Here is a 144,179-nt window from a genome sequence, read left to right as displayed (position 1 = left end):
TTGGCAAAAATGGTCTTTTCTGTACTTGCTTGAATTACACAAAGCACATTTCTTGGTGAAAAGTGCCACCGGTGACAGGCTGAGCAATGTTGCCTGAGTCCAAAGAATATGCTGTGCATATGAAATAGTTTCTGTTAACTGTTTCACTACTTCCATCTTGAGAGAAGAGTGCGAGCAGGATCTAACCTCTGGCCTTTTGCCTCCTGTCATCAGCCACCTTGGTACAACTAAAAATACATAATACAAAAACAGTCAGGAGACGTGCAGTACATTTACCCTGGCATCTTGAGCTCCAGAAACCATTTCTTTTTTTTTTTTTCTTTCTTTCCTCGCTCAAAAGCATCTTTTCATAAAGCGAGTTGCAATCCACCACTCCTAAACAGTGGAAATATTCATGAGGAAATCCGCTGGAGAAGATGAGCCACAGCACAACCAGAGGCTTTATTCTCCAGCAGGTTCTCAGGGCAAATCTGTTCCTGTGTTTCTATCTGACGCTTGTCTCAAGCTCATAACAAAGACAGGAAGTATGATTAGCCATGGAGAACAGGAGTACAGCGCTCCCTCCAGGATAAGTCTTGCGGAGGGACTGATCAAAGCTATGCCCAGAGACAGAGGGAGACTGAACCAGCACTTTTCAGTGGCCTTAAGATACAAGCGAGGTAGAGTGGGAGGACTCTATACATATTTCCTTTTTCTTTTTCTTATTTTTACGTTGGAAAAAGTTGCTTATGTTTTGTGGTGGCACAGAACAATAGGTTCAACTAGTGTTGAACTCGTAGTGTTGACGCTGCATTGCCAAGCAGGCACTAACTACGCTGGTAAACATGTTATTACACAGAAATACGCGTGTGGCTTGTTTGTACATTATTTTTCTGTGAATAACACGCATCCCAATGAGGTTACCTCAACTTACTCTGACACAGAACGGAACGTGTGTGCCGCGTGTCCTTTTTCAAGTGGTGTTTGTTAGTCAAGAGGAAAAACAGATGCAGGTGTATTCAGCCGGCCTCGGGGTCTGAGAATCTGTGGCTGGTAATGAAGGCGGCCGGAGTGTGATGAGAGCCCTTCATTATATCTGTGTGCAGAGAGAGGACCTCTGTGAGAATGGTTAAATCAAAAGGAAGAGGCTTTGATATCTTGGCCTCAAACACTTATAGGTGTCACATGACAACCGCCTGCTGCTTTGGAATTCTTTGTTTTTTCTCAGTAGGAAGGTCCTGGAATACGACACATTAATATTTGATTATACTTTGTACAAAAAATACCTATATATGCATTATTTAATGCATAACCACTTTCTTTTTGTAGAATTGTGTAGAATTAGTTTATTATCTTGTAATGTGAGATTTTGTTTTTATTTTTTTTCTTAATGTACATACAGCGGCTTCAGTTCCCCCAGCAAATCGTTCGGGTTAACTGACGCGTTGTTAATTATTATATTGTAGACAGCCGTCAATATGCGTATTCATAAAAGCATACATTTGAATTTCAGCCTTGGCCTGTAAGCCTCTTAACTATAGGAGACTAAATATATACTTACGTTTTATTTCAAAGAGAGAAAAAAAGAAAAAGAATCCTGCCTGCCAAAAAAAAAAAAAGGCTCGCTATGAAGAACTTTACTCAAGGATAGGAAGCGCATCATTAAAAAGGGGCAAGAAATATTAAATAGGGGGAATGTGAAAGCATGAAGATCTTCTCGCCTTTGGCTACTCTGACTCGTTTCAAAAACATCATGCGATCTTTCCCTCCCTCAGACCTCCACTCCCTTATTATTTGACTTTATTTGCTGGCTTCACACTGATTTTAGTTGTGGAGTTTGCCACTAAATAATCAATCACATGGAGCTTCATAAAGGCACAGGATGCCTACAAGGAGGCTCTTTTCTGCATGCGGCATGAGCACAAGCCTGAGTGATTGGGCCCGGATGCTGTAGTCCCTTTATGTCAGCTTGACACCTCAGATTTCATCAAAGTCCTCAAGTCTCTGTGTCCTCAAACGCATCCCCAGACAGTGGCCTGGTCGGCCTAATTATAATACACAGAAATATGAAGGCTGAGGGGAGTCGCCTTTTGTAAAAGTGTAGGTATGAGGTAATTACCTGTTTTTTTTTTTTTTTTGCCACCCTCCATCTGGCTTTTGTCTCTCATCTGTTGGCGCGGACGTGCACTGTGCTGTCAACTCTCACCAAACGATGAGTAAGGGACATTAACACATTACTCCCACTCCCTCATGGATAATGGAATATGGTTTTCATTTGAATGATAAACAAAATGACTTGGAGACACTGGGAAGATCACTCGCACCTGCCCCTCCCTGCTCCCATGCCAAGCTGTGTATTATGCAAAACAAGGCGCGAGGATCTGTGTATCTCCCAGGCATTTTGGACAATTATGAGTCAGTAAAAGTAACTACACCTACTGCTAATGTTATTCAGTGATGCGTTCACTGTCCTTTTATCGGAGCACAGCGACTTTCATCTGAAAAGTTCTTCACCAAACCCTGTGTTCTCCACATTAGCATAGACTTGTAAGCGAGGCCCTTAATCAGAAACAACAAAGCACGGTGTCCTCGGCGTGTCCACGGTGATAAATAATTCTGGGCCCCTTCAAAACTATAAAATCAAATAAGAATAGAATAAATACTGACGTACCAGTAAGTATACAAAGTAAATATGTGCTCATTTATATGGGGGAAGCATATTCAGCAGCACATAGCTGCAGCGCTGTTTATTTTCATTTACGGAGACTTTCAATTCAAAACAAACTGAAGTTATTTTAGTTTATTTTGTTGCCAATAAACAGCTCGGGGGGATGTTATTCTGCAGTGACGCTCCGACTAAAAAAAGGTATTTCAAGTCTCCTAAATCTACGGCGGTGCGGCTCACATAACGCTGCCATGCTTGAAGAGTGACTCCTCAGAACTGAGTCTAAAAAGAGAGCATTGAATATATATTGGTTAACATCCTTTAAACGGCAGCTACAATTAATGTGTGAAGCGGCGCTTGAATCCCACTTTGTGCCACACACCTGCCAATCACGGTGTTTGTAGAGCCAGATCACAGTGTTGTTTTTCCTACTGTATTCAGCGTTGTGTGTATTTCACTGGTGTAAGAAAGATTGTATTTACTGGTCGTTTGAAGATGAGGCGATGCAGCACACGCTGTGCAAAGACTCGCAAATTGCAAAGAGGAGTTGGAGGGAAAAGGGAAATGCAGCAGGGTTTCAGAAGCCGCGTGTGTGTGTCGTCGGTGTTGCAAACTATTCCCACCCTGCACTTGCACAGATTTAGTGACTGTGTGCCCGCTGCAGTTTTTATCACATAGTATTTGTCTGACAGGAAACTGACACAGACTACTGTGTCTGTGCCAAATAAAATTGATCGAGATTTGACAAATTTAGAAGTGAGAAAAAATAAGAATTCTTACTCATGACATGGGCAAAGGGGGAATTGATTTTTCTTCACAATCTTCCATTTGGGACTCATGTACCTCTACCAATAGTGTTATGGTTAATTGATTTTTAGTGTCATTTTTTTGTCTGCAAAGCTGAAGAAGCCTTTGGCGTGCACGCCTTGTGTGACAGGGAGTCTCCGTGGTTACATCTGTGTTTCCAGAGAGATGCCAATGCAGACATCTCACCACCTTTCTCTATTATACAGAGCCCATAAGGCACAGGTAAAGTGTGGCTTCAGCACAGCTTCACTTGGGAAACTTCCCAAGTCCCACTTATTTATTATCTCAGGTCAGCAGGTGAGCTCCATTTACACCGTGAGAATTAAGACAAAGGAAATACACTGAAGATATATGTAAAGAGGAATTATATATATCTATATATACATATATGTATGTATATATAAACCTCCCTGCAATGACTCCGTATAATCTGATCTAACATTATTCCAGTTATTTCCAGGCAGCGTCGGGGAGGTGAGGATTAAAAAGATAAAACATAGGCTTTTCTTCGCGGACCACTTTGCTAATTAGACAGATTAAAATGTGCTCTGTGAAGGGAATTCATTTGCAAGTGAATGGCAGTTAGCAGGCAAACATGTATAGCAGATGACACAAATCCCTGAGGGTATTCCATGGTTAGTTTGGTACAATTTAGAAATTACACAACTCGTTTACTAAATAACAGGCTCATTTCCCCCCCGAACTGCATTCTTCAGTGGCTCACTGTCACTTGACTTTCAGATGTGTTGAAAATAGGTTAGTCTATTCCAGTGAATGAAGCCTCCTGGTAGTACCACTCACTGCAGTAATAGATGGCCATTTATAATTCATGAGGTGGCTAGTCCCCCAAGTTAATTTTGCCTAAGGCACTGTTTACTTCTGCTTTGTACTTTGTTTAAAGTCAGTTGTTGACAACTCTTGTACATGTCAAACTATCACCGCTAATAATTGCTTAAGGAGAAAGAACTTTCGCAAATGTTGGTTCCACCAGCGGTACATTCGCCTCGCCCTGTGCAGAACTTCTTCAGATGAATTTTTGATTGATCTCCTCCTCACACTTGACAAAAAGTCCTCTGTAATTCAAAGCAATAGCTGCGAGAACATTTTTTAAAAAAGAATAATGTAGCGTGCTCTCCATAACATCCTAGATTTCATGTGAAATAGGAAACGTCTCTCTCACTCTCTCCACTTCCACCACCCCCTTGTCTCTTTCTTCTTCTTCTGACATTTCGTCTTTTGACTCTCTCTCTCTTTTTTTTTTGCATATTGACCAAAGACATACTGCACCGGTGGATGATGACTGACACACACTCTGCCGATTGACAGAATCTGTTGTAAGAGCGTCAAGGCCTTGGGCACTACCTTGCTGGGTCATCCCTGTGCCTCTCTCTGAGCAGATGTAGCGACATTCTCTCAATACAAGCAGTCACTTGATTAGTGCCAATTATCCAGACTGTCACTTTCCCTGGTAAAGGCGGCCCAGGATGTGTCCCGTCCCCCACACTTCCCGTCTAGAGCGGACGTGCACTAAAAGTCTGCACTTATAGCTGTAGGCTGTGGGAATGATTTTCAAATGCAGAGATGGGGGGGGGGGGGGGGGGAATAAAAGACATGCAGGAAGCAAGTTCTGAGTTTGACAGTGTGATAGCATTGACTTCTGAGACAGTTACAAGGGTAGTGTGATTTCTCCCACAAAGACGGCTCCCCAGGGCTGCACCATCTTTCTTCAGTCGCTCACTCGCGAACTTAATATTCAGCTGTACACTGTCTACAGGACCCAACTTGGTTACATTCACTAAGGTATACAAAATTCACTTGTAAAGACTGTTGGTTTTAGTCTAAACCAGATGTACTATCTTAAATATAAATGTGCAGAAATGTGGCACAAGTATTAACAAAAACACTCATTTGCCAAAACAAAAATGAGGCAACAAATGGAATCCTGAAGAAAGAAGGAATCAAATCTATAGTCCAAATGTGTTAATAGCTTTTTTTTTTTCTTTTTTTTTAACCCTTTAACACTGAAGCCTCAAAATGTCCGCCTGGACTATTTTGCTTATTTAAACCTAAAAGGGCATTTGTCCATTTTTCCAGAATAACTCTCAATATATGGCAGTTATTTACAATGTACTGCATGTTAAAATACAGTTTTAACCATTTAAAATAAAGAACACCAGATTTTGCATGTTAAATTTGCAATTTGAACAGTAAAATAAACATATTTAAAATAACATCTATTGAGTTTTTGTCTCAATGTCCAAAAACTGGAGACTATGTACCAACTCTTTCCTCTCGGGTGACTCTGATTCACCAGCTGCCTGCAACAGCTCGACTGACATTAATGACATTATTGCCTTTGACGTGCAACCTCTCAGCTTCTCAGAAACCGTTGGAATTTTTCCGGTAGCACAAACCGTCGCGTAATTACGGTAATGCAACATGCGCTAGTGCTAACGTGTCATCTGCGATACGCTCGGTGTTAGAGGGTTCAAGCAAGTAATAAATTCAATTGAATCTTTTCACGGGGACCTCCTTTTAATGTTATATAGTTGTATCGTACGTTCTTAAAAGTCTTTATTTAAACGCCAAACAGATCATATAGCCTCACTCCTTCATCAGTCACCACTTCTTGGCTGCATCGGTATCTTTTTCCTGCTTCCCGTCCAGAAACACAATTGGAGCCGCTCTTTAAACAGCGCTACTGTGTATTTACTGATCCATCTCTCTGTGCTTTTATGTTGTTACTGCGTCTCTTGTAACTTCTCAGTGTTCGGCAGCACAGAAGTGAGATGGTGCAAAGCTCCTCTAAACAGCAGAGGTTATCCTCAGTATGGATGTCTGCAGGGGAGTAAACACCATTGAAGTGTGAGTGAATATTTTGTATGAGAGGATATTAATTATTCATGCGTGCCTCATTGTGTATGATGATGTGTCAGGATGTTTGCCAATAAACAACAATATTCCTTGTAGGATTGATCCAATATGAAAAGTTGTTGTGCTAGTTCTTCTCCGTATGAACAAGTCTGAAGAATGCAGAGTGTGGGAGAACTTGCGCTGGTACTTATTTATGGAAATATCAATATTGTATCATAATGCCGGATATTCTCCTCTTAGTATAAACTATGCAAACAATAGGGTTCTTTAAATCCGGTCTGCGAGAAAAGCATTAATATGAGGATTAAGGAGAATGTAAAAACCAAATTGTGCAATCAAATCAATTTGTGGTAAACTGGGTCAACGTTGTGCTGGGATTTACTGGAACGGCAGAAGAGAACGCACAAAAGGAAACAACAAAGAATATTGTTCACCTTGTTTTGAAATGTTTATTCTGCTCAGGCACTAACTCAGAGTTGCACACCCTAGTGATCTAGCTCATCATTGGCTCTCATAGTGCAGTGTGTGTGTGTACGTGTGTGTGTGTATGGTCTGCGGGGGTATTTCTGCTCTCTTTCATGGTGGCGGTGCCCCAGCCACTGTCTCCCTATGACACCCCGGGGAATACATCACCACACGGGCAGGACAGAAGGCCGGCACAGGCGTTATAATTGCCATCTCCTTCTAGTACACATTGTGCATTGTGGAGCACAGTGATTAAATCAAAAAAAGGAAAAAAAAAAAAAAAAAACCTCCTCTGCATCTCAGCTCTTTACCTTGCAGGCAAAACAGCAGGCTCCTCTGGGATGGGGTCATCATGGCCCCCTCTCTGTTCTGTGATCTTTGCATATGGTGGGTGGGGGCGTCGCAGTCTGCTCACTATCATACACAAAACAAAAAAAACAAAAAAAAAACAAAGAAAAACACGAAGAGCTTAATGGGTTTTAAAGTCAAGATTTATCTAAAGCCTCCCATATCAACAACATCCACCTGCAATAATGGAAAGTTTAAATACATATTTGAATGGGTGAAAAGTAGGTGACAAAGAATTCACTCCGGTGAATAACACAACTTTTGAATTCTCAGTAACGTGTCCATTAGTTGCCTCCCCTTTTATTCTGTTTTGTTTTGAATTCATGATTAAAGACGGCGCAGAGTGAGCACATCCCCGGTCATTAGCGTCTTGATTTAAGCATGTCCGTGATCATTAAAACACAGATAATTCACCTGAAGCCATAAAGAAAATTAGACCAAGGTTTTACACAGAGTTATTGTCCTTGGACAACCTGCACATACACACAAAACAGACCATTATCACTTGGGTTAATGGCTTTGTTAATTTGAAGACATTAACAACTGCTCAGCTGTCCCCAATGAATGTGTCATACAAGGCAGGCCTTGTATTGTTAAATGGGTTGCTAAGTAGATTGATTCCTTCGCTGCAAAGCACAGCGGTGATGAAAGCAAGCAGGTTAATTAAACATTTACACACAAACACCCAACAATCTATTGTGCTTCTCTAATTTATGACATCTATGCACTTTCATCAGGATTTTTTTTGCGAGCATATGTTTGCTCGCTCCATCCTAATTGGCACCGCGCCAATTTCTTCCTCTTTTTTTTTTTTTTTTAATTGCTCTGCTGTTTTTGAGGGGTGACTGGGACTAACTGAGCTCCCCGCACTCGCCCATAATAGGGACGCAGCGTCGCCGCCGCTGCACAGGGAGACACATTTCGAGATGAAGATTCAAGCACCTGCACCCACACCTCCACCTCCACTCGCTTTCATCTCTGGCACCAAGCACAGGCTGAGGAAGCACTGATTCCTAATCAGCTCTCCTTTTCTCTTTCCACACTGCCTCTACCTCTCAGCACTGCTTTAGCTCACACACACACACACACACACACACAAGTGCGTGTGTACACATTTGTACATGAAAACGCACACACAGTCCACCACAGAGACTTCCTCACAAGGCTCCGGTGGTGCAAATGTAAAAGTGAGCAGCACACCTCCTCCAAAAGAATTTCCTTTTTTCTTTCTTATTTAGAAAACTCATGGGGTCATGAGGACGGGGGGAAAACTTCTCGCATTTTGTTGTTTTCGAAGAATCGCTACATTTGTGTGTGTGTGTGGGGAGAGGGATTTGGGCCAGAGGCATCGATGGGTTTCTATCTTTCATGTATCCTCTTGCTGACAAAAAAAAAAGAGAGGGAAGCAACGAGGGAACAATCAATCACCTTTCTTTTCAACTTTCTTCTTGGCCCACATGTGTGTCGGTTAATTTGTTAACACTGTTTTTTTTTTGGTTTTTTTTTTCCCGCGCCTGTCTTTGCCGGGTGTCTAAGTGATGGAGCATAACACTCGTGCACTGCAGCAACAGCGAGCTATGATGAATTCCAATCATCACTCCATATGCCAGGCCTCATTAGCTACAGATGTGTTTGCTTACAGCTTCGCCTAAATACCTCAAGTACAAGATGCGTGTTGTTTTTCCTCTCCCCTTTTAAGTTCTCTCTCATACACATGGATGCAAACACAAACACACACACACACACACACACACTGGAAAAGCCTTTAATACACTTGCCAACCATGGGCCCTGGGTAAGATTCCTTGAGGGCAATGTGTATCCACAACAGTGTCTCTCCCTCAGACATGTGGCATGGGTAAACAACACAGTTAAGCCTAAAACAATGTGTGTCCCTGATGACTGCAATTATTTATGAAATCAAACATAATTCAGCTCTTTGCCAAGTGGGACGTCTCTCCAGATCACTCAATAAATGTCGCTTCTTCACCGCTCATGACGATAACCTTACTGTGAAATACCTGTCACTGCAGGAAGAATCCTGTCGGCGTTATCTCGACCATCAGGCTGACGGTACAGTCAACGCGCTCGTCTCCCACTTGCACAGGACGTGTCTTTATTTCGCTGCTTTTGAACCGAACAGAACACGTGTATGAACTATGCCAATTGAAGGCCCTTCCTCCTCAGGCTGTCTGTGCGGATGATCAGTGGCGACGCACACTGCGGTGATGGCTAAATTATTCAACCTGAGGTGTTATTGCTCCGGAGTGGAGAGCAGAAATGCCAGTGTCAGGACAGTATGCATGCTCCGGAGGCATGAGCCTTCAGTAAAGCAGCTGCTCGCGGAGGAGAGCTCACTTTGTCATCCACTTTCGCAACTCTACCTGCGAGGAGCAATTAAGTAACAGCACAGGCTCATTTCATTTACACAGGGTGGGGAGTGGGGAGCGAGGTCATTCATCACAGGGTTGCCTCATCATCTCACACTCTATGGACTTTGAAGAGACTCAGGACTTTAATCACAGTCAAACGGAGTGAACTCTCCAGACCTTTAACAGAAAGTCAGTCACATGCACACAGGTGCTGATAAGATGCTGTCACCCAGAAATGTTCATCAGTGTTAAGGCCCCTCACCTAGTGTCTCTCTCTCTGTCTCTCTGTCTTTCATTCTCTGCAATTTGAGAGTGTGTTTCCACCGTCTGTCAACTTGTAAGTACAAGAGAACCTGCTTGTATTCAGTGTGAGAACGAGACACTTCCTTCAACGACACTGAGGTCAGTCTTAAAGTGTCACCTTACAAAAAAACAAAAACAAAAGCTTTTCTTTGATTTTCAGGTAAGTATATCATAGCTATCAGGATTAAAAGGTGTATTTGTTATGTGCACATGTAATACATGAAGAACAAAAAATAAAAAATAAAAGGTCAAATCTTTAGATTACAAAATGAAAATTTTGTAATCTTTACAAACCCCGTATGTAAAGAAAACCAGTACAAATATGTCACAAGTTTAAATATGTAATGGCAACACAAATGTACACAAATACATGATTGTGATAAGTGTAACTAATTTGGCCAGAGATTAATCAAAGGAAGGGCGCGGCACTAATCCACCATTACAAGCACGTCTGTGGGGCCGACCACAGTAAAGCAACACCCCACGTTTTCGCGGCTTATAGATCCAAACCCCCATAAATCACAAGCGGAAGATAAATATGGGAGGGCGACTAAATTAAATGGTACTTAGCCTTGTGAGGTGCACTGTAACAGATCTAAGGAGGAGGTTTAGACAAAACAAGGAGGTGTGCGTCCTCCCTTCTCCAGCCAGCGGTTGTAACCCTCAATGATCTCCCTTAACACAGAGGAAACCAAAGATCATTACAAGACCTACTGAAAAACGCATCTCATTAGCTGCCTGCATACCTCTGCCATCACTTCACGGTGCCCTCCTTGGGAATATAGAAAGAGGGCTTTGTCTGCTCTGTCCCAAAGCTCTTGTCAAAATCTTCTTAATTATGATTAATTACGCACCCGTAAAGATTCCCTCTACCTACAGAGTATACAAATAATACAACACTCTCACTAAACACTACATTATTCATTAATTATAGGGATTTTTGCTCCGAAATACAAATTCCTGCCGAGGAGTTATTGCTCGTCACGAGAACAATGGCTTCCGTGTTTTTATAACGACTTGAGAAACATGTCTCTTTCTTAGGAAAAGTGTTGTGCCCTAGCTCCAGGCTCCTCTGCATATTGGAGGTTTTCCCTCTGTGGGCTCAGTTGTTATGGATGCTGTTTATGGTGCTGTTATGACAAGTGTGAAGGGCAGGCATTGTGAAAGATGTATCGCTCACTTATCTGCTCAGTGTCTGAATATGTTAAAGGATTGTAAATGACCCTGTACCATGACGGAGTCTCACAACAAGCAAAACCTCCTTTTGTCTCTTTTATTCTCTATGATAACTTTTTGACACGGGGTGACAAACACTGCTTGGGAGTCTAAATGTCTGTAAATTCATTGAATTTGTGTTTGTGATCGTGTGTGTGTGTGGGGGGGGGGGGAGATCAAATTATTATTATTTTTTTGTGCCAAATTCCCCACTCACGATAGAAGTTTCTCATAAGTTTGTAGAAAAGTCGTCAAAGGAAAACAGCTAACTGTGAGTAAAATAACAGCAGTGAGTGACAAGAGGCAGACTAATGATAAGGTTTATAAGTTTTGATAGTTTTTACGGCCTTTTTTTTCCGCGGAGCTGAGGCAGATCACTGAGATGTGCTCCGGAGCTGCACAGAGAACAATGTGCCTTTGAGACACACTCGCTGCACTGAAGCAGCTCTCGTCCTTCTGCCTCTTGCTGCATATGCTTTATAGCCGACAATAAACCATTTTAGTGCAAAATAAATTGGGATCGTATTGAAATGCTGGCGCTATATATGTCATCGAAGACATACAGTTATTTTTTAGCAAAGCTGGGGCATAGTTTATCATCATGTGAGTGCCGCGATGGGACTGTTCCACATCATTGGCTCCTCTTGCTTAGTTAGATTGTGAAGGTCAGAGTTCTCAAGCCTTTTATGGCTGTTTAACTTTAGAGAATTATCACATGGGCAGGGCTTGGCTGATATACGCTGCACAGTCCCATCCCAACATAGGCTCGTATACGTCCAGATTCTTTTTAGGTAAGGAATCCAAAGCCATTATTTGAACCAAACTGTCAGACTAAGTGGATACAGACCTGACCTTGCACTGAAGCATTTGCATAGATGTCTTTATTTGCCAAAAAGAAAAAAGAAAAGAAGTGAAATCTATATTTTAGTGGCCATTAGGAGCCACACACATCATGACTGTGTTTTAAAGTTAGTCTGTGCCTTTTTTTTTGGGATGTTTTTAAAAACGGATTTCTCTCAGATAGCAATTAACCGTGGCGCCTTTACAGCTTTATTTTGTGTTTGAGTTAATCTCATCACTTAAGAACATGATGATAGTTGTGTCAAAACAGTATCTCTGTCAACATTTGCTCATACGAAACTAAAATGAACAGCGACTCTGGAAATTACATATTTGACAACTAACAGTTTCCGGTGCAGCTATTTGCTTCTAATTGCTTCGCTGCGTTGTAAAACTTTGCAAATATAATTAACCGCCTCGGTAAATGAAGACGGAATTAGCACACAGTACAATCAAGAGAATTACCATATGAAAGAATTTAAAAGTTCTCCAAGTGAAAGCTTGAGGGGAGACGACTTCTCCCCTGAAACGGCAAGGTGACATTTTATTTCCAACTGTTAATTGATGTTCTGCTGATTAAAGCAGATTTTATGCTCAGGACCAGCGGGGCTTTATTTCCGTGAGCTATCAGTTTGCAGGCATGGATTGCAGCAGAGTTACAACGAGGGGCCAAACGCCCAAGTGTTCTTTTGTGTTGAATCAGAAATCCAGTCTCTTCTGCAAAGCCTGCAGATGAAAAGATTAAACCGTACTTTTTTCTTTTTTTCTTTTTTTTAGATGTGAAGAAGAGGAAAAGTATAATTATGCACAACACAAGCCTTATTGTCATTGTATTGCATTAAAGTCTGACACCGACCGTAACTCTCGCTCTCACTCTGAGACACTTTTATTACTTTGCTAAAGACTCACATTCATATCGTTGTGTTCTAATGTACAAACTGGTAGCAGGGTGCATTTGTGGCTTATTATATAGTCTACGCACTATTGTATTGTAAAATTAATGATCTTAGTTCACTTCTAAACAACCTGCGATGTGATTAATCACTACCAAAAATTTGTTAGAGCAAAACAGACTAATAATTCAAATCTGCAGCCTAACTTATTTATGGAAGTGTGCAATTGATAAAATGCCAGGAAGGAGTAATCTTTTAAAGCACCTCATACAAAAACCTCTTTGTCAGAATAATCAACACAGTCTGCATAATTTACATTACTTACTTAGATGCATGTACAGCCTGAGCATAAAGTAAAGAAGTTTGTTTTCTTGTGTTTGTGCCTATTAGCCACAAATTAATTAATCCACTATCCAAAACCCAATTAGGCCACAAGCTATATTAATACATCAGCCATTTCCCAGAATGCACAGGAAGCGGAGCACAAGCACTATTATTTTCACAAACACAATCACATTTTGTTGCAACAGTCGCAGCCACAAAGCGCCCCAGTTTATGTTTTAATGTATTCAGAGGCAGTGTGAGCTGTTTGGGGAAAAGAAGTCAAACCTGAACAGAGAGATTTTAAATTCATGCATGGCTGATTTGTTTCCGACCACTGGGGGGGGATGTGCTCCTCACAGGTCTGTGCTGCTCTAAAGTAGCGATGAGGCGGTTCAGTGAATACTTATGAAGCGTCCTGAGCCAGACTAGGTCTCACCACCTCGGTCTTCGTATTGAAAATGCTTTGGCCTCAGTTTACAGCCCGTGTATAACGACACATCCCGAGCACCAATCATATAATTACCAGTGTCTCCAACTTGAGTGTTCATTCAGCTCGGCTTCCTTCGGTCTTTCAGGCTCCTCTATCCATCAGTGATGTGAAAAACGTCAGCTCCTCCATTTAATATTGTTTGTTTTGTTGTTTGTCAACACAACAGAGGAGATGTGCTTTTCTAAAGCGCAGTGTTAAAGAGGCACCCCAAAGACGAATACACACAGCGTTGCCATGGAGCCCATTGATGTGCAAATGTTTTCATTTAAATATTTTTAAGAGGATCAGCTCAGATTACGCCAAAGTTTGACAGAGATAATTCGGTGGCTTGTGTAGCAGCTTTGTTTGTGGAGACCATCATTCAGGGCACGTCAGACCACCTTCACAAGCCTTCAAGGCCTTTTTAATGAAGTTTACTTTGAGAAATAGGCCGGAGCGAGTATCTTTTTTTTGCTTGGCCGTATTAGGGAAATCATCTCATCCCCCAGTGAAGAGACGCTTCCTTAAAAGTTCTTATTTTCAGTTATACAGCACTGAGAAGCGTGGTGAGGTTTGATGACAGTAGAGTACATCCTCAGTACAGCGTCATTTGTGACTGAGAAAAGTTTTATTGAACACGCTCCCTCGTTTCCACTTAACAATGCTGAAAACATGCCAGCAAGCCGGTATAGTAGCATCCAGCGGATATATTTGCTCTTTTTCTTGCATTATAGATAAATGCACCATGGAGACCCCCCAGTATTTGGGACAAGGGAGAAGAGCTTAAATATTTATGCCTAAGCCTCTAGAGGCCCACTATTAGTAGTAAAATGTTTTACTTTCTGGGGCTGTCACTCTGCTCTGGCTCCCATTAACAACAGGGCTGACAGGGACCTCTGGGTCAAACACTTTGAGGCAACAAAAGACCCTGATGAAATCACTCAGTGAGACCCAAATTACTTCTGTGTCATTGCTGAACAATATTTTCTCCCCACAGCATTCCTCCTTCTGTTAACACCATGACCCCGTCCACTGCATATGGAAAGGAGTGTTTGTCTATAACACTGGGGGATGGAGATGAGGAGAAGTTCATGGACAATGTTCCTGGCTATGTTAGCGCGCCACAAGCAGCCAGGCTCCCCTCCCTCTGTTTTGTTGTGCTTTGTGGAAAAAGTTGATAAAAACAGGAACATGTTGGGGTGGAGCAGTGAAGCGGGAAATCCAAATATACAAGACCCCAAAGGAAACTGGCAAAAGAGGAGAGAGAGAAAATGCCTGGGGGGGGGGGGCGCTTACCATGATGTGCCAAAATTCAAACTACAGGAGCCGGTGTGAAGACTGTCCAGTCATTTTGCAATAAATGTTGATTTTTCTGGATGTGCTTTTCAGCAAAGTGATATTGTTTATTGGGATGCCCACTATTTTTCTTGTGGTCCACACAAAACGTAAAGAAAAATGATAGAAATACAGCAAAAAGGCCCATGAAATTAAAATGAATTAAGTAAAAACAGAATATTACGTATGCTATGTTTAGACATAAAAGTCAGTTCTGTGTGATGTGAGGGTTTATCTATAATGGCTAATTATGGAACATGTTGCTAAATGTGCACACTCTGTATTTGTGCAGTGCATTTGTATAATATTTGTTCAGAATTAGAGCCTTAATTCTATATTTGATCAGGCTGTTTGTTCTGAACTTAACTATTAACAAGATCTCATAAACTATTCTTTAGAAATCCGTCATGATATACCGACTTACACATTGTTATCATCCTTTAAGAAAAAGGACTGAGAGTTGAGGCTTGCCTTTCAGCCATAGAGGAGGCTCATATTAAGAGTGACACAATCGGATGAGCTGCAAACAGCATCAGAAAGGCCTGGAAAGGAAAGGGCAGGCAGGGAAGCTTCAAATCCCCTCTCAAACCTAAGTGGGTGGTCCTTTCACTGTGGGTAACTGTGCAGTCGCCAGGCATTCGCACGGATTTTTTGTGAAGGACTGGCTCTCCAGACACAACATTCACCATCTCAGGGCCCATACATCCACAGAATTAGATTCATGCTACACTGACTTTATTTAAGCTAAGAGTCCTGGCAGTGGCAGCATTAAATGACAGCCAGTTCTTGGGGCCTTTTCTCTGGATTAAAGGATGACTCAGGAGAGGAAGGCAGAATGGCTTAAGAAAGAATTCACTCAGGGAGAAAGAAGTCCATAGTTTATCTGAAAAAAAAAGAAAAAAAAAAAAAGTGTGACCTGCAGAGGCTGCCAATGTGTATTGAACACTGGAGATGTATGAAGATCGGCAGGGAAATATGCTGTGGCCCCACCTCTCTTCTCCTCTCCTCCTCTCCACACACACACACACACACACACAGGCACAGTGTGCTTTCATTTACTTCTTTATGAGTATATGTGATGTAAGAGAAGCCACTGAAGTTTATTTATACCTGAGTATAATGACAATCAAGATGATTTCTGACCCTTATTTTAAAAATAAAATGTTATTTGTGAAATCTTTTGGGGAAAAAGGAGACCCTGATTTACTGACATTATCATTATACTATTTATATTTACATACATGTATATATTTATAAATATTTTATACAAAACCTGCCCCTTTCCCCGACAACGACTGCAATGTTGGTTTTTATTAGAGAAAATAAAGTAATAGAAAAAATACATCTGTATAGTTTTCTAAATCAATGTGTTGAAATTATAATATAATATAATATAATATTATATTATATTATATTATATAATGTGAATATATATATATAAAAAATATATATATTGTGTTTCAAGTTATTTCAAGTATTAATCACTGAAATGTTATAAATGTGTCTTTATACACAATAACACAAATATTATGTTAGTGTTCCAGAGTCACATTTTCAGGGTGCCACCCTGACTCGGAACGACAAGCAGCCAGAGAACTGTTTAAGTGTTTAAGTTGCCCCCCCACCCACCCACCCCGAGTCATACATTTCAATGATTTCAAAGAGACCTCCAATTAAAAGCAACAAACATGTCTTTGGAATGCGAACTAACACAATTAAAAGTGCTTCATGAGTGTATTAGAGGAATAAGTTGTGAATTAGCACTTTGAATACACAATGCTGTTTTCATTCCCAAACCCTTTCACTCCGTGAAGAAGCCGAGGGACAGAGATCTTTTTGAAGTCACTCACTTCTCTTTCTCTGCTTTTTTTCTCTCCCTCTGAGCAAAAGAAGATTGAGTCAGCCTAATCTGCTCCTTGTACATTTGAATGTCTTCTGCAAAGAGCTCATCCTGGCTGCTTGATAAAGGCCCAGGTGCAGAGACAGTGGCCCAGCCTAACTTTGTCTCTGTGGGGGCTGTAAATCATGGGGGAGAAGGCCACCCTTTGAAGATACAAGCTTGCTTTTTCCGCTGATTTGTGGCCAGAGAGGCGAGCCCCTTTTCTGGCCACATGCAAACGCTGTCGTCAAACAGAGAGGCGCGAGAAGAGAGGTATGGACTCATAACTTGTTGATATGCTCGAGGACTCTCTGGAAGGAGCAGGGCCGCTGGAGGTGAAAGGTCAAGTGGAAGGAGAGCCGGGGAGTGACGGCGCAGGGATTTAGTCAAGATCGGAAGAATCGTGTGCAAACAAAAATGTTTACTTTGCTCTTACAAGAAACGTCAATATTGACTTTTTATGAAATTAAAATGAATTTAAAAAAGAAAAGAAAGAACAGGTGCTGGAAACTGCCCACAGTTACAAGATATGTCAAACGCATGGCTATAAATCCATTTTATGGAACCAGATGCCAAACAAAGCTGTGAATCAACTACAACCTTTTATACTTTATAATTAAATAGATACTGTATTTACCAAGTGAATCATAAACTCACCTTGACATCCGCCCGTTGCTTCAGGGCCTACACACACACACACACACACACACAGTCAATCACTTTGAATTGTACACGGTTCTTCATCCTATGTTTAACGCTAAAAGACAAGCCGTTATGACAGACGGCATGAAAATAAGAAATACACATGGTTGAACATCTTGATAACATCTTGTTTTAATAGTGTCATAGCACGAGGTATAAGGCAAATATATGCATGTTCTATATTAACACTTTTGCACACACACACACACTGCTTTTCATTTGTCCACTATAGTGCCATCTAATGATGCCAAAGAAAAGACATTAGCCGACCATCGCACGCTCCCTTTGACAGAGTCATTAAGGTGGCCAGTGCGGGACAACAGCGGAGCCTTGTGAAGCTCACTGTGACACACAGGCTTGCATTCCTCTGTTTGTTATTTAGATCCTTATTTACACTTGTTGTCAGAGACAGGCTGTAGGCACAGCAGTGGCTTCCTCCATGGGCTGGGTAACAATGAGCTCTAGGGAGCAGCCCAGTGAGGCATTTAGCCCTTGCAGCCCTGCCCCATCTCCAGACGAAAGGGGGCGAGAAAAGTTTACTGCATGTGCCTACAGAGACTTTCACTTTCCACACACCAGGTCTCTGTGTCCAAAAGCATGGCGATCATATCATTAAGGGGGAAAAGGCTAATGTTCCTTGGCGAAAAAATGTGTTTTCCCCTCGAAGTTACCCCTAAATCAGAGCTGTAGTGACACAAAAACAAAGCTGGACAACTGTCTGAATAAATAACGGCGATACTTCACTTCTGCAGCTCTAGTTTGCAGTTTACGGTGGAGGAAAGACGGGCGCAGCAAGCAAGTCATGTTCATTTGTGGTTCTTAAAGTGCTGCCCTGGCTCTTTCATCATATTTCATCATTCTGTGTTTTTGCTAATGAATTTAATGACCCAAAAAAAAAAGAGAGTAACACCACTTTTTTTTTGAACGCCTCATCACAAAAACTGCCAGACACTGGGACTTCTCTGCACACAAGATAGAAAACTCATCTCTGTAGTGTATGCACACGATATCAACTACTTTTGGAAACTAAGACCCTGTCAGGTCAAAAAAGATATTTGGGAGAATATATTTCTAAAACATTTCCAGAAAAAAAAAATCAATAAATAAAATAATTATAGCTAGAGGTGCCACATAACCTTGAGTTTCTTCTTAACGGCAGCACATTACATCATTCAGAAAGAACCCGGTTTCCCAAGTGTAAATGGTGACTCTTCTCATGATTACAATGTGCTGTGCAACTTATGATCGGCACGCACGAATATCACTATTGAAAAGTGGTGTTATCTGGGCCGTGTATGGGTGTGTGCGCCCATTGTAACCTTTGTGTTTTGCAACTTCCTGAGAGGACCAGCAGTTTGTTCAGAGGTATCAGCAGCTGTGTGCTACGTGCCTCTGATCCAGGCAGCTATTGACTTCCTGAGATTTGAATTAATTACTTGCTTCACAAGAGAAACTGGATTGCTGTGGAACCCCCTAAGAAGTCCACTCATTCTTAGGAAACTGCCCCATGGACTTGCAGATGGTTTCACTGAGATGTGCTTTCCCATAGAGAACAATTACACAGGGGATTGTGGTGCTGGTATAAACCTGGAGCACATAGTCTCCATTCTGAACATTTCAAAACAGCCATAGGGGAGGTTTGTGACTTAACATAAATTAGACCACCAGGGAATGGGGAGATCTGAAGTGGTGGAAGGGCAATATTGCAGATAAATGCACTGTGCTGAGAGCTTCTCCGCCACAGAAGAAACAGAAAATGACACTGTGACACCACGGAATCAGATAATAACCACATTAAAGCCTCCTAATGTTTGATACATTTAATCACTGCGGCCTTTTTTCTGCAAATGCATCCTGATGCTAAGCTGATTTTGTCAACACTCTTAGTGACTTAGTGCTTTCAAGTATGAGAAAGGACGGCGGCGGTGACAACAGTGATGAGAGCAATTACTGACATGAAGAAACAATTGCAGCGGATACTTCTGAGCCCCGTGTGTTTGTGTGAAAGGGATTAAGTTGCTGCCGCGCTTGTGTTCTTCTCTCAATTGGCTCAAGGCCTTGTATTTGGTCTTGTTAGTGCCAGTGGTCCCGTTGCCCAGTGAAGAGTACACTTCAGCTGTGATTAAGTATCCAAGAACGCAGGGGTTACCAGTAGCTGCTAATTAACCTCACATTGTGTTCACTAACAAAGAAACAAAGGAACAAAGTGGAATTACAATGCGAGAGATTATCACAATCACAATGAGGGTAGTGCCGGATCATGCACTTAATAAGGATTTTCACACTGGTACTGACAACATGAGATTACATCAAAGACAGATGAAGTTACATTAACAAAACAAAGCGGCCTTGTTATGCAATAACCAGCAGCCATCTGGGCCTTCTCTGGACTAGAGGGAAAGGACTCCAAGTGCACAGCGTTGCCGCAGTGATCTTGAGCATCTTCGGCAAGATTGTATTAGATTGTGAGAACTTTACGGCAGCTTTGTTGTGTTAGAGAGGAGGTAGCATCCTTCCTCAAACACATCAAGACAAAGAGGAAACAGGCTGTGTATTCTTCACCAGTTACTGTTGCCTCTGTTTCGGTCCCACCGGCTGAACGGCAATTACTGTTGACTTCCTATCCGGCATGGAGCCCAACCCACTGAGGGTGTCCTGACCCTGCAGTATCCAGAGGGGAGAGACATGAGCTGTCAAATCTCACACCTCTCCCTGGTCCCGTGGGGAGTGCTCCTCCAGCTGCTGCCCCACAGGGCTCACTGCACACTCTTACTAATCAGCTCCATCTCATCTCTGGAAGGAACTGGCCTCAAGTAGATGTCGGCCCTTTTCTCACCTCTGATACCTAGTTCACCTTTGAAGTCCCATGTAAGTGTTAGTTTATGGCTGGAGAGGGTAAGATAAGATCCTGTGGAACGGTGATAAATTAGCTTTTCGTCTTACATTTAAGAAGGGAAATAGCCGGCTGCTAAAGTCCACAGACTCGGTTACAGTTGTGACACCTAACAGCTAAAGTACGAGAGAACCAAAAACATTGCAGTGTCAAATCTGTTAAGTACCTTCATTAAAGCTACGTGTTTGTATGAGCACTTCCCACACTGAAGTTCTCCATGAGCAAACATTTGGTCCAAATCTAACTGTAGGGTTTGTGTGGATGGAAAAGAAAAAAAGAAAGCTTTAAATGCAACTGATTCATTAGACTAGAGAAGACGTGCCAAATTATGCAGTGGGGTATAAAATATATAAATATATATATATATATCTAATGTTTCCTTTCACGAGTACACCTCGTGAAAAAAAACTTGCTGACTTCAGCTATTTGCTAAACCCACTTTAACTCGAAACTGAAATTATACACACTTATTTGAGTCAGTTGTCAAATGAAATGGCTCGAGGTTGAAGTTGACAAGGCTGGAGCCTGAAGTTTGATGAATGGTTTTGTCTCGGTTCTCTGTTTCAACCTGCCCAACATGTGTACATACTCAAGAGCCAGAAACTAGAAATCTATCTATGTCCTGCAACATAAGTAACTGCTGGTCTGTTGGGCAAAGTGGAAGATCTGCTTAAACACAGTGTGTATTTGTGTGCTGCATGCAGCGTAGATCCTCTGCTTTTATTAGCAAGAGGAAACAATGAATGGATAAATGGAGTTCAAAAGAAAGGGGCATTCCAGACACAAACCGAAGATCCTGTGCTCTGCAGTCTCTCAATCTCTCTCTTTCTGTCACTCACAATCATTGTGGGCCAGTCTGTATGACCGAGGAAGGAAATAAGTGTGTGAGTTTGTGCAAGCAGATTTTACATTTGTGTGTGTGCGTGTGTAGTTTCGGGGATTGTCCCTCAAAAAACGTCTGCATGCATCTAGTCATAAATGAAATGTTGTGGCAAAACCTAAACCGTACATGTTTTACACAGTTTTGGTTCATACTCCCACGCAATGATGATCATTTATGGACAGTAAGAATTACCCTAGAAAATTCTGGGAAATTAGTGGTCGGGGCCCAGAACTAGAGGCTCACGTTAGCTTCTTGTTATAACCTCCCCCTACATTTTCCTGTTCTGTAATCTGCTGAACTTGTGTCTGTACATGTGACACCTACGGTCTGTGAGGGATCCCTCCTGCGTGGCTCTTCCTGAGGTTTCTCCCATTTATTCAGGGGTTTTGTGGAGGGTCTAAGGATAGAGGATGTCACTTGCTGTACAGACTGTAACGCCCTCTGAGGCCAATTGTATGTGTGATGGTGGGCTGTATGAAATACAACTGACTTGACTCAAACAGAAACAGACTTATAGATACGTCATTATACCTACTGTTTAATATCGGAAGCATCTGTTAAGCTGTTAAAGCGTTTAAAAGAGAGTGGCTTTTCTTGACATTTGATGTTTGCTTTGGCTTCATGAGATCTACATTCAAAGTGTCATTTTGATTGCAGGTATAATGTACATTTATTCACTTGTTTTAAAATGGCATATGGCGACTTTTACTAGTGTGCCAAGATGAACAATTATGTTACAAGCTGCACAAGTACAATACTGCAGAAGTTATTTCATTAAATGTTAGTCTGTAGGTTTTAAACTAACTAACCAAGCACTTGCAATCCTTAATGAATTGGTCTCTAATGGCGCATTTCCACCGACTCTACTCCCCTTCCCCCGTCAAGGTTCCAAGCGTGCTTAAAAGCAGGTACTATGCGATGATTGGTCAGACTGCAGGCCGCTGAGTCCCGTCACAGGAAGAGACCTCCCACACACAAATCAAGCCGAACAGCGCAGAACTGTAGATCACTTAAAACTACTTAATAATCCTAACAACGTGAGTTAATCTCCAACAACTACCAGGGAGGGGTATTTAGGGACATCGCCGGCGATTGCTGCCGCTGTAGTCTGTGGAGTAGGAGGCTGTACCCTGGTACTCTGGAGACGTGTGGACAGAAATCAAGCCGAACGGGGCCAAATTGTAGATCAGTTAAAACTACTTAACAATCCTAAAAACGTGTGTTAATCTCCAACAACTACAGAAGTGTGGTGTAAAGTCACTAGTCACTCGTGTCACCGCAGTTTCATTCAGCCGTGCAGCGATGACTCCGCCCACGTTAAGTAGGTACTTTTTTATAGTGGAGATGCAACCTAATCGTGTCGTGTCGTGTCGTGGCGAGGTGAGGCGAGTAGAGCCGGTGGAAATGCGCCAATAGTGTTGCAGGACAGTTTGCAAACTGGGAATATGCCAGTAATAGTCACATATTGAAGGGATATTTAATCTCCCAATCTATTGGACAAGTTAAATTAAGCCAGATTTGATTTATATGAATGGAAATCACAATTTCTAAATGTACCCAAAGGAGCTCCACAGTATCTAGATATGACACTCTGTGCCTGAAGATACAAGGTTTGGATTGGGATGAGTTTCTACAAAAACTGGAGGAAATTTACGAGAATCGACACTATTGATATGAACACACTGGTTTATATGAAAGTTGTAAAGTGCAAATAAATCAATATGAGAAAATCCACCATAATAATCAAATGTCCTTTAACTTTCAATTCTATCCAGGACTTCTTTATAAATAAAATCACTTCCATTAGAGGTAGATTAGGTATGTAGAAATTAGCTCAAGGAGTCCTGATTAACAACAATTTGTTCATGTTAACCATGACTGTGTGTTAGGACAAATACTTTTAACCTATGCTTTTAAGGCAAAATCTTCAAAAAGCATTATGAAAAGAAAAATCCTTCTATGCAGACAACACCTAGCTATTATTAAAGTTAAAGTTTAGAAATTGTTTAAAGACATAAGTACAAGTAAGTCAATTTAAATGGCCCTAATGTGGAGTTTAAAGAGAATGGTTTGAGGCTGAAATTCCTCAAACCAGCACGATGGACAGTGCCGTACAGACCCTCGGGGATTGGAGGTCAGAACAAGTAGCAACCCACTGTGACCTATTCCCACTATGACCTATTGGTTTGTGACTTACCGTTTTAAAGCCTTGAGATTCGCAGTTTGACCAGCACCATGTTGCTTTTTTGAAACTTGAAGGTAACTATGGATGAGAGGGTCAAGCTGGGGAAGGAGCGAAGGGTTGATCACTCTCGCATGACGATTGGCAGGTCACTGTGTGCGGCAGTTGTGACTTAAATCATACCCTGCTTTTATTCTAAATGGGACCATCATTTTATACATGGACATCATTGTTGTATTAAAGAAACCATTAAGTTATCTGATCTTTATAGATTTATTCAGAAATGAACTTCTTTTTGTAACACCCACACAATTCAAGAGAATACAGGTTGCAGGCATTGTTGCACTGGCTTTACTTTCTCTATCTAGAGACAATTTAGATGTCAGACTGAGTAGAAGATCTCAGACGGGATCTGTAAGACACAAAGAAGAGCTAATCACAGGATACTGGCAAGCTGGCAGAGGTGAACCAAATTCAATATAAATACCCCATTCCCACTACTCAAAAACCCATATTATCCCGGATTTAAATAGATTTTTCACCAGTGGCAATGTGTTTAATCAGCATTCACTCTGCAATGCACATGTTTTTTTTTTTTTATCAGTTTTGGCTCCATTCTGCATCAGTGGGGACATAAGGCCTGAGTGAACGCACTCATTTTGCCTTCGTCTGCTCTATTTTTGCCAGAAATGCGTGATTTACGGTGCATTATTATGATCTCCGTGTTATGACAGCGGTCCTTACTTTTTACAACTTGGGACAGCGCTAGTAACTATACATAGTAACTACTGTGACAATATTATTATTGTTGTTTTTGGATTAATGGTGTTAATCGCTTTAGCCGGCTTAAAAATCCCTGGTATAGCCAATAATGTTAGTGTGAAAAGTATAGTGAAGAGCTGGTGTTGCAAGACTAACAGGCAGAGAAACAAGACAAACATGAAAAACCAGGAAAAGAGTATAGGGACACAATGAGGGGAAGAGGGAGAGTTAATATGTTTGAATCTTGGCCTCCAGATCTAATGACTTTTGTTCCACCTATGCACTATTGTTAAAATTACAAACACGCTTTGGCAAAAGAATGCAGAAAACACAACTTAAATGCTCTGCTACTATAACAAACTGCTGCAGTACAAGCACTGACGGAAAAAAACAAAACATCACTCCAATAATCTTTGCTTTGGCTCCCAGTAAAATCCAGAATTCATAAGAAATTCTCCTCACAAACAAAGCCCTTAATGGCCACGTTCCAATATATATTAAGGAGCTTATATAGTAACCCATTTTCCCACTAGATCATTTTGCCTCAGGCTCTACAGGCTTACATGTGTTTCCAGGAGTCTCAGCTGGGTGTAGAATTGCTTATCGCTTTTAAAGCATTAAATGGCTTTGCTCCAAACTACGTCAATGACATATTAACTCCGTTCCTGGGCATTCACTCAGATTAGCGAATGGAGCTTTGCTGGTTTTTCATACAGCTCATGGCCAGCTAATGGATGACAGGCGAGTTGGGCATTTGCTGTGGAATGACACAAACTGTGCATATAGTCTTTAGGAAGATTTATCGAGATGAGAGCGTAAAGGCAATATCGGCAGTGTTTATAACCTAATCATTGAACTTTTGTGTCCGATATATGCTGTTTTATTTCACATAACTGAATTTAATGAACTCCATCTGAATCACTTTTTAACACCGAGTGTATCGCAGGTGACACGTTTGCACATTACCGTAATTACACGAAGGTTTGTGCTATCGGAAAAATACTAACGGTTTCTGAAAGCTGAGAAGTGCACGTTCAAAGTCAACATATACAAGTATATACATAAACAAACATGTTGCAGGAAGCCGGCGAATCAGCGTCTTTGTCACCAGAGAGGAGAGAGTTGGAAAAACGCCTGTTTTTTGGCCTGTTTTTGGACATTGCGACAAAAACGCAAACAAATGTTATTTTGTATATGTTTTATTTAATTTATATTAATTTAACACGCAAAATCTGGTGTTCGTGTACAACTACAGTGTTTTTTTCTCAATAAACCTTTTGGTTTTACTTCATTTAAAATTGTGAATACACTATTTCAATGTGCAGTAAATTGTGAATAACTTGTTTTATGGTTAAACAAAAAAGTTCAGGCAGACATTTTGAGCCTTATAGGTGTTAAAGGGTTAAAATATGTTTTGATTCTTTTCACTTGAACCTTTTGCTACTTCATTTATGAAAGTGCCATATAGGGCTACATTTGTGTTTTTTTATTTTATTTGCATAACTTGCATAACTTTCTCTTCTTGAGATCCTTAACGGTTTAGCTGCTGACAGTATAGGCTCTCTCTCTCATTTGCACCTCACACCCTGTCTGTGTCAATATGCATCCTTGTCTTGAATAACAATTATCATCCCATTTCCTAGAACCATTAGATCTACTTTACGACACCCACTTTCTTTTAAAGGGCTTGAAATTTCACCGTCTATGGCTCAACAATAGGAAGGCAATTCTTTTTTTCTTTCTTTCTTTTTTTTAAGCTCTTCTTTTGGCGAGTTGAGAACCTTTAAATTTATCACACGAGGAAACTTTCATCACAGCTTATAAAACCCAATCTATGGCCTGCTATAACTTCCTCGTATAGCCACCACTGTCTGCTGCAGCTCAGTGGAATTTTGCTGCTGCCCCCCACTGACATAATTTGTTTCACAGTCACCACACAGCAGCATGAATCAGATGTTGACACTCTAATTTCATGCACACATGGGTGTTTGGCTGAGGCAGCCTTGAATGCTGCTGCATTCTCCTGCCTCTCCCTGCAGCTGCTCACTATACCTGAACTTTGCCCTCTGACACATTCATGTAGTGTATTTAACCTGGCATTCACACATCATGACTGATGATTCAACCATAGCCTTATAATGAAGTTACACTGTCAGGACAAGTGTGGGATTTGTAGATTATAATCCCTACTTGCTTTTGGCTTCTTCCTCGTCAGGGCTCGCCACAATGGACGATCTGCACATTTGATGAGACTGCATTTAATTTATAATCAATCCAGTCAACTTTTTTTAACCAAATTAAATTTCTTTGAGGTGGAAATACAAACCATAAAATGATCGTCTGCACTAAAAAGTTACTGCAGCTCCTACCTTGTGATTTAAAGGTTTTTCCTTGGCTCAAACGGTCTTTATTTCATTCATGACGGTGATATTTGGCAGATTATACCTCACCCACTCCTTTTGTACCTGTTGGAAAACCACTACAACCCATACAATGCTATTTTGCATTTGCTAAAAAGTGACTGCAGCTCCTACCTTGTGACCTTGTTTTGTTTTTTTTTGCTGCTTCAAATTCACTTGTTTTTATTCCTGTGGGTAAGATTTGGCAGATTATACCTCACCCAGTCCCCATTTATCTGTTGAAGTATCCATAAAGGGCCAATACAGCTGGTAAAATGTACATTTCCACTTGCCAAAAGGTAATTGCAGCTTCTACCTTGTGACCTTAAGTGTTTTTCTGGCTGGTTTATTTATTAGTTGGGTATTTGGTATTTTATTTTAAAATGGGTTTCTTTGCCCGAGTGTGTATCACATCTATCATAATTTAACTTGACAAAGATTGACTGACACATTCCTAATAAAATAAAAGTATTTCCAGTCTCCATATCCATCCATCGGATGAGCTCCATGTTGCTATATTTACCACTAAAATAAATCTGTTTACCGTGGTCCACAGCTCCATCTAACAATATTTGTTTTGCTTTGTTGTCTTTATATATATAAAAAAAGGAAACTACATGTACTTGCAGGAAAGAATAAAATACAGCCACGAGCCATGTTTTAGAACGTCAGGGCCATGCCAAAGATTGGCACATTTGCAGAGGATAATTAATGCAAGTTTTGCTCATCACTGATTATTTTGGTTCCTCTAAAAGTCAGTGTTGACAGCCTGCTGCACACGGGAGACAGCACGAGCTGCCTCGCGTAGACGTCCTCATTCTGTCAAAAGCTCAAAGAGCCAGCGTAAACTATTTTCATCACCAGTGACCTGCAGGAGATCTGTGAACATACATTACACTGTGGAAAAAGCTGACAAAACAACGCATGGACAATTCCCGATATCTTTACCCCGTGACAAATCTGACACCTTTTCTTATGAGTGAGCATAAATCCACAAGATAAACACCAAAACAAATAAGTTGTTTGTGTGCAGTGGAAGCCAGATAACCGCCAGGGTTTTATGAAACACTTCCTCTTGACAAATGTCCAAACAATAAACATACAGTAAATAACAGCAACCTGTCCATATCAGTTCCCTACTTGAGGTTAAGTTGAGTTTATTGCCGAGGCCACTGCCTGCATGCATTAAGCAAATCATAAATTATACATGCTAATTACCCTGGGCCTCCGCTTTAATGAATTATTTTAATTAAACTACAACATTGGGGTTTTGCATGTGGTCAATATTTCATCCCGTGCCTGAGATGACCTTCCTCTCAGTCTCACTGGAACATAGTTGAGAGAACAAGGACAAGGCAGACACCAGTTCATAGACACTGCTGAATGTTGAAGGCTGTCATCTGTAGTTTTGAAGAAGAGCAGATTTTATTTATAATTGTTACACAGAAGAAAGGCTACAATGTAAGAGGGGGAAGAAAGAACTCTGTGAGGGGTCAGGTTTGCAGAAGAAAACATGTTGTGCAATCAGAACATTTATTGTTTTAGTGTGGAAAAATAAGTTTTCCAAAAACCTTTAAAAATCTATTTGTCAGCAATAACTTTTCATACATCTTCAGTTTTTTTCCCCCACCTGTAACATTATGTTTAATGACAGGGGCTTTGTCACTTTTCTGAATGATTCAATTAATTCCCTCATTCTTAATTTTTAAAAATATTTTTTTTATATTTGGAACCAAGTTTAATCCAAACCGAGTCCTGATTGTTGGAGATTTGCAGCAATTCAGCACCATGCTCTCTGTTTTAAAACAGAATTATCAGATGACAGGATGATACTTTTAAATGATGCAGTCTGATCATTTGCATGTTTCAGAGCAGCACATCCTGCATCAAAAATGTTTACAAATTTAGGTTTGACTTCCTATTCACAAATGTTTCATATAACATTTATCTGTAAATGACATAGACCATTTACTTTTAACTGTGCAATACAAAGCTGAACACAGTTAATTAAAAATAAAAAATAAATAAATGTACTAGTATAAATGGGACTCTTTAATGTATTATTGTGGTCAATTTGTTTTTTTAAAGTAAAAAAAAAAGTTTGTTAATGTGATTTTAATTTGTCAGTGGGGGTGGATAAAGTCGGATTCAAAATTAAAGCTTGTAATCTGGTGTTGCAATTTCAATCAAATTAATCATCCAGGCTCTGAATTAATGTTACACACACACACACACACAAATGCACTAAATTGGGAGGAAAATAAAACTAACACTGTTGTACAAACAGTCCATGGGGGAGGGGTGGATTTAAATTCCAAAAGGGTCTCCCAGCTCGTTTCCTAGTTCCCAGTCAGCAATGTGTTTGTGAAAAAAAGCCGTCTTTTTTGTCTCGCTGAAAAAAAAGGCTAAATCTACATTGGTGGCCCAGTCTAAGTTTGCCATTCTTTGCACTTTCAATTCAAGTGAATGAGGCTGAATGAAGTGGCCCGAGACCCTTTTATTTGATCTAGTCGATTGCATAAAGTGACGGAATTCTAATGTATTTGTTTAATGCCCTAAAATAGGCTGTTGCTTTCTATAGAGGAGCAGGTTTGTTTATTAGTATTATTATTTTAGACTCTGAAAACAAACAGAAGACAAGTAAAAGTAAGAATTATATCTGTTGCAATCATAAGTGAACGAAAAATGAATAAATAAATAAATGCAAATGAACATGACACCAATTTTAACGGCCTGTGTGACGTTTGAAATGTGCTCACCATATTTATTCGGACGCGGCTTTTGCAAATGTTTATTGTTGGGCTTAATTGTGTTGAGCCACAGTTTGATGAATGAGGCCGGTTGTCTGCGCTGTGACCATGGCATCGCAGCTCCGTGCATCCTAATCGACTGCACGATTCATTTCTCCCTCACTGACGCTGCTGCTGCTGCTGCTGCTGCTCTCACACTCTGTGTTTATCACACAACTTTAGCTGGGAAAAAAAAAAGATATTATAACAACAATAAAAATAATAGCGTTATTATTATAACTATATTTGTATAATAATTGTTATTGTGTGTGTATAACAACACATGTAATTGGTGGATTTTAGACATTCTCTTTGCATAAGAATAATAACAACAATTCATGACATTAATTTAGAGGAAATCTTCAGAAGCCGTTTGGATTGTTTAATTATTTTTTAATGAGAAAATATTTCGATGACCAGTTGTTGTTTTTTTTTCAATTCACTGTTTGCACACTTTTCGAAAGCACGCATGCTTGCAAAAGAAAATAAACAAACAACGACAACAACAACAACAACGAAAAACAGCAACACCATCAGTAACGACACAGATTTTCAGGATGAATTCGCATGCTTTACCTATAGAAAAAGTACAAATGTACAGAGCATCTGATACACATGGTCACCACAGTTTGTTTGTTTGTTTTTTAAATTAAATGCTTCACAGAACATTTTCTGGAAAATAGATATCTAAAACATAAAACTAAAAAGTGCATCTTACAACATTTTAGAAATCGGTTATTTGCAATATTCACATCTTGCATTTTGAGGACATCTCACAACACTTTGCTTTTCAATTTTGAAAAGATTTGCTTTTACTTTGTCTTTTTCTTCTTCTTTTTTTTTTTTTTTTTACAGAGCTCGTAAGAACAAATCTAAATCCTACTTCTATTTGGTTTTCCCGTATCCATCATTCCGGTATTAAAAAAGCAAACTAAAACACAGAAGCCATCGCCTCGCAGTTTCATTGACATTACAGTGGTCACACAGACACGGTGCAAAAGTTTCGCTGTTGGATAAAACTCAAGTTTTAAAGACCTGCCGCGGGAATGTCCCCCTGAATCCCTGCAGTGACTCCACTTCCAACACGCACATTTCACAATAAACCGAAAAATAGAACAATCAAATAATTTATATTATCAAGAGCAAATACTTCGCAGTGTGATTCTGTGCTGCGTGGACTCCATATGACACCAGTTAAAGCGCACATTCAACACATAACACACACACAAATCAATATGCAACTGCAACTCGCCTTGATAGTTTTCCCGACGACGGAAAATATAAACTTTGGGTTTTGGTAAAAGGGTGAAAGTTCGGTGGACGCGGTCAGTGCACGGCCACAGACTGCAGCGTGGACGGGCTCGTCAGAGTCTCGCTTGGGGTCGCGGGGCTGCTTTGGCTCGTCGCGGTCTGTGGGGACGTCGGGCTCAGGGACTGTGGAGAGTTTGAGAGGAACGCGGGGATGTGCGGAGGTAGCGCCGAGAAACCGGACATGGAGGTCGGCGTGGGTTTGATTGGCAAGGGGATCGCCGGTAAGGATTGTCCCCCGTGACACAGCGACTTGATGGGCACGCCGTACGCGCTGTAGTCGCTGCTCATGGAGATCGGCGCCGCCGTGTCAATCACGCTGGTGTTGTACATGTGTGGCCAGGCTGTGGTCAGCTGGTTGTGGAGCGGGTAGCCGGCAGACATGGACTGCATGGTGGAGAAGGCCAGGCTTCCCGGGACCTTGTACTCTCTAGCGATGATGTTCTCGATGGCAAACGGGTGTTTAAAAGTTGACGTCTGCGACACTCCGAGGTTGTACGTTGACATCTGGGGCAGGTGTGTGCCAGTGGCTGCCAGCGCGCTCAGTCTCAGTTTGGCTTGCTGCTGGAGATAGTGAGCAGCCTCCGACTGCTTACTGGGGGCCAAAGGGTCGGCTAGGAGCACTTTGAACCTTTTGCGGCGTCTCAAGAAACTTCCATTCTCGAACATGTCCCCGCAGCTTGGGTGCAGCGCCCAGAAACTTCCCTTACCTGGCTGGTCTGGGCGCCGCGGGATTTTGATGAAGCAGTCGTTGAAGGAGAGGTTGTGTCGCAGAGAGTTCTGCCACCGCTGCGTGTTTTCTCGGTAGTAAGGGAATCTATCCATGATGAACTTGTAAATTTCACTGAGTGGCAGCATTTTCTCCGGGCAGCTCTGGATCGCCATGGCGGTGAGGGAGATATAGGAGTAAGGTGGTTTCTGGTCGCTGTACGTGTTTCTCCCCGGACGAGGCATCCTCGATATTTGTGTCAAGTGAAGCAAATGCAAATGCAAAAAAAAGTATAGTCTCCCCTTCTTTCTTTTTTTAATTCCTTGACGAAAGCTTGCAGCTCTTCATGAAAACAGCCGCTGGAGAAAGTTTCGCTGCTGGAGCTGCGCTGTGCGTAAAGCAGCCAGGTTGCGCGCCTCTGCTGTGTGCACGCGGGCGGATGGTGCACATTTATGGAGTGACGGCTGCTGTAAGTCTTCTCTTGCAAAGTAAGTCAACTAAAGCTAAAGCAGAGTTGAATAGACTTCATTTGGCTTCCCTGATACGACGAGCTAAGTGGATGCCTCCATGGCCTTCCTCTAACCATCTGATAGTTTTATGTAGTGACATGAGCAGAAAAGACCCCTGTAGGGGCGCTCCATTAATGTGCCACCTCTTTGCTATCACATGACAATTGCCATGGGAGGAGGAGGAGGAGGAGGCGTGGGGGGGGGGGGGGGGGGGCTGGGAGGAAGGCATAATCTGGTTTCATTTACACCTATTTACATGGACACCTTGGGCCAATGGAAATCATTTCCATTTGAAGACAGAAAATGGGGTGAAAAGGCTCGACAACCGGAATTGAACTGCGATGGCACTCAGTGTGTGAAGGTATGCGCTAATACTTCTTCAGCGGACTTTACAGTAGAAGGATTATATATGTCTGTGTGGAATAAATATGATTCGGCTTATTGTAATATATCATATAAATTGTATTCTAGTATTATAATAAAAAATAATAATATCTGCTGCTGCTAATGTAGTTTATGGTGTTTGTTGTTGGGATGTGTGATCATTCGTACAATTTTATTTGACTATTTTTTTAAAAAATTTTTTTGGTATTTGAAAGAAAGATGTTTGTCATTTCGTTCACAAAACACACGAGTTTGTTGATAAGTTAACTCTTCTCTGCTTGTTCGATCCAGAGCTGAGCGAAGTAGATGATGTGTGGAAAAAGAAGAAGGAGAAGAAGGAGAAGAAGAAGAAATCAAAACAATGCAAACAATGCTTTTCAAACTGAAACTTCATGAGGCAACTGGGTCTATTGTGTTTATGTAAAGATCATTCAAAAGTACTTCAGAAATGCAAATAAACCCTTGAGGATGGTGTGCTGAAAACTGTATAAAATATCCATAAGTCAATTATTTGAATGTGCAAACCAAATGGGAAGCCTATTTTGAGCTATTGCTATTCAAGCTTTTGGCCAGGGCCACCTTTTCCGCTTGGAGGGTTCGCAATACCAGGGACCACACACACGCACACGCAGATTTGCTCATAATTTATGCTAATTTCCACCCATAAATCCACAATGCACCCCATCACCAGTCTGACGGATTACGAAAAGAATCGCATTGCGGGGGGACAGCGAGCTATTTTCACCCAGAGACAAGGAGCAGGATGAAGAGAGGAGCGTCCTCCCCGCTGCAGGATGGACTGTTTAACAATCTTTAACAACAACAAAAAAAAACACACACACTCTAATTTATCAAATTATGCATGTGTTATTATTATTATTATGCGATTTTTTTTTTGTTCGTTAATAATTAATATGTGTGTTGACTTTATATATTTAAAAGAAGATGCATCGTGTCTAGAACTTCCCAGTGCACTTTTCTTATAGTTGTCACGCTGAGTGGCTTTTTAACACCTGTCATTTCACATTAATTCAACGTCCGAAGGTTTTTGTCCAAAAAGGAAGTGGTGCAGTCCACTCCTAGAGTGAAACCACTGTGGATAATGACAGCCCACACTGTTCAATCCCAAACATCTTTTGACATCCAGTTCCAAAAAAGAAAGAAAGAAGAAATAAATAAATATATATATAGGGTCTCTCTCAGATGAATGTAGACCAAGCTGTTTTTCTTTTCTTTAATTTTTTGCATTGCATTGCAGATATCTAATTAGTGAGGTGTTCTAAATGGATATAAAAAAATATTTATTTATATAATATTTATATATATTTATTTATGTGCGTAAATCACGCCAGTTTGAAGTTAAGCTGCACCAGCACTGGCGTTAACCAGCCGAGCCACAGAGCACACACACACACACACACACACACACACACACACACACTGACAGTGTGCCTTTTGAGCTTCAGGGTTATGGGATATTGGTCGGCCTTTTGTCCCCCGTCGAATGCACACACTGAAAATACCACCATGACTCCGAATCTGAATAGTTTCTTCTTTCTCCTTTTTTTTCTGTCGCTGCTCCCCAAAAACTCCCGAGTTCAAGCAGCAGTAGATCAAGTCTGCACTATGTTTGGTCATTTGTAGGAACCCAGACAAAGGTTGGGATAAGCCAAATTGCATTGCACTTGTGAACCGTGCCTCAGTCTGAAGTATCCTTTATAGCAGGAGGGGGACCAAGAACAATTTTGTGTGAGCGCTAAAAAGGGGAGAGAGAGAGAGAGAGAGAGAGAGAGAGGGGCGAAAACAAAGGGCACTTTCTGAAACATCTTAAAGTAGAGTAGTGAGGCGTGACATTCCCAGGGTGACGGGACACAAAAGCTGAGGTCATGGGGATGAAAAAGAGAATCAAACAGCCACTTTCACACGTCTGCCCTGCGATGCTGCGCCCCATCCGCACAATAGGAAACAAATGTTGTTAAAAGAGGATCGATGCCATTCAGCCCTAAAGCAGCGAATGATAGCCAAACAATATTGTCACACTGAATCGACTTGAGATATGCTGCCACCCAGACCTGCGGGGAGAGAGAGAGAGAGAGAGAGAGAGATGATTACATAAACGTTTATTTAACATATTTCTGTCTGGATGAGAAGATCATTCAATAAAAACATTGGCCTCAGCTTTTATTAGAGTCTTGTTTTTGTTATGTTTTTTTAATGTAAACAAATAATTAATAATATGGCTGATGGTTTCAAATTCTTCAAACATTTATGGCAATAAAGTATATATGTATATAAGTGTGTGTGTGTATACAGTATTTATATAACTATCATTACTCTTTTATTCATTACTCTATATCTTTTTGCATTTTGTTAGGTGTATGCTGTCATTTTTATTCTCACATATCACATTTTCTTGCACACTTTATAACTCTATCTATCTTGAGGTGTATAATATGCAAATGTATGAACGTTTTTAATCCCATTAAATGATGGTCGTAAATTAGCGCAGTTTTCTCTTAGAGACGTCTCAGTGATCTTCACGCAGGATTACCGTTAAACGCAGAATGCAGACCTGTATGTATATACACTATATAATGTTCCTGCGTGGCCTCGGTGTTAAACACGCGCTCAGTGTGCTGAGAGCAGAGTGATTATTTTTATTTTTTTATTACAGATTTGTTGTCTGCAAAGCGCGACTCTCCACGCAGCCCCGAACCCTGCAGTGCACGAGGACAGTCTCAGTGCGCGCGGTGCCGTGCAGTGCGGCCCGCGCGCTCCTAATTAAGTCCGTGGTGATTTCAGCCTCCAGAGATGTTTTACGGTGCAATTAAGGACGCGCTGGCGATAAGGTATGAATATTCAGCGGAGTGACAATTAATTAGCAGACAGAGGGCTCTTACAAACTATCTCCTCAATGGCATATTTAGCCTATATGACGCCACATGCACGCACGCACGCACCTGAACACGCGCCTCCACATTTTTGTCGGAGAGAATTGAGCACAGAAAAGTGAAATCTGTATCGCTGCCTTTTCGCCATATACACACAGTTATCGCGTCTATCGCACCGTGGTGTATAGTGTGTAGTGAAAATGTTTTTTTTTTGTTGTTGTTGTTTTTTGTTTATTTTATCAAACAGCAGGAATTCGAGTGAGTCTCCCCTCGCAGCCCACTCCGCTACCTGGAAGAAGACTTCAGGGCATTTGCAGCATATGCTCGGATTATGCTTAATGGTCTAATTACATAAATTAGGCATTCATTATACGGCACATCATCTGTAACAGACATCTCAATTGAGCAGAGGCGGGAACATCTAATTTAATTTGTCTCTGCGACATAAAAGGGATATATATATATATATATATATATATATATATATATATATATATATACACACTGTATATTTCTTTATGCAGTATATATATGTATATATGTTCTGCAGTTGGAGGTTTTTATGATACAATCTAATGATGATAAGAGATGTCATATATGTATGTATATATATATATATATATACACAAACACACATCTATGCATAAAAATATTATTTTAATTGTTTTATTTATGTATTCTTTTATTGTGAAATTATAGTAATTTCACAATAATTTGCAAGAGTCACTTCTTCTAATGTGATTTTCTTTTTACTGCTATGTTATTTCTACAGAAAAATACTGCTTAATCACAATGATTATACACACCTATATGTACAGTACATATATACAGTATATATATATACATATACTGTATTCTCACAGATTACTATATCAACTATACAGTCATCTGTGAAAATACAGTATTCAGGACACAATTTACAATATTGTACAGTGATCTATCTACAATATTTGATTTGAACTAATTCTGAACAGTATGAAACATAAAGAATTCGATTCATCCTCGCACATATGAAACTGTGTCTGCAGGCACAGTGAGTGCATGTGATGTGTGTGTGTGTGTTTTTGAGGAAGACAGCAAGAGACAGAGGGAGAGGGAGAGAGAGAGAGAGAGAGAGACAGAGAGAGAGAGAGAGAGGAGGGCCGTCCCAGTTCATTGACTCCATATGGTGAGAAACAGCAGGACTGATGAGTGTACTACCTGAGGTCCGTGTTTGTGCTGTCGACTGTAACCAAAACAGAGGCCCCTTGACCCACTGCATAATTCATTACAGACAAAGACAGTGTCGCCCACACTCTCATCTCTTCATTTAGCTTTTGGTGACAGATGACTCCAAAATTCCCCCATTCAATTGCACATGATACTTAGCCGCAGCTGACAGATAGCAGAGAAAGAAGCCACGAATGAGAGGGAGAAGTTGCTGCAAGTGACAGGGGGGGGGGGGGGGAAATGACAAAACAGACTAACAACACGACAACACAGTCAATTTCAATATTTCATATATTCAATAAACATACAGGTGAAATGACTCTATTGACTAAAGTACTCATTTCATATAAGCAATAATCATGAGATACTGTACATTACTGTCAAAGTGAGAGAATAGAGGTGAGATCATAATATATTAACAACAAACTCAACAGAAGAGTGAACTTTTACTGTGAAGGAGAAAGATAAAAGAGTTATTATGCAAAAAAAAAAAGAATCATCATAGTTCAATCACATACAAGAGTCACCTTTCACAGAGGATAAAAATGAGGTGGAAGGCTTTGAGATGGATAACTCTATGAATCTGTGTCGCTTCACAATGAGGAGAAGATCACAGGATGGCGGAAAGAAATATGAAATGAGTTATCTAAGTTTTAGGCTTCTTCGTCTTTGAACAGTCAATAGCACGCCCATGATGATGATAATGATGATGGGTGACAGATTGTGTGCGAGAAGGATTAATATACTGGGTCGCTTCAAATGACATTACAACCTCTAGAGGTCAAAGTTGCAAGTTTAACCTATAACCTTTTGGCTTTTTTGTTTGGGTTTCCTTTTTTATTATCTTTGACTTTGGGGAGGGAACGAAACAGAAGTGTTTTACTCTCCTTTAATCTCTCCCCACAATAATTACACTACACAATTTCAAGGTATGCAGTAATGAAGGATAAAAAAAAAAAAAAAAAAAAAGCTTTGAACTCAGGGATCAATTCTGAGACGGTTGACATGTCCTTGGCTACAGCACCAACAAGTCTCTCCTTTGGGGGTTTGTGCAGAGCAAAATGTTTGTAACTGAGGCAAATCATCCCTTTTATTGTGTGCTTGTGTGGTTTGGAGGCACAGTCCCTCCATGTGGCGTTCATCCAGACCTTGGCAGTGATCAGAACACACTTAACCAACTGGGACCAAATGAGGGGCATTGTATTCCGTCTTTCATCTTATTCAGCGGGGAAAAGCTCGGTCTCCAAGGATGGCTGACAGAGCCAAAGACCTGGAGAAAACAATACACACACACACACACACACACACACACACACACAATAATAAAAAAAAAGATGCAGTGAAGTGTTTACAGCACACATAAACAAAAACATTTGGCTGATGCTGGGGACGCCCATAGGGAAGGTAACTTTTAAAATTTTATTTGAAAAGTTTGCAAACGTGATCCATCTATGGACACCTGAGTGAAAAGAAAGCACACGTGAGAGGAGCTACATTTGGTGTTGCTCTTTCTGAGTCGCACGCATATGGACTGTTGATAAAAATGGACGGAGCCTTTCCGGGTTTAAAAAGATCTTGTGATTTGGGATTTGATATGGTGCCGTGACAGTTTTTAACGCTGGAAAACGATTGAAGCTGTCAATCACACTGTCATCATCTATACCCCTCTAAATGTGAGCGTAATTTACAAAATGGACAACACGCTCTATTGAGGAAGAACCTGAAACCATTAGCCATTAACCTCAGGAAAATGTTAATTAACCGTGAAAATAATTTTCCCCTGGACTCCCAATCAAGCAGAGTCCTTTCTCTCCCTGGTGGTTAACTGCTACTCCCGTCCTACTTCCTGGGCTTCACCTTTCAATCTGGAAGACTAGATGAATTTGTATATACAGTCTTTTGTTTTACTGTCACTTGTATCGTATTACAGTTTTCTTTTTTTGCCACCAAGGCAGCACTCAGTCCTTTTGATCATAAAGGCAATGGCCACACAATGACCAACCACAGAGTGCCACTTCTATTGATAGATTCTAATTGGGTTGTGATATATATACTGCTGTAAGTCCCACATTTGCATTGCTAAGCATAAACAAGCCTCACAGTAAATCACGGCGAGCATGGTGAGCTTTGCTACTGCTCCTTTATAGGTGACCAGCTCCAATCTGCCTCCCGCTAAGGTAATATGCATGACACATTTCCAGGCACTAATTCATTTGTTTAGTAATAGGGGAGCTAACCTGTGCTGGAAACATGGGTGCGGTGAGAAAAACATAAAAAGGTCCCTCTAATCCGTGGCTAATCAAAGGGGCACAGAAAAGCACCCCGCAGAAGTATTTTGTCATCTTAATTAAGGTGAAACTTGTGTATGTTTGTGTGTCTGTAGCGTTATTAGAGACAGGGTGCGGTGCCAATTATTATACCACCAGCCTGCTGTGACACCAACCATGTAAGGATGCAGCCCCATGCTGGCAGCTAAGGACCTTGGAAACCATAGCTAATATCTCGAGGAAAAATATGTATTTTTGTGTCTCAAATCCTGTTGATGAAGGGCTCTTGAAGCAGCATTGCTGCTGCTCTATGAGAAGAGTCATTTCTGAAGGATAGTTGTAAAAGAACTGACGAACTGTGGTGTTGATTACGAGACCCTTAAGGGTACACACTTGAAAATAATGTTGTTGACACTGACCCGCTCAAAGGCAAGTACTTCAGATGTGACAAATCATTTGAATTATGGATGGTGAATACACAGCGAATGCACGCGCACAAAAGAAAGCAATTACATTTCTCTATCAAAACAAATTTAATTTGGAGTTGAATTACAATGCACCGGTGGAAGAGCACGAGAAAAAATCCCCGGCAAATGTCAAGTATTGCTGCATGTGAGGAACAATCTCCATCACCGCAGCTACTGTAGGCACAGACAGAGCATTAACAGCCTTATCAGCTGGGAAAATGCTCAGTTCCCCTGCCTAAACCAAAGCTATTACAATCCCAAATAATTAACTTTCGGCTGAACAGCCAGTCGCCGTGACAACTAGGATGGGGAAATATGCATCGACATTTTTGAGCAAAAGTATCTGTCTCACAATGTAGTGGGTAGAAAAATAAATCTACTGTTTTCCGGGGAGTTCAGACGACTGACCATTTTAAAGATAATGTGAGTGTTATCATATTTTGATTTTGATAGCAAGTCCTTAATGGCAGATTTAAAAAAAAAAAAAGAAAAAAGAGAGAGATTTATACTGTAAAATATGAATAATTATGGTGTCCTAAATGTAACACACACCTCTGCATACTTCATTTTAATGACAGGAAATAAAAACTTCACTGCACAGACTCATGTACATTTAGTCAGTGTATGAAATTTGTGAATTTAATTTAAGTTTACATTTTTTTGTCTTTCGGCTTCTTCCTCTCGAGGAGTCACCACAGCAGATGATCCACATATTTGATTTGGCAGAGCGTTTTACATCAGGATGCCCTTCCCCGACGCAACCCTCACATTTATCCGGGCTTGGGACCAGGCACTCGGAGCACACTGGGCATCCCATAACTGAGGAGTGGCACAACAGGTGGGACTGAAGTCACATAATGTTCCCCCAACATTTACAAGCCTCTCAAAACTCAAACAGAGTCATGTCAAAAGGCGGAAATAAGAAGAGGAGAATCTGTGTTTCAAAAGTAGTGTTTTTGTTCAACTGCAGTTCGTCAGCCCCAGTTGTGAACTATCCACAAATTAGCCCTGTTATTTAATCATTACTCTGTTTATGCTCTCATCCCACTGACAGACTTCAACAGGCGTTAAACCAACTCAGGTAATATGGCCTAATAAATCGGGACCAATAAAAAGCATTTAATCGTGAATGTCAACATGATTAATTGTGCACTAAAATCCATGTGAGACCTCCTAGTCAAGGGGCCAGAGAGGAGGCATTTTGCATTTCAGCATAACTGGCACCAGGACAAGGAGTGAATCTATCTGTGGGACGGTATGAATATAAGATTAATAATTAGCCATGTAATTTCTCCTCAGGAATTACTACGCTTCAAACTGGTTGGTGAATTTAATTATTAGCAGCCTTTTTGTTTCCATGTCCCTCTCATTACTGTCAGGATTGATGTAACGTAAACTTCATTAAAAATTAAAGCAAGAGTCTTAATTATGAGGCTACACTGACTGAAGTTAGAATTAGCCAACTCAGTGATGTGCAAATGAGAGCATTATTTAAGAAACATGCTGGAAGTAGTTATGCTAATTTCAAGAGTTCACAGTAGCAGACCTTTTCACTTGCAGTTGCATATTCATTAAACACACTATGCAAATTTAATGTAGCAGTCTTAGTAATGCCTTGTTAATTTATTCAGATTTATTGAGTACGACTTGTAAAAAGTACCAATTTAATTACCCTATCTCCTTGGAAGGTAAGGGATATGGCCAAGGTTTTAAACTGTGTAAATCAGGATTAGTGTGGTTTCATGGAGAAATGGGGAATGAACAGGCACCGCTGTTAATAGCCACGCTCCAAAGACATATTGATTTACTTAAGACGTGAGCCAAGCAAAATTCTCTAAAGCGTGCTCAGCCGGCCAAAAACCAGTGCCGATGAACAGCATATGCACTGTTGATGGTTGAGGCTGAGTTCAACATGCAAATCTTTACGTTATATACGAGCGTCAGCTCCACGTCTCCTTAAGGGGTGAGCTTGTTTTTGTCTTGTGCGGTCACATTTGGTGAATTATCACCTCATTTTTATTTATTTATTTTTTTTCAATGAAGAGCTTTCATGCAAACCTGCTGTATCACAAAATCCCAGATTTAGTGTCAGTCACATTGTGTTTGTTTACAACGTGTTTGTGCTTAACATCTGAACTGGTGATTAAAGCAACAACAGCAACGACGACAACAAAAATCTCACTCAAGTGAGCCCCATGGAATCATTCATTCACAAATCACTGCCAGCAAACGCTAACTCACAGCTGCGAATTAGGAGGTGACAACTCTTTTCACACACACACACACACACACACACACTGATGTGGAGTTTATTTTGAAGGATATGAACAAAATGATTTCACAAACCAAAGGCAACACACAAGCAACTTTTGTTTTGCACACTTGCATCACTTCACTCAGTGTTTGCATCCGTGTTAATTACATGAATCGTCTGTTATTTCACAACACGAGTTTAGGTTAGAGTTTAACATTATTTTGTCCACAATGTGGAACATGTGTCTTTGGTTCCCCAAGGCACTAGTCAGTAATGAATCTTATTACTCACATTGCACTGCTCACTGGCCCACCTAGCCAACTTAACTTGGTTACAAAAAATAAAATAATCATAAAGAAGATTTAAGAACTTGTTGTCATCTTTAATTTGTCTTTGGGTTAAAATTGAGCCACTGAAACGAGTTCAAATGATGCTATTCTTCTTTGATTTGATTGATTTTGATACTTTGATTTGGAAAAAAAACTAAACATAGATTACAAATACAAATATCAATTTAAAAAACAAGTTTATTTCTTGTAGCTTCACGTTTGACAAAAATAAGCATATTAAAAGATATTGTGTTTATTTTTATTTTGTGTAGCTAGCTTCTTGTACTATCTTAAGAACTTTCTGACTAATCCCAGAGTTATTTAACTCTGCGATGCCTTTTTAAAAACATAATCTCTGTTATCTGTACGATAAAGATGACTGTCTATATACTATAGGTTATCCCACGGTGCCGTATGGTTATTAGGGGTTGACATGCATTTGATATATAGTGTTAAGTGCATACAATTATTTCTTTGGGATTAATATTTAATATTTCCAGAGGCTGTCACCAGAGACACCAGTTCTGGAGGTTAGATTGCATATTTAATGTAAAGACGTTCACCTGCATTGTATGATGGTGTGATACTGTTGTAAGGAGGATTTGTGGACCTAAATGCAAACACATACATTCAGAGGGACAGACAAACAAAAAACAACAAAAAGACCAAGAGGGGGAAATCCAAAAAGCACATAACAATCAGGGTCACACAAAAAAGACCAGAGAATGAAACTGATGAATTGACTGAGACTGTGGGAACACACAGACCTTCTGTAAATAGCCTGCACGGATGAAGAGGGAAACCAAACACAGGTGTCTAACACACTGCGGTGGAGCAAGTATTCACACAGGTTTGGAAACACAGTTAGGCTTCAAGTTCAGACAACAACGTCTAAGGGTTGACGGTAGGGGCTTGGATGTATGAAAGTTGCATTTTCTCAAAATGTACAGGTCCTAGTCACCGCGCTAACAAAACCAGCCTCGCACAATACTTGGAAAATCAAAACACATCAAGAAAAATAGCATGGGATACATTTTATTTACAGAACCATGGTGCCAATTCATCTAATTTCACAAGAGAACACTGCCACCAAGATAAAGGACATGAGCATGATACAGTATGAGCATTAACTCTATTTTTTCTCTGTTTGTTTGACACATGCATCATCATTTGGACTGGGGATGAAAAGGGACTGTACCAAACGACCAAAGAAATAAGAGTTATCAAGTCCAGTTGATTTGATGACTTTTTGGACAACGATGACCTGGATAAATGTGATCCTGCACAGATACTAAGTTCTTTAGTGTTTGCAGTATGTTTCTTCAAACAGGTCAGGAAAAAGCTCCCGTTTGAAAAGTTAAAAAAAAGTGTTATTTTTATGTCATAGGGAAGAACAAAAAAATAGTATTATGTGTTGAAACTATTGTATAAGTCAAACATTAAAGGGACTGTAAAACATACCGAATGTCCAAAAACAGTAGTTGATGTGGTGAATTGTATTAATAACACAATCCAAAGAAAAATAACTCAAAAGTCACATGAAAAAAAGAAAAATAAGAGCATTTGTAGCACACTTGCAATCTGTAACTGTTGTGTCAGAGCATGTAAAATGCTGGTTCAATGAAAGGTGACTATTACAAACAGCACAGCAATAAACATTTGCATCTAAAAGCATGTTTACTGCATTGGACCCAATCCAAATACGAAGAATTATTGCGCAAAGAGAGGGGTGTTAATTAATGTGCACTCTTAATTCAATATGTAAACGCCTGAAGAAAAAATTAAACATGTCTGCACCCATCTGGGCTGTTTATCATAACAAACTTTACAGCAAATTTTACAGCCGCACGCTCTTGTCGAGCACCATTTGATCTTTTTACATAACAACAACCCAAAGCCATAACGTTGTCTTCCTCAGGTGACTTCAGGAATGAGACAAACATAAACGGACGGCTGTGCAACGTGCAACCAAATAATCTTGTTAGTTTCAAGTGCTACGGCCAGTCATCAGATGTTTCGTCCTCGGGGACAGAGTGGTGAGATTGAACTGGTGAAAAACATCCTCGGGGCGCGCCAGTTATAGACACTCCATCCACTGTGGTGGTACAAAAAAGAAAACAACCTGCAGACGAGCACTGAGGGCCACACAGCTCTGACCGTGGCAGAGCAGAGCTCACTGACTACACACACCACTCCAGGAGATAATTACAGTGGCGGGGCTTCTATTGCTCATGTCTGTTCATCACTCCCTGTTGTCCCACTGGAGTCCCTCGGGGCATGTGTGCGCGCCTGTGCTGTGTGTGTGTGTGTGTGTGCTCATGTGTGCACTAAGGGATATAGCAAACCCACCAGGCCAATCCTGAAATCACCTCTCACTGCTTTGCTTAACAAAAATTAAATGTGCATGTGTTAGACGCAGCCATCCATATACAGTATACACACATAAATGTATATATGCTGTGCACAATTAAACTGCTCATTTTCATCTCAGTTAAAAGTAAATAAAAAGGATGTGTAAGTTGAAGAGTATATACGCACACATGCTTAAACTCCTGATGTGTGCAGGTGTGCACATTTCAGTATTGCATTACTCACTGCTACTTATGTGTTATTGATTAAAGCTGAAAAAGGGAAATATTTGCAAATAGAATCATTGGAGTTTCGTGTCGTACACTGAGGAGCAGCATAAAATATGATCCAATAAAATACTGAGATGCAGTAAAGCTCAATAAACGCCGTCGCCTCCTCAACGGGACTTTAGTGTCACACTGTAAACTTGATTTCATGTTTCAGTCACCACGTTCAACATAGCTGAGCTGTAAGTGGGACACAAACTGTACATGCAGGTCCCGACGAGCAGAAAACACCATAATAATAATAATAATAATAATACCGGCATCAGCTCCCGTGTGTCTCCTGGGCTCCTGTGTGATTCTTGCAATGGCAGTAAACCCCCGTCCACTGCAGCTGCTTTTCCACATGATGGTGACACTCACGGCGCTGATGTCAAAATTAGAATGCTGATTGTATTCATACCGATGAGCCCCAACAAGAAGATGACTTAATATACATCCTTTATCATCTTGAGGGAAGTCATTTCCATTTTTCTCACTCAGAGTGACAGATGTGAACCATCCCATTGACCATAATTAATCTGTGTTTAAAACGAACAGGCCACACCGTAGTGGCGGCATAGCCCAGGGTCTGAGGGCCTGTGTCACAGTGCTATCTGTCTGGCCCCGTGCATCTCAATGTAATTATCCCATTGCCATGAATAATGGGACAAGGAGGATCCCAGTGATGCTTTGATAGAGATGAGATTAGTTTAATCAAGTTCATTGCTTGGGCTAGGCCACTGAATCTCATCATCCTTCCTCTCAAATCACCAGACCCTCACCCCACCCGCCAAAGCTGCCTTTACGCCTGCCACATTAGCCCAAAAAATTTATGACATCGTTAGTTTTAAGTGCTACCCCTGTTAGGACAATGCATACTTAAAGCAGAACCCTTCGTGACAAGAGGATTCATATTGGACGGGGGCAAAAGCCGGAGTACCGAATCTTTCGGAGATATTAATATAATATAGTCTGAACTGGCCCATATACAACACAGAACTGAGATCTGTGTACATAACACAATAATCAAAATGATATTGTATGATAGTTGTGCTGGGAGCCAGTCTATAACAGTAAAATTGCTCATAAAAAAAAATTCATATTTACTTAAATGTTAGACAAATGACACATCTCATCGTTCTTAACCTTGCTGATACAAGTAAATGATTAAACAGCACATTTAGATTCATTATAAATAAGAAACTGTTGGTTTTCAATAGTTTAGGCACCTCTCATTAGTAAGACAAACATGGAATCTATCATTATAATGTGTTGCACCCCTGAGGCAGATCTTCATGCAAAACAGAGAGAGCATTATAAGGCACTCTGTGTACTCGCACACAACACATCTTGTTTGTCAAAACTCACAAACCCAGCATGAAAGAAAAACAGTAGCAGGGAGACGTCCGGGAACACGTGCTCCCTGCAGCACACCATCACTCTGTGCAGCCCAGCCTGACGTCAAAGGACAGGGCTTCGACTGTCCACAGAGGACAACAACTTTGCAAACAAAGCCCCAAGTCCAACCTCATGGAAGTCCCGACTTTGACTTTCTCCCGGCTTCGTGTCAACATGCCGCTCTGCATCCACGTACCCCCCCCCCTTCCTCCCCTCTCCCCTCCGCAGCCGCCTCCACAAAAAAATACCACTATTACAGCACAATTTGGGAGTCATTCATCAAATAAGACATAGGATTAATTAAGCCTGAGGACTGAATTAGCCTCCCCCTTTACTCATCAAGGTGTACCCTTGGCCTGAGGTTGGGGATGAGGGGGGTGGGGGCTCTGTGTTGGCGGTGAGGGGAGTGGGGGTTGGGATTTAATATGGGTAGCATGTGTTTAGTACACTCAACGCTCATAGTGGGACAAAAAGGAGATGAAAACCCTGTTATCCCCAATTTACATATGATGTATGACAATAAAAAGAAACTCCAGAGGGGAATGTTACCGCAGTGCACTTCATTACATATTAGCTTTATGGCGATATATTTACCAGGCTGATCGGCCTTCTAGGAAACAATAAAAGTTGGCCTTATAAATGACTGAATGACAAAACTTTCACACTGAACCGAACTAAATATCCACATATTTCTCATGTATATTAACCAGTCATAGCAATGGGTACCACACCTGAGACGTGGCACTGACATTAACCTTTTCAATGTTGTTTTTAGATGAATATTTCACAAGGACAGCTGCAGTGGGAGTCCAGCAGACAGATGAGACTTTTGTCTTTGTATTTAAACGCCGCGCAGGTATAGTGTGTGTGTGTGTAATAATGGCCCATTATAAGTAAAGATTCCCTCCCCTGTGTGCAAAGATTTGTGGTTCATAGCATACACTCAGTTCATTAGTCCATAGCGTTGTGTCCCTCACTGGAGAGGGTCAGGCTTTTGATGAATGGACTGTGTACCGTGTAGCTTCAGGCTAAGATTCAGCACCTCAAGAGGCAGAGAGGACCCAACTCTGGTTAGAGTGAAGAAAGAGAAGAAAGAGAGGAGGAAATGAGGTAGGGAGGGAGACAGAGAGAGAGAGAGAGAGAAAGATGAATTTGGATTACCCAGGAGTTCTGTCTCCCCCGAGTCCTGCATCAGAGAGACATTAGGAATCTAATGTGCTATTATTCTCCATCACCCCTCTAAGCCTAAAACATCTGTCCTTGGGGTGTCTCCAGTAATAGACAAGGGCTTTCGGACCCTTTGCTAAGACAAGATAGCAGCATCGACAAGGGCCCTTGACGTCCTGCCGACTTAATCTGCAAGTACTTCCACAAAATTGACATTGTCTAGAGAGTAAAGCAATCAGCAGACACAGTGTTAGAGAGCATTTATATTACAGTTGTGTTTTCAAAGACAGTAAAAACCTGACCTTTAGGATGCCTGGCAAATAATTACATATTTGCCAGGCGTGTCACTTGTTTCAGCTTGCAAATGACTTCTCTTGCATTGTTAGCAGTAGCTGAAAACATGCAGAAAGGATTTATTGTGTATGTCAACAATATTTAGGGATACATGATGTTATCGGCAAAATGTATGTATGTAATATGCATTATATATGTAATGTAATATCGACAAACACACCAAGATCTGCTGATATGACTGATGACTGTAACAGCAGACTAATTTAGCTGCTACCTCCTTGACTTCTACAACTATTGTTTTTTTTTTTTACCATTTATTTATTTTGCTTAAAGAAGAAAACTTATATCTACATCTGCTGCGACATAAGTAGGCAACATATTATGTTAATTTCATGACTGAAGAGAATAAATGACCTCTGCATCATATGTATGGGTATATATCGGTATGTATATATATTGGTTATTGGTCCGATATACTCCCGATATAGATATACTGTCTATATATATATATATATATACTGTCTATATATATATATATATATATATATATGTACATATATATCATGTGCTCTAACTTACAGATACCTGTGCAATATTGAGAAATGAATTGTATTTTCTTTTTTTCTGTATCTTCACAGCATGTGAGACTAATTGTCTTCATGTGGCCATAAATGCAATATTTATGATATTCATTTTCAACATGAAAGATCTGTAAGTGGAGGCGCCGCATTTGATGTTGTATGTCTTATAATTGAATTAAATCCAGTCAAAGAGCAGAAATATTTTGTCTTAAAGGCTTTTGGACCCTCAAGATCGGATTATAAATGCAAAATGAAAAGAATACGTCTTGATTTATTAAATATTGATGAGGGGGGAGGGGGGAAATACTATGCATACTAATTCATTTAAGAGAAATAATGTTTCATCATTAAGGCACAGCAACTACTTGGCTATGTGAGATAAAAAAATAAAAAAATAAATAAAGTTTCAATGAATTCCCAGTAGCTTCTTCACATTTGACAGTGGAAAACACGCAACCTGTTTAAGTTTCTATGCTAAAGAGAAGGTGTGGGCTGAACAGATGGCCACATGCATGCCTTTCACGACTGGTTCTGTTGAGCAATTAAAAGTTTCTGGCTATTTTTCTCCCTTCCCCCCCCAAAGTACAGATTGCAAACATGACAAGAGGTCAAATATCTGCAAGGAAAGAACGTGTGGAACAACTGTTCTACCGAGCTGCTCTGGACTCAGCTGGTGTGCAAGCGGACGGGTATTCACCTGAACGAGGACTGGTAATCACCCCACACCAAAGTGAATAATTAGTGCAATAATTACCAGGCTTAAAATGAATCTGTTAGCTGCCCTCTCCTAACAGGTGTTGAAAGTGCCTTGAAGGGACAGAGATTAAAGATTATTTCGTTATCCTGGGTCTCCTTCAGGCACAACTGTCTTGTGTTTTATCCTGTCATCCACAGTGAGGGTCATGTGGGGGCTCATTTTCCTCTGGCTTGGCAGTTTTGGGAGCTGCGCATCTGACAGAGAGTGAATGTTGTTTAATCTGGGAGAGTGGGCCGTCCTTGAGCTTCCTGGACACTCCATGTCCACATAACCTCCAGCTACATGGTTGTACTAATGGTTATTATTAGCAGCCACGCTGGCGTTCCCACTGAAAAAAGCCAGAGACACTGAAATAACATTTTTTGATGATGTGAAAGAAACAACAGCTTTAGAACCCAAGTAATAATATCAAATGAGTTTCACGTTAAGTTTACAGTTAATAAGAAATCTGCCGCTATTCTCCTCAATGATTATCAAATTTGCTCATGTGATTTCATTGGCAGTCGAGTGGCTGTGTGTGCTCTCTGTTTTGACTTAGGCAACGAAGCAAGTGAGCCTAGGGGTGTTTGTTCTTGTAAGAATGACTTAAAGACTTATCAAGATGCCACAACTTGTGCCTCGGTTCCCAGGCTCGTTCGATGTTTGTTATTCAGACTTCCTGTGTGTGTAATTGCTACAGCAGGTGTATCAGATCTTAGACACAGTAAGTTAAATATTTTGCTTTAGTTACAATTTTGCTTTAATTACAATGAAACTAGAATAATCCCTAAAGTATTGCATATAAATGGTGCAGCATCAGTAAAGCATTGCCATCAGGAATCATTATGCTATGATGCTGTTATGCCACACAAAACAATTCACTTACAAATGTATTATGTTGTAAGACTTCTCAGTATTTTCCATTCAACGACTTGAATATATATGAATGTCTATGCAAAATCAAGACAAATGTGCGTTTCAGACAGACATTGGTTGACTCCAGTATCCGCATGACACTCTGCACTTTATCTTTTCCTGTGCCCTGTTGTTGTAAAATGTTGTATCATTAGTTTCTCTGACAATGATTTAGCATTCAGTCATCTACCCCATTGACCTGTGCTGTGTTTAAATGTAACCTTCTTTCAGCTCCAGCCATCGTTTGTCTCTTTTGAGCTGTCAAATACACACAAATTGGACGCAACCTGCCATGGCCGGTGACGGCGAGCGGGGCTGCAAAACTGAGGCTGGGCAATCAGCTGCATCTATTACATTTACATGGTCTGGGAAGGTTAGCAGGTTGTTCCTGAAAGATTACTACCTCTAATTTCTTTGGGGAGGATGGGACCTTGGTGCTGCTGCCAAGCCTGCTTTTCAGGTCAGGGCCCCCTGAATGTTAACTAAGACCCAGGAGCAGGTCAGCAGGCAGGCCAAGGGACCAGAGGAGAGCCCGCGTCCTGCTTGTACACTGGTGGCCAGCAAGTCGTGCAGAAAGTTGCCATCCATCTCTGGCACAATGCTAATGATCCATTCTGGTAGAGGTCTGTGGTTAGAAAAAGCTATTCAGGTATAGTTCTCCACCGTTGCCTCCCTGCTGCTGAGTGCAATGCCAACTCTGGAATCCCTGTCAGTGAGAAGACAGGCTCTCTTACCAAAAAAAGAGGAAAATCTCAAGTATTTCTTCAGTGAGAGAAAGAAGTGTTTGATGTTCTCACAACTGCTCATCAACCCGCTGGTTGTCTTCTTTAAGCTATGCTGCAGGGACATTTCATGTGGTGCCACAAAGAGCAAATTCTGCTTCCAGTTTTTTTTTTTTTTACTTTGACTTTGATCTAAATTATTAAACACTTTCAACTCCATGTCAAACTATGATCATTGCAACAAAAAGTGTTGTGGCTCCAGATCATGCTTTGTGTTACTATGGCGGAGGCAGCTATAGGCTGCATAAAATACACACGATCGGTAAAGCTTTATTTCAGTCATTAGCACATCACACCTACATTCAAATTGTTAATGGCAACATGGTGGGAATAAACATACAGCTCCATCCTATCATCCTGTGCAGATTATACAAACATAACATTTTAAAAAGATAGTTATTTCTAACTATCCCTGGCCAACTGGATTCATTTGAATGTTCACAGAAGAAAATAACCTTTGTTTGCGTGTCTGTTTACATAATGTTGACCCACGCAGCACACATCATGTCATGTAATAAATGTACCGTATATACATATTTACCACAAATGCTTTCTCACATAAACACCACCCTAGAGTATATTAGTATATTATATCCTCAATGTGTGAAAAAAATATAATATTATTTGCTGTGACCATGTGCCATGGGTATAGAAGACAGTAAGGTGTTTTGGGGTTTTTTCTGCAGCAACATGTCATTTTATCTAATTTTGTATACAATGAAATAGCCAATTAAAAATAACTGCCTTACTTTGTTAATAAAGCAAAAGACTGACTCCAGGGAACATTTCATTGGCAGTTAATTATGCAGTCTGGTATTTCCTGATGTTCTCAGCAAATGTACAGTGAGACTATAAAGCTGTTATTGTGCTCCGGTTTGATTTCATATTTGCATAACAGAGAGAGTGCCATGTGTCTTGATGCTGCTGCTGCTGCTGCTGCCACATGCAAAGCCTGAGCATGTTTAGAAAAACGCTGGTGTCGTTTGCATCTGTGGAGGTGCATTTGCAGTGTGTCATTTCCTATAACATACCGTACGATGTAGTAATCCTTTTAAATTGACGATGCAGTGTGATTCACTAGAGCAAAAAAAAAAACACGCTTACTACTTTAAATGTCTGAATACTAGAACTTCTGTAATGAGTAATATAGTGAAATAATTCATTGAAATCTATCTAAATTTTTCTTTCTATACGCACCTGCGCTGAGATACGCTATTAACTTCTCCGTTTCCATGCCTTTCTGAGGTAAATGATGCTTGAACAGCAGGGTTATCACTCACTGTTAACCATATGGTTTTGTGCTAAAGGTCACCAGTGTGTCTGGGGTTAATATCAAATGCCCAAAGACTGAGGCACTCACACATTTATTAATAACAGTATATATTCCCCAGTGCAAAGACCATGCAGATGGCAAATATGTGTTTCTTTCTTAGCATAACTGTGAGTGCACTGAGCACAGTGTTTGAAGTATATGACAATGAATTAGTAGTCTGGATTAAAAATGAGCCCGATCAATCTGCAGAAATCAATCTAAACTAATGGGAATATACGTTTTATACTTTTTAAATACATAACTCCACAAAACGTTGCATTATTATTTCTCCTATAGGTCGGATTTTACCACGTCCCTTGTCGACATTTCTCTTTACTTTGACAGAGAGCAGAATCAGTCTCCCTTTAGCCGTAATAAAAAATATTGGCTTTTAAAAGTCACATTAAAGCATATGGACGCTCAAGGCCGTACCAACATTGTGCAAAGGCCTGAAGGGATAGAAAGAGAGTCGAGTTTCCCCACAATTCTGCACCAAAACAGCCTACACTTGATGCGAGAATTGGTAAATAGTTATCATTTCTATGTTAAAAAAAAAAGGGTCAAAGCCAACATGCGGCGAAATAATAAAATATTGAAATGCCAATGAAACATAAATGGGAATTTTGTTACATCTGTCTCTTGCTAATTGAGTTGCTCCCAAGAATGTTAGTGCTCTGGAGAATAATTTGTCAGTGCAAAACATCGAACGGACCAATTTATTGGTTGCTGCAGGCTGTAGAGTTCCATCAGTCTTTGATCAACCTTTTTAGGTCAGTGTCTCTCGAAATACAGAGAGGAGAATTACACAGCAGAGAAAATATTTCATCCTTTTAAAAAGACAAGGAAAACTATTTTTGTAGTCACACTGTCTGGCTGTGATCGTGAATAAATTCTTGAGGGTTTGAAGCCGGAGTGGAGAACTGGAAGCTTTAGTGCACAATATTTATTGTTTTGTGTTGGATGGTAACTTAAACATTTATCATAACAAGTGACACAAAGAGTAATTATAAGTTTTGCTTTTTTCTCATCACTCCCTGGATGTTGGCTGCGTGTGCTGACAGTTACTGTTAAGCTTCTCTGACACACTTAATTATGAGGGCGGTTCAAAGTTTTTGACGATCAATCTTTTGAAAGACTCCTGGCGCTTTAACAATAGATGTGCAAAAGGTCGTTTGATAGCACAATCAAAGTCAAACTTCAGGTTTCCTTCAATAAAATTATAGCGTTTTTGTTTTTTTACTGAGCTGTGGGTAGTGTGCGGATCAGTGACCTCGGTGAACCTTGTGTTATGGCAAAGAACATGTGGATCAATACCTGTCTATAACTGAGCCATCACCTCCTTAACCCATTCTAACCTAAACCTAACTTCCGTAACCTTATGCAACATATTCAAACGTATGCACAAATGATCACATATTTGGTGTGCAGTGATCTCTGAGTACACAGTGGGTAAATAAAGCAGAATAATTAATCAAGAAATAGTAAAATGCACAGCTAATCTGTATAATCTGATGTGAACAGAGCAGATGTGTTTGTCTTATTGTTAACAATAATGGTAGCAATAACAATCTTTGTTTGGTTGTGTTTAAATATTAGTAGACACAGCTTTACCAAAGTATTTTTTTTACTGCATAGGCTCACTGTAACATTGTACAGTGCTAGGTGACAGGCAGCTGAATCGAGGTTGCAAACACACATCATTGCATGCTGTGTTTTCTGATTGTTATGAGTATTGTGTGAGTACAGCTGGCCTTTCTCATATTAAGCACATGTAGTTACAATCATGGCCAAGCATCTTTGCACATCACACCACCTCATCCCATTCATTATAAAATAGTCCCTTGGTCACATGGCTGGAAACTGCAATTAAGCTGGCAGTAAAGTAAACGTAAAAATGGGTGGGAGATTTTAAAATGCTGAATAGCCTGAATTAATTTGATAGTGGAATTAGCCAGTGGAGGCTTATCCTCCTGTGTCTCCTCGGAAATGTTGCCTCAACACCATGCCATGGCTTTTTTTTGGGGGGTGTTTTTTTTTATTTGTTTTTTGCAGGTATTTAAAGAAATATAGAGATATTTGCAGACAAAGCAAATACAGTGAGTAAAGACTAATCACATTTTAAACAAAAGGAAACCCTAATTATGCAGAAAACATTTTAAGTGTTTAAGAAGTGACTGTAATTTATGGCGTAATCAAACTGGAAAATGCCAGATTATAACATGTTTCCTCAGAAGAAACGCCATAATAGAGTGTAATATTTAGTTTCTCCTCGAAAAAATAATTTCAACAAGGCCCTTAAGATAAGTAACCAGGTTGTACAGCACACTACATCATTAGCTCACACATGTGCAGCATCTCAGAGGACCTATAATTTGAGTAGGAAAAGTCCGTTCCTTCACAGTGGGGTTAAAGAGTGGGTGACAAGTGAAGAAAATCACAGTGGAATGCATTAATTAAGTAGATCTAAAAGCATATTTATCAAAGGCTAAGCCATAAGGGAATTATCTTATGATCTAGTAAAGACAGGACAGGTTAATAGAATAAAGGGCCTTGAACAGAATGTGTGCTTATACATAAAATATCAACCTGATCTTACATGTAAACGAATCATTAGGATGTAACGGTTAAATCTCGAGACAAGCAGATGCTTAACAACAGAAATGACCCTCATGTTTCATCACTGATTTGTGTTTAATTTGATTCAAATGTCAAAACCTGTGACTTAATTCTTCTTGGCATTTTGTAAGATTCCGCGGGAAGTGACCCAATATTTGCTCAGAGTGAAAAGACCATTTTTCCTAAAAGGCTGATACCAAAAATAAATATTTTCTTGAACCTCCCCTTAATCGGAAAACAGTGCACTGGTGGTTCATAGAGGAAATAAACAGCCTACTGATTCCGTCTAAATCACCTAAACGGTGTCAATCACAAGTGAATATGCAGGGCCCCATCCCGGCTAGTGATGACTGATGGCCCCTCAGTGGCGATTGAGACAGACGGAGCAGATTGAGAGAGCTTATCTTTATGGAGGAGCCATGGAATTGTTAACAGGATGTGATGGCTCGCATCCGCTGAGCTGAGCTGGGAAATAAAGCTGTTGGGCTCTGGCTGCCTTGCCATCATTCACAGGGGTAATGATCTTTGTCTGGCTCGGAAGTAAGTAATAGTCTGCCCACAGGTTAGTAAGGGCATGACACAGTGTTGCTGACAAAGTTGAACTCGGACAGATGAGCACAGGTCAGTACACTGCTATATTTTTAATACATTTAACAGGCAATTGAATAAAGATTAAAATATATTGTAAAACCTGGGGTTCACAGAGCTTAAGTAAGAGATGAGTTGCACTCGATGTCTGGCCGTGGACATTTTTTTTTTTTAGATGTTCTCCTCTGGTGCAGGAATAATGGGGAAGCTGCAGAGTGAGATGACTGCAACAGTGAAGTACAACACTTAAAAGTCATTTATGTCACAACACCATGACATTTCCGGTGAACAATCGCCACATTATTGTAAATGGTGGTGTGGATGATTATTCTCGGGATCAAAATGGATGCAAGGGTATGTTGAGAGGAAGCAGTCAAAGATCAAGCTCCACTCAATTGTCTTTAGCAGGATAATTAATCAATTCACTATGCACATCCAGGTCTCAGAGGCGTCTTTGAGATAATTGTTCTCATTGACTTGAATAATTATTTGTTTACTGCTTTAATTATTTTTGCATTTGGGAAACATATGTTTTCTTTTGATGGTAGCTATAGGTGGAATTCACACTAAAACAATATGATAATATGACTCATCCTAATTCCAAGTGTCTCGCAAGGAAACTACTCAATTTATGTCATTATATGTATTTTTATTTTTCCCAATTTAACTTGGAAAAGGGTCAATAAAACATGTTTTGTTATTTCTGCCTTGCACTGAATCTAAGGCGTTTAATTCTGGGCTGTGAGGTCAGCCCTTAGTTACAGACACAATATATTCAAACAGGCACTGGCATGATGTTGAAAACAATCCACAGAGTCCTCGGCTCACGCCATGACTATGAATGAGACCTTATGGCTAATGTAACAAATAGCACAAATTACGAGGGCCAATTTAATGACACTCGCTACTATTTATCGTGCCCGGTTTAAATGTTTTGCTCATTTGTTTCCATTAAATATTTCATCTTCCCTTAAATATTAATTCAACTTCCTCTTTAAATTTTTTACCAGTCTCTTTGCAGTTGCTATCTCCATGCCTTCCTTTTAGGCTTCACAATCATGAATAATTATTCATCTACTCCCAGAAAGAGATTGCATAAAACATGCACATGAATTCTTTTTGTCTCCCCTCATTAGTGATATATTTCAAGTAGCCTAAATACTTCCCACTACCCCACTTATGGAAATTGGAGGAGAACCTTCCTAATGATCCTGCTGTACAAATAGGTTATGCCTCCGTCTCTGAATCCAACATTGATCCCTCCTTTCATGATGAAATGAGGGGTCTGCGCCGAGATCTGGAGTTCAGCTATTACTTTTTAAGGGAGAAATCTGAAACACCCTACACAGACGGTGTCTCTTTGCATTTTATTGTTTAACAAACAGCTCCTCGGGTGTTCTAGATTGTGCTCGTATACCTACAAATTCAATTTTTTTTGAATAGCTGTCTATAAATGTAAGGAACTGGATCTGGTCATTTGGGTAACGGGTCACCTGACAGGCCTCAAACTCGGCAGGGGACTTACTAAGGGCACAAGTGTGTGTAGTGTCAACGTTGGATAAGATATGCAAGAGATATAAGTGCAAATGCAACAGATGTATTGCTAAAAGAGCCACTTCCACCCCCTCAAAAAGCAGGCACATACTGAATGGTTTTAAATGACAGGCACTGGCTTTGCTGTGACCCAACCTTATTCAGATGCAATTGCAAATTTGCTTTAAAATAATTACTCTTTGAGCATAATTACATTTTTGTTGGGTCACCAAACATAAAAAAAAAATTCAATTTAATCTCTTATTTTCTAGAAATATCTAAATGTTAGATATGCTACAGCCCAGCTCAATGGCTTTATCTTGACTAAACAGCCAACATTTGTCTTCATTTGTACAATAATTGCAACATGACTCAGTGGCAAATAGCACAGTGGTGGAAGGTGGAAGGGAAGTACTCTCAATTTGACTGGATTATCATTTGGTGATGAGGCCTAATGATCCAGCAGAGTAAATAGAACTGTGTTAATTAGAAACAACACTGAATGAGCCGCTGCACACAGAGGAGGTCTTAATTAACCATGCAGAACCATTATGTTAGAATTATAGATGTGCTTTCTTGTACACCGTGATGTCTGATTATTAATAATAACAATAATAATGATGATAATAATAATAATAATTAGTCCACAATTATCCAGACTGCCAAAAGAGAAATTGCAGTACATTTCAGTCATCTCAATTCAGTTTGGGAGTATAGGTGGTGATAAAAGCTCTGAAATGTAAATAACTAATATGCTCCCATCTCTTCAGATAATATGTTAACATGGCCTAACCTGAGGGATGATAGTAGCCATCTTCACCAAAGAAAATCTCTACTTCTCTAAATGTGTAATGTATTTTTTTGTTTTTCAGAAAAAAATGGGTTGGGTAAAAGCTGCCTCTTGTTATTGCAATTTAAAAACGGTCTTCATTACATCGCAGACAGTTTTCTCTACAAGGCTTTGAGTTATGGCAGATTTGCAATCAATAAAAAGCCCATGTCTGCAGTATTTAAATAAGCATCTAACACCACCTAGTGGCATATTGGACACAGACACTGACACTACAGTCAATTCAAGTTATAACAAACTTGAATTACTTGACAGTAAATCTAACCAGACATTAGATATTTTAGGGATAGTACATTTCAAAATAAAGTAAAGGTGCTTTACAGTAGAAACTAACTGTACAGGTGTTAACATTCAAGTAGTAAAAACCAAAACATAGACATATAAAATCAAAGAGCAATGAATAAGTAAACACCAAAAATTAAATATGTGCCATACAATAAAAGTGTGTTTTAGAGGAACAATGAGTAAGATTTAGCAATATTTATTGGATATATAATAACCCTCACCTCAGCATTCCCTTACAAGTGTGTGGGGAAACCTTCAGTTACCTTTAAATCATTGCAAAAAACACAATTGCAAAATGGTGTCCTCCACAGAGCTGACCCGGCTCCTGATATTAACTTAGAGGCCTCATGCTGGACAAAAACAACAATTCATTCAGATCTCAGGTGTCAGTCTCATAGGCAATGACAAATAATGTATAGGCAGGAGCCAGAGCTTTCAAAGCTTTAAGTGGGACACATGACCAGGCTTGTAAAGTTACAAACACAGGCCACCTTAAGAAACAACAAATTTCTATTGAGTTATAAATGAAAAAAATAATAATAATAATGTATTTCAAAGCTGTATCTGCAATTTGAATAGCTCCTCCCACTTGTGTTGGTCAATTACAGTTTTTCTCAATTGCTAAAACACTAAACCCTATTGTCTGAACCAAATGCTCAGTTGCCTGAACCCACTGATTGACTCAGTCACTCTTTTGGCAAAAACATAAGCACTTTTCACCTGTTTAGACAAAACTTGCCAACACATTTTCATAGTGATGCACCTGTGCTGCATAATGGTGAACACAGGTGACAAAAGTCAAACACAATTAGAGCACAAGTGTCACCACGTGAACACAACAACTCAAAACTGATCACACTTGTGGATAATGATGTGAGGGAACATATAAGCCAGTTCAGAGAGCACTGGTTTGTGAGGCCCTATGATGGATAGAAATTTGAGAGGAAGAGTTTGTGTGAGAGGAGGTTGAGGTGGTCAGTGAAGACATCTGATGAAATCAGAGCGACTGTGATTGACCATGTTCTTGTCCATGGTATGAGCATGAGGGAGGCCGGACAAAGGCTACAACCAAACAACAGTAGATTCACTGTGTCCACCATAATCCGAAGGTTTAGAACAGGTAATTACCTTTTTTGACATTATAGTATAGTATAGTATGTAAATGTTGACAGCAATTACTGTATGACATACTATATACTGTACCACAGTATACTGTAAGTAAATATATGTTTCAGTACATCACTGTACCAATGTACTGTAGTATTGTAATGGAGGGTTGGTCTAACTGTTTGTAGGCCTAGTATTTCATGTATATTCTTTGTAACTGCATGTTCTCTTTTTGTAGAATTGAAAGACTGCCACATGGGGCAGGTATGTTCTCCCCGCACCAAGAGACCCTAATTGTTGATATGGTCCGTGAGAACAACACCATTAAACTGAGTGAAATTCAGCAGAAGATCATTGAGGACCATGTAAATTTTGAGGGTATCAACAGTGTCAGCCTCTCTACTGTTGATCGTGTCAGACTGCACATGAAACAGCCTGGATACGGCATGCTAGAGGTTTTTCTCCGGTTGCCTGGCCACACAAAATATGGCCTGTGATGTGGATGAAGTCCTGTGGCCTGACCCAGTACAGAGACATGATGATGTGGCTGAGTAATGCACTTATTTGTATATTTGTGTACTTTACATTTTGTACTACTTTACATGGGCTTACTGTACACAAGTGGCAAATGCATACGATTTTGTCTTTTTGTACAAATGCTAAATGCACAGGTTTTTTTGTTTTGCCACATCCATTTAGCCTACAGTGAACAATAAACATTTATTTCTCCAGCTTCATGTCCTGAGCATTGTGTTTTCAATTTTTCTACATAGTGTTTAGTGACTGTTCAGTAGTGTTTTTAATTTTGATTGACTCGGGGCACGATTTGACAACATAGTTCAGTTTTGAGCACAGATTGAACTGTTTTGAGGTGAAAGTTTGGTTTTGCAAGAAGAGTCTGAGGTTTTGTGAATGTAGCTTGAAAATTGGGTTTTGTGTTCACAGTTTAGAGAAAAGGAGAGCAGCTTTCAAGAAATGTGTCTTAGCAATCGAGAAAAACTGTAATACATTTTCTCACTTGTTGTCTTGTAGGTTTAATGTGCAGTAGTTCGAGTGTTAACACAGATAAAGCAGGTAATTAATAAACAGGTTAACATACAGGCAAAATGTAGCATACAATAATGGAACATAATGACTTAGCAGTTTAAAAAGAACAATCCACAAAAGTGTGGAGTGTTTTGCACAAGGACTCTCTGGAAGGTCAGCAATAAAACTATTTTTTATTATCATACCAATTGTATCCCCCTAAATGGCACTTGTGTTTTTTTTTTTACAAGGTGGAGTATTAGTATAGTACCGTTATCGCTGATTACTCAATCATAACAATGAGCTGCTGCTGCCAACAGAGGGCGGTAAAATAGATCAGGGACCGAGACTGTCGACGGTGCCAGGTTTGCTATTTTTCCGGAATCCGGAATGCATAACACACTATTACCATATATCTATTCCACTGTGTATATATATACGTATACATACGTGAATATGTAGAACATAATAAAAAAAAAATCACAACATCGAGATCTTAAATCTTCTACATAAATTAATAGTGTCAGGCGGTGAACAACTTTGCAGTTTAAAATGAAAAAGTGTTGTGTCGTTTACTGCGTGTTGTGTTGAGAGAAGTAAAACTTTAGAACCAAACCACGAGGACACGACACTGGCAACTCAGTGGAAAGCTGTCTAACGCTAGCTGCGCAACAGGCAAGCAGCTAGCGTTGTTGGCAAACAACAGTCGTGGTCTGACACCGGTACTGAACGTCCCGGGTCGTGAAATCAATGCGTATTGACTTTGTACTACACACGAAGCAGTGGAACGAGTTTTCCACAGTTGTCAACGATTTTGGCGTGATTTTATGGACTTCAGCCGTACAGCATTAGCTTGTTTTGCTGCGACTACGTTAGCTAACGGTAGCTCATGCGCTAGCGTGACATACGTATGTTAACGGTTGAAGGAAGGAAGGAAGGAAGGAAATTAACTGGCATAGGTAGGATCGCTCCGCTCCATTTGCTAAGCTACTTTGTGGACGTTTCGGCTCTACATCGTGACGCATCTTGAAAATGTGACTTGTGCAGCCTGTGAGACATTTAACACTATTTGTTAATGAGATAGTTGGTAGGTGTCGCTAGCTGTCAACAAAAGTCCTTGCTAGCGGTACTGCAAATTTGCCACAAACTTCTTAAGAAGTTGTGAATCAGATTGGGTAATCTGATTGATTTGTGCTACTAATAAGCAGGTGTGTTAGTCGTTTGTTGGCGGACTGTTTCTCTTTAGCGACAGCGGGACAAACCCATGGCATCGGGTGTGATTGAGAGTGAAGCCGTGCTACATGGTTTAAGTGATATGAATTTGAACAATAGCAACCCGGATTGTGTCACACCCAGGAGGACTCATGGTGGAAACAGGCAGACTTCCAGTCCCTCATCCTCCGGGGTGTCCGGAGAGGGTGACGTGGAGGAAGTAGATGAATTACAAAATAGCACCATTGAAAATGGCGAAGAGGCACAGAAGGAGAGTCTGACGACAAGTAGAGTTACGCTGCAGGAGAAGACGACACCAGAACATGGACAGAAACAGCCAGCAGCAAGAAGCTCTACTCCAGTGAAACCTTCCCAGCCACGCTCACCATCTGGACCTGTAGGAAGGTCTGTCATATATGCATTTAAAATGCTAAATATTTCAGTGTCTGGCATGTCTGCGTCATGACAACATGAGCTTATTTATGGTTTTCTTTCCTTCTTCCTCTGTTTCTGGAGGAGTGTGGGAGCAAGGATTTTGCCATAAGTCCTCCAAAGTTGTGAAATGTGGCATATTGAAATTGCAAATATTCTAAGATCCACACATTTTCAGTGAGTAAAGTAAAGTATCATAAAAGCTTATCATCATTTTACATGTTTTAAAAAAAAGATTACAATGACCTTCTTGAGTTTCAACTTTGCTCAAGTAAACTATATAGTATAACCTTGACATTACCTTAGGGTTGATCAAGTGGCAGGTTTTCCCAGTATCCCAGTATTTCTTCATTCCAAAACTGCTGCTCACCCAGACTCCAGAATCTCACCCTGAATTACTATTCAGACATAGGCACTACAAGTGCTTTGACAGGCCAGTTACCATTCATTGTTATTGCCAATATTGTTGCTGTTAGTTGCTGTGCTTGTCCTATGAGAGGAGAATGTATCTTAACATGTTGGCATTGCAGTATTTGTAGAAGCCAGGTTTAGAGTTTATAACATTTTTTATTATTATTATTACTATTATTTAATATTGTTGAGGGGTGACCATAAATCTCAACTATTGCTTGTTATTCTGGCAAAGGACAAACATATCATATAATCATAATACCATGTATAAAAATGTTCCACGGGCAAGAATATAAAAAAGAACCACTGTGTTAAAAGAACACAATCAAAAATGATGTAACGTTCATTCATTAATTAATTCATTGCCTATCGCTTTATCCTCCACATGTAATCTTTGTTGTATCATGTTAATAGAATGACTCTTGTTTCACTGTAGTGGTATACATAAACAAACAGACACATCACTACATGTGCAGTTAAAATGGAAAACATATGTATGAAAGGGGTTATACATCAGGATAACTGCACTTAACAAATTCAATTTAGCTTATGAAGAGGACATTTCTACATGTTGTCATCTTGACATGTGTGATCCTTTGTGTGGAAGGATAAGTGAGCATGGTTTGTGCTTCTACCTTTTGTTGTCAGCATAACCAGCCATACTGAATGAACTGCTTCAGGAAAGCTAAAATAGGCCACCCTATCTAACCAAAGAAAATTGCATATCAAAGTTATCAAGCAGGAGAGTATGCAGGAGGAACTCGGGACTTTCTTGAAGCAGGGTTAAACCACTTGACCTGTTGTGTTAATAAGGGAACTAAATGCAAATAGTATTTTGGTAATGCAATGAGGGATGACATGTCAACAAATTGTTGTACATGAAGCGGGGATTGTTTTTATAAAGTGGTTAACATATAATAAAGTTATTAGCAAGTCTGATGAAATCAGGTCTAGGATAACTTACCATTATGTCAAGCCTAAGTAATTTTAGGTCTACTAAGCTGACAACCAGTTATTATTGTAGGATACTTAATTAAACAGTTTTGTTTCATAAGGTTAGGGTTAACAAACCTAGAAATTATAATTTTCTCAAATGTCATGTTTTGTCCACAAATCAGTTTGAAAAATCAGAAAGCTTGTTGTAATTGTTAAAAAAAAATAACTCAAACCAATCAATCGATGATAAAAATAGTTGATGATTAATTTTGTAACCCATTAATAATTGAATAATCTTTGCAGCCCTAATAGTTTTTATTCAGATATTTATTTTTTTAATTTTTGAGTCAGTGTGGCTGATTAGATTTACATTCAGTGAGGTCACCATTACACTTTAGATTGCAAGCCTCTATTTAGGAAACTGCATTCCTGTGGCACCCAGACCTGTCTCAGTTTGCTTGAGTGTATTGTAGTGATTAGTGAAAAACACAAGCAAACTGCTACACTGATACCTTATGAAATGTTGAGAACCAAATTCCCAGAGTGTTTTTGTGTCTGGGAATACAAATACAGTCATGCATGTGCTCAATGCATCAAAGGAGCTCTGTATAGTAAAGATACAGATGTCACGATCAGCATTCATGGTTTATAACTAATCCCTCAACACAAGCTGGTAAGCCTTTCAAGAAGCCAGCGATCTGATTACATGACTAGAAACAAGCCTACACATTCAGAGACACTCGATCAACATGTTAACAAGTCTGGGTGCATGACCAACTTAAAGCACTTTAAATTAGTTAAAACAAGTAATTCACAATTCTGTATGTAGTGTGACCTTCCAATTAGTATAGGGGGTCACCCACAACTCAGGACTGTCATTCATGCATTGATTAGTACTATAGTGTAGGGTATTACTCAATAAATGGTCCCTTAATTAATAATCAATGTATGTGAATAATTTTAAATATTTGGCAGTAGTGCTGGGCAACATATTATTGTCAAATCAATTTGAATTTAAACAAGACAATCAGCAATTCACAAACACCGCAATGTCTTATATAGCACCTGGGTCTGCTATTGTCACTTTAAACTTACAGGGTGTGGTCTACATTTGCTATACTTTGACATAACAAATAATTGGTGGCCTCTCATTCCACACCCCAACAAGCTTGGGTGGTTCTATGACCCATTTAGTGCCTTTATGTCCCCATCCTTGCATTTGAATGTAGAACAGTCTATAATTTAATACCGCAATGCTCCATTTTGTATTTTGTTTTTTTTAGTTTTCTTTACAGTATTTAATTTGTTTACAATGGTGAGGCTGTTATTGTATGTAAATGGTACACAATTATGTAAGGGTTTAGTGAAAAACTGAGTCGATTGAGACTGCCATTCAAGCGGAATTTGGAAACAAGAACAAAACTGCATTTGACTCTTGGTAGAGCATTATGACTTCAATGTTTCCCCCTTAATCCTTTGAGGACTGTAGAAGTCACAAGCAAGTGTTGACAGATGACCATTTGTATCTGTTAGGATTTTGTTGGTCATAGATAATCTTTGCTTCCTCTTACTCTAATTGAAATTGGAGTACAAGAGAGTCTTTCAGTAAGTACAAGCTTTAAAACTTTTACAGTAGCAAAACATTTTTGTGTTCTAATTTCCAGTCTTGATCGCCAAGAATCAGTCGCGACAACAGAGGCCCGTTTAAGAATGGAAGGAGTTGAACTTAAGGAAGAGTGGCAAGATGAGGACTTTCCACGGTACTTTTGCATTTTCTCATTGTTTTAATAAGTCATGTATGGATCACAGTTTTGTATCATATCTTTGTGTTTTAAAGTCACATAGACAGAAGACCTACTGATGACCTGTTCCCCTCTTGTTTTATTTTCAGGCCCCTACCAGAGGAGGAGGAGCTTGAAGAAGAGCTTTTTGCTGGGTCATCTGAAAACCGAGACCCTGGTAAGGAAAACAGAATATTATAATATCACAATATATACAGTAAATACATGTCCATAAAACAAACATGCCAGCATTTGTACAAATAGAGTGACATTGGTTGCTGTACTTTCTTATTCAGTCATGTTTTTGTTTTGTTTTTTAAATTTATTTTGAATTTATTTTAGTTTTTTATCTGAACAAAGAACAGATGAGGGCCAGGACAACTACAATTGCAAAGCAATTCTTATCTACTACTATGACTATACAGGTATAATAGAGCAGAATAAAAATAAGTGCAGTCCACAGTGCATACCAGACATGTTCAGATGAACAGACATGTTTTAAGAGCCAAGAAAGTATTAAGAGTCTTTGAATTTGTGGCAGTCCCATTTTTCCCAGTATTTCTCTCCTGTTTCCTTTTGAAGTCTTAGCATAAAAGTTAGTCAGTCTTGTTTCTCCCAAAATCTTTTCAAAAGTTAATTCGGAACTAATGTCAGAGCTCAGCACTCCCGAGTTGGCAAGATCAAAAAAGTGTCTTGGAAGACTTTCTTTCAAGTCTTCCAATGGTTGAGTGATAGTGGATTTTTAAAGGCTGATACAAAGCCAATAATGGAAGGAAATGAAAAAACTGCCCTGATATTTCAAAGATTTGCAATGGAAATATAAAAGCAGAACACCATTGTATTGCATTAATGAAAACATAAACTAATTCTGGATTTAAGATTGCTCTCTAAACTAAACATTTGGTGGGAATGGTTTTGTATTATAGTAGAAAGCACTCAAACCTGTGTATATAAACTGTGTATAAACAGTATAATCACTAATGTCTTGGTATCTACTCTAGACTATGTAATCAACCATAGCAAGAGGGCAAAGAAAAAGCTTGCAGCACCAGACATCAGTCTGACATTGGATCGCAGTGAGGGCTCTCTTCTCTCAGATGAACTGGATGAAAGCACAGAGCTAGACCTTGATGACATCGACACACCCTCAGACAACAGCAATGAGTTTGAGTGGGAAGGTAAAGGCTTAATTATATCATATATTGGCCCAGGTACCAGGAACGACATTGCTCTTGCAGGCCATCGTTAAGGCACGTTTCCACTGCAGTGAAAGGCCAGGAATGATAATGTAAAGTAGCATGATGACATGTAAGCAATCCACACCCACAATGGAGGTCTAAAATTGGAACAATTGGGGCTTAAAAAAAACTGCACAGCTGTTTTGAGAAGTCATTGCAGCTTTGAGAGAGTAAAGACAGCAAGAAAGAAGAGGAAGAGTGTATTTGCTGCAAACAGCTGTTGGGTGATGCAGTGGGGCAGCTGAGCCAACTAACAGCAGAGTTAACAGAGAAGCTATCTAACACAAGAGCTAATAGTATAGCTATCAGAGATGCCATCAAGTATAGAAACTATTAAGTATGGAAAGTTTCGGATCATATTTGAAACTGTGTCAGGAGTACTTAAATATCAGGACACCATTGTAGAGTGCAGGACAACAGGAAACAACAACACAATAAAACGTCAACAATAGTAACCATGAAGAGATCCATGTCGTGCTGTTGTTTGCTTTGTTACTAGAATGAGCTCTTGTAACAAAGCAAAGTCAAAACACAACCAGGTATTGTCAGCATTGCTAAAATGACATTGGTTTGGTTTGTTACTTTAATTTTTTTAAAGTGAAATAAAATGCAGCAATCAGAAATGTAGTGCTGCAAGCTCCACCCACATTGGTCTTAACCCCCGAACAAAGCTGTTTTTTCAGGCCAAATAAATGGCCCATTACTTCCATCTAGTTCCTGTGGTAGAAATTCTCATAGTTCCTGGGAAAGTCCCCAGTTCCTGTGGTGGAAAGGTGCCTCTCCTGTGATTTATTGTAGCTTGGTCACAGCAAGGTAACGTTGACTTAGAATTTGACCTACATTTAATCTGTGATGTAACTTATTTATGGAAATATATGTTTTATTCACTGATTTGTAATGCATAAGCAAATGTGTTTTCAAACCAGTCTTTTATGTCCAGCGTCTTGGATGCATTGGCAATTACCCACGTTGATTTTCTAGCTTTGTGTAGGCAGCTGTAGTAGTTAAAATATGCTTTGTTGTTTTTCTCTGTTTCTTCACTGCTGCCTTCCCCTTTATCACTGAGAAGAAATGTTTCCATTCTCTGCCTGGATACAGGCTGCAGGCCAGCAACATGTTTCACTTTTCCTTGTGGTAAGGTCTCTTAGACAGCACCTGTGTTGTTTTCCCTGCCAGCCATCAGTCAATCAACCCCTATTTTTCAGTTGTTCAAACAAATCATGGTTTGAATCGTGTTTCATATCTCTTCATTTTTACTTGCTGTTTTGATGCATGTGTTTTTTGGTTTTTTTTTCCAACGAAAGTTTCTTGCATTTGAGGAAATAATCAAGCAAGATATTTTTAATGATCACTGTAAAGGTGCCGCTATCAAGTAGGAGCAATTTGGACCTTGACGATGTGTGCTTCTTAGTTTTGCATTGAGTCACATTTTCAATTTTTCTCACATTACTGGAACCTAATATATTGCAGTTGGTAGGGCTGGGTTACGATTCATAGCAATTGATGAAATGTTTAGATCGATCTTTTAATATATGCCGTTTCCTGTATCCTCTGCACAAAACTTGCGTGACTTGCCTGACTGCTTCACTGGAGCTAACCAATAAGGTAACAACCGAGTCAGCAGTTTTATTCATTACTCTGCCATCTGTGGTGTTGATCTTGTCACTACAAGACATCGGTCAGTGCGTCTACATGCATGTTAATTTCTTTGCATGTATACTCAGGCTCAGCAAGTTGTCCGATTGCCCGGCTTAGTTGGACTACGACCTTAGCTTGATTAAATTCTACATGTAAATGCACAAGTTGCTTTGCAGGGACACTGCAAAACAACATAACATTATGCAAAGAGGGCATGGGTAAGGCCAAGCTACAGCACCCTGTGCTTGACAAGTTGGGGAATTACTTCAGAAAGTCTGATGCACTTTTAGGCTGGACATTTTTAACTTGAGTTTGAGAACAATCACCAATGACTGTATTGTAGAGTAGTGCAACTATCAAATTAAACAGACCATTAATGTAACTACTTTCGGGTCAGTTATTTATGTAAATATTAATATTTTTAGTGATGCACCAGCTTAAAGTAATCCAAATCTTGTGCTATTACCAGCACTGGGTCTGCATTATTGGTAGATTGATATACTACATCTACTCTGCATACAGGTTTTTGGTGCTGCATCATTGACAAAACTCCTATTTTGCAAAGAGACCTAAAAAAAAAAGGCAAAGGTTTTAATATAAAATTGGACAATAGATGCTTTAAGTCATCTGTCGTCAATGCTCATCTGATGAGAGGATCCCTGGACCAGAGAGCTGTGGTTAAGTGTGGAGTATTTAAAAAACTCTTAATAAAACTCCACTTTTAACTGTTAATCCAGCAAACCTGCTGACTGCAGCTTTAAGACAAGGGTCACATGGATGTGATTGTTCCTGTTGATTTGCAGAGAAAGCATGCCTTCAGACACAAAACTACAAATGCAAATGCAAAAGTGTAATCTGGCTGTCAATTGATTGAATTGCATGTATTTGGAAAAAATAAACATTTGATCAAAATGTATTTGATTGACATAGATCTAATTTAAGAAAATCAGACAAGTCTCCATTAGTTAGAATATCCAAGCTGTGGGCTTAAGAAGCATTTTCCCCCCTTTAGATGATCTCCCAAAACCAAAAACCACAGAGCTGCTACAGAAAGGTGTGGCGTCAGTTCAGGAGTACTCGGTCTCAGAGGAGAGGGAGGAGGGTCGACGCTGGAGGATGTTTCGTTTTGGAGACCAGGAGCACAGAGTGGACATGAAGGCTATTGAACCTTACAAGAGGGTTATCAGCCATGGAGGTCAGAAGCATGACATTGTGATAACATTCCAATAAAAATACAATATATTTAAGTGTATTATATTTTGTTAAATATTAATTGTTTTAGTACCAGATGATCGAATATTTTTTTTTAACATTAGATCTTTCTTTGCAGGTTACTATGGAGACGGCTTGAATGCCATAATTGTCTTTGCCGTTTGCTTCATGCCTGAGAGCAATCAGCCAAATTACAGATACATCATGGACAATTTATTCAAGTGAGTGTTAATTTGAATTCCTTTGAACTTGTGGGCGCGAAACTTTTAAAACCATCAGTAATAGAAATGTCTTCTTTATAGGTATGTCATTGGCACACTGGAGCTTCTGGTTGCTGAGAACTATATGATAGTGTATTTGAACGGGGCGACCTCTCGTAAGAAGATGCCAACTGTCGGCTGGCTCAGAAAGTGTTATCAGCAGATTGATAGAAGGTGAGTCTGAATGGTGAATGGTCACAATTCTCAAAGTAACAAGCATCATTATGTTTTTTTTTTACATGTGTGTACATATATATATATATATATGTATGTGTGTGTATATATATATATATATATATATATGTATATATATGTATATATATATATGTATATATGTATATATATATATATATGTATATCTATATATATATGTATATCTATATATATATATGTATATATATATGTATATGTATATATATATATATATGTATATGTGTATATATATATGTATATCTATATATATATATATATATATGTATATGTGTATATATATATGTATATATATATATATATATGTGTGTGTATGTACCAGAGGTCGCGCTAGACTTTTTCGTTGTCTGTCATTCATAATCAATTTTCACCGGTCACTTTAAATGATAATAATGACATATTCAATTGCATTGTTCATATTGCAGTGGAATATGAACAGTTCACCCGTGGCCTAAACGCACAGTCTCACACCTTCCTCCTGGTCCACATGGACTTAAATCGCGTGCCTGCTTGCGCGTAGTTGCGTGTGGTAGGAACCCCCGCAACATGCGCTCCTTCTGCACCAGTGGATCAGCTGCACCGGTCACAGACGCGCTCCAAAGCCTCCTGTCCATAGCTCTTTAACACGCTGTCAGCACTACAAGGATAGCGAGATGCATTGAGTACGGTGTCCAGGTCAGAAATTATGCTCAGATTCTCCGATGGGAATCTTTATTTTGTCGCACAACATTTTTCTATCCGCCCTCCTCCGCCAGGAGAACTCCCGCTCCCACTGAACTCGCCTAACATCCTTACTGCCGCTTCCTCGCTCCGCTGAGGCCAAGGGCTGAGTTTGTCCTTCATCTGCATCTGCATCTATCCCTCTTTTTTCACCTCTTTTATCAACATAGTTTTTGGGCTTTTTAAAGAAACTTCTGACACTCAACTGCCGTGACATTTTTCTTCTTTTCTACTTTCAACTTACTGTAATATGCTCTTCACCACCAAGTGGTCAGGGGTGTGAATTGCAATATGTCAAAATGACGGATGGCTCTCAGATTTTTCCGTCACCGTTTTAAAAAAACGGTCAATGACGGAAAATATTCGGTTAACGCGACCCCTGGTATGTACACGTGTGTGTGTTTGTGTAATTTTTTTCTTTACTGTTCTCACATTTTTTGCACAGGTTAAGAAAGAACTTGAAGTCTTTGATAATTGTCCATCCTTCTTGGTTTATCCGCACCCTGCTGGCACTGACGAAACCTTTCATAAGGTATCTGTAATGTTTCAGCTTATTAAACGTTTTAAATAATCTTTCTTTGAAGCGGCATCCACGCATTTCATTTGAAAACTAGCAATTTCAAATTCCAAACATAATTCCCTATAGCAGTAAGATGTAAAATGTACTGTATATCTATACATTTCTTTGTTTTTCACAAGTCTCCATTTCTGCCCGTTCATAGCCTGAGATTGTGACATTTTCTACTTCTCTTCGCAGCTCCAAATTTAGTCAAAAAATCAAGTATGTGTACAGCTTGACAGACCTTGCAGCACTGGTTCCAATGGAGTATGTGTCAATTCCAGATTGTATCAAACAGTAAGTATGTTTCACTCAAGCACATCAGCTCTTTTCTATCTGTTTCGGTGACGACTCTGGTTTTATTTCAGTTGCAATGCGTGTAATGCAACTGATTTATGCTGATTTTGTAACCCCACAAAAAAATGTGTTACTAATCACCTTGCCAAATTTGAATGATTTAAAAAAAAAAAAAAAAAAAAAGTCACTTTGTGTTTCACGTCATGTAAAATTCGCCAACATTCTCTGCTCGGAAACCCTGATGGCCACTGGAGAACTCACACTTATACACACTTAAGTGCCGACCAAAGCGTTTGAGCAGTAGTTACGCAAATTATGGCTCTGCTGCATCATCGAGCATCATCGAGCTGTATGACACGCCTCAAAAAAATCCAGATCAGAGCGCTGGAGGAAAACCGCTTTCAGTCTTTACGCCATAATTCTTAACTCCACACTTGAAATTCTTTCCGCTTCTATCTGGGGTCACATGACGTTTTGTGACCCGTTCACAGGATTTAACTACAAACCACGAAGCAGAAGGGCTGTCTTTTATTTCTTTTTTTATTGCATGATATGTTATTTCTTCAAAGATATTTGGATATTCCCTGCAGGTTTTGCTGTTTGGATATTTGGTTGTATATGTCTCCTTTTCTTGACTTAGTTTCCCCCTGCCCCCTCCTAAAGGTTTGACAACGAAAAAAATAGGACAAGCCGTAAAAGGTATATGCACTTTCACCCAGGATCAGTCTCGCATTTCACAAATACTAACAATAAAGATTGGCTGTTGGCTTTTAGAAATGCGCCCATGCACCTCATTCTGTTCCTAGTTTTTGTATTGAATCATACCCTCAGGCCAAAATTCCACTGTTCTCAATACCCCGCAGGGACAGGGAGGGCATTTCTGTGAAGCCGACTGAGTAACTGATTCATTTGCAAAAGTTGGTAGTTCAGCCAGTTCTATTAAATGAAGCTAAAACAAAATGTGTTGGCTATGTCAACAGCTATCGTCTATCTCTGTGATTAAAAACATTAATAAAGCAGGGTTTTTTTTTGTCCAAGACACACTGGTGCTCTACTGTTATGCTGACTCATAAAACTCATCAAGATGTTTAATGCACTGCTAATTCCTTATAGGAATGTCTTTTAAATGCTAGGTTCAGAGTTTGAGGTTTTGATTTTGGGTAAGTTTGCTCATGTTTTTAACAACTGAATGAGGTGGAAATACAAGGCTTGTTTTGTCTACTAAGGTCTGTTCAGTTCTGACGTCAACATCTGTCCTGGGGGATCCATTCACAAGTGGACCGCTTTAATTCAAGGTGTGAACACAAGTAAGATTATTTAAGGATGCGTTTGACCTCTGATTATACCACCATTATAACACCAAAGTATCCTGCCCACGGCACAATCAGCTGTTTCCAAACGGGTGACACAAACCGACTTCTCTCTCACAGAGCAGAGCAGCTCTACATGCAATTTGAGAGAAGATGTTTGCCCTTAATTCATCGTGGTTATCATGTTAATGCCAGCAGCCCTAATTTCCCATTACCCAGTATTAACATTTACCATTGTACAATGATTTGGCTGTCACTCTCCTATCCTATTTACCATGGACCAACCTGTGTAATCTGGCCGGCTGAGTGGCAAAAAAAAACTTAAACACCGGAGACACACAGACATTCTAATGCTTGGTATGAACGGTTCTTTTGTGATTGGATTTTTCAGAAATGATGCTGATGCCATGTCTGAACACGGCCTTAGTCACTGTGGTGTGTGGTTGCACATAACCATGCCCTCACTGATCACATGGCTCGTTCACTCTCACAGCTCTTTGCATGACCCACTGCTTGCTGATGTTTGGTTAATCTCTACAAAGCTTTGCCAGCCTTGATCAAACGCAGAAATATTCTGCCCATTATTGCACATTCAGTTGCTGAGGTTATTAATCTGCAGGTATGTTATGGGATGTTTGAACATCAGGAGAGAATTAAAATAACCATTCCATTGTGTTTTCTCAAGGTGTAAGGAAAAAAAGCAGCACCACAATTAGCTTTAATAGCGTTTTATTTTCCATTTCTAAATTTTCTTTAAATGTAAATGTTTAAAAACACTTAAAATATATAAAACAGGATAAAAAAAATGCATTACATTATTTGCAGGCATGCTGCAGATTTGTTCAAATAATGTAAACAAAAATGGAATTTGGCCTTCACACACTGATGGTTTGTATTCCTCACATACGGTTAGTGTTTTCAGTAAAAACAAAGATGTACCTGGACAATATATTAGTGTAGTTATGATTGTGGGATATGCAGTTATTGTAATTAATTCCTCAAGAAAGTAGTTTATAAAATGAAGGTAATCATGCGGCGTGTGTCTATAAATATTGCCTCACTGTCAGGGTGTTGGTCACATTTCAGGATGGGAATGGAAATGGAAAGTCGCCCTTGTTGTAGCCGTTGTTGCTTTCATTATCAGCTAGCTTTGTCCCGTAGCCTTGTAGTGCGTCTCATGGCTGATGAATCTGTTTGCAGGATCGACCAGGACATGCACGGTAAATTAGAGATTGCAGCTGCTGCGGTTCCAGAGTGACCCTGCTCGTTGTTGGAGGAGACGAGGAGGAGAAACGATAAGCAATGTTTCGAACCACAGCCACTCTTGGTGTTTATAATCTGGGCAACATGACTGACGACTTAAATGTTAGCATCAGGAAAGAGCCTTTTTACAGCCTGTTACATTGTGGAACTTTGTGTTGTATTTCTCTGTCAAAGCATCTTGATCAGCATTTCTTACACATGCTCTCTCAAGCATTTTTAATCATTTTTATTCACTGCCAATATATTATGTAAGACTTAGTTTATTGGTCTTCCCATGTTATTGTTGTATCTAGTCATTATTTAAGACACTCTCTTAAAAATGGTTGATGCATGCTCTGCTTTATTGCATTTAAATATATATATTTATATTCAAAAGGTGACAAAGGAGAGAGATTAATATATTTTTATGATTGCTCTGATTTTAAAATGCATTTTAGGTCTCTGACCCAATGAGTGGAATTTCATAGAACAAGTTTTCATGGCACCTTTTTCACTGTTCACTGTGTTCAAGTCTTGCCCGGGGAAAATAAAGTTTCACAATTTTTCGCCCCTCATTTGAATGTTGGAATCTTGTGGATGAAGATGTAGGAATTCATTGTATTTTCTCATTACAGTAAGGGCGTGTAATTACAAAATAAAAGCCCTATGAAATTGCAGAAGTAACAAAATCTGAATTTAAATTCAATTGATATTAAAAGGAAACTATAGTAGACCACCCCAGGGTGGCCCTCACAAAATATCAGACCATTTGGTTGTGTTATTTCAAAGTAAAAAAGGCCTTATGAAATTGCAGAATTTACCCTTTTTTTCCAACTAAATTCCGATAGATATTAAAAGAAAACAACCTATTTGATGGGTACCTAGCTCGGTAGGTATTAAAACAACAGCCCACCACTGGTTTAGCAGATCCACTGGGATGGTTTGAGTGCTGTCACAAAAACTACAAAAAAAAACGTTTCATAATGGATTTTTTATTGTTGTGTGTCAATTAAATGTACTGGGGGTAATAATGAATACAGAGTGGATGTTTTTACTGGTGTTTTATTTTGAAAATGTATTAGCATGATTTCTGATCATCTGAAGCTCAGTTCTGAGAGAAGAGGTTCCAGGCTGCTGGGGCTTGTTTGCGCCCTCTGCTGGACTCTAGAGGGAACTAGTTGAAGATGAGTGAGAACATCCGGCCTTCAAAATAATATCGAATTTCAAATAAAATGAGACAGCCCTGGAGCCCACATAAGCGAACAATGTGGTGTCTTTAGCACCTGACAAGTTTGAGGCTTGTCAAAGGAACTGTTGGACAGTTTTGCAGTTAACAGTCAGACGTTCCTTGTATGTAGGTTTATTTTAAACACGTTTAAAAAAATAAATAAAAGTCAGTAATCAACATTCACTGAAAATAGGCATACATACATTTATTTAGATATATAAGTTTAATACAGTGCCAGTTTTGCTGTAGTGACAAGAAAGATGATTATATAACATCTCCTTAAAACCTTATAGTGACAGGATTCAAATATGACATAGTATATACGTATACTCCATACTTAGTATATTATAAGTATGGAGTATTACCATAACAGTGCAAATGATTATGAGCGTTACGGAATAACAGAAAATGTATCTTTTTACAACGGATCATTACCCAAGGCTTTAAGACGTAAAATTGTCTCCATACATCGAATGGCAATATCATCGACTGTGGGATCAAACTTATTTGCAAATAGGTGCTGTTGTTTCAGGAGCCACCAGAGGTCGCCAGCTCCATATACACAAATCGCTCGTCTGTAAGTCCCAGTGCAATGAGGGTATGGGGCTCCATTTCTTACATCGCCTGCTAGAAAACTCCACTTCACCACACGAGCAATAGCTTGCATGTCTGACACATCGTACTTAATGTTGGTAGGAACTGACCCGGGAACAGAGGGCATCCTCTGCAGAGTGGCCCACATGTGCTCATCAGGGCTGTACGTGTCCTTCTCCCACTCCATAAAAGTCTGGATTTTTCTGTCCTGCATCACATGTTTCACAAAGTCTCTGGTGACCACAAAGTAGGCATTTCCTGAGAACATTGGGCCGCTTATAGGAGGAGGACTTTTCTTTATGTCCGTCCTGATGATAGTGTCTGAGACATTGTGGTGATATTGCCAGCGCATTTTCTTAAAGCCCACTGTGTCCTCAGTCTCCATACTGTTTCTTCCATTGAGGGCCTTCAGTGCCTTTACAATCTCTCCATTAGTTTTGATGGGGAAGTCTGTACCACAGGTGTTGAGCAGGTACCTCCACTTGATGGGCGACTGAAGCAGATCTGTCATGCAGTTAAGATCAGCCTGCACTCGGCTCCACGAGGCATACAGCACACTTTCTAATTTACTTGCTATAAACACATTGGGAAAACATGAAATAATAGCCTGGACAGCCATGTGAAATTCTTTAGGGGACTTTTGGTCCACGTGCACACAGTAGACATTCTGAGGTGCATAAACTGCTCGAAGAAGTCGCTCAAACATCTCCGCTTGGTCATGGATCACCATGGAATATGCAATAGGAAAATCCCTTTCTTCATGACTGAAAGGCACTGTAACGAACCCTCTCCAGTTAATGTAAGATGGGCAGTCCTCGGTCACATTAAGGTAGAAATCCGTGGATAAAACTTTTGTCTTTTTCGTTGATGTCAGAAGTGCTTCTACTTTAGTTTTCTTGCCCTTAAAGTCTCCAGTGATGATAGCTGAACATCCAGGCAGGTCCAGAGAGAATTGCAGTGGTATCACGTGATCGGACAATGGCTCTCTGCCAGAGCCATCTCCCAAAAGGATGAGGAAAAGGCACATACCCATGGAGGTGATAATAGAGCTCAAATATAATAGAGCTCTGCAACGTCGCAACCTCGTCGTAGCCATGCTCTTGTCAGGTGCATGCAACTCAAGTGTTTTTCAAAACAGCTTTCCTATTAGGTGTGTCAAATTCCAAAGAGTTTGTCTTTTTGCCAGAGAGGAAGGAGTTGGAATTTGATTTAAAAAAAAATTCATTTTTTGTTCCTCTTCATTTTTAATTGTTAATACACTATTTAACATGCAGTAAATTGCCAGATAAAACTGCCAGATGTTTAAAGTTATGCTGAAAAAAATTTAAAAAAAATCACTTATTCTATATTCTTATATTCATATTCATATTCTTATACATTTTTCTGGTACTTTTATGGTTAAAATAAGCAGGACATTTTGAGGCTTAGGTGTTAAAGAGTTAACATCTCAGGTTGATTTAGGGGCAACAATTTATTAAATTACAGCCCAAACACTCACACAGTGGTGCGAGGACCTATTGCAATAGGTACTAAACGTTGGTGAAAATGGGAAAATTGGCACACAAATCAGAACTTTCATAAAATAATGGAAATGCATAAAAGTCTGGCTATGAAGTTATTACAGGAGTAAAGTTATATAAATAGATTGTTGAAACACATGCAAGACATATTTTAAATCATGGTGATGTAGACAACACGCTAGATGCTCATGTTCACCAAAAAGAGCCGTCTTTGATTCTGTAAATGTCACAGTGCTACTGTCCATGATAACACACAGTGCTTTATCCCTGTGCTCCACTCTCACTGACGACTGCATGGAGAGATCAATGTAGTTTCTCCAGCTCTTTTTGATGAAAATTAGGTTGTCGCTTATTGTCTACATCACTGCAATTTGTCATTCAAATGTTATCGTTGGCGGAGGTTTGAATCTGTGCATATCTTTCTAACTTTACTTCAGTGTCACAGTTTCAAGCGAGGGTGCCTTCGCCCTACCCACAGTTATCATCCATCCATTACCTACCACTTTATCCTCCACCAGAGGGTCGTGGGGGATGCTGTGCCAATCTCAGCTGACATAGCCAACAACCATCCACTCTCACACAGACAATTTAAAGTGTCAAATTTACCTAATCCCCATATTGGGTTTTTTTTGGACTGTGGGAGGAAATTGGAGAGCCTGGAGAAAACCCACACACATGGGGAGAACATACAAACCACTACAACAACCGTGTGGCCCCCCCCCCCCCACAGTTATAGTTTTATTATTATTTATTATTGTCAGAGAGGGATTTAATTGTTTTCCCAACATTTTATGGGGTTATTTAGATTTTTTTAGGTTTGGATAAGGAAATAATAATAATAATAACAAGAAATTCAGTGAAACTCAATTTTGCCTCTGTTTTCATTTTAGGAGGTGCTATAGAGCCCTTGAGCAACGCACGGGTTTGGGACCTATGCCAATATTGCATTTTCGCCCTTTCAGGTTAACCCCCTTCAAAAATGACCGGAAAGCCACGTATATAATAATAATACTAATAATCTGAAGGATAACAATAGGTTCCTCGCACTCGTGCCATTCGTGGCTCGGGCCCTAACTAGTACAATCTGGCGTGTTTTTTATGTCGGTACGACAAACGCGCTTGGACGAGTTCGCTCATTTATGTAGGGTGCAAATCGCCAAAATGGACACCAAAATTTGAATTGAATTGTTGAGTTGAGGCCATGGTTACGGTCGATGGTTTCGTTCATCTTGGTCTATAACATCTTGCCACCAAGATTCGTGAAATTCGGTGAAATTCAAATGCCAATATCGCATTTTTTGCCAGACCTGACCTCCGTGGCTCAGGGTGTGATTCGCTTTTCTGGCATTGTCACAGTCTGACTTCAGTCCTTGCTTCTCTGTGAAATGTCACAAGACTGTCTGATAAAGAATAACCTGTTCCAGCTATGTGAGTCATGGGCCAGGCAACTATGAAAGCAAGACGTGTCACCGCCAACTGCCTCCATACCATAGTGAGCCTTTGCCACCCGTGTTCAGCCCCCCTTGACCCCACTGTCATTCATAACCGAACAGTTGAAATAGTGGACAGTTTCACTGTTACCTCAGAGTAACACACTTACCTTTGATCAGCACATCATGGATATTCATCCGTAAACTCAAAGGACTTCATGTTGCTCCTCATCTACTACTGCTACTTTATCAATGCGTCAGTAATTGTGTGCACCTAAGGCCATTATGTGCATTGCTATTTCAAACAAACAGTGGTCCTACTGCCCTCAGAGCAGGGTAACTTTAATTATAACGTAAAAAAACAAAAAAAAAACAATAATACTATGGCTAATGATAAGAACAATAGCCTCAAACTGGAGACTCGCCTTGATCTAGAGGAGGGACTTCTTTCTTTCACTGGCACAGAACGTTACACATTAGTGCCCAACTTCTTCTCTGCCAACATTGTCCCTGTACCTTTTGTCTTGCTCGTCCACATACCTATTGCCACACACGCACAAACATTTTTGCTCTCAGGTGACCTTAATAACTCCAATCCAAACTTTGATCTGCTCAGTAACTCTTTTGTTTTTCTTCTGTTGTAACTGATGGGCGCTTGTCTTCATTAAACACAGAATTGTATTGCATCAAATCTGATTGCATCAAATTGAATCCAAGCCCATGTATCAAGATACACATAGAATCATCCACTAAGGTGATAGATGAAAACCTCTACTCTGTTGTCATTGTGGAGTCCTGAGTGGAGGTTGCTGAGAGTTGAATTCAAAGGAAGGAAGTTCAAAGCTACAACATGACACTTTTAAAGAGAACGTGGTCTGACTTAGCGTTGTGCAAACCATGCCTCTGGCCACTGAGTGTCATAAAGACTTACCGAGATTTACATCTACTCAGTATTTGTTAAGTGAGATACGAGAAAAATAAAAAGCAACGCCACCAGCCTCACAATCTATGTCATCTGTGTTTGTACAGTGACTAGTGAGTCAGTTAATAAGTATGTTTGAAGATGATTTTTTTTTTTTTCAGCTTGTGATTAAATATTATGTCCACCAGTCTCTTTTCCTCCGCAGTTCAATCATTAGCATCCTGCATCCTGTGAGCTGGAGCTTCCTTAGTGAGAGAACTCTGATGGTGCTTCAGTAATGATTGGAAAGCACAAAGGTGTAGCAGGTTTGTCAAGGCAGCAAATGCCACATCACACAGAACAACACGGTGTGGATCGTAGGGCAGACTTGGGCATAGATCAGGGGTTCTCAACCTTTTGCAAGCTGGGCCCCCCCCCCCTTCCTGGAGCAACCCCCACTACACCACCCCTTAGATAGATAGATAGATAGATAGATAGCCCAGGCAATTCTTTTTAGGCCCACACTATTATTATTATTGCTATTGTTCTTGTTATTATTATTATTATTATTATTATTATTATCATTATTATTATGAGTAGTAGTAGGCCTATTATCATTACTAGGCTTTTGCTATGTAATTATATGAGGTTACATGCTCTATTATTATTATTATTATTATTATTTTTATTATTTATTTTATTTTTTTTCTCGATTTTTCTCGCCCCTCGAAAAACACAAGTGACTCTGGTTCTCAGGACCGGGTCGAGCGCTGCTCTCTGCCCGAGGATGAGCATCTTTTTCCGGAACTGCGGCGGCCATGCGCATGCGCGATTCATTTGCAGCCTGGACGCGGAGTGGTGTGTCTCCTCTCTGCTCTGACTGCTGAAGGCTGGGACTGCTGCGCTAGACATCTTAAAAATTAGATCGAGCCCAAAATTTTTCAACTCGAGGTAATGTTTGAGCAAGCATCAAAGTAGAACAACATTTTTAATTTTTAAATAATAAACTTATATGTATAAAATCTATTTATTTCAGAACTAATTTTAATACAAAACTATCGTCTTTTTTTCCTATGGAAAATCTAAACTACAGATATCTAATGGAAAGACAAAAAGATGCCAAATTAAAACAGGTTTTTTAATACATTTTTGTTTTGGCCCGTGACCACTCCAAATGTAATGATTTATTGAGGTGATCATGTCTCTCTCACACACTTTTGCTTATTCTTATGAGCTTATTATTTTTGTTACATAGCCTCTATATTAATCCCAGGTCTCGTTAAATCAATGTTAAATTCAACTAAACAATGACAAGTGATTTTACTAGTGTCAGCTACACCCAGTATAGTGCACATATATAGAGCGTGTGGCCATTCAGGAAAATTAATCAAATTAATTCAGAAAAACATAGCCATTTTGTTCCCCAATGCACACAGTGGTGTCCTCAATAAGTCACCCGCCGAGTTTGAAGCCTGTCAAAGGAACTGCTGGACAGTTTTGCAGTAAGCAGTCAGACATATAGAAAATAGGCATACATTTATTTAGATATATATAATAGTTTAATAAAGTGCCAGTTTTGCTGTAGTGACAAGAAAGATGATTATATAACAGCTCCACAACCTTTTAGTGACAAGGTGTTTAGACAGGATTCAAATGTAACATATATATATATATACATACATGTATATATGTATATATACATATCAAATGATATTTTGATAATAAATAAATGCGTACATTTCTAATATGCTTAGTTATCTGCATTAACTGTGGAGTATTACCATAACAGTGCAAATGATTATGAGCATTACAGAATAACAGAAAATTGATCTTTTTGCAACGGATCATTACCCAAGGCTTTAAGACGTAAAATTGTCTCCATACATCGAATGGCAATATCATCGACTGTGGGATCAAACTTATTGGCAAATAGGTGCTGTTGTTTCAGGAGCCACCAGAGGTCGCCAGCTCCATATACACAAATCGCTCGTCTGTAAGTCCCAGTGCAATGAGGGTATGGGGCTCCATTTCTTACATCGCCTGCTAGAAAACTCCACTTCACCACACGAGCAATAGCTTGCATGTCTGACACATCGTACTTAATGTTGGTAGGAACTGACCCGGGAACAGAGGGCATCCTCTGCAGAGTGGCCCACATGTGCTCATCAGGGCTGTACGTGTCCTTCTCCCACTCCATAAAAGTCTGGATTTTTCTGTCCTGCATCACATGTTTCACAAAGTCTCTGGTGACCACAAAGTAGGCATTTCCTGAGAACATTGGGACGCTTATAGGAGGAGGACTTTTCTTTATGTCCGTCCTGATGATAGTGTCTGAGACATTGTGGTGATATTGCCAGCGCATTTTCTTAAAGCCCACTGTGTCCTCAGTCTCCATACTGTTTCTTCCATTGAGGGCCTTCAGTGCCTTTACAATCTCTCCATTAGTTTTGATGGGGAAGTCTGTCCCACAGGTGTTGAGCAGGTACCTCCACTTGATGGGTGACTGAAGCAGATCTGTCATGCAGTTAAGATCAGCCTGCACTCGGCTCCACGAGGCATACAGCACACTTTCTAATTTACTTGCTATAAACACATTGGGAAAACATGAAATAATAGCCTGGATAGCCATGTGAAATTCTTTAGGGGACTTTTGGTCCACGTGCACACAGTAGACATTCTGAGGTGCATAAACTGCTCGAAGAAGTCGCTCAAACATCTCCGCTTGGTCATGGATCACCATGGAATATGCAATAGGAAAATCCCTTTCTTCATGACTGAAAGGCACTGTAACGAACCCTCTCCAGTTAATGTAAGATGTGCAGTCCTCCGTTACATTAAGGTAGAAATCCGTGGATAAAACTTTCGTCTTTTTCTTTGATGTCAGAAGTGCTTCTACTTCACTTTTCTTGCCCTCTAAGTCTCCAGTGATGATAGCTGAACATCCAGGCAGGTCCATAGAGAATTGCAGTGGTATCACATGATCTGACAATGGCTCTCTGCCAGAGCCATCTCTCAAAAGTAAAAGTAAAAGGCACATACCCATGGAGATGAGACAGAGGGTCCTCAAAAATAATAGAGCTCTGCAACGTGGCAACCTTAGAGAAGCCATGCTCTTGTCAGATAAAATGCAACTCAAGTGACAATCTTCAATGCAGTTTCTTGGTAAATCTAAAGAGGAGGAGCTGTAGTCATTTATGGTTTCACAAATGGGCAAACATTATCAGCCCTTCAACTAGGTGTGTCAAATGTCAAAGCATTCTTTCTCAACACTGCATATCTCAGGTTTAACTAGAGGAACAAGGGTCACTTTAATTTTCTTTTATATTTGTAAATCATGTACATTTCAGCTACTTTAGTTATGTGGTCACTTCATGGTTTCACAAATACCTCTTTAATATCATGTAAGAAGAAGAAAGAAATTCACATACAGTACATACTGTATACACAAATATATGGATTTATTCGTACACAATGTCATGTAAATTTGACCTAGAAGGTTCTCAAGAGGCTTCTACTCTCAGATGAGAGGTGGTGAAATGTCTTCACATGTTACTCAAGCAAGTCCAGTTGCCTACAACTAACTACTGAATAGTCGACCGATAAATCGCTCGGCCGATGGATTAAAAAAGTACGTTGATTTACAGTCAGGCGCGTCCGCAGGCAGCCCAGTGTTATTGATGGATGGCACCTCCGACATTGTCGCTTGACGGATAAAATATATTTTCAAATTCTAAATGACTCATTCATTTAGAATTTCAATTCTCAAATGTTTTTAAAATGTGTTCCGTGAGACAGAAAATGTTTTTTTATTTATAAGTTCTGAGCCAGCGTTAAAAAAAATTGACCTGTTGACCTCCGACGTCGTCGCTGCCAAACGATAAAAATGTCCCATCTTGATACATAAACTACACTTTTGTCATAGTCGCAGAATTTCACTCTTTGTGGAGCAGCTCACACGAACACGGCGTGAGTGAGAGATGCGTTACTCTGCCCCGATCACAGACAGCAGACGTGCTCTCCTCACAGAGATATGATAAGGTTTATTTGCTACTGCGGAGGATCAAATGGTATGTCAGATGCCGCGATAAAGAGTGCAAGACTTTTTTTTGCACAGTTTGCTTCATCACTAAATCTGGTCTATCTGTCACAGATGGTTTGCATGGCCCATACAAGGCTGTGTAACACAACAAAGCTATTTTATTGTTTTTTTTTATTCTTTTAGATTGTGATAATTTAGTTTGTAAGCAATCTGTTTGTTAATCAACAGAAAAAGGAAAAAAAAGCATATTTCGGCCATCGGCTAACCCTGACTCATTAACATCGGTGTCGGCTATAGAAAAACCGATGTCGGTTGACCTTTACTACTGAAGGTCATGTGCATTGTAAAGATACAGGCACTTTGTAGAATAAAACAAAAACACAAAAAGCTGAAAAAGAAAACTACATAGATACATCGTAGTTAGGCTACTACACGTCTTTGAATTCACCTGTCAGTCTTGATAATAGTGTACATCCACAAGCCACTCCTTACTTCAGGACCTATTGTAAGTTCTGGTTTGGATTGTATTTAAGATTGATTTAGACAAGTGCTCTCATCCACATCCTGGTCCGCCTCATTGTCCTGCTCATGGATGAAGCTGTAGCGTCGATACACTGAGCCACCTCTACTGGTGTACACCACATCCGCCTCGTCTCCACTGTCCGGCTCAGGCACACCATGGGGCATGTTGATGCTGGCGCTGCCACTCAGTCTTTCATAGCTTTGGCCCCAACACAACCTTTTCCGAGCATGAGCTTTGACCAAGGCGAACACAGCCAGAGCCAACCCCAGTGCTAGCAATAGGGAAATAGGCAAGGCTGCAGGGGTGTGATTTACACCTCTGGAGGACATATTTAGGTCCATTCCCTGGCCAACTCCTGATTTGGGGTGGGGAGCCTCCACACACAGAGCTAGAACAACAACAGAAATGTATTAAGCAGATTTCACTCATTATCAGCAAAACCATCGCATCATGGCTTCTGTAACATAAAATAATGTAATAGTGCAGGAACGTTCAAATACAAACTCAGCTTGGGCCGCGTTTACGAACCAAGAAATTTAGCTGGGCCAGTCATTTTCTGACGCCAGTAAGCAGCATTTAATGACACATTTAAAACATATATCAAAAAAGAACTTGTGCACAGTATTAGCTGTAATTATTTTATATAATTATGGGTTATGGGGCGCCATTTGAATAGACTGGTAGTAGCATATCCTTTGAAAAGTAAACTTTACCTGAGCGGCTGTCACAAACACAGCAGTCAGTGTCATTGACAGCAGCCTGACAGCAGCGGGCACAGCGGTTCTCCACAGCATGAAGAGCAGAGTCAGGGTGACACGTAAGACACTGGTCAGGTCTGGGGCCAGTACAGTGCCTACATGAGTCGTCACATGGCTCACAGGTTTCCTGGGGTGGTGCAATTTCACAAATCTTATTTCATCCTGATTATAATTGTCTGATATGGTTTAATAAGACTGACTAACACCACAACTTTCAGCAAATCATAACATTCCAACTGGGAGCACTTCCCAGACAGAAACAAGACACTGGAATAAAAGTGAAGTCAACTTTGACTGGCCATAATCTTTATCATATGTGGCAAGTGCTTTTAATCATTTACTTGAATTTGAAACCCAGTCAATGACCCCTACCAGCCCACACCCACCTTTATGATGTAAAAACCCTGTGTCATGCGTGACGCGGACTGTACCTCAGACGAAAAGTAGCGGCCCTCCTCACAGCGTGGATAGCAGACTTTGTCCTTTAAAATGCTGCCCCTGTCACATGTGAGGCAGCTTTGAGGTGAGGCTTCTGCAAACATATGTCCACAATGTTCAGTATTTGTTCTGATGGTTTATACACTTTGTACGTTTGCCATGTCAGTAAGAAATAAACTACAGCTGGATACTAGGATACATTATGTGCAGAACTAATATCATAATTAAAGTCACTCAGTTATTGCAGGGCTTTCAGCCGCTCTGCCCCCCCAACTCTGGAAAGCACTCCCACCGGACCTCAGGAACTTGGACTCTCTCACACTCTTCAAAACAAGACTAAAAACTCACCTATTCCGAACTGCCTACCCCACTTAACTATCTACATTGTCGTTTCTTATTTTTACTTTTATATATATATTTTTATTTTATTTTTTAATATTTTTTTGTTTTTGTTTTTATTTATTTATGTATTGTACGGTGTCCTCGAGTGCCCAGAGAGGCGCCTCCAAATAAAATGTATTATTATTATTATTATTGCAAAGCTGCATTAAATGTGCATTCCCTAGGCTTGATTTTTAGCTCTTATTCTCAAGTCCACTGTGCTATGATTAGTAGAAAACTGATGGTGAGAGTGGAAAGAGATGACTTCTCTGCCACCCATCCCTTTCCAGGGAAATAGCTTTGTTATTCATTGTTTACATAGACAGCTGAACTGGCTGAACAGTCTGGGCTGCTGTAGAAACATAGCAGTGCAAGGTGGCAACCACTGTAAGAAGAAAAGAAAAATCCTCTGATTCTACAGCTACAGACACCAAATGATATTTATTTTAAAGCAAGTATGCCCTTAAACAAACATACATTTGGGTAGATGCTGAAGCTTTCATTTTGTTCCTACTTGTGTTTTGTGTGTTCATCACTGTTTTTCTACTGGTTTATAGTTAGTATAGATAGTCTTCACCTGGTTTATGATGGTTGAGTTACAATTATGTATTGTTCATTCATGTTTACCAATGCATGTCTCACAGCTGGTGTGGCACTGTTGACATCCGTCATTGTGTGGATAGAAGCGTTGTGGACAGTGTTGAACACACAACTTTGTGCCTTGCAGCTCCAGAAGAGGTGGAGGACAGGCCCTGCAGGAATCAGGACCTGGTCCTGTGCACCCCTCACAGGACCGGTCACATTTCTCACAGTGGGAGCCCTCTTTGAAATATCTAAAGGAAAAACACACAGTATTATTAGAAATATAATTAATAATTCAAAATTTTGAAAAAAAGGCCTGCGCTTTACTGTTAAAATGAAAACAACTATTGCTGAGTGTATGGGGGTGAGGAGACATTCTACAGATTATATACTGCTGCCGTAATTTATGACTGATTAAATCAAACACCCTGTGGGACAGTGAGTGACACAGAGATGCAGGAGTCGCAGGTGTCCTGGAGAACAGGATTGGCAATCTCTCGGTGAAGCTCCGTCGCAGGTGGAACAGACGTGGTTACAGGGTAGACAGAGTCCAAGCTCCTTCCCATCCACATCCTGTCTCGATTTGTACGTTCCGTCTGGACACTCGCTAACACATGTGCTGTCTGGAAAACAGTATACACACTTCATTACTGTCAACTCCATTCCTTTCCTATTCACCTTGAAACATACTTATTAACTTATTCTGCAACGAACTAGGCCCAGTATATCAAACTTGTGTTGTTTCATCCTCTAGGTGTGTGTGCACGTGCGTGTGTGTGTGTGTGTGTGTGTGTGAAAGTTTTGTTCTGTGCACATCTTAGATTACATCTTAGATAAAAGTGTACTGTCGTGAAAAACCTGTTTTGAGACATTGCTAAATAATGCACGTGCTAGTCAGTGTGTTTGATTCGTGGGTCCGCTAATTTACATGGCGATGTGGCAAGACACTTAACCCCACGTTGCTGTGAATGTTTATCAAAGAGTAGTGATAGAAATAATGTGCTGCACATAGATGTCGCTCTATAAAAGTAGCACTTTGAGATTTGTTGTTCAAATGTAAAGTGCAATACAAATAAAATCTATTGTTATTATTATTATTATTATTACAAACAGGGTTGAGTAGTCATCAAGACTAGAAAAGCAACATGCAATGCAGACCAATCACTCCCTCATCCACTTCCTGGTCACAAGATTTACCAGAATAGATAAAGTATGAATGAGGGATGATTACGGGAAACAGAAAGATACACCATCCCACTGCATCATTTTCAAGGAACAGGGAGTGGTGCAGTTAGGTATGTCATGCTTGGAAATTTGGAAACTGCACACAATGTAGGCACCAACGTGTAATTCTGTTTCGGTGTGTTCATAATCTGCCAGTAAAAAGTAAGGGTATTAGCTCAAAACACCATGGCAACAAACGCTTCATCATTTTAAGACATTGATCAGTTCATAGGGCTTTTATATTGGTACAGTACAAATAAAGTGATGTATATGGATAATGATATGGATATGGCTAAGATTCATAAGATGTAACCTTTTACTGGACACTGGGGGAAACGGCTTACTATGGAGGTAGTTTGGTACGACACAAGTGTTGCATTCGTTGTTCCCTGGCCCATCACAGGAGTAACAGTGCCTGTAGCAACCCATACAGGTGAACTGGTCATCGTGTAGGTAGGTCCCAGGTGGACAGTCCGTGTCACTCGTCACACCACACATCAATGTGTTTGGATCCAGCACGAGTCCCTTCTCGCACTGAGTGCACTGGTTTGCATCAGAGCCGGAACACGTCGTGCAAGTCTGGTGGCATTCTGCACAGACAAGTTAGACAGAAATAAAGGTTTTATTATTTCAGATTACAAAAAGTCTGCTTAGTTGCCCCAGATTAATTCGTCAAATCTGTGTTAGTGCTTGGACAAAAGAAAAGAAAATAACTATTTTATGAAACTGGCAAAACTTCAACCTCACCTATGACATATGAGAACAATGGCTTCTCAAAACTAAAAAAAAAAAGTATGTGTGAGGGCTTGCAGCTTTAATTAATTCTGTGTTTTACCACTTTTGTTTTTGCTGACTTGAGAACCCTTATTATAATGGGAAATGTATCTGGCTATCATGAACAACAGCTCAAATATTTTCTTCTTCTCTGTGGCCGGTCTACACTTTTGTATGAGTTTAATTTTTTGCACTTATCAGGATCACAATTTCATATCCTGATGGTCGCTGTAACTTCTAACGCAGTCTAATACACTATTCCTGCAATGCACCCTGCCTGTGCTCGGTTTGTGCTGGAGCTGTTTTGGAGTATGCTGTCTGGGGTGCTGCAAAAGGTAAAGTTCAATCAGTGCTTCTAAAAAAACACAATAAACATTGCTTCATTACTAAAACTGGTGATCGATCGATTAGAATCTCTTCTAGTGTTTCACAAGTGGGCTGTGCATAGTCAATACATATATAAGTCTTGTCTGTGAATCCAGAGGCCCACCTTGACATTCCATGGCTTCAGGTTCATAGTAAGTACCAGTCACACAGTCTTTGAAGCATGCACCCTTGTAGAGTTTGGGGCTAAATGTTGAGCAGGTCTCACAGTCATCTGCCAAGGGCCCTGCACAGGTGGCACAGGTAGGGTGACACTGACCACAGCGGCCCTCCTCCATATCCTCATAATACCCCACAGGGCAACTAGCTTTACACACACCATTCAGCATCAAATAGAGGAAACTGCACTCTGAAATGATAAGGTGGAGACATTTCAGGATCTGATGCAAGGTTTTACAATTCATTTTATAATGTCATCAAAACATGTTTTCTAAAACTTTGATTTGCCCTTCAAGACAACTCACTGTAACAGGCCCCGTCATCTGAGCAGACGTCACAGTGGGGAGGACAGCGTCTGCAGGTCCCATCTTCTGCAGGGTATGTTTGCAGTTAACATGTCAACATCTACAAATACCACTCCCTAAATAAATAACCGTCAGCACAAGACATACAACACAACACACATACACACATGGCACACTATAAGCTATAATTACACTTAATGTCACAATAGAAGTAAATTATTTTAATTAAACAAAGCAGGTTTTACAGGCCGCATCACAAGTGTGACATTCCCTGAAAATGATATACTTATACTACAAACGACACTTGATGGTCCAAGAATTAGAATCCTGTTGAATTCATTCAACTAAAATGGCTCCTGCATGAATGATGACATAGTGCATGTGTGGCAGGGTGAGACAATGAGTAGGACATCATCCTCCAGGATTAATAAATAAGAAATAATAATTGTCAATTATTTTTTTTTTACTAGTTTAGTTTCTATGTATTTACTTGTATCTACTGTGCTTCAACTCATACAGCAACATTGCAAAGTATATTAATCGCAAATACACCAGTAGTTGCACATTATAAAGCATAAATTAAAGCAACACATGCACTCAAGTCTGAACATAACTTACTTTAAGAACTAACTCTGTTTTTTTGTTTTATATTATTACATTTCCCCATGTACTTGTTGTTGTATTTGGTGTTTTTTTTTTATTTTTATTTTTTTTTTCTTATGATACAAGCTAGAAAAAAAAAGAAGAGAGAAAAAGCCTGTTCCTCATACCGTCAAAGTACTGTCCCGGTGGACAGTTGACTAGAGGACACTGTCCATGAAGAGAAGGGTTTCCACCAAGACAAAGCTCACAGTCCGTTGAACGAGGTCCAAGGCACGTGAGGCATGAGCTGTGGCAAGGCTGACAGTGCCACCCACTGGAGTCACTGTAGGTCTGCTGAGGGCACTGTTTAATGCACTCGCCTCCTGGCAGGGCAGAACAGTACAGAGTATGCATTATTTCCCAGTGTAACAATCCACCAAATGACAGTCTTAGAGAAACCAGCAGGCACTACATTATAGATAACATCCAATCTACTACTCTACCATCTTTTTCTACCCTGTATGAAGCAGCTATGGTGGTTTAAAAACAAAGGTTGGTCTGTGCTTCAAGTTCACAGTTATATAAATTGTTCTCCTTTGTTTACCCTTCCAGGAAGAGTCTCCAAATTCAATCTGACTGCCTTCACATAGAGGAATCCCTTTCATCCTTTAAAACTGGATATTGTGGGTAGAGAAGAGACGGACTGCTTAATGGATCACTGTACAATCATACAAGTGAAAATATATACATGAACAGCCAGCCTTCCTTATTTTTAGTAGGCTTTATTCACAATCTCAAAGCTTTTACTTAGATACCTCAAGGGAACAGAGCCACATACTAGACCCTTGTTTGCTCACATTTACATATCTCACGTTACAGATTTGCTGACGGGGACATGATTTGCAATCCAAATGAAGATTCGGACTACCATCATTTGAATTTAACAAGATGCATACTCATTCACATCTAACGTGACATAAGAGTGTATCAGACACAAACAATTATTCTATAGAGAACAAAATGGCCACCTGAACCCAATAACATGGTGCTAAACAGAATATGTGAAGACATTTTGCTACTGGTACCATTGAGGAAATAATCTGGTTGGCAGGCGAGGCAGCTGGTGTCACTCCTGCAATCTGTGCATGGGGCTGGGCAGAACAGACACACACCCCTGCCCCCGTCCTCATAGGTGCCCTGTGGACAATGTCTGCGACACTGGTGTCTGAAACTGTGAAGGCAAATGTTAATTCAAAAATAAAATCAAAAACCATTCCAAAATATTTAATGATAATCTATAACAATTAGCAAACCGTCTGGATAGAACTTGCCTTGGTTTTGTGTGTGTGTGTGTGTGTGTGTGTGTGTGAAATCAGCCAACAAACAAAACGGGGCTCCTTTTTACTATGCAAAGCAAACGTGCATAATAAAACTACTGAAAGATCAAAGAGACGTCATTAGCTATTTCATTTCAGCTTTACAGTGAAATGCTGGAGGCAGCTTCTGCCTGGATGGATGACTGTAAAGGCTTGACATAGTGGAACCAGAGAAAAGCCAACCTGCACGTGCAAGAGGCAATCCTAGCATGCAGCGTGTCAGTAAAAAGGACAGCAAATAGAGATATAATCAGAGTCCTCTTCTCAAGACAGATGGTAATTGGTGTATTATTTATATCCCAGAGACACAAAGGCCTTTCACCTGACCTATCATGTCCTTTGGTGGTTAACTGAGCTATTAAACACGAGATGGCTATCTTAAAAAAATCTGGCCTAAAGCAGCTGAGAAATGAATATAAATAAAACTACAGAGCCTAAAATGTAAATAATCTGGTCTGACTGACCAGACACACAATACTGACACCACACCTACATTAAACCATAGAAATCGATTTCAAAAGTAGGCAAAACAAACCAGCACATTTCACACACTAATCATGACTCACCAAGACATTAACTAGCATTAGCTTAAAATAGAACCGGCTGACTTCCTGTCTTACCTTCCTTTGTGGGATTTGAAGCGTCAAATTAAATTTCATGTAGACACCCAATGTTTTCCTTGTTTCAAAAACAAATTGTAACGTTAACTGTTGTCAGAAGAAGAGTCAGTCTCCCTCGGCTCAGAAGTCTCTGTTTTGGGCTTGTTTTGAGACCCTTGGCTGTTTTCACTGCCGACCCAGGTGAGGATGTCCTTTGTTCAAATTCCCACATTTGGCGGAATCCTTGAGATTCCTGTGACACATACTGTGGACCATTGTCAGAGACAACTATGTATCCCCTGACATGCGAAGTGGGCCTTTAACTTTTCCTGATCACTGTGCTACTATTTGAGTCACATAAATAATCTACCTCCCAGACGTGAGAACAGTAGTCCACGGTTATCAAGTAGTATTTTTAATTTAAGGAAAATAAATCAGTGCCCACTTTACTCCAAGGTCTACAGGACATGTCATGGGGTCATAGTGTCTCTCTTTGTGTCGAGATGGTACATGTCACATTTGGAGATGAAGGTTTTTATTCATTCCTTGCCAATGAACACATTCTCATGCGAGTCTGAGACATCCTTCAACTCCTAAATGTGATAAGTAGATCCTTTGTGTGACGTCAGCTCTAAGAGTGTCTGGTATCACTGCCCTTTCTCCTCTGAACACTATACCATCCTGGCAACTTTACTTCCTCCTGAAGTGAGCGATTGTGTCCCATCAGAATCGTCTTAATCACCTTCTGTGTCTTGGTGTCCTGTTTTGTAGCAGAACGAATCAAACTCAGTCTCTTGGCAGAGATACGTAGGTAGTTAACCATGTTCACAGTCTTGGCCTAGGACGTAAGTCACTCTTAAATCCTATTTTTGCAGTCTGAGTAGCATTCTCTGCAGTCTAGGAGCACTAAGTAGTGGCTTCCTGTGTATTTTTCTAGTGACTTAGGGTCACTCTGCACTGTCACCTCTCTACCAATAGGGGAATGAATTTTTTCCATCCCAATCGCTATGGCTAAACACTCTTTTTCTATTTGGGCATAGCCCCGTTCTGTTGTAGTTAGTGCTCTACTCCCAAATGCCACTGGTCTGCCCACCTGAGTCAGTGCTGCCCCTAGTCCTGTTTCTGATGCATCACACTGTAGTGTCAACTACTCATTCTGGTCATAGTATTTTAGTGCAGGTGTACTTATCATTTTGTCTTTCAGTCTTTCTCAATCTCACAATCAGATGAGCAAAGCAATTTGACAGGTAGTTTACCATGCCTACAATAGTACCCCGCTGTATTCCTTTGACATCTGTCGGTCTCGGCAGATCCCTGATTGCCCTCACTTTCTCAGGATCAATGCACAGTCCCTCTGATGTGAGCAGATGTCCAATATAAGGTACCGACTGCTGTCGTAGTTTAAACTTATTAGCATTCATCTCAGTTTTACATCATGCTCCCTGTTTGCCTCATCTGCAATGATATACACACCTGGTAAGTTCTTCAGGGTTTGCATGAGCCTTTGGAACGCATGAGCATAAGTGCTGCCCACTGCCCCCGTGCCCATCTTGTGTGTGTTTACGGCTGCTGTGTAATAAGGATGGGTTCAATGCAGAGGTCAAATTCACTGTCACTAATTGGTGTGTGTAATCCTTTCTAATAAAGACAAAATCCTTACTTTCAAAGTGAATCATTTTGTGCACACTGGGCTCCTCACTTCTGGGACGACAGTGACTACAGTTACATTAAAAAGTGAAATCCACATGTGACATGAAACACACTAAACACTTTTTTTCCACCAAGCTTTGGCAATTGCCTTTTTCGTGACAATATGTGTGTATTCTGTTTTTTATGTTTGCATTTGCTCAGCTGATGAAAAAAGAGCGATCTTGTTTTCCATTTTGCATTACTCATTACATCGGTGTGCGCACTGAGACTGTGCAAGTCTGTCTTAAATCAGCCTCTTAGATAAAGCTGTGCTGAGTAAGTAGAACAACTTGAGATGGTGCTAGTTACGACATATAAATGTCCGTTTGATCAGCGACGATTGTTGTTGCCTGCAGGTACCTACCTTTTCAGGGTTGAAGTTAATGTCATTGTGGTGTTTGCTTTGTGGTTGTGTTTAGATATTTGCACATGTCTGTAGTTATTTACACATGTCTGTAGTTATGTGTCTAGTTATTTGCCAATGTGTTTTGTTATTTGCTGTTGTGTTTTCCTATTTTTGGTGGCAATTCAGGGCCACCATACCTTCCACTTTAAGGATAATAGCCTCGACAACAACAACAGGCATGACCACGATAAGCCTATAATTTGACATCTTCTGCTGTGCCATCTTTTCTTAGAGAATCTGACTGCTGATAATACAAGCTGCTCTAGCTACGGTGTTGCCATGGATTTGGTGCTAAGATGTTGTGGTTGTTTGAGAAGGAACAGCTGGACCTCCACACAGCATCCATCAACTCACTCACAATAGCAGCTGACTAGGCAACAGTATACTACTTAAGAATGTGTGTTATGTATAAGGACCCCTCTGTGTAAATATCAGGCCATCCATTCCAGGAGAGCACAACAGCATTTCCAAAAGGAGCCTTTGTTTAGCACATCTACTCTTTGAATTGGGTCTGAAAAGTCATATTGAGAATAAATACCTCTCCTACTCACACATCACATAAAAACACACTCTGTCAAGTGTTTCTCTGTGAGACAGACCACTTTTCTGTGCTCAAACCAAGGCTCAGGTAACAGTGTACGACTGAAAATGGAAGGTAACCTGACTCACATGATACCAGTAGGATAAACTCAAGGGACGAGTACACAATGGGAGTTCTGTTCTAGCTCTGTAACATGTGCTGGGTCCAATTGATAGGTTGGTGTAAACAGAAATAAAGGTGAAACCGAGGTTCCTGCAGCATGAGCAATATAACCAATATGCCTAACTATTTGTTGCAGAGTATGGTACTTCGCTCCACATACCACATGTTGAATTACCCAACTTTGTATCTAGAAAGACAATGGCAATGCAAATAAAAACAAAACATAGCACCTATTCTGACACATCCAAACAATTAGTCAGCTGGCAATCAATTATTCTGCAACAATTCTGATTATTGTTAATGGCAAACTATTTTTGAACAACATATATAATATGCAGATATAGATATGCAGTATATAATGTATTTGATGACATTCCTGATGATACATAAAGACAGAATATTAAGAGAAGAGATGAATACTTACAGAAAGTAACCTTCACCACAGCTGTTGCAGTTCTCGGGGTTTTCTAGGTATAAATAAGAAAAGGTGATTGGCTAGAATTCAACACGTTTATTTAAATGCACTATTGGCAACATAAGATCATATAACCTGTGCAATTATTTTATCCTGGCGCAGGATGTATGTAACTTACCTGTGGAACATGTTTTGCAGCCCATCACACAGTCAATGCACTCACCCGTGTCTGGGTCCTGCACCTGTCCTGAAACAGATATACAGCATGATGTCTCTTTTGCTTAAGTTACAGCCTGTTCGAGAACTCTGTTTCAGATTTATTTACCTTTGTCACAGGACGCCGTTTGGCAGACACCATTCTTAAGTTTGTAGTGTTCCCGACATTTGGCACATATGTAGCCATCTGTGCAGAGTTCACAATTGGCGATGCAGGGCATGCACACGTAGTGACCCCTGTCAGGATAGAGTCCCCGAGGGCAATGTGTCCGACAGCGACCTTGGTGAAGGAAATGTTCCTGTCCATCTTCATCTGAAGAGGAGGAGGACACGAAGGACATGTTAACATAGAGCCCAGTCTATTTACAGTCACACAGATGAAGATAAAGAAAACTTTACTAATCCCTGATGGGCAATTAAGTTTCTACACTTTACTAACCGCATGTACACATTCATACAAGGTGCATTTTCAGTGGCAGAGGAAACAGTATGGTATATGGGAATCAACTAAGAATACAGGCAATGCAGAGAGCAGAAAAATCAAAACAAAAAAATAATAAAAAAAAAACATAATATATACAGAACAAAAAGGAGTGTGTGTATGCAAAAAACAGTTACATTCCGTACATGTGTCTCATGTGAGAGTGCAAAAGGTACTCATTCTAAAAATACTGGCAGTAATGACAAACATGAGAGTAACATTTTCTTCCTGCCTTCTGACGGCATCAATAAAAACTCACCAGACAGAACATGATCCATTTTGTCCTCTGATGAGGGTGTCATTAACCACATATGAATCCTGCCTGGATTTTTTATTTATTTTTTTAATCGTCTTACAAGTGGGTCATTTTAAAAAACTGAGGCGGGCCCAAGTATAGGCCCATTGACACAGTATCATGCAGTTACTTTACTGGAGAGGCTGCTTGTCTCAAAATAAGGAGATGTAATTCAGTGTGTGGATCAACTAGTGTAGGGACTCAAACAACAATTCCACAGAAACCAGTGGCAGAGCTCAGAGGAACTCATGTGCAACATCATAATCTGGGGGCTGCAGTCCAACATGTTGACTTGTAGACCTGCAATAACACCATCACCGTGAGATATCACCGACTGATGCTCCAAACAACATAATCAAGGGCAACCAGAGGCAGACGAAGGATCATAGCTGTGGGCAAAGACTGAGTCTTGCCCTTATCGTACTTATTAATATTCCACCACCTGCTGCCACTAGCCTAGCTGTGGCACCCAAGGCATCTCTGCAAGCAGAGTTACAGCATTGTCTCTTCTGCTCAGCACTGCACAGACGATGTGTGAGATGGGGGGGAAAGGGACCAGAGTTGCTGCTGCCTTTATACCCTCCAGAGACAAATAACAGCACATACAGAGTTGTGGCTCCTCCATGTCAACAAACCACTGGGCATGAGGAATGAGGAAGAGATCTTGGTTGTTTAATTGTTTAAGGAGAAGGGACACCACCGACATTTACTGTATTAACCAGGCTCAACTGCAAACTAGACTTTAAAACAGAGTCTGCACAACAAGTGGAAATTCCTGATTGCCCAAGTGAGTTAAAGGCAAACAAAGAGTTTACAGGTACCCAGTGAAATGCAACAGTAATACTTCAAGCCTGAGGGGATATTTTTCTCTTTCCCTGATTAACAAAGGCCCCATTCTAACATGATCAGATTTCACAGGGAAAACTGGGCAGAAAATGATCACACCTTCGTTTGTTACCCAGTTCAATGATGCCCTAAGTTGCACAAAAAAGCCTGCAGTCCTACAGCCTACTGATTGTTTAAGAGTAAATAGTAAACCAGAGCTGACTATGCCTCCTCTAGAGCACAAGCCTTTATGCAGCTTTGCTTTGAGTCATCAAAGTTGTTCTTGTAATGCTGAAAATTAGAACTCCACCTCTCCTTCAGAGGGATTAGATGAGTCTGTGACATGGTTTTGTTTTTTTCTGGCACCTGCGAGGCCACATAAGGGAAAATAGACGGGCGGCTTTAAAGTTATAGAAAAGAAAGAAACATTGTCTATCTTCAATGAAGCATTTGTCTCTTTGGCCTATCTAAAAACTATACAAAACATAATTTATTAATATTATTAATATTATTATTATTATTATTATTATTATTATTAATAATAATAATAATAATAATAATAATAATAACATGGTACGATTATCAGTTTAATGCACGCTGTGTTTAGAGTACATGCGTAAAGGAAATCACGCTCACCAACTCCACAGGTCGTGCATTCAAACAGCTCATGTCCGTCACACTCGGAGCAGGTGGGATGGCAGAGGACACACTGGCCCTTCAGCATGAACTGTCCGCTCGGACAGAACGACGAGGCTCTGCATGCAATAAATCCGCAGCAGATCAGGATCGGAAAGGCGGCGGCGGCGGCGGACCTCATGCCTGTGCCCGAGGACTGTCACTGCAAGTGAGGGAAACAGCCGTGGTTTGTCCCCGAGGACGCAGTGTCCGTGCAGCAGCAGCAGCAGAAGCAGCAGAAATGGTGTGCGCTGAAAGATCGATATGGGCCACCGAGACAGCAGCTCTGAAATAACTTGCTGGACCCGTTTATTCAAGTGAGGCTCTGGACAATGAGAGTGAACTGCGGTCAGCGTGAAGTGAATGATGCTTAGAAGAGAGAGAGAGCACACACCGGTGTTGAATGGGTGTCTTGTTTGCAAAGCTTTTGATGTCAGTGCGCAGCCCTCTTTCCACAGGCTTTGATAAACTAAACACCTCATATACCTGCGATTGGTTTTTAGTTCAAACATGGATACAGTTATTACCCATATCAACCTTGCCTCGCAGCTGCTGCACAATGCACGGACTAAATCCTTTAAATAGGTCCACAATCCATAGATACAGGTTTAAAAGGGGATTTTTTAAATGCAGCAAGTTCTCAGTGTTTGAGTCCAAGTTGAGAGTCCCGAGTGTTCATGTTAAAGTAACCAACAAAAAGCCTGTGTTGAGTCAAGTGCGCCAGTGCTTTTCCACAATACAGTTCTAGCACTGCTCGGCATGACTCAACTCATAGTCTTTTGCTCTTCCATCCGGGATAATACCTGGTACCTGGTACCTGGTTTTAGTACGTCTTCTGACGAGGTTCCAAGCGAGCTGAGCCGATACTAAAATGTGACATCGACAGACTGCCGGCCACTGATTGGCAGAGAGTTTCATGAGCACAGCATCCGACACAAGCATCAAACCGAACAATGCCGAAGTGTAGATCAGTTAGAAACACTTAGAAATCCTGAAAACATGCGTAAAACTATGGGCAAGGGCCTTGCTTTATGGAGGTCAAACATCCTGCACTGCCATGTTTCTACTATAGCCGATACATGGACGTGCGTCTGGTATTTCGAAGCCGCTTTGCAAACGTCGACCAAGTCGTCCCATTAATGGGGAATATTACTCGTTGGTGTTGCTGATGAGAGCGATTGATGGCGAGTGGCATATACACTGTAAATAAAAACACTATTATAAAATTTCAGTTTTACATATTTATCGCATTTCCTTGTTGCTTCTGTGTCGCTTTCCTGACTAATCTGACTATTAGCGCTGTACCGGTGGTATTGCTCCATTTCGTCAGTCATTTTAAGCTCCCCTGCTTGGTGCACAATGACGGACGAAATGAACGCAAACTCCGGACGAAAGGCTACGTCCGTCGCCGTCTTTGGCGCGATGTATAAATGGGCCTTTACATGCTGGACCTTCAACAACTGTGGAATCTCAAATGCACTTTTACTTGTCTTGTATTCTTGATGTTGCTTGATAAATTGTGTATCTGTGATAAAGCTGCTTTTTTCTCTCTCTCTAAACACACACATATATATATATATATATATATATCTCTTATTTATCTTTGTCTTTACTGTTGTCTGTACTCTATGTATGTATAGTATATACAGTATATGGTATATGTGTATTTCTTTATATGCATGTGTATGTTTATGTATGTCTCCATACATACACATATAAAGACGCAGCGGCCTCTGGCGGCTCTTTGCTGCAAGTGTATTCGAGGGCGTGAGCCAAAGAGGCTGCTCGCCGGCTGACGTCACGCGTCAGTGGCTGTCGGAGGGGGCGTGGCCTCGTTCTGCTGCAGCGGAGAAATATGACATGGGGATGAGCGAGAGAGGGGGAGAGTGAGCGATCCTGGCAGGAATTATCGGTTCGTCAGCGGTCTGGAGCGAAAACGTTAGGATGGGGAGTAATGACTGAAAACACAACGGTAAGGTAGCGACCTGCTTTTGTTGTCATTCCTCCTGTGGTCCCGCACATAACGGCGCACACAGGCCGATTCATGGCTCATTTGACAGTGCACACAAAAGGCTGCTGCCACTGCAGACAGGTGCACTTGGCTTTATGCGAGTACGTGTGCGATGCGAACAACTTAAGGTTCGGTGCGAGAACCCTTTTATTTTCGGTCGAAGGCAAAAAAGCATCGAGGGCATAGATGTTATCGACGGGCTGGAATTTCCTGTGAGTCTCACATTGATGTGCTGTAAACACGGATGTATATTTCCCAGATATGGCAGCCTATATTAATCATCCCTGTGTGTTTGGGGCCGGATGGCTTCTTTACATATAGATGGTGAGCATATACAGTGTTTATTCTGCATTAAGTCTCCGCAGTCTCACTTTGCCAGATCTGTATATCTTTATAAAATATAGAAGGGCCTTACAACAACTTACACCAAACAGACTACTGTCTACTGATTCAGTTTATTTATTTATTTTTATGCTGGCCTGGTTAATATCTCCCAAGTGTATTTGTAAATCTCACGAGGGCACTAATATATATTTTTTTAAATTAAATTAAGAATTAAGTTGAATCATTAAAGCCTTATTTACCTCCCCTGACCTGCGTAAAAATAAAAAATACCAATCATTAATCTATCAGCTATTAAACCAGGAATAACATGCTCTCGTGGGTTCTTACTGGTCATTTTTTAAGCTCATGATTTACATCAAAATCAGCCTGTTTGCCATTTTGTGCAGGCACCTTTTTAAAATGTGATGGGGCATTACAACAGGAGATCCTATTATTGTATTATTCTAATGCAAGGATGATAACTTTGAGATTTGAATTGAAGATTACCATTATTGAAAGCACTGAGAGTAAAGTATAAACCCTTGGGTCAGACATGCTGCCTAACACACTTCAGCCTTTGGGATTTGCCTAATACGTTGTTTGATATTGTGATTTTGATTTGAAAACGATTAATGGTTCAGTCCTACACCTAAGGTGAAGACGTCAGGTCTGATTTTTAGAAGGCTCCAATAGACGGGGAAGAGCTACAAAGCTGGGCCTGCGGTTACCAGACTTCTGGCATGGTTTAGCTTGGCCAGACCAGGCCAGGCCAAGCCAGGCCAGGGCAGCAAGACACTGGGGAGAGGGTACCTGGCACCTGATCAGTTACCACCATGGATTCTGTTTGTGTCACTGGCATTTAGCTACAGAAAAGCAGTGGTAGAGATGACGCTTTCATGTCACTGTAGCAGTGCTGCTGTATAGGACTATTTTTAAACTGGTAGGATATGACACATTATTACTTGGCAAACAATGGTCCAGTTCCAGAGAAATAAACGTGAAATGTTGCAACTCCCAGTTACCGTTCACAATGTCAGTTTTTGAAACTAAATTCACAGACCTGCAAACAGGCACCTATTCAGTGATACTAGCTATATTAGGTATGTGCCGTGCTTTATCTATCTATTGATGTATTTCATACTTCACTGTAATAAATACGATGTTCTAAATCAAGTGAGTTGTATCCTAGTTTTCCCTTAAGCGTTCTTCCAAACAGTTTTTTTGCAACCAGCGGAGACGCCCCCTGGTGGCTAATTGCCACTTCCTTTCTACTTCCTAGGCTTCACATTTCCAACCAGAAGACTGTGATCATATTTATACCGTCTATGATGAAAACACATTGCACCAGGGCATCTTTAGCACTAGTGTTGTGTTTTTACCACTAATACACTGGATAATAACGAACAGAAATCATCACGACTGTTAAAAGCACCTGTGAAGGGGGCTTAAATGTCCTATTTCCATCCTGGTCTGAAGAATGTTATCTCCCCATTCCTGATTACCCCAAAATCGTGTCCTTCTGTTGAGATGAAATGAGACCCATAGTGCCCATAGTAATCACAGTGTAATCTCTGTGGGCATTGAAGTTGGCCCTGTTCTTCAGACATCTCAATAGATGGGGATGCAATGCTAAGTTTTCAGTCTGCAGGCAGAGGGAGGTCAGCTAGGGGCCATGGAGGCGGGCAGAAGGGCTTCCTCAATGAACGCATCCCATTAGTGGACCACCACCACTACCACCACCCCACTCATATGAGGGTCTGTGCACAGTGTTCACTGCTCGATGTGTGTGCCCTATTGTGAGAAAACATTTGCTCAAATTTGTGTTTGAATGGAAATGAGAATTGTACATCTAAATCACAGACAAATTGGGTCATAAGCCTTGTACTATAAAGATGTAATAAATCACTGCACCAGTGTTCCCTCTCAGGCTGCAGCCACAGTGTTTTAGTATGTTGACTGCAGAAATCATTTTTGATTGATTGTCTGTTTCCTTGTAAAACTAAACGACGTTTGTGGTTCATCCACAAGGCCAGAGCTTGTGCTGCCGTTTGTATGATTTTGAGATTTGTTGGACAGGTACATAAAATCCCCCTGTGGCCTGTAACAATAGGCACAAGTCGCTTTTAAGGGGATAACTACAAAACAGGGTGTAGGCCGTACTGTCTTTTAATTCATTCAATGAAGCAACAATGAAGAGACCTAAATGCAACATTGATGGCAACCATTGTGGCTGATTGTTAATAGGCCGTCGCACCTGTAAATCAGGCAAACATCCCGCAAAAAAACATGGTCAATAGTGCCGTGATGAAATTCATTTTAAAAATCAATCAGATAACACATAAATCATGTTTTAACAGATAGCTTTGTAGGTATTTATAACGTTCAGCGAATGAAGTCTGTTCTAAAGCTTTAGCATTCAGACTTCCTAAGACTAGAAGAAAGATCTTTCACACTCGGATCTCAGTCTCGTCCTTTTTATCCGACATCTGGAGGTTGTTGAATCCAGATGCTGAGTCAACACCACGCTCATTCAGCATGCTACTGAATGCCACTGGATTATAATTTATGCTGTTTGATGATTACTGCCATTTAAACAGTTGTTATGTCCCTGTTGAGAAGATAATGCTAATGCCATATTTGATCAGCATGAACTTCACTGGCGTATGTGTGGATTTACAACGTTTGGAATACGTTATGCAGTCAAAAAAGATTGAAGCTGAATCAACAGATAAAGTGATGCTGTCTGCTATTATTATTGTTATTGCACATTGAGCATGTGTGATTGTGGCTATTGTAATATTACAATGGCAGTAGAATTTGTTGAAGTTGTTAACCATGGTATTCTGCAACAGACCATTTTTTAATATTTTAACACTTTCATTTGAAACATTTTATATGACAACTAAAGCTTGGTGTTGCTGGGTTAAGCTTTGGCATTTCGACATTTCCAGGCACAGCTTCCATCACCAATGAGTAGGGCTGATTAGTTATAATCGATGACGTCAATTAGTAAAACATGTCAACGTTAAAATTGGTCTACACAGAATTTTATTGTTGACGCGCCGTCAATCTGTTTAATTAAAACACTGTGTGTGTGGCGTGTCTGGTGCTCAACCTGGGAGCAGACCTGCTGCTGGAGACACCATTGATAAGTTCTCACCACAACACCTAGTGGGCACAGCCATCCCTATGTCTTGCCTTGAATCAGCAAGGGAGCAGTTTCTATATCCTCCTGTTACACAGGATACCCGTGGTGACTTAATTTAGATTCATGCAGGTCCACAGTGTAGGTCATATTTATTAAGTCTGGAAAAGAGGACAGACCTCTTTCTCTGCAAAACGAAGCTGCATTTGTTGTAAACGTAAAGCTGCAGTGTTCATTTTGTTGGTGATTTTCATTTGAAATCAGGTTCTTTGAAGCCATGCCATAAGACATGACTGAGGGAGCATTTGTGTGTATACAGCAGCATCGCAGGAGCAGAGAGTGAGTTTTTTGTTTACAGTTACCCTCCAACCTGCCTTACTAGTGCAATGTAACTATTGCCTCCTTCTGTCTTGACATAAACAAATGAGTTTCTATGTGTAATGCAGGAATGTCATCAGACAACACTAAATAAAATACTATCGATTTATCTATTTTATATCCTTTTGCACTGAACATTGTTCCTTTTTTTATTACCTGTACTTTTACGTACTTTGACACTCGGTTGCTGCTATAATTTCGTTGTACATGTGCAATGACAATAAAAGGATTCTGATTCTGATTCTGATTCTGAAATCTAAACCCTGAGAAATACAGAGAGAGTCTCATGGAGCTGATAACTTCAATCTGCATAGCATTGTGTGGAACTCATTTTATAATGGATTGAATGTAAATGACATTTGTTTGTATTTAACAAGGTACACACTTCAGTTTTAATTCAAATGCAGGTTAGATATCAACAACATATCTCACATCTCATCAAACTTACAAAATGCAGTTATGGAACATTGGGGAGTCATGTTGCCCTTTCATTCCACAAGTGATAACACTCATTGTCTCCTCAGTGGTGAATCTGAGATGACTCAAGAAGGCCATGAGCTAGAGTTGTTTGAGTGGACAACACATATTTTTTTTTTTATGATAACCTATTTTCATGTTGTTCTCTTGCGTGTGTGTGTGTGTGTGTGTGTGTATACAGTAAGATTAATCTCACAAGAATAGGATGTGGAGGTCTAGTGAACTAGCTGCTAATATCCTCACATTACTTCCTTAGAGGAATGCTCCACCCTGTAGCTGCAATTGTTGTTGACATTTTGGTGCATTACGCATATTTCTCTAGTTGTTTAGCCCTGGTTATATTGGTTGTCGTTGCTAGTTGAAATAACAAGTGCAGTTTTGTACCTACAGGTCTCCAAAAGTCGTTTTTACGAGCTGGACCCAGAAATGAAGAAGTGTCTTGGCAAATGCTCCTTCCACCACTGGAATAACTTAACTTAACAGTGACTGGTGAATGCCATGTTAATTACTCAACATTATCAACGTCCGTTTGGTTACTGTAGTAAAACCTCAAAGAGCTACAGCTTACATAAACATCCAAATCATAAGCTCACCAGTAAGTTGATTAGCCTAATCTACTTCTTCTTCTACTTTCTTTTTCTTTTTTGGCTTCTCCCTTTAGGGGTTGCCACAGCGGATCATCTGCCTTTATCTTGCCCTATCCTTTCAAGATTTCTTTCATGACTACATGCATAAAGAACTGGAACCTCATCCCCCCCGGCTCATGCAGTCCCACAGAAAGACACAATTAAGAATAGAATAAAAAGGTAAAACACAAGAATCAAAAACAATTGCATTAAACAAAATATAACATAAAACAGCAGCCAGAGCACAGCATGCCAAAGTGCATAGCAGTGCATAATGTGAAAGTGCTAGTGCAGGCCCACTAGTTTGCAGTGCAAAATATTAAAGTGCCATTTAGTCAATCAGGTGTGTGGCAGAAGAGAAAAGGGGCCATGGGAAGAGTGATGGATGTCCTTTATGAAGGAGGTGTAGAGCTGTAAATAGAGCTCCATCAGGGAAGGGAGAGGGGCACCAATGATCTTATCAGCTGTCTTTTCAATCCTGCTCACCTGGTGTTTCTCCTGTGCTGTGCAGGTGAGGCCTCACTGAGACAGGTTGCTGCAGACATTAGCCGTGCTGCCACCCTTGTGTCCTCTTCTGTTACCATAACTGTCTTCATGTCCTCCTTCACAACATCCATGACCCTTTCTCTGTTGTCTTCCTCTTTTCCTCCTGCTCGGCAGCTCCATCTGCAACATCCTTTGTCCAATATAATCACCGTCCCTCCTCTGCACGTGACCACATCATCTCAACCATGCCACGCGTCGTCTTTATTTCCAAACCATCTTCGTTTGATTGTAAACACATTTCTGTCATGAACAAAACAGTGTGAGCAATGAAGGGGAAAATCTCTGAATCTGCATACAGGCTTCATCAGTCAACAACATAATTAAGCAAATGTCTGTGATGTTAGTCTGAGTATGATGCATGTTTCCTCCACACTGCACACCCACTGAATGCTTTCTCTGTGGGCGCACTTGAGTTTAGTTTGGAGAAACAAAGTGACTCCAACCAAGTTTATTTTTGTTTGTTTTTTTGCATACACAAGTTGATGCTATAAACTTTAAGTTACCTTTGTGGAGTTTGGATTAAGCTTGTTGTAGTTGGATATTGAATTGGTGACACCAATCTTTGAAACTCTGGCACTCACTGTCACTGTAGCATGATAGGGCCAAAAAGTTCTGTGACTTGTGTTCAGAAAACAGTAGAATACAGTCAGTGTTATGTGTAGTATTTACAAAATATCAAAAAGATTTTGAAGGAACACAACATATTTATTTTTAATAACAGCAAAGTACTGAGAACCCAAGTGGCTGGATGGGTTTCATGCAGAGGTCCAATTCACTTATCACTTATTGGGGTGTGTGCATATAAAACAAAGTCTAATGCAAGAACATTGCAGGGGAAGTTCTGGATAACTCACAGAGAGTAAGTGGGTGAGTGTTCTGCCTCCTCCATGCTCAAGCCTGGCGCCACCCCTTACATAAATGTTCTGGAGTGCTGTATTCAAACCGAGTGGCAACCGGTCGTGAAAGAATCTGAACTCGTGTTCTGAAGCCTCCCAAATTGTGATTTGTCTGACAATATGTTGACGTTTTGCAAACAAGTTCTGAGACTTTGCCGCTATCGATCACACTGGTGTCCACTCATATGTGCTTTTATCTCCTCTTTTCCTTTTATATGGCAACATTCATCCATCCATCGTAAGGCGGGGTACACCCAGGACAGTTTGCCAGTTATATGGCAACATAATTTACAAAATTGTTATAATGTTCTATTGAAGAAGATCGAACTAGCTATTGAGACTATTAACCCCTCTGGGAAATGTTTACTGAGGTTATTGAATATATTCTTTTTTCTGGTTTGCTCAGAAAACCTTCAGAAGACTAAGTCCATTTTTCTATACAGAACCGTTTGCCCACTGCATTCTTACACCAGTCAGCCACAAAGTAACTAAACCATCTCTTTTGCAGCTAACTCTGCCCAATGCCTGATTTTGAAAAATGCCCAAAACATGGGCTGAGAGCGGAGTGGGGTACGGTACAGAGCAGTGAAGGGGAAACCAAGCTTTCAAATAAAGACCACAGAGTAACTCAATAATATAGCTCTTTCCACCTACAAGGATGTACACGCCCACACGCAGAATCAGTGGAACTGTGGTGTGACACTATATTTTGAGATGTAGAGTCTAAGATATATCAGGGACCCAAAAACAATCTTATCCACGCTTTCTCATTAGGGTTTAATACAATCACTTACAGTATACTTTATGTACTGCATGTGGCTGTGTTTTCTTTCTGTGAATTCTGTGAGTAACCATCATCATAACCTCCGTTAACATCATAGCTGATAACGTCGTTTTAAGTAGATAGATGTTTTAGAAGGCTTGCACTTCCAAATGTAATATGTTCTAAGTGCAGGACAGAGGAAAAGTAACCCAGAAAACAAGAACTGTCCACACACCATTTGTTGATGTCAAGTGGGATCAGAAGATTTCAGACTCAGATAATGAGGACCTGGTTATAATTCTACTGTGTATATATAATCTTATAATATTTTTCTAAGAAGAGATTTTCTAGAGAGACCGTATGTGAACACGGATGTCTATAGAAGCTGCTACAGGGAATTCCCCTGCCAGCTTCCTAGTATGTCCTCTGGTAATTGTCTGAGTAAGCTCATGTGAGAATGGGCAGGTGTTCTGCTTCCTTCATGTTGAAGGCAGGTGCCACCTCCTCACCTGCTGTTGTGAACATGTCTCAATCCAACAGTGTCACTTTGTGTTTGTTATATACTATCAGCAAACTTTTACAGAGTTTAGGTTTGAAATGACCTTTTAGCTTTAGTCTGTAGTCGTAGCAGTCTGCTGGTGACACTTCTTGGAAACGGGCCCTTGCACCTAGAGCCGTAGCTAAGGGTTCTATTCATAATCGATTCATCTGTCGAGTATTTTCTCGATTAATCGAGTAATCGTTTGGTCCATAAAATGTCAAAAAATGCTGATCAGTGTTGGTCAAACCTGGAAATGATGATGTTCTCAAATGTCTTGTAAAAATGATTCAGTTTGAATGATTTCTCTATTATATTGAGCAAAGAAACTGGAAAATATTCACATTTAAGAAACTAAAACAATCAGAAATCTTGTTTTAATAGTGAAAAAAGGTCAAACCGATAAATCGATTATCAAAATAGTTGACCATTCATTTAGTAATCGAATTGCTGTGCTTTCATGCTGCCTGCCACTTATTTTTGTGTTACACTGAGGTGTTTATGTCATGAAAATATTCATTTTGCATCATAAATACGATTTCATCGTGAACGATACAATGTTCCATGTCAACACAAACACTTTTATTTTGAAGCTCTGTGAAGTATTGTCCCAAATGTTGTTATTATGATGTCATGATGGAATATCTGGATATCATTCTAAGCTCATGTCACCCACCTTTCCTGAAACAGTTTTTTTTTCCACTTCTGACCAGACTACATGCTCAGTGGCCCCCAGGTCATTTGAGTTTGAGCTTTAATATTTTTTTTTTTTTCAACTTTTAACAAAAACATAGCATAGTGCTCATGCTGTCCACTGTAGCATTTATCAAACCTTACCTCAAATATTTATGTCATGATGCATTTAGTGACAACTCTCCACTCAACGTTGTGCAACAATGAGATGTAAAGTGACAATGTTGCTTCCAGCAGCGTATCTCTCACCGCATGTTAACTGCAGGTTAAGTCCTGCCAGTGAATAGAACATAATGGGGGGGATAAGGAGGAACTTAGTCAGTTCCCTCCCAAGTGGTGAATGGACAGAAAGCGAGAGAGAGAGAGACATCATGAGGCTCTCAGAAATCAAAGCTTGATGAGCCTAAAGTGTCCTCATTTGTACATTTGCCCAAGAAACTGATTGAAACATGCACATGTTTTATAGCCTGTGACTTTGTCAGGCGTGTGCACGTTTGCTGCCCTTATACACAGTCACTACAAATACAAGCATGTCGTTGTGGCTGCAAGAGGAAGGACAGAGAGGGTGACTGACTGATGTGAGGGCTAAACAGCAAGTGGTGCAGTGGAAATTCAATGATTCCATTTTGTGCTCTCCAGCAAGGACTTTGAAATCATGGATGAGCTTGTTTTGCTAGACATGATGATTTCCATTACATGAATTTCCCATGCCACTTAGGTGTATTGTGTTTTGAAGCATGCTAATGGGATGATTATTCACTACTGATGCAAGGTGGAATGATCAGTCGGACTGTGCTTACCTCATTTATACCAAGCTTTTACCCCACGCCTGATATAACAGTGTTCTCCACTGCTGTACCTCTCTTGTTCCCTATCAATAATGGCTGCGTACCAACATCATTTTGAAACTGCTGTGTGGTTTTAGTGTTTCCATTAAAACAGCAAAGTACCCATTGTTGAGGAATTTGTTTTTCCTTGGCCATAACTGAGTGGCTTGACATTTAGCTGGATACAGGCACGTGAATGAGCACTGGATAAGAATGAATGCCATCTTTTATGTTTTATCTTATCTTCCTAAAGCCACATGCTTTGTTAGCTCTGAGATTTGTAAACAAACCGTTGCAGGCAAAATGAGTGGCGCAGCGTGCATGCAGTGATAGTGGGTTTTTTTACATGTTCACACACATGCAGACGCATGTTTCTGTTCTCTTCTGCTAATACCATCTTTTATGTTTTATCTTATCTTCCTAAAGCCACATGCTTTGTTAGCTATGAGATTTGTAAACAAACTGATGCAGGCAAAATGAGTGGCGCAGCGTGCATGCAGTGATAGTGGTTTTTTTACATGTTTACACACATGCAGACGCATGTTTCTGTTCTCTGATTCCTGTAAAAAAAAAAAAAAAAAACTTAAACTGCTGTGCACTGGATGATGCCAGCTGAGGAGGTATAGTCTCTAATCCGGAGGACGGATTGTGTTCACACGTGAGCTGCCCAAATGTGGTTTCTGTGGATCTGTGGATGCGATCGCGACGGATCGGGAGTATTAAGACTGCATTGCTTAATTGGTCTAAAGTAATACATGACTTGAGACGAGTGAGATCTCTAATATGAGCAGGTCTTCCTCTGAATCTGATGGAAAATAGGGCAAAGGTTGTAAAGCTGTAAAGGTGAACATTGTTGACCTTGTATTGTAATTATGGATTTGGAAAATTGTGTAAATTGTGAACAGATTGAGAAACAAAACGAGCGATTACAAAATAGTAACCAAGATAATAGTAGCTTAAAAATGGTGTGGACTGGCACAAAAAGAAAAAATCTATTTGAAAATCATTTACATAAAGTCAAAGCATACTTAAGGGCATAAATGGCAACTATATAATGTTGTAGGTGTACAGGTGTAGGATTTACTTACTGGCCGTTCCAGTTCTGGATGAGATACAGTGCAAAGAGAAGTGTGTAAGTGTTCGAACGGTATATTCACCTCCCACTTGCTGTGTGTATCTGCCCGGCATGTGGGCGATCACTGCTCACTATGGAGACAATTATCTCGGCTATAGCTCATCCTTTTACTGTAACATTGCTGTTTATCGTATGCACACGCACATCATGGAACATGTAGCCTGTGGCCTGTTTGTGTTATATATGGGGGGAGGTAGAAAAAGAACCTTCATTAAATGACAAATGAGCTTGTGTCTATGAGGAACCCAATTTGCATCATTCTTCCTGTGATTGTTTGTGTGGCACGGTGAGAGTGAAACCCTGCAAGTCGTATAGACTCACTCACACTGGTTAACTGGCAGCTCGTGGAAGTGCTGTGTAGTACGGACATGGACAGTATATAGCAGGGTGAGTGCATTTTATTGTATTTGAGGTTTAAGTAAAAAAAAAAAAAGAAAGAGAAAAAAAAGCTCCAGAATTAAATTCAGCTGAATTAAATTTGAGCAACTGGCAACTTCCTCTTCAGAGGAAATTGTACAGCAGGTTTATTGTCTTGTGGTTAAAAGTGTGCTCACAGTATAAAACCTATTATGTGTGTGTATGTGATGTATGTGATACTACATTTCTTTTTTCCGCTTTACGTTTGGTTAGCAGCCATAAAGGTTTCATTTATCAAATGAGGAAGATTCTAGGTGACAATTTGGTTTCAGATGTAAGCTAAGCTAACCTAAGTGTATTTCAGTGTATGAGGTGAAAGTGGAATTCTCTTGCTTTCTGAAATATTACTAAGTTTAAAAAAAATGTACTTTGGTACATCATTTTCAAGGTTGATTGACTGTTAATCATGGAGAGCTGACGTTTATGTTCTAAATTAAGATTAAGATTTTTCTTCTTCCTGCTCCTTTTTTTTCAATGATGGCGAGTAGTTTTGAAGTTTTGCTACATTTTGAAAACTTGTTAATGGAAAAAAAAAATAGAATAAATGAAATTTATGAAGACTGTACACTCAGAAGTGTAATGTCAAGATTGTGAGGACATTAGATTGAAAGTTAGTTGCGCGGCCACACATTTTCCCTCACGGCCTAAAAATAATTGTTCAAAGACAAAGTCTTATCATGCACATGGACTAACTTCTAAGAGTACAAGTTTGGAGTAGTATGTTGTTGTTTTTTTAATATGCTCACTCACAGTGTAAACTGTAAAATATGATGATTGTATACTTTCACTTGCTTCAATTGTCGTGAAGCATTTAGACCATTTACTTCGGAAATATTAACATGTAATACCATACATAAACAGTATATTGTTAAATAGCGAAATTTCACAAATGTCACTTTGCTTATTTTTCAGCACATGTCATTTTCATTTTACTCAAGGACACAATTTGTCAAGTAACTTGACCCTGAGCCTGATTACGCTTCCTGTAAATTTACACTCGTCACTGTTCATGTGGAGCTATAACTAATGGGTATAGGTCCACTGATCTCCATCTGTACATTTCTATTATTCTGATCGTGAAATCTGTTTCCGGTCTGCACGAAACTTGATACGAGACAAGGGAACTGCCCTGAACATGTTTACGAAACATGACCTTGACCCAACAGGAAGTTGTCCATTTTAAACAGGAGAGAGAGCGTTGCTTTGGCTGATGTTGGTGAGCTTATAAAAACTAGTACTGCAAGCAAGGGTTTGAGCTCGGCCCGCGCATGTGATACTAATGTCTCAGTCGGGCAGTGGAGTCTTTTGGAGAGTGTGGCAGAATATATGCTGAATTTCCATTTTGGCTGCCTTCACACTCTTCTCTCACAGTTTCCGTGTGCGTGTTTGTCTCCACGCATAGTCACAATTCTGTCATGCTGGAACCACCTGAAACACAACACATCGGTGACCTTCTGTCTTCACCAGCATCAGCATCTTAGCATTTCATTACGTAAAAGCTTGGATCCTGAGGCTAGCACTGCACTTCTTGTACCCTGCTGGCGGTGGGAATGTCACATTTTTACTCAGTGTGGGAACCTGCAGGTGTGACCACACTTACACACTGAATATTTCTAATAATGCTGATGAACGCTGTGCCATTGTGACACTGTGTCAGTCAATCATCTAATATTGAAATATTTACTATATTTATTTATTTATCTATTTATCATATTTAAAAAAGAAATTCAGGTGTGCAGAGTTATACTGTGTCACTTGGGAGAGAGGTTTATAAGTAGTGGCTAGAAGGATTCATGTATAACGCTGGTGCAGTCGTACATGTGTGTTTAAGGGAAAATACTTAATTGCAGTTTTTCTAACTCATATAGCAACTGAAGTGCCAAAGTGTCAACATTTTAGGTTAATTATTGTTCTTATTCTACAGACTGAAGAGAACGTCTTTGTTTCTCACAAATATCACGCGGTAATCATTTTTCGAGTGAAAATGACAATAACGGTGTAAAAATTGCAACCTACGATTGAAACCTAAATGACGGGTCATACTTTTTTTGTTTCAGGACGAACCCACAGGTGTGAATGAATGCAAATGTTGTACTTGTCTCTGTGTTTCAGCATTCTCCCCGTGGTCTTCCTCTCCACTGCTGACTCTGAAGCCATGGACTAGAGTGCTGTGTCTGGTCCTGACAGTCCTGTGGTCATCAGATGGCTTCTCAACAACCCGCAGCAAAAATACAGAAAGTAAGTTGGACTAAAAATGAAACAAAACAAAAAAAAAAAGAGTGATTCATTGTGACAGCAGCAAGATAAATATAACAAAAATAAAGGTTATAGAATGGAAGTGTACTCTGTTTACCTTGACATTAAATCAAATGTACCTCCTTATGGTACACATAGATATTGTTGGTTCTGCATAAACCCTCCTGTCAGTATTCAGATGATTTACTGTACATGTAGTTAAAAGGCCTTGCAGAAGAGCAGAAGTAGTAAAACTATTTGTTATGCAGGAACTATTTATCATTGATGTTGAAGTTGCTTTGGGCTGAGAGTTAATGGAAGGACTCTTGGCTCTGGTGTTGAAAATAAGAAAATATACAAATATTTTTCTAGTTGACTGTGCCATCCAGAAGCCAGCCTGAGACACTGTGCGACAAGTATGCTAATTATTATTATGAACGGGAAGCTGGACAATCCTGGTTTCCTCTGGCCCCCATGGTATCATGTCAGATAGAAAAACATGTATTTGGGTGTTGCTGAGTCATAATTAACTCCCCAAAGGCCAGAGATCGACACTATTTGATGTTCTTGAGGGAAAGAAACCAGGTCATGACTTACAATATTCAGCTATGAATGTGACCTGCTCTACGCACACACACACCAGCACTATACTTGAGACATTGTGCCCCGCAAAGCCATATTGTGATATTGTGATTCTCTTTTGCAACCTATTCTTCTTCTTTATTATAGATGAACCTAAGTGTCAAATGCAAAGAAGGCAAATCAATTTCCTATAAGACCTGTAAGATGTGTCCGGCTATTGAAATGTTTGGGTTTGCCTTTTGGTGTTAAAAAACAATGATTGTGCTAAAAACCACTTTTGCTGTGAGTGAGTGATCCACCTGACTGACGATATCTAGGTCACCTTAACGACAGCTTAAGTGCAGCTTTTGCTCATAAATAATTAGGGCTGCGACAATTAGTCTAATTAGTCTAGACAAAAAAAAATGAGGATAAAATTAGACGCTGTGGACCCGAACAACATCCTTTCTCATAAGGATGTGAGACATCTGTGCCTGTCTCTGGGAGTCACACATGCAGTGAACAGCTGGAGACTGCAAGTAAACATCAGAGCGTCATGGCTGCTGCCATTTATTTTCATACATGTGCAATTTGACATTTGTTTAGACTCTTATTAGTTGGTGCCATTTTTATTGCTGTTTTTTCTTCACCCCACGGAGTGGAGTATTGTTTTTGGAGGCTCTGTGTGTGTGTGAGGCCGACACAGGTTTGGTACTATTCCTAATGGAAAACACAAAAAAATTTGCCATACTGTACCAAAATGTACCGTACTGTACCAAACCGAGCCGTCGATGGAAACACTGCTCAATAGGTCAGCCTCAGAAGCAGGAAACCTCAGCATTTGTTTTGTGCCAGAGCGTCTGTTGCTTGACAACACTAAGCCAAAACCTGACAGGCAGTCATGTCATGTGGTGCACTGCACTTGTGGGCAGAGTATCTGGATGCCACATGCATGCTCTCACTCCTCCGAAGGTCAAATACACGAATCTCAGCAGCCTTCAAACCTCCAGTCCTTATATACACACAAGCCTGGTGTCAGAGCTGCAAACGTGGGTGTTTGTTTCTTCACCGGCAAAGCTGCAAGCTCCACTTCTGGAATGAACGCTATGCATGGTCTTATTCATTCCATGGGCCGAAGGAGTGGACACATGTGCATCTTGGAAGTGTTGTTTATGGCCTAACAAGGCAACGCTTGTTGATTGAATATCACACTGGTGCGCGATATAGCCGTGCTGCTTTTCCACCGAGCAACATACAACAAAAAAAACAACAACATCACACTGAATCACCTAGCTCCCAACACATTCGCTGACCAGTCATCCTTCCTTGTTGTCCAGCTCACAGCGTCTTTGTGAATTTAGATACTTGATCATACCCAGAAAATCCAGGTTGACTCTGAGTGGCAGGAAGAGGATTTGCATTGATACGTTCATGGGAGCTGGGCCAAAGGCTTTTCAGAGAGGCTGGTGTGTCCTGGATACGACTTGTGGCTGTGTTGTTGATGTTACATCTATACTGCTGGATGATACGATATGACTATTAGCAAGAGCTGGGAGGAGCAGCTGGGAGTGGAGTGCTATGAGCTATCAGCTCTATTAAGCATTACACATCAGTGGAAGCAGGGTAGGGATTCTGGCTGGGATTAAAATAACAGAGGAGCAATTTTTTTCGTGTGTGGCTGAAACGGATTTACGGTAACACTCGGTTTCTTGCCGATGCTTTTTCTCCAGATGAGAACGTGAAGGCTGGCGTCCACCAAGGCCACCGCTGCACCTTGGGCAGCGCACACACATGATCACATGACTCTGGACATGGATGCGGTCCTGTCAGACTTTGTTCGGTCCACGGGGGCAGAACCTGGTCTGGCAAGAGACCTGTTGGAAGGTAAGAGATCACTGCCACACTGAAAGACACCGTCCTGCATCTTTAAGAGACTTTTATATTAAAAAAGAAATATGTTCCATGTTGTGATATGAGCAGAAGAAAAGAAAGGAAAGAACAGAGGAGAGGAGGAAATGAGAGTGGAGGAAAATAAAGGAAACAAAGGAGGGGAGGAGAGTAGTGGGGGCTGCAACATTGAGCCAGCTCACTGATTTAAAGGCCAGTGTGACAGTTTTACGAGCACTCACCCCAGGGAGAGCTTTGTGCCCATTCACTGGAACTCATTGAGGTGCTACTGGCACTTGTATAGCTTACATACAGTGCCACTGGATTGGCTTTGATAAACACAATGGTTTTTTTTTTGTGCTTTTAGGAAATTTGTACAAACACAGCCTGTTTGAATTTGACCCGAAGAATACATTCATGGATCATTTGAAACTGCCCTAAAGGAATGTAGAAAATGTCTAATGCAAAAACTAAATGCACAGATTTCCAGGAAAGAGAAGAGTCTAGACTATAATCATGTTTATTTCATCCATGAAAATTAAAATTGCACATATACACAAACCAAAAAAATCAACTCTAAGTGTTTTTTTGTGATTATTGCTTGAGTTATAAAAGAAAGGGTCGGTTTAAAGTATCTTTTAATTGTAAACCCTGCCCATTGAGGTCTATTTCTACTGTTACTGAATGGAAAAATGTTTCCTGCTATAAGACACTGGACACACAGTGTCTCTAAAGGACATGGATGATGCGTATGTGCGTTCCAGGATCTGTCCAGGATGCCAAATGTTAAATTGAGTTTAAAAACATATTTACATCTCCTTTTTGGGAATAAAGGTGTCCACACTATTCCATCAGGGCAAAGTGTTCTATACTTCTATACCACACCACATGTGGTGCTTCCCTCTAGAGGCTTGTTTGTGTACTGAATTTTCACCGCAGATAGTTTTGGATGTGGATTCTCCTGATCCACATCCAGTGTACTCCTGGTGTCGATTCTAAGCCAGGATACATGGGAGGGTTGCATCAGGAAGGTCATCTGACATAAGAGAGAGAGAGAGAGCGAGAAGATTTTATGGTACAATTTGTTCATAGGGATCTATTTCTTCTGTTTCTGTATGGAAAATCCTCTTAATATGGCTTATTTCTAAATTTAGTTATGAGGAAAACAGACGCACACATTTTCTTTAGTACGGGGATAATATTAGGGCTTTAAGAATTACACTGAATAATCAATAATTATTCGGCTACTTCCTTAATCGCAAACCAAAAATCAATGTATCCGCCTGTGTTTCTCTGCTTCTCAATAAATTCAATATTTTTGTTTCTTTGTAGACAAAACAAGACATGTTTTAGGTTGGGGGGGTAAATGATTATTTTACAGTTTTATTTTTTTACCCCGACAAAAAGGATCTTTCTATTAATCAAGAAAATAATTGGCAGATTAATATATAATACAACTTAACCCTAGATAATACAGGTTCATAATGCAGATCAACTTATCAGTTTTCCTTTTGCTGACCACAGCCATTACAATCTCAGATGCTGAGACAATGCTCTCCCTGACACAGTAAAAGCAGGATAATGTGAAGGCATTTAGAAACCATGCATTAGGTGCTGAGTGGCTACATACCTGGCCCTTAAATGGTGTTCCTGGATGTGTGCAGCCCAAGCTGCTGAGATCCATACAGTGAAATCAGTTTTGCATTAATTGGCATGAGAGCTAGAGATTAGCGGTGCTGTGTTTCATGTTCTGAGTGCCGAGAATCATTCTGTCTAAAAGTGTGTCGGGGGGGGGGAGAAGACTACTTCCTGGTCTCTTACACATCAAGTACATTAACGAACACTGTCTTGGTGTGTGTATGTGTGTGTGGTTGTGTGTCCCTCCTCCACATGAGGATATTAGGATACTGTCTCCCCCTCAGTATTTTCTTTTACTTGTGGCACCTTGACCTTCACCTCATGATGCAGCATGTTGTACTCTAACTAAAGCACAGTAAGACAATGTTCCTACATATACCTTTGTCGTCTGTTTTAAATCAAGGGGTGATCAGTATCAAAATGGAACAATCCAAATATCTTGTTGAAAATAAGATTATCAAAGTAAGAAAGTCTGACTAAATGTCCCTCTGTACTTTCTGCTCATCAGTAGCATTTTCTCAGTTTTTCTCACTGAGGTTTTCTGTGTACTGCAGTGAGTCCTGCTGCACCAAGAAAACACTGGTGTTAAAATCAGCAGTGTTGTATACATGTTGGATATTCATTGTTATTATTTCTTTAGCCTGACCTTGGTTTGTGTTCTGCAGGTAAAAACTGGGACCTCAGTGCTGCTCTAAATGATTACGAGGAGCTCAGGCAGGTCCACACTGCCAACCTGCCACAGGTCTTCAACGAGGGCCGATACTTTAAGCAGCCAGAGACGCGCGACACGCCCACCCATGTCACCAGGAACGACAGGCCGTGTGCACAGAAGCAGGAGGACAATGCACAAGGTAGCCGAGCCACCGCAACACAGATTTTTGCCACCACTAGACCCCAGAACCCCCTTTTCATCAATTTCATTCCTTCCCTCTGATCCCATTCAATTCCTCCCACTTCAGAGAAGCGTCTGTCCCGAGGGATCTCTCACGCCAGTTCTGCTATCGTGTCCCTGGCGCGGCTGCAGGTGGCCAATGACTGTACCAGTGAGCAGTTCCCTCTTGAGATGCCTATCTACACATTCCAGCTACCAGACCTCAGCGTGTACAGTGAGGACTTCAGGAGTTTCATAGAGAGAGACCTGATAGAGCAGTCCACCATGATGGCTCTGGAGCAAGCTGGTGAGTACTGCAGGGTACAACAATGGCGCTTTTCTACTATACAGTTGGAGCGTGGCACGGCTGAACTCCACTCAGTTTATTTTGCTTTTCCATGAGTGATAGTACCTGGTACGTTGTTACTACCTGCTCTGGTGAGGTTCCAACGAGCTGAGCCGATACCAAACGTGACATCGACAGACTGATGGGCCAGTGATTGGCAGAAAGTGTCGTCATGAGCGCGACATCAGACAGAGGAATCAAACTGAACAATGTTGAACTATATAAATCAGTTAAAAGATGCATTAATCTCTAACGTTCAGCAAGGAAATGTCTAAAATCTTAATCTTTAACAGAGGAGTCTGGTGTATTTAGCGACAGCCCTGCCGAAAGCTGGTGATCAGCCGCAGCTGCATCACAACCCCTTCCGCCATATTTTAAATTCATGACTGTGTCATGCAGGAAGTACTGAACTAATAGTTTTAATTAACTGATTCTACTGATTCAGTAAACTGAAAACAACTGCTTTGCTCATCACTAGTTTGTGTGTCTGTGTCACGTATAAAAACAACATCACAGCATTTTCGTGCAGCTGTGCTGTGGCGACTCCTCCCACGCTGAGGCGGTACTATAGTAATGGAAAACGACCCGAACCCAACGTGCAGCGCCGAGCCGTGTTACAACTGTACAGTGGAAAAGTGCCATATGATACATTCACTTGTCGTACTCTCTTCTACTGAGATGAGATTTGTAACAGAATCCTATATATAGAGATGAGAAAATGAAAATCAGTAATGGAGACAGAGATAGAGCACAGGACTGAGAATGAGACGGATCAGACTGGCAAAACAACGACGAGCTGATTAAAGCACCGGGGATCCCAGAGGACTCCATCGCCCATCTGAAGTTCTGAAATAATGAAGAGAAGTTGTTAGTGAAGTTTCAAATCTTCCAACAGACTTTTCCCACGCAGACACTGCAGAGTTCTTCTTTTTCTTCATCTTCTGCTGCTGTTTCTTCTTCTCACCTTCTCACCAAACCCAGACAACCCGTTATAAAAACTATATATATACATACATACATATATACATATATACATACATACATACATACATACATACATATATATACATACATGTGTATGTAATATTATGAAATGGTAACACTTCAGATTACAGTACAATAACAACATGGTCATATTTTGGTCATAATAAGGATAATAGAGAAGTAACATTATGGTAATATCTTATTGGGTGGGTTGTGATTGACAGTGCACATTAGGCTGAATGCTGTGTACGTGTGTGGTATAGAAATAATTCAATAATTCACGGTCGTAAAAGTCTTAGCACGGTCATAAATGTAATGAAAACGATATGCGTCACAAACTGTGGGCAGGACCAGCGCTGACAAGACACTGTAAAACATGTGTCTTTGCAAATAACAAAAGGTCAATTGTGTAACAAAAATGGCTCAAATGAGGTGGCACAATCTTGTAAAGACATGAAACTCTTTACAGGATGTAGCATTATTATCATCATCGCATGAATGTGACAGCATTCCATTATTATTTTAGGAAATGAACATAAATGCAGAATGTAATGCGAAAAGAAACACAGTGTTGGGGAAATTCTACACTGAGGGGTGAAACATTCACAGCCTCTCCTGTTTTTACTGTTATTGAATAAATGATGGATTCAGGCTCGGAGCACTGACGCTGCCCGCAGTAAAGAGGCGTGCAAGCAAGGCTGCACTGCAAGGCTGTTGTTTCTTTCTCCCTCGGGAACACTGGCAGGGCAGCGATGGAGCAGCACCGGGAGTAACTGTAAAATTCAGGCGGAGAAGGAAGATATTAAGAGTGCTTTCCTGTTCTTGTAATGTAGGAATGATGGGCCTGCGCTAATTATTCCCCTCACAGATCAGCTGTCCAGGCTGATTATGTTGGCTAACGATGCTCAATGGACCACTACTAGTAGTAGTTCCTGCGAGACATTTGAACACCAAGGTTCACCTGCTTCCGTTTAATAGTTGTGACATAAAAATGTGATGATGGTGGTTACTCCGATTTGTTCCTCACTTGTGTACATTCATTTTACTGTGTGTGTGTGTGTGTGTGTGTGTGTGTGTGCGCGCAGGTCGTCTGAACTGGTGGTCCACCATGTGCACCAGCTGTAAGAAGCTGCTTCCTCTGGCCACCACGGGGGATGGAAACTGCCTTCTGCATGCTGCCTCTTTAGGTGAGCTACTCACATGTGCACTTGATTATGTTTCACACACACTATAACCATGATTCCCAACCTAAAGCTCAGTGTGGAAGGGAGTGCGTGTGAGCCTGTGTCTGATAACAGTGCCGCAGAGTATCATAGCTGCTGAATCCAGAGGAGGAAGTGAGTAAGGATAAAAGACGACTGACCTGGCCGCACGGCTGGTGAAGTGGTTAGCACTCTTGCCTTCACAGCAAGAAGACTGCGGTTCGTGACCCGGTCAGAAGAAGGGCCTTTCTGCATGGAGATTCTGCATGTTCTCCCCTGGAATATGGGGATGAGCTAAATTATGCACTCTAAGTTGACCATGAGAGTGGTTGGTTGATGAACACGTCTTGTCCCCACCCACCCCTGGGCTACAACTGTACAAATGCACATATACACACAAACCTGTTCACAAAGACCAAAGGTCAACAACCTCCAAAATCAACCAAAAGTTACACACTGCAGCTTTATAAACTGCATCCTCCTGTTTAAGTCGCGTCTCTGTGATCGCCGTGTTGATTTATGTCCGCAGGCGTAACGTACAGTAATGGTGTCGTTTGTCTTTGCTCATCAGGGATGTGGGGCTTCCATGACCGAGACCTGATGCTGAGGAAATCCTTGTACACCATGATGAAGAGTGGAGCGGAGAGAGATGCTCTGAAGAGGCGGTGGAGGTGGCAGCAAACGCAACAGAACAAGGAGGTGGGGAGAGCATCCATCGTAGCACGCTGCACCTTCCAAAAGCATCGCATCCTCTTTTACTAATGACACACTGACACGTCCGGAGATGAGTCACGGTTAACAACGCTGACTTTAGCTTCCTTGCCGTGTCTTACATTTGGAGTTTTTTTGCAAGGAAAATAGTCTTTCCGTGATACCAAACACGGATAAGTAGCAGTGCTTCTGATACTGTCAAATGTGTCGTCAAAGATAGCTCAGGCAAAGATGTTCATATGTTAAAATTGGCATCCTGGTGGTCTCAGACGCAACCTATGTAAATACCCATGTAGGCCCAGCTTTAGTCCACGCAAGGAGCTTTTGTTGCATTCTTCTAACCACCTCTATTTCTTCTGTCAATCCATCAAAATGTAAAAAGAAAATAACAAAAACACTGTATGAACACATGCACGTAGGCAGCTTCAAGAGATGACCTGGTAGATGCAGATGGAAACTCTTAAAATAAATAAATAATAATAAGGATTGTGTGGGCGTGCACCGGCACGTATTTATCTGAATTTCCACACGTGTGTGTGTGTCTGTGTGTGTGTTTATAGTCAGGCCTGGTGTACACTGAGGAGGAGTGGGAGAGAGAGTGGAACGAGCTGCTGAAGTTGGCCTCCAGCGAACCTCGCACTCACCTCAGCAAAAACGGCAACACCAGTGGAGGGTAAGCTGTTTGAGTCGCATACTATACACAATTACCACATCCCAAAAAGCCCCCCCAGCATGCGTACTCTGCACTCCCAGGACCGAAACACATAAAACATCCCTTTAACCAGAACCCTGCAGTATTTGCTCCGTAGTCATTTTCCAGGATGGAGACCAGAATAATACATAGCAGCAGAACAAGTTGTGCCGCGCTCATCCCATATCACACATTACAACTCTCCTGCTGTGCTTGAATGCTTTGTGGCCTGAAAGACTGCAGGAAGCCCACAGTGAAAACAAAAGTGACCTTCACACTAAGATGGATTTGTCAGAGAAACGGTTCCCACTCTGACTGTTGCTCTTTCAAATTGCTGCTTTGGTTTAATAGGAGCTTTAAAGCGCACGTGTGAGAGTGTGCCATCTACTGGCTGCCCTCGGCATCAATCATTTCTTCCATAACAGCCTCCCCTGAGCTGTGGGTTACTTTCAGTTGCAGCAGGTGGTGTGATTCACCCCCCCGCGCCCCCCACCCCCTCCACTTTGTAAATTAGTATAAGACTGGGTTTAACTCGAATGGAAACTAACTCTGGTTTCCTCCTCCTACGCACAGAAACCTTGTGGTTTTTTTTTATTTTTTTCCTTTTTCCGCTGTCACTGAAATAAACGTACGATTCACATATTGTTGCTGATGTATCAGAGGAAAAAAACAGCTATGTAGAACAATCCCATTAACACCCTTGAGATTGGGAAGCAAAGCACGTGGAGTCCTCAAAACAAACTATAATGAGCATTCATTTGCAGTTGCAGTTTTTGCTGCATCCACTTGTCCTGCCCTAAGCCTCCTGTCTCTAAAAATATCCCATATATACGAGTATAATTACTCATTTAGTCTGGTGGTTTTGACCTTTCATTTAGTTTGACTCTAATGCAGTAATCAGGTTATGGATGTTTGATGGTCCTAGTGTGAGATGAGCTCCTAAATAGGATGAGTGGGATTCACATATTAAGAGGCTCTTTATTAGAGTAAATGTGGCAGCGTGGCTGTTTGTGTGGCTAACAACTTAATTGTTGTACATCCTCTGGCTCCCTGGTGGTTGCTTGCATGAGCTCTGCATTTTCTCCCTCTCTCTCTCTCCGTCTCTCCCTCCTTCCCTCTTTCTCTCTACTAACCTGTTTTATTGAAATGCTTGTATGCTCAGAAAGAGTTTGTGCATTTTTGTCCTGTTTTCTTAGGATTACCAAAGATATAGTCAGATTAGATTAGATTGGTGATTTCCAAAGACTGGGTCAGGACTCAGCTATGGGTTGTGGCAGGTTTTTAGGGGCAGGTTTCAAAACAAATTTGCAGAATTTTCCCTATCTTTTAGTTATGTGTAAATGTTTTAAATTATGTTGTAATTCATTATAAAAAACACTATTTATTAAAAAATGATATAAGGTGTTATGGCTGTAGATTAGTCGCTGCATTATCCACTAATTTGCTCTAGTCACAATTTATATTGGGATCTGGGTCACAATAGTTTAAAAAGTGGGTCCCCACATAGAAAGTTTGGGAACCACTGGATTAGATTATGCATTTACATTTACATTTACTCAATGTCAGGGATACTATCCCATGAACCCACAGTATCACATGGGCTTTTTTTTTTTCCAGTGTGGATAACTCTGAGGATCCCGTCTATGAGAGCCTGGAGGAGTTCCATGTGTTCGTGCTGGCCCATGTGTTACGCAGGCCAATTGTAGTGGTGGCCGATACGATGCTCAGAGACTCAGGAGGAGAAGGTAGACATGGCCACATCTTGAAGGGATCCTCAGTGGGGAAGAAGCAAAGGACTGACACTAAGCATAGTTCTTCCGTCTTAATTTCAGCATTTGCTCCCATCCCTTTTGGAGGCCTCTACCTGCCCCTGGAGGTGCCTCCAAGCCGCTGTCACTGCTCACCTCTGGTACTGGCCTACGATCAGGCTCACTTTTCTGCACTGGTGTCCATGGAGCAGAGAGACCAGCAGCGAGAGCAAGGTAAGCATCTGCTTTTGACGTACAACAATCTGAGACACATGTCCTGAGTGTCACCGTGTAAAGGGTACAATAATAAGGCCGTCTGTGCTTTTAACTTAATGCTTAGACTGTGAGCGCGAGTGCGAGTGGTTTCTGCACGTCCTGCTTAAGGTGAATAATGTATGAGACAGCAGCCTATTTACCTGTGATCCATTATTAAAGCTGGTCAGTTGGCAGCCGGAGACAGGGAGTGGCCTCCATGGAGGGAAAATGGACGTCAGGCCTCATCTTCTGACTTCCTCAGCATTGTCCAAATAATTCAAGTCTGAATGTTACTGTAGATTTTACTTGTCTCTCTGTGAGGCTCCAGGACAAATAGCTGTTGCCTCTTATAATGGCTAATGGGGATCTTAATAAAGTAAACTGAATGTTGAGTGTGGCCCGTAACAGTGGGTGTGTCTGTTTATGCGATTTCTTCTTGCACAGGAATTTGCAGTACGGTGTTGTGTGAGTGTGAGTGTGAGTGTGAGTGTGCCGACTGTGATGTGGTGTGGTGAGAGAGTTATGTCTTGTGTAAGCTGTTCAAACTACACATGCATCGCTTATTTATTTCATTATCATTTTGAGTCATTTTCAAATGAAGGTCTTTTAATAGACACATAAGGTGGTTCTCCTTGACAACCAGTGGAAGTAGTCAGGGTACTCGCCTGTATCTGACTCAGTGGGTGGAACTCAGTTGAAATGTCCATGGGCAGTCGGCCACCTCCGTGTCTCCATGTCTTTTCCTCACTGTGAAATGCAAACACACTTGCGTAAACTGCTTCTTTCTTCCTCTCTCGGTCTCCCCCCTTCCTTCTCTTTCTGCCTTGTGCTTTTCTGAGTGTGCAAAGTCCTATTTTTGGCCTATAAACACCAACCTAGTTATTAAGTCGGGGCTATGACCGCTGCAGACTAGCAAATAGACATGATTACTAACCTGCCATTCCTGCCCTGAAGTCATGTTCCTTTGTGCCAGCAGCACATCAGAGCCAGTATTCTCCACAGCCTATACAAACTCTTCAGCACCCCTACTCTTATGTGGATGTGTTAATGCGGTTCTCCTTTTGTCCACCAGAGGGGGCATATGTCTTAAGAACCTACTGCAGCTCAGTCACAACACCCCTGCATTTTTGATTCTGAACGTTGTGTCCTTAGATAGGATCAGAGTGTTTTTTTTGTCTGTTGTCTGTCTCCAGGATGTTATGAAAACACTTACTCGAGCAGCTTGCTGCATTTGTACGTCATGCGGTGAATCGTATTACACAATAATAATGTGCTGCTCCACTTGTGAATTTCTGCATCTTCATGCATTGTTTGTGATATAGTTTAACGTCTTTGAATGGCATTTTCACAACTGGGTGATGCTGTGATCGTTTATCAATTCCTACAAATGTGCAGGAAGAGTCAGAGACACAGACCTAATCTTCCACTGCCAGTCAGGGCAGACTCGCCCCAGCCTGCCTCTAAGACCTCACAACATCACCACATATGGGCAGGGTCCTGGACCGATGTGGCCCCAACAAACCAGCCCACTCTCCTGACAGTCGGGCCACTGTGTAATCGCCTCAGGTGGCGGACTTCTCTCGGTTTCCTCCCGCACAGCGAAGAGCCTGCGAGGGGCCGTTGGCTCTGTGTGTGTTCAGGTGCCAAAGGCCGGTTTAGAATACTGGCTCTTTCTTCAACCCTCTTTATGGAAGATTATAGCAGAGAGTCCCTCCCAGTAACCTGATTCTAAATCATACTGACACATCAAGCTACTGCCCCTTTTTACGACCTACTTGCATGACTGCTGTATTGCTATGTTGACGGTGGATGGTGACAAAACAAGGGAGGAGTCAGGGAATTTGGAGGTAATTGCTAAGGATCGACCCCACCTTTTTTGTTCTATTTAGTTCTGAGCATATCCCAAAAGCTCAGTCAATGGATTTTTCTTGAGAAAAGCAGTTGAGCACAGAGTCCATATTTCCTATCAGCAAAATGATTGGCTCTTCAGTTTATCAGCTTGTTTGTGCTCCTGTGGTTAAATGATGTGTGTGTGTGTGTGTGGAACTGGCCCTCTGGAAAAGTCTTAACTACTTAGACACCAAAACATCTTCCAGGTTTTCTGTGGCATTCCATCGTCAACCCTCTTGACAGCCATCGGAATGGAGTAAATAATCATCTTTTACACAGAGACCACCTACCTGACACCGCAGAGTAACCATGCAGCTCTGGCAAGGTTTCCCCCTCCTCTGTCCATTAAATGCACCCATTGTATTACTCACCGTGCAATCACTGTAATTAAAACAACATGGCAATCAGATTTCAAATGTTATGTGTTGTTATTACCACCACGCTTCCGCTGTTAAAATTGGAGGCAAAAAAAAATATATGCATGACTGCTGTTTATTCTGGGGAACTGGGCCCTTTAAATCTGCAGCTGTGTAAAGTGGCCAAAGTCAGCCAGACAGTACAAATTGTTCTTGACTCGCAATACATAGGAAACATTGGCTCACTGTTCCTGCTCAAAGCTTGTAATGAGTGCCTTTTGTGCACAGACGGGATGAAGAATTGACTGTCATTCTGCTTCCATGACACATGGCACGATTGAAGTGAAATGCGCAAATTTAAAATAGCAAATATATTTATATCTAGCTACATCATGAGAATAGCTGCTTGGAAAAGGTATTTACCTCATTTCCAACAGCTGTTTTCTCACAGAGAGGGCTCAAGCCCCCACCCCGCTCTTCTCCGAGGCTGCGTCTGATTCCCCCACGAGTCAGACGCAAACCGAGCAAGGCGAGGCAAGGCGGGCTTACAGCAGCTACACAATGTTGCTGAGTACACCGCTCGCATACCACAGAGGGCTATGATGTCATCCACGCACAAGCTATGGGAATCGGTCATTCAAGGACAACAAAACAAGGCTGCCAGCAGGGGATAGTAAATACATTACAACACACTTTAGTCCCCCAGAGCTCAATTGGCAGTGTTGGATCTGTTTATCTGGATCAGGCCCAAGTGGGAACAACAGCACACACAGCACTCAGGAATGGGGAGAAAGGAGTGCAGCTGCAACGTGGGAGCCAAGACACCACCTCCCAGACCTCAACTGCCTGCTGCATGACCTGAGTGGGAACTGAGTGGGAGCTGGCTTAGTGTCCTCTGTATACATGTGTGCGCACATGCATCTTAGAGGAGAGACCTCTCTCTAAGAAACCTCTCAGTTGTCAGTGCTTGACTCCGTGGCTGCAGTTATTAGTCATTCCCCCCTTTTTTATGTGGATGGTTTAAATGCATTGTAATCTGCAGATGTGACACAAAGGACTGTTTGTAATTGAGGACAGATGTCTGGACAAGCCTAGATTACTCAGCTGGTGAAATTTGGATAAATATAAATAATTGTTTTAAATAAACTGTCGAATGTGCTAACTTGGGCGTGGCTGCACTAATGCTGTGTCAAGATCTTGGGGCATCGTCTCAATGCTTGTAGGAGCAGTCTGTCGGCGCCGCCGTGTCGTGCTTTGCCCCGTGAGCGTGTGCCGTCAAAAAAACGTGACACGCGGGATAAGGAGGCAGCATTTGACCTGCAGTGGAGGAGCAGTTGGTTGCTGGTGTCCATGTTTCTGTGAAGCCTACAGAGCGGAGCAGCCTCTTGGCAGTGGCGGAGGTGATGAAGCAGGGAGGAGGCCGTGTCTTCCCTCTGGGGCTGAGCGTGGAGGCTGGAAGTGTCCTCAGCCTGAACAGCCTGTCCCTCTCTGCTGTCATGTGGACCAGAGTCTCCACACTAGGTAGCCCGAGTGGAGCAGTTATGTGGGTCAGTGGGATGTTGGTGGACCTCGTTGCACTCACACATACGTACACACACAGACACACCTGCGCTGCACACACGTTCATGTTAAGAAATCCTCCCACACAAAAGGAAGTCTGTTTTATGTTCTGTGTCGAGTGACTAGTGTTGAAAATCTCTTCCTGCTTCTAAGTAGCTGATCATATCAGTAAAGGGTGAATGTTTTTTTTTTTGTTTTTTTTGTGATTGTACGCTATGAGAAATCCAAATAGTCAAGTAGCCCTGATCAGCTGCACAACTAATTGTGTCATATAATCTGAGCAGCAGTTACATCATTATAGTTCCACTGTTATTAGACAACAACAGGCTGGTTTCACTTAAGTACAACCTGGGACTGAGGACACGTCATCACCATTACACAGGGCAATCAGTAGTCCGTTTTTATGTCCTCAGGTTAGACAGGCATTAATATTAGCCATCACTTTCCCCTTCTTTTTCTGTGCATTAAGGGATTATTAAATAATATAATAATCCCTTGTTTCTTTAGGTCAATGAGCTAAACTATGGTTTGGTGTTTAATCTGCTGTGCATGATAAGTTAACATTCAATTACAATCAAAAGCTCCACTTAAGTGGTAATATTAGTTTTGAGAGGTCAGGACAAAAGGTCAGAGAATTTGCGACCTGTTGTAATAAATGCAACTAAGTTCATCATCAGTACTCCTCTCTCTGTGATGGTTCTTCAAGATAAACCAACACCTTAGAACTTCCCTTTGTTTTTCCAGTTTAGCTGCATGTCTCCAGTTTAAGATTAGCTTTCATCATAAATGCTGGCTTATCTAATTTTAATCTTATCATCTCTATCTACTGATCTATCTATGTTTTTTTCCTCTACTATTTACTTTTCTGCTCCTGATAGTTACTATGATGCCAGTCAGTGGTGACACATCACATGACTGTATCTAATGTGTTATTTGACAGGTTTAATCTAATCTCAAGTGACGACTATTTCAAGTCATTTTCCTATATTGTAGTTTTTTTTAACTTGCTTATTAACTCCATGCTGATAATCATTGGGATATATAACGTGGCATTAGTCTAGTGTGCCCTTGTGATGTCACCTGGTGTTAACATCTGAGGACAGAGTTAGGCACTTCACGCTTCACATCCGGTACTGAAATGTGTCCTAGATGTGTCCCCTGTGATCACATGTGATTTTGGATCTGAGTAAAGTACATTTAGTCTGACTGAAACTGTACCGAAAGGCAAAGTTTGCATGTTCTCCCCGTGTGTGTGGGGGGGTTTTCTCTGGTTCTCAGTTTCCTCCCACAGTCCAAAAACATGCAGGTGTGGGGATTAGCCAAATTAGGCAGCACTCTAAATTGACCAGACGTGTGAGTGTGAGAGTGGTTGTTTGTCTCTACGTGGTCCTGTGATGGACCGGCGACCTGTCCAGGCTGTACCCACCCCCCACTGCCTTTCACCCTTTGTCAGCTGGGATTGGCACCAGAGACCCTCATGTGGAGGATAATGCTGTAGAAGATGGATGGATGGATGGATGAAATTGTACTAAATCTCAAATTCAGACTAACACAGATAATGCAAATCTAAATGGAGCTACTACTCCATGTAAACGTCAGACTAGAGTCGGACTCAAGCTAGTTTGGGCACTCACACGGTTCCCACCGCCAGCTCATGCCTGGAAATAACAGGATATAATAATAATAATAATAATAGTACACAGAGGAATCAGGCAACAGCAACACAAACATGGTGACATGCAGGTGGTTACATTTTTTTTGGACATAAGAAAAAAGAAGTCGTATAAAGATCATTATTAAAATTGTGAGTGGCTACAAATTAATCAGTGTGTGGGCACTGTAAAAGTGCAAAAACAAACAATCACAAAACTGCCGGTCAGAGGAGGCGTCTGAGGATGCATTGTGTTTATGCATGTTCAGGAATGTGGCCACATGTGTTTTCAAACCACCTCAGAATGTGTGTGTGTGTGCGTTTTTTGTTTTTTTAGAACGCACTGGGAGCGTTAAGACCTGCACTTGCGCGATGTGATTAGATCGCTCGGAATCGGTTTCAAAACCAGGACTGAATTGGGGTCTTAAACTATGAGATGTGGGAGTAGAGGGAGGCATGCAATGTAGTCTCCAGTAGTAATGCTAGACCAAAGTAACCTTTTAATAATCCCATCTCTTCCAGCTGTTATCCCCCTGACTGACTCCGAGCACAAGCTGCTGGCACTCCATTTTGCCGTGGACCCTGGCAGGGACTGGGAGTGGGGGAGGGATGACAATGATAACACCAAGCTAGCCAAGTAAGTTTGCAGTGTATTGATGCTTATCAACAAAACACACTTACTCCAAAGGTTGTGACCAAGAAATAGTGAGAGTGAAATCTGCAAAGCCATGGCTGGTCTGCTGGTCTTCATACACACAACGCTGTATGTGGAGGGTTTGTCTTCGATTATGGGCGCTGGGTTCAGGTTACTTCAAAGAGTCAGCAGAGAGAGAACAAATTGTGAGATTACATCGGTCACGCAGAGGGTTTCCAGGAATGACTCTGTTTGAGTTTAGCAAAGAGTTCAAGGTTTCTCGTTCCCATTCCTGCCAGTCAGAGGGTTCAACAAACTGCTGTATGGATAACGTAGGCATACAGAGAGAGAGAGGATCCTCCAACCACTTCATACGGCCCATTTATAATATCACATTAGATGCATTGAAGGCTCTATTTGTGTCGACAAGGAGTGAAATGCTCAGGTATTAAAGTCCAGACCTTAAATCTGCCGTGAAGCTTGGTTAGATAAAAATATCAAATGACACTTGCTTGATTTTAATCTTGGTTACATGTTCTCCCACAGTCTCATCTTGTCTCTGGAGGCCAAACTCAACCTGCTGCACAACTACATGAACGTAACGTGGATTCGAATTCCATCTGAAACAAGGGTATTTTTTTTTTTCTTTCTTGTTCACGTGTCATGTTCGTCATGGTTAATTTATTCCTGCAGAGACAACCTCCATTCCAGATGAGCTTAAAACCGCAGAGACCAATCAGTCACTGTCAGTAAAATCATCTTCACCGTCTGTACTGACTCAAAATACAGGGAAATGAGTTCTTGTGTGGGAATTTTTAGCTGTCCACTGAGAAACAAGAGATGAAGGCTGTCATCAGCTACCATGTTTTGTGTTGACTTCATTTCTGCTGTGCTTGTGTCTCTGTGCAGGCTCCACTGGCTCAGCCAGAGTCTCCCACAGCCTCCGCAGGTGAGGATGTCCAGTCTTTAGCTGAGTCCATGGACTCTGACCGCGAGTCTGTCGGCAGCAACTCTAATGTCAACACTGGCAAGCCCAGTAAGGAGAACAAAGACAAAGACAAGCAGCGCAAGGACAAAGACAAGAGCCGAGCTGATTCTGTAGCCAATAAACTAGGCAGCTTCAGCAAAACCCTGGGAATCAAACTGAAGAAGAACATGGGAGGTCTGGGTGGCCTGGTGCATGGCAAAATGAACAAATCTAATTCTGGCTCAGGTCGTAGTGGGGAGAACGGAGGGGAAAAGGCCAAGAAGAACAAGACAGTCAAGGGAAGCAAGGAGGAGTCAGGTCAGTCCACCAGCTCCACCTCTTCTGAAAAGACCACTAGTCCCTCTCCTACTGACAGGGACAGACCCTCCAGCTCCTCCCCCACCGAGAGACAGGACAGCGCAGGGAGAGTCTCAGGGGACAAGACCATGGAAAACTGGAAATATAGCACCGATGTCAAGCTGAGCCTCAACATCCTGCGGGCTGCCATGCAGGGGGAGCGCAAGTTCATCTTTGCGGGTCTCTTGCTCACCAGCCATCGCCATCAGTTCCACGAGGAGATGATCAGCTACTATTTGACTAATGCCCAGGAACGATTTAGCCAAGAGCAGGAGCAGAAGAGGAAGGAGGCCGAGAAGAAGCCCCCTGTCAATAATGAGGTGGCCGCAAAAAAGCCTGAGCATGAGAGTGTCTTCCAGAGGGAGAGATCGGACAGCTCGCCTCCGGAGAGCTGCTCTCCTGTCCTGCCCCATCACACCCACTCTTACAGCTACAACTCACAGCCTCCGCTGGGTCCTAAGATGCAGGGCCGGAACAGTCCCACTCCCGCAGCCCCCCTCATCTCTGTCCCAGTGCCTCCCCTCACACCACCTACAGCCTCGCACCACGTTTCTCACCCAGCCGCAGCCCCTGCGCCTTACTCCTCCCCCAGTATTGGTGCTAAGAGACTCGGGCCCGTTCCTGTGTCTGCCCACTACAGCCATACACCGCCCATCCAAAGGCACAGTGTGATTCACATACAAGATGTCAACATGCAATCCTCCATCTTCCAAGCTGACCCCTATAAGCCTGTGGTGGGCACACTAAAGACATGCGCTACCTACCCCCAGCAGAACCGCACGCTCTCGTCGCAGAGTTACAGCCCCGCTCGCCTGTCAGGGGTGCGCACTGTTAACACCATGGAGACGCTGTCCTACAACATGCCGGGTGAACACAAGTCGCACACCTACACCAACGGGTTCGATGCGGGAGACATTCAGGATTGCCTGGAGTTTGCTGACGAGGACAACTCGTCTCACACCTGGCTCAACCAAGACAAAACCAAAGGGCGGAGCTCTGGAAGCCCTTTGTACTGCTTTCAGCAGCGCCGCTGCAAGAGGGAGAACTGCTCCTTCTACGGCAGGGCAGAGACAGACAACTACTGCTCCTACTGCTACAGGGAGGAGCTGAAACGCAGGGAGAGGGAGAGCAAAGTGCAAAGGCCTGCATAGCCATCACCGCCACTTCAGCATCACACATCAGCAAGGCCAAAGGAGACTTGAGGGAACAACACCATCTGCACTCTGCATTTAGAATATACCACGATGGCAAACATTTTCCTATTTTGTTGAAGAATGCTCTTGTATCCCTGTCACCCTTCCCCTTGTTGGTAAAGGTTATTACTTTATGATGGGGGAAGCAGAACTTGACACAGTGAGCAGCTTTGGCCAGATATTGTGCTACTTTATTTTTATTTCTGTCTCACTGAATTTAAGTCTTTTACTTGTTTTAGAGTAAAAGTCACCTCTGCAATGTAACTCTCTGTATGTGAGGGAAAGTTCTCTATTTATTTTTATTTTTGTTGAAGTTCAAATGTGGAAGGAACATGTTCGCTCTTTTAATCAGTTTGAATGCAATACCGCTACTTGGTTCCTCAAAATCTGTGGACAATTTGTAGTTGTTTTGCAATCATAATACATTTGATGGGAGAATATTATTAGACTTTAAAGCAATAAATTAGTGATTTTTGCTATTCCCTCTCCCAATTTTGTCTATGCACCAATAATATAATTACTGTAGGTTATCTGTGTCTTGTAATCTGTGAAGGATCGTCACGGTGTGCTTTTGTAAACAATTTGAACGACGGGAATAAAAAAAGTGTAAACATTTATAGACTGTACGGTTGGATTAGCAATGAAATGTAAAACTCATTTGTTCAGTGTTAAGCTCTGTCGTTGCCACAGTTCCCAGGTTTGCTGTGTGAGAATTGAATGCAAAATATTGTGCAAGGTAAGATCATTGACCACTCCAAGACCACAAGCACTGCCAAACTGGCTTCTTCTTCTTCTTCTCCTCCTCCTTCAAGAAAAAAAAAGAAAAAAATCTTGAATTCAAATTTTCAAAAACGTTGTTGTGCCAAATACTGAACAATGTGCATAGGACAAATTTCTTCCCCCTAAAAATGCAGTGTTTTATGGTGTGTTTCTCTGCGTCGCCTGTTAACTACTTTATTCAGTCAATGTGTTAGATGAGATGAAGTGTAGTTAGTGAGAGCAGGCCCAATGCATATTTGTCTGGAGTGTGATCCTGTGTCTCTTCTCCCTCTACACCGTGCCACACGACGTGCAGTCATGCTATCAGCACTATGTGGTGATCTGCAGTATAGGTGTGAGATTGTGTTCTTATTCCATTTGTAGAGGCCGTTAAAAGAAGCACCTGCTGCTACGAGCACCTCAAGCCTTTGTGATCGTCAGTGCTTTAATCAATCAGTGGGTTTTTGTAAAACCCCGGGCCTCCAAGTGCTTTCTGCTCATTTGACATGACTACTGTAAAGACGCAGTGTTTGTGTTGCTGTTTGTTCTGGTGATGCTTGGATAATGTACCATGCTGTCCTTAACTAAGTGTGTCCTGGCCAAGGATGTCCACTGCTCCCTTAGTTCACTTCTGTCTCTCTCTCCTCTGCACATCACAGTATTGCTCCTACTTGTTTCTACTGTATGTGACCAGTTCATGGACTCCCACCATGTTAGGACTGTAAGATATGATTTTGTATTCCTTTAAGAGTTTTACACTACTTTAAATTATTAATTTGCACATTAGGTACAGATGTAAATATAAAAAAAAATAGTTTATTGTTACAAATACTGTGTGTCTGTCATTTTTGTTGTGTTTATTTTTTCCAGATTAAGGGATATTTCTGATGTTCTGAGAATGTTCTTCCCGTTTTCCAGGAGCGGGGCCGATGAAGCAGATGATGATTATAGGTGACGTTACCATATTATTGAAGTGGAACTGTGGTTGCAAAGTTGAACGCAGTAATTCTCAGTCACACAACATAATCAAAGGGAGTACTTTACAGCACAGTAGCGCTGCATTTTGATTATGCTCATTGTCGAGGACTTGTGAATTCCGTATGAAAGAGAATTCCTCCAATGTTACACTCAAAAGTAATTTTATCCTCAGCCTGTTCTCGAGAGAGGTTTAAAAAAAACAAACTGCGTTAAATTCAAAGATTTGACAGAACAAAAATGTGGGGCTATTGTGTTCTAAAGATGTGTTATAACAAAATGTGCTATTTTGAGTAGCTTTATAATAGCCAGCATCTGGATATCTCTGCCTCTTCTGCACCATTATTTTTTTTTTTAATCAAGTCTCCCCATCATAACGCAGCCATTTAGCAACCAGTTAAATACCCATCTGCTGGGGAAATAATGATGTCTTTTTAGCAGAGCTTTATTGTCATTGTTAAAAAATAAATAAATAAATACAGAATTACAGAGGCCAACCCACACAGTATGTACCAAAGTAGCAACATATACAAAAGCCGTCACAATAAACTGTCATCTCAATAACAATAGATGGCATGGTAATGATTATTTTTGCACACTAAAGTTAATTAAAAGCATAAAAGTACTGGATATTGTAAGCACTTAGAAGTAATAGAGTGCCCAAAGGCTTAAATGACACACCTTCAGTCTGCAGACAGTTTACAGGCTTCCCGTGAAACAAGCTGCAAGTTTACAATTACCTTGACTCGAAAGACAACATGTTTTCACAGGCTGTACAACCTTTAAACTGTAATGAAAACTGTACATGAAAGAATGCACTGATTTATAAGATTATTATTGTTATTATCATCGGCACCGACGAAAGGTTTGACGCCGTGCAGCAAGACGGGCCTTTGGAAAGTCTTCAAGTGCGTTAATGTGAAAATGTTAATTTGCTTGACATCATTTAGAGCGGTTTAATCATGTATTTGTCACCGGAGATAATGATTACTTACTTACCTTTTTTGCAAATATCGATGGTCTTCACAGGATCTAATGACCCTGGTGATCTCTGTAATTATCAGTTATTGGTGATGGTACCATGTCGCTTTACAACTAGACATCTGAAAGTAAAACAAAGCCACACCTGTGCTTTATAATCGGTAACAAGGAGCAGGTTTTAGTATTAAGTTCAAAGACCAAACAAGTGTCAAAATGCCCTCACAGAGCTGCTGGGTCGTCTGCAGACACTACTGTAAGCCACCATTAAACCGTAAAACTCCAGCCGCTTCTCAAAGTGATCTGAGGAACAAATGTCCTGGAAGAGACGTGTAAACATAGCAATAAATTAACCTCTGCGCTGTTTTTGCGAGAACTCTCAAATGCTGTTTTGTCTTTTCCAATAACCTTCGTATGACAGCATATAATCTGTGTTGGATGAGTGTGAGTGGGTGGGAGGTTCTGCTCTGTGGGCAGAGGCCTGTGAAAGTGTGGGATGAGTTGCATACTTCTGACTTGTGAGTGTAAAGTCTTGTGACAAGGCTGCTCAATATGATCATGTAAGTCAGACTCTCCTCGTCGGGTCTTCGGTCCTGGACTGTGGCTGCAAAATAACATCCAGCGACTTGCCATGTGTGAAAGATTAATTACATCTCGACTTGACTTCTAATGCAAGTGGCACAATAGCACATGCGGGTTTTCTTTCTTCACAGTAACACATCCCAGGCTCGTGTATCCTGCATCTTCCGAGTGTTGAATGGGAGTACATTGTCTTCTCTCTTGGATCCCCTTTTCTCAGAAGTTCCTTTGAATTTGCATGAGGGAACTCCCTCTGCTTTTCACGGCAACAAAGAGCTCTATCAAGGAAACAGCAGCCATTTGGCAGACAGCTCATGCTCTCAGACAATACAGCATAGCCACCATGTCGTCAAAGTCACTCACTCACTTCCTGACTAACAATCATGATATCGCCAGAACTTTTCCTCAGAACTTCCCTTCTTCCCAGATGCATCTGTCTCCTTGCTCACGTAATAAGAACCCGTGACATGTTAACGTCACACAATAGTTCATAAATATTGATTTTTGTATGGGCGGTTTCACCCATTTTTTCCCCACTTGGTCAAATGAAGAATAAAGTTAAAATCATAATGACGCTGCTGTGGCTGTTTAATTCACATTCTATTACAGAGTCGGAATAAATATGGCCATTTTCTTTGGATTTGTTTGATTTTTTTCAGATCTTTTATTCATAAAACTTGACAGAAACACAGTAAGTGGTTGTCTTGGGCAGTGTAGGGCTTTTATTTATTTATTCTTCAGCGTCCTCTGTTGTTGTGGGAATGAGACATGTATCGCAGATCCACTGTCTGATGATGGAATAACACATTTATCTCTGGAAACTAGTAAAAAAAACTATATTTTGGGTGAGGCGGCCGTTTAAGACAACAAAATGAAAACGTGGCACAATTGCATTTAACCATGCGTACACAACACGTAGATCCTTTTTTTTGTTGCTCTATTCTCAACAGCCTTTCTCATATTTACAGTGCTGTTTTAAGCAGGATTGCTGCCTTTGATGTCTGTGCTGCAGTGAATAGTAACACCAAACCCCTCCCTCCCTACCTTCTATATCGCAGCCTGGTTCTCCTCCACTATCTGAGCCCATTCCACAGGATCTAGTGGCAGCCCTGCCATGCACTACATTTGAGAGTGGGTGGCATCACATGGCCCTTCAGCCTGTTTTCTGGGGCTTGGCATGGAGGAAGAGGATGGGCATGGGCACATACACGCACACACATGCACACACAGGCCTGTGTGTGATCATGGCTGCTGCTGTTGCTGCTGCTGAACACATCTCTTTGTTTTCTTTGGATTATTTCCATTGCCTTTCAAAGTCAGCAATGCCCACACACCTCAGTGGAGCATAGACCCTTTTCCAGCCTGCAGAACCTCCCACGCTCTGGACTGTGAGTGAGAGCAGCTTGGGTGAATCAACCGGTACTACCACCAACCACCAACCAACCACCCACCCCCTCATCGTTATAGTCCATCCCCCACATGCTGTACCGTACTTTTTTCTCTGAGACAATGCTTTCAAAATATGGTCAAGCTTCTCGCCAGTCTGTAAATACCTGAGTCGGTGTGGTGTCAAGAATCTCACCTGGAGATTCTTGACACTCTCTCGTGTCTGATGCTGATGATCCTCAGAAAGGGGCGGACCTGGAGTGATAAATCAGTCAGAACTGAAACCACCTGCCCCCACATCCTGTCTGCAAGGCGATACCAGCTGAGGTGTGGTCTCAGCACTTTGTAATTTGCCAGCAATGTAACTCACTCTGGTGGAGAAAATGTGTCATCCCGAAAAAAAAAGAAGAAAAAAAAAAGATAGAAGCCAGATAGAAGATACTGTATGTCTCATGCAAACAAATCTTGGAATATTGCAAGATATGTGGGAATAACCACAGCCAGGCATCTCCACAAAGGACGAGTGAGACTCTGCTGTTGCATGACCAGCAGCTCCACAGGATTAGTAAGAAGTAGCAGCTTAGTTTCCCTGTGATATTCAAAGTGTAGCACAGTAAAGAAAAATGGGTAAAAAGTGTGTAATGTGCAACATTTTGAAAGGTTTATTGGCAGAAATTGAATAAACTATCAATTAGTATGTTTTCTACAGCAGCTGATGGACGAACCAGCCAGTGTGTGAAGCCTACGACGGCCCCCTTTACGACTGGATTGCAATCGGATAGTGCCTGACCACATGTAAGTACAGGGGTGAATACATAAATGGTTGTGCCAAACCAATTTGGGAGGTGGACGTAGAGGCATTGTCTCGAGTCTCCATTCTACCCAGCCAAACAGTGCAGTCTCCACTGCTTTTGCTGTTTTTTTCCGCTTTTCAAAGACGACGTCTTCCCCGGCATCGCAGAGCAAAGAGGAGTCCATACACATGTGGCTAACACTGTTGTTGTATGGTAGTGCACGGAGGGGGCTCATCCTCCTTCTTCATTGGTTTATGCACCTGGTTGATTTTTGTTTATAAGCAATTACACACAAAATACTCTTGGATATAAACCCTGCCTGTTAGCACGCACACATTTAAACACAAGTCCTGGGAACATGCTGACTGCGATGGCAAATCAAGTTGTGTGCCGGTGCCAGGGGTGGCAGCTTGTCTGTCTGCGTAGCGTGGCATGCTGGTGGCTCCAACCTGCTGAGAGACAGGGGGAGTGCAGATTGAGCAGGAAAAACACCAGGCTCCTCATCAAGAATGTTGTCTCCTCCTTTTCTCTTCCTGTCTCCCTCCACATTGCATAAGTCTCTGTGAGCAGCAGCAGGAAAGACCACGCCTGTGATCTTTTCTGGTGCTGTGGATCACGTTCGGCTTAGGAGAGGTTCAAGCGCAGATCTGTCACAGCTGCAGTGAATGCAGAATGAACGAGAAATGTTTACTCTGGATTACAAGGGGCGCTTTCCACAGGGTTGAGCTCAAGGCTTCGTTCTTCTGAATATGCACTGGGTTCTTACAGGAAACGTCACACTGTTTATCAGTCCATTTGGCCTGAAATACAACGAGGAAGGAAGGAGTACCCAGCATTGCAATGCCCCACCCATTGTTGATACCCCAGCAGTTACTGTAAATATTTGCATGTGGAGAACAAGGTGTACTTCCTCATACACAAGAATAATATTGACGCCTGTGAGAAAAGGTCGTCTGTCTGAGGAGGATGGCTCTTTTTCATAGCTTCAAGGGCTGAAATGTATCCTCGGTGTAACGTCAAGAAAGTTTGGACACTAAAGTTAGATAAGAAAATAAACCACATGCAATCAAACACCTGTGCTCTGTTCAGTATAATCTATCTCTGTAAGACCCACCTTTTTCACACACCAACCAAGCACAAGCGCAGTGGGCAGCATTTACTGTATCTGCACCCATGGAATTGAACCAGGAACCCTAGAGTTACAGAAGTGCAATTCCTTCCCTCTTGGCCACGGGCTGCTCCGCCGTAGATTATAAACACATTATACAGCTGTTTTGATGTTTTGAGTCATGAAGTCATCGTGCATCATTGCAGCAAGAAAACAAGGGCCTTTCTGGATGGAGTTTGCATGTTCCCCCCTGTGTGTGCGCGGGTTTTCTCCGGGTTCTCTGGCTTCCTCCCAATGTCCAGAAACATGCAATATGGAGATTAGGTAAATTGGACTCTCTAATGGCGTTTTTCCACCGGCTCTACTCGCCTCGCCACGACGCGGTTAGGTTGCATCTCCACTACAATTCATCCCTGGACAGCTGCGTGAAACTGCAGTTACTTTGTTTTCCATGCGACACCAGACTCCTGGTAATTGTTGGAGATTAACCCACGTTTTTAGGATTGTTAAGTAGTTTTAATTTATCTGCAGTTCGGCGCTGTTCGGCTTGATTTGTGTGTGGGACGTCTCTTCCTGTGACGACAGTCTGACCAATCATCGCATAGTACCTACTCGGCACGCTTTTGGAACCTCGCCGGAGCAGGTACTAAAGATGGAAACGCTACTTAAACCGTGCCTATGTTAGCGGAGATTGGCACAGCTCCCCCTGCGACCCTCCTGTGGAGGGGAAAGCGGTAGAAGATGGATGGTTGGTTTCTAAACTCTCATTTAACTTTTAAAAGAAAGTCCTTAGTGATCTTATACAATTTGCCTCCTGGCCTTTTTCATTTCCCAGCATCAACAGAAACGTATGTAAGCGAGTATGAAGAACGCAAACATGTTTGCTGCTTATTTTATGAATTTATTTCCAAATGTAAACTTCACTATTTCATGCATACAAGTTATGACAACATACATTATTCAACCATCTGTTATTTTTCATATTTGCATAGGACATGGTCACAATATATTTTCTAACATGTAAAAAAAGTAATGCCATAAAAAAGAACAGCAAAGCAGCTATAGACCAGCACATGAAAAGTTGTGTGGAATCCAAGCAACTGTACAACTGTAATACTTGAATGCAGTGATTTTGGTTTGCTGTGAGAGAAAAACAAAATGACACCTGAAGGTTAGAGTGAGGTCATAGAAGAATGTACTGGCCATAGCTGAGTCAAGAGATATTTACAGATTAGATTTTACTGGCGCTGAGAGGGAGAGCAGCACCATGGAGTCACTACAACAGGCAACTGATGGTGATGGGCAGAGGAGAAACACACGGAGGTGTCGAGAGAGCAACGGTACACTGTAGGGAGGTACACTGAAGACAAACAGCACAGGAAACGGAACCAAAAGGCCCTTTGTAATCAGAGAGAGGTCACTGACAGCACTGTGTGCTACATAATGTGAAACAGCAGAAAAAAAACATCCTTTCAGGGGTAAAATCACTTGAGTAAAAAGACTTTTGTTGGGATTCTTTTCAAGAGCCAACTCAGCACAGTGTCACTTGTGGCAGTTGAGCGAGAGCACGAGGTCAGTTTAAGGGCACTGACGAATATCACTCAGTCTCTTTAGTTTCTCGTCCTTTACTCGTTTCCTTCTGCTCCTGTATTAATTAAATGGGTTTGTTCATTCAAGCGATTTTTTTTTTTCTTGTAGAAAAAAGGTCCATACCAAGCACAACATCCACCGATCAACACTTACAGCATGTAAAGTTGAAGCCAGGCTTTCAAACCGGATTTGGCTCAACATTACCGCAACATTCATTTTCCCTTCAAAGCCTTTGGTAACAACTCGTGAGTGTGGAGCCGCTGGTGAGCTGGGAGTACTCAGGGGCTCGGGGCTCAACCATCCAGCGCTTAAATGGCTGCTTTTAAACATTATTCCCACCTTCGGGCCTTTGTCATGAGGGAGGACACGCTCTGTACGTCCGTAATTCTTTAAAAAATATTGCATGTGTGGTGTTGGTTTGACTTGGCTTAGCCTGCACAAAGAGCCCGCGGAGAAGAAAGGAGAGATTAAACCTGGGAAATGTCGACAATGAGAGACGTACCTTGTGCACAACTCACAACGTGTAAAACCTCACAGTCGAGACAAACTTCTATTCATTACCTACAAAGAAGCATCAGTTTGATGTAAGCAGCACATGTATAACAAATGCAATTGTTCAATCCTTTGGAATGGTTGGGCGTTCGTTATCATTAAAGTCGTTAATGTCCAAAAAGAAAAAAAGAAAAAATACCAGTAATAAGCTTTTTTTGTTTGTTTTTTGTTTTTTTACATCGCTTGAGTAGTGTACAGCAAAGAAACAGAAGGGAAATTAAATAACAACAACCAAATAAAAACAAATCAACACAGTCAGAAAGAACTATTTAACTTAGAGCCGCTGCACATGAAATATGCAGAGTCGCTTCAATCAATTCTGTACACAACATAAGAAAAAAAATACATGTCACACTGTATAAAACTGTACAAGTTTATTAAATGTCTGATAATAGCTAGATTTGTTTTTTTTTGTTATCCTAAACATTTGTATCATCTTTATGAAGCTACCATTATGGTTTTGGCACACAATTGCAGCAATCATGCTTTTACATTGTGATCAGTCACAAAGATTTGAGCTGAGATGAGTCTCATCACTGATATATTCATGTCATTAATATGAACCTCTTAAATAATATAAATGTTAGTTCTTTACATACTAGGCAACAATCAGTTCTCTCTACTGTATTATTATTTTTTTATTCCTTGTTTTTTATTTTCTTTTTTTTTTTTACAATTTGAGGAGAAAAGATGGACTGGTACACGTGTATCATGTTGTTTTTCCACTTTTCCTTCGTCCTTTGTTCTCTCTCGACAGATGCTGAAACAGTACAATCAGTAAGTTGTTTGAAAAATGCTGAAATAGGATCAAACCCATTCAGATTTCGACATCATTCCGAACACAGTAACTATTTGAACTGAAACAGAAATGTGGAGCTCAGTAGGGAAATATGGTTTAAATAGTTTTGGAACATAAAATAAAAAATATATGATTATTCTTTTTTTTTTTCCCAGAATTTTAAAAGATGTGCAGGACCCTGACAACATGGGGTGAGTTTATAAAAATGCAACCCAGTGTTTTTGTATTCCTGTTGTTGTTACTTTTGTTTGTTTGTTTACAGAAAAAGTCTTTCCTTCTTCATTCAAGTAGGGACAAATAGAAACCACCAGTTATTTGTGCTAGTCATTAAGCCAATGTAAGCTACATGATGGATGCTTAAAAAAAAAGATATGAAGGTACAACACAAGTCGAATATTTTCGAGAGGTATGGTTTAAAAAAACAAACAACAACATTTTCTGAAGCAAAAACAGAAATACCTAAAATCATCATGACTACATTGCTAACTCACAATGCTGTGGTCTCTATCCTTGTGGAAATCCTTGAAAAATAACGTAAAAAGAAAATAAAAAAGGAAATCAAATGTACATAGAGGTCAGGAAGTTCCCTTTTCTTATCACGATCGCCACACACTCCTTTAAGTTTCTGACACTGTGGATGGCAGGTTTACGAGAAGAACCAGCATCCTGACATCAAAAGAGCATTAAAGTGTTTTCTGGTTAAAGGGGTGAAAATGTTGTTACTGTATTTAAGCAAAACCGGTGCCTTTTAACAGCACGGGATAAAGAACAGTCCACCTTAATGCTGTGATAAAAATGAAAAGAAAAAAACACGCTGAAATGACCTGAAGACAATGGTAAATCAAGAGAGAAATATTTAACACAAGAACAAACTATATATATTTCCCCAAAGAGGTTAATTATTTGATAACAAAAGCAAGTACAGTAAAAAAAAAAAAAATATGGACAAATACAAAATTGTGTTCAATGGCCTATTGTGTTGAGTTATTCAAGTAGATTTGGTACAGTGAGGATGAAAGTTATGAGACACTCCTGAATGTCGTCGGTGCAGTCTGAATGGATGGATAGACTTGGACGTCTACACTGTCACACTCAGTCTACGGTCAGACGGTACGGGCTTCCTGTTGCCTACTGTCATGTAAGTCCACGACGCTGAAGGTCTGAGTTTTTAAAGGGGCGTTTCGTCTCACTGAAAACAGCGTCCAGAGTGCCCAGTGCTTACTAAGGCATATGTAGCAGGGCTGTTGGATGCGACGCAGACAGAATAGGCAGGAGATACAGAGGCCCATACAGAGGCGTTCCTGTGTTTCCAGTGTGGTCGGACACTGACCAGCAGTGAGCACTAAGCACGCAGGAACACCACGGGAGACTGGCGGACATTTTGTGTGCAGCAACTCATGTTTCAACAGAATCTATAAACGGTCCCATTTCTGCTCCACGGATGTCGACCCTGAGGTAAATGTGCAGAGAATGGATTTAAAAAGTTAGTCATGAAACCTGCTGAGGGTGAGCCATTCGGTTTTTGTTTTGCAAGATAGAGTTACACTACAAATCAAGTCAGAAATGTACTTTATATATAGCTATATATATATGTATATAAAAACAAAATATGGATAGTTACCACAAAAAGCTGCTCAACAGCAATTATCCAAGTTTTGTTGTGTGTTTGTTTTCTTTTAATGGTGAAAGTAAAAGAGCTGCTGATCTGTGGCATTCAAACTGTCAACTTTACTTAACATCTTTAAAAAAGGGGGTTTATTTTGTAACAACGTGGTGTTTTGAGGAAACTCAATCTACATAAGGGGTGTTTTTCTTTCTCGGGGGATGTGGCAGAGCTGATTCTCCGCAAGCGTTAAAAGCGAGACGGCCGCCTTGAAGACCAAGGGACAAGGCCTGCCATTCATAAATGTACACCTGCCACGCCGCCTCAGAAATCACTCCGGGCTTTCAGGGCAGAGTTGTTAGCATGCATATAGTGGATTTGCTGGGTGAGAGTTGGACGACGTGTCGGTGAAACGACGCTCGCGTGCTGACTTTACAGCCTGCGGGGGGGTCTGACAGGATGGCACTACGCATGCAGGGAGCCGTTTCCAGCCATAAAGTTGAGGCGGTAAGAGAACATGTAGGCATAACACAGACTGGCGGGGCTGCAGCAGTTTTGATAGCAGTGACTGTTTCCATGGAAGGTTTGCTGTGCCTGACTTATTGAGGCATGTCTGTGTAGAAAACACAAGTCAGCTTTCTCACGGGGACGTGTGAGCTTCATAGGCAGGACAGCGTGAGGCTGACGAGCGCTGCACTTTTTGCTGATATGTTCATTTTGGTACAGATGTTTTTACAACAGTTTAAAAGCCCCCTTGTTTGCGAGAGAGAAGTTTGAAAGCAGCTGTTGGAGAACTCAGGTTCACTGGTATGCATTTTTAACATGGTGATATCGGACTCTTAGGAAGGACTGAGAGGGTTTACTACCTGTGCTTAGGATGGAGGTGGAAATCTAGGTAGTCCTGTTTTTCATAAACTCAGCAATTCTCACAGTTCCTACAGTTGGAGGGAGGGAGGAGGAGGAGGGGGAGGAGGAGGATATGGGGAGGTCTGCAACTGGGTGTCTCCTCCCCTATGCTTTTCAGCTCATGATAAACCTCTCCTCATTTATCAGGACTTGCCCTCTCTTGTCTGTCTATTGCAGATATCTGCTTTGTTCGGTCTGTGCTCCACCACGTTGCAGCCCAGCCTGACTCTGCCTGACACTGGCCTACATTTGACCTCTGAGGTGAGGCAACCCTATGCCCCACCTCCGCAGACTTGGAGCTCCTCTCCTCTCTGATAGGGGACAGGTAGAGCCAGGTGGGTGAGGGACGACCCCCTGAAAATGCCCGCGTTAGCTCGACTCCTTGCATGCTGTGAATGGCTTCTTGTGGGATGCAGCTGTTTCCTCCAGAGAGGCCACAAAAGTCAAAGCCAGGAGGAGGGGTGTGAGCTGGCTGTCTGGTTCTACCTGTGATACTGCCAACCACAAGCCCCAGGCCTCGATGAAGGGCGGCTTACAAGACTGAGTAGAAAGCTTTCTTTCACTCTTGTCTTTGGTTCTTTTTCCTATGTGCTTAAGAGAGGGACAAATATTGTTTCAGTCCCTCTGTGTCCATTTTGTGTAAAATACTGGCTGATGACAAAGCACTTTTATACAGGAAAAGGTGAATTAACAGCTGCTTTGAAACTTAACTAAAGCTTTTATTGATATACTGAAGTATATCAATAATAATAATAATAAAAAAAAACGGTTCTTGATTCTACCACAGTGCAGATTTGCACAGTATGTACTGCACAACGCTGTTGAAATAAAACTTATATTAAACCCAGTGCAATGGCACCTGACCATGAACACTGACGAGGAGTAACAGATGTGGGGGTTTGATGACACAGCATTTACATTACATATGAATCCCCAAGAACACGAGGGAGACCAGAACATAAACGTTGTGTACATTTCCTTGAATGTGAAAACCGACAGGAAGGGAAAAAAAAAAAAAAAAGAGTGCAAATTGTGTTGAGTGTAAGGCTGCTGTAGATGTACTGTATGTTTCTCTTTACTGTGTTCATTCTTTCAAGCTAACAAGGCCATCCCTGAGCAGGGCGTAAAATTCAACCACTGTTGAATTTCAGAGTAAAGTGATGAGTAT

The 144,179-nt window shown here is 40.9% G+C and overlaps 7 protein-coding genes across 14 annotated transcripts in view; 2 read left to right on the top strand and 5 right to left on the bottom strand.

Moving 5' to 3' along the window:
* Window positions 1-30,199: 30,199 nt before the first annotated feature.
* Window positions 30,200-32,028, bottom strand: foxb1a (forkhead box B1a). Its single transcript, XM_058645603.1, has one exon. The coding sequence runs from the start codon at window positions 31,637-31,639 to the stop codon at window positions 30,704-30,706; it is 936 nt and encodes a 311-aa protein (XP_058501586.1). The 5' UTR covers window positions 31,640-32,028; the 3' UTR covers window positions 30,200-30,703.
* A 28,110-nt stretch (window positions 32,029-60,138) lies between these two features.
* Window positions 60,139-73,542, top strand: bnip2 (BCL2 interacting protein 2). 7 transcript variants are annotated; one of them, XR_009241851.1, is made up of 12 exons: window positions 60,140-61,126; window positions 64,165-64,260; window positions 64,392-64,459; window positions 65,283-65,459; window positions 68,170-68,352; window positions 68,488-68,590; window positions 68,672-68,803; window positions 70,005-70,091; window positions 70,317-70,415; window positions 71,079-71,114; window positions 71,642-71,710; window positions 72,926-73,542. XR_009241851.1 is itself a non-coding variant. In XM_058645503.1 (11 exons), exons 1-11 carry the CDS (start codon window positions 60,774-60,776, stop codon window positions 72,981-72,983), a joined length of 1,392 nt encoding a protein of 463 aa, XP_058501486.1. In that variant the 5' UTR covers window positions 60,139-60,773; the 3' UTR covers window positions 72,984-73,542. The 7 variants fall into 7 exon arrangements, 3 of the variants coding, with proteins under 3 accessions (XP_058501486.1, XP_058501488.1, XP_058501487.1); XR_009241852.1 differs by having other exon boundaries at window positions 71,642-71,722; XM_058645503.1 differs by lacking the exon at window positions 71,642-71,710 and having other exon boundaries at window positions 60,139-61,126.
* Window positions 73,543-74,559: 1,017 nt separating this feature from the next.
* On the bottom strand, window positions 74,560-75,822 carry LOC131470004 (beta-1,3-galactosyl-O-glycosyl-glycoprotein beta-1,6-N-acetylglucosaminyltransferase 3-like). The gene has a single exon (XM_058645488.1). It carries the CDS (start codon window positions 75,820-75,822, stop codon window positions 74,614-74,616), a length of 1,209 nt encoding a protein of 402 aa, XP_058501471.1. The 3' UTR covers window positions 74,560-74,613.
* Window positions 75,823-79,805: 3,983 nt separating this feature from the next.
* On the bottom strand, window positions 79,806-81,989 carry LOC131470553 (beta-1,3-galactosyl-O-glycosyl-glycoprotein beta-1,6-N-acetylglucosaminyltransferase 3-like). Its single transcript, XM_058646454.1, has one exon. It carries the CDS (start codon window positions 81,747-81,749, stop codon window positions 80,448-80,450), a length of 1,302 nt encoding a protein of 433 aa, XP_058502437.1. The 5' UTR covers window positions 81,750-81,989; the 3' UTR covers window positions 79,806-80,447.
* An 85-nt stretch (window positions 81,990-82,074) lies between these two features.
* On the bottom strand, window positions 82,075-96,648 carry LOC131470552 (proprotein convertase subtilisin/kexin type 5). 2 transcript variants are annotated; one of them, XM_058646452.1, is made up of 14 exons: window positions 96,431-96,648; window positions 94,303-94,506; window positions 94,156-94,224; window positions 93,987-94,029; window positions 89,875-90,020; window positions 88,978-89,172; window positions 88,208-88,273; window positions 87,850-88,092; window positions 86,930-87,175; window positions 85,789-85,984; window positions 85,407-85,612; window positions 84,392-84,492; window positions 83,916-84,087; window positions 82,075-83,590 (listed from the first exon to the last, which is right to left on the bottom strand). In XM_058646452.1, exons 1-14 carry the CDS (start codon window positions 96,609-96,611, stop codon window positions 83,208-83,210), a joined length of 2,451 nt encoding a protein of 816 aa, XP_058502435.1. In that variant the 5' UTR covers window positions 96,612-96,648; the 3' UTR covers window positions 82,075-83,207. The 2 variants fall into 2 exon arrangements, with proteins under 2 accessions (XP_058502435.1, XP_058502436.1); XM_058646453.1 differs by having other exon boundaries at window positions 88,208-88,270.
* A 1,653-nt stretch (window positions 96,649-98,301) lies between these two features.
* Window positions 98,302-132,569, top strand: otud7a (OTU deubiquitinase 7A). Its single transcript, XM_058646483.1, has 13 exons — window positions 98,302-98,441; window positions 111,358-111,483; window positions 113,772-113,925; window positions 116,232-116,417; window positions 116,526-116,744; window positions 118,853-118,954; window positions 119,541-119,668; window positions 120,241-120,353; window positions 121,989-122,116; window positions 122,204-122,353; window positions 128,354-128,468; window positions 129,012-129,096; window positions 129,375-132,569. Exons 3-13 carry the CDS (start codon window positions 113,841-113,843, stop codon window positions 130,938-130,940), a joined length of 2,877 nt encoding a protein of 958 aa, XP_058502466.1. The 5' UTR covers window positions 98,302-98,441; window positions 111,358-111,483; window positions 113,772-113,840; the 3' UTR covers window positions 130,941-132,569.
* Window positions 132,570-138,441: 5,872 nt separating this feature from the next.
* The window catches only part of klf13 (Kruppel like factor 13), an 18,437-nt gene continuing 12,699 nt past the window's right edge, over window positions 138,442-144,179 (bottom strand). The window contains exon 2 of the mRNA XM_058645533.1: window positions 138,442-144,179. This exon is cut by the window's right edge and continues 790 nt beyond it. The gene's annotated coding sequence lies outside the window, so the exon portion shown is untranslated.

The sequence above is a fragment of the Solea solea genome, chromosome 12 (assembly GCF_958295425.1).
Source record: "Solea solea chromosome 12, fSolSol10.1, whole genome shotgun sequence".
In the NCBI taxonomy this organism is placed as follows: Eukaryota; Metazoa; Chordata; class Actinopteri; order Pleuronectiformes; family Soleidae; genus Solea; species Solea solea.
The sequence above is the reverse complement of the archived record's forward strand: the minus strand, read 5'-3'. Positions and strand labels throughout refer to the sequence as shown.

Bases quoted from the DNA above. Each gene is read 5' to 3' on its own strand.
- LOC131470004 (XM_058645488.1), bottom strand. From the start codon at position 75,822: ATGGGTATGTGCCTTTTCCTCATCCTTTTGGGAGATGGCTCTGGCAGA.
- LOC131470552 (XM_058646452.1), bottom strand. From the start codon at position 96,611: ATGAGGTCCGCCGCCGCCGCCGCCTTTCCGATCCTGATCTGCTGCGGA. The intron at 94,507-96,430 runs GTGAGCGTGATT...CCTCCTCTTCAG, and splicing joins ATGCACGACCTGTGGAGTTG to ATGAAGATGGACAGGAACAT. The intron at 85,985-86,929 runs GTAAGCCGTTTC...ACTGTTTTCCAG, and splicing joins CGTACCAAACTACCTCCATA to ACAGCACATGTGTTAGCGAG.
- bnip2 (XM_058645503.1), top strand. From the start codon at position 60,774: ATGGCATCGGGTGTGATTGAGAGTGAAGCCGTGCTACATGGTTTAAGT. The intron at 65,460-68,169 runs GTAAAGGCTTAA...TCCCCCCTTTAG, and splicing joins CAATGAGTTTGAGTGGGAAG to ATGATCTCCCAAAACCAAAA. The intron at 70,416-71,078 runs GTAAGTATGTTT...CCCCTCCTAAAG, and splicing joins ATTCCAGATTGTATCAAACA to GTTTGACAACGAAAAAAATA.
- otud7a (XM_058646483.1), top strand. From the start codon at position 113,841: ATGACTCTGGACATGGATGCGGTCCTGTCAGACTTTGTTCGGTCCACG. The intron at 118,955-119,540 runs GTGAGCTACTCA...TTTGCTCATCAG, and splicing joins TCTGCATGCTGCCTCTTTAG to GGATGTGGGGCTTCCATGAC. The intron at 129,097-129,374 runs GTATTTTTTTTT...GTCTCTGTGCAG, and splicing joins GAATTCCATCTGAAACAAGG to GCTCCACTGGCTCAGCCAGA.
- LOC131470553 (XM_058646454.1), bottom strand. From the start codon at position 81,749: ATGGCTTCTCTAAGGTTGCCACGTTGCAGAGCTCTATTATTTTTGAGG.
- foxb1a (XM_058645603.1), bottom strand. From the start codon at position 31,639: ATGCCTCGTCCGGGGAGAAACACGTACAGCGACCAGAAACCACCTTAC.